Source organism: Panthera onca, chromosome C1, assembly GCF_046562875.1.
Source record: "Panthera onca isolate mPanOnc1 chromosome C1, mPanOnc1 haplotype 2, whole genome shotgun sequence".
NCBI lineage: Eukaryota > Metazoa > Chordata > Mammalia > Carnivora > Felidae > Panthera > Panthera onca.
This window is the reverse complement of record NC_138346.1, coordinates 150,008,362-150,133,611: the sequence shown is the minus strand read 5'-3', so window position 1 is coordinate 150,133,611 and position 125,250 is coordinate 150,008,362. Positions and strand designations below refer to the sequence as shown.

Sequence of the window (125,250 nt, the reverse complement as noted above, 5' to 3'; positions counted from 1 at the left end):
GTTGTGTCCCCCCTCTCCTGTTTTTGTATTATTTTTGTTTCCCTTCCCTTATGTTCATCTGTTTTGTATCTTAAAGCCCTCATATGAGTGGTCATATGATATTTGCCTTTCTCTGACTGACTAATTTCAATTAGCAACTGACTAATTTTGCTTAGCCTGTGGACCCAGATTTAAACCTGTCATCCAGGCATAATTCATTTGCAAAAGCAGCCTACTTCTGTTGATTAAATTATATGGTGAATTTAATTAATAATTAAAACAATATGGCACTGGTATAAAACTAGAGAGACAAAACATTAGAGAATAGCTATTCCATATAGAGATCATAGTAAGTATAAAAATGTTTATATTTGAAGAAGTTGGCATCCTAAATCAGTAGGAAAGGGAAGGCTTGTTCAGTCAATTGCCCTACTATAATTCATTGACCTTTGGGGAAGAAATAAGGTTAGATGCTTATCAAAGTAATTCTCATATGCATGAAAGACTTTATAAAAAGGAGAAAGAATCATAAAACAATTAGAAAAAAATAAAGATTAATATTTATTTGATTTCAAGTTTATGATGAACTTTTTTTTTTTTTTTTAAGACAGAGCAGGTGGGGGAGGGGGTAGGGAGAGAGAGAAAGAGAATCTTAAGCAGGCTCCATGCCCAGTGCAGAGGCCAATACCAGGCTTGAACTCATGACCGTGAGAGATCATGGCCTGAGCTGAAATCAAGAGTCAGATGCTTAACCGACTGAGCCACCCCAGTGCCTCTGTGATGCACTTTTTTAAACATAAGAGCAAGGGAAGAAATCACAGAAGAAATTCACTAACTTGACTGCATGCAAATGAAATACCTCCACACATAAGAAAATAGTCCTGTAAATTTAAATTTATAAATCAAACTAAAAACTAGGGGAAAAAACTATTTGCAACATAGGATAGATGAAAGGTTAACACTCTTCCTACATTACTTACTGAGATGGAGAGGCATGTAAAAAACTAAAAGATTAACATCAAAACAAAAATAAGTCAAGTATATGGACACATGGAAAAGAACAAATACAAATGACCAAAAATATACGAAGATACATTTCAACTGATCTAATAGTAAAACAGGTGTAAATGAAAATGGGATACTACTTGTCACCTATCCAATGGCAAAGGTTTTTGATTATAGAGATTGCCAATATTAACTAAGGTATAAGAGAAGTGGGTAACTTCATGTGGGTTGGTAGCAATACAAATTGGGGAAATTTTTCTGGTAGACAATTTGCAATATAGTATATTCCATTCATTCTCAGAAATACATTTTTTTTTCACATTTTAATATCTCTAAACTGAGATGTGTTTTACAATCACTGTCAGCCAGGCAGCAGTTGTGATTTAGTTGCCATTGGCTGCCTAGATGAACCAAGTTTTGAAGACTGGATGTCAGCTGTTGGAAGAAATCCCAGAGCAAAGACTGGAGCACATTTTAAAATAGGCTGCTTCCAAATGCTTCTGATGCACTCAAGCCAAGGACCACACAGAGTCAAAAAGGGACTCCAAAGAATGAGGAAGTTTAGGAATGAATACCTTGGCCAGGGTTTTTGCTTCTCCTTTCTGGATACACAAGAATAAACATATAAGCTAATTATGTCTTTACGTAAGTCCAGAAAATTCTTTCAATAATTATAAAAATAAAAGGTATAAGTGATAAGAAGGCATTGTGTTTAATTGGAATCATTTTCCTTTTTAGTATCACATAAAATAATGGTGCACATTACAATTTATGGGATTTGGGGTATGATGAATTATGATGTATCAAGAACCCACACCATTTGTTCACACTATTTGACCCAGCATTCATACCTAGAAAGTTATCCCAAAGACACCCTGGAAGCATGCAAAGATTGTAATATAAATACAAACATTTCAGCATTATTTATACACCCGATATATTAAAAGCAACCTAAAAGTCTAACCTAAACGCTCAACAGGAAATTGATCAAATGAATTATCATACACCCGTATGACTGAATGTTATCCAGCCTTAATAATTATGTTCTCAAAGAGTATATAATGACATAGATACTCATCATTTCATATTAAATTTTTTAATGTGCCTATTTTATTTGAGTTTTCTTATTTTTGCTTTACTGAAGCAACATTCGCATAACACGAAATGAACCATTTTAAAGTGAATAAACAACCCAGCGGCATTTAGTACATTCCGTGTTGTGCAACCACCATTTCTGTCTAGTCCCCAAACATGCCTGCCACCCCCAAAAGGAAACCCCATACCCATTACATTTCATATTAAATTTTTATAAAAAGCAGGATACAAAACTATTTAACTAAATCTGTTTTCTTCTTTTGAAAACATGAGTTTGTATGAAAGAAAAACTACCACAAATAAATACCCCTATATGTTAATTATAGATATTATAGGCAGGTGAGATTACATACATTTTTTAATACACTTTCCTGTAGTTTCAAAGTTTTCTGCAATGAACATATATAACATTTGTAACCCAAATTTTCTAAAAATAGCATTTGAAGTGATAAATTCTTCTAGTCATTTGAGGCCCGTGCCTTTTCAACCATGTATAACTATAAAAAAGAAAAGCATACAGTCAAGTTGAGATTTGAGGGTTTGTTCAACTTTATATGATCTAAGAAACCAGAATCTAAGTAGAGAGGATTAGCTTCTTGTTTTACTCATTTTGTGTGGGTTCACTGGAATTTTGATCTCTCATACCTGTTAGCTGGGCTACTGTACTTCTCAAAGGAGAGGTCCCAAGCAAAAGCTAGGAAACTAGCACTGTGAGTCCTTTACAAAAATCCTTTACACCGAGCCTGGACATCCAGGGATGGGAAATGGTCATCTACCACGACCGAGGAAAGCATGCTTTATTCACTCAGGAAAACAACGCCCTAAATCTCTCCTCCGAGCAGGCTTTATTTTAGCAACTGCTTCACTTTCTTTACAATTATGCTGAAATTACTTTTGGAGATAATAACTGAGGTTTTCTTTGACTACCTTTATTGCCCCTCTGATCCCTGAGCATTGTTCCTGAGAGCATTTAATAAAGGAGGACACAAAAACAACAAAACTTTCAGAAAAAAAAAAAAAAAAAAAAAAAAAAACAAACCTGAAAGAATAAGAGAAATCCGTTTTCAACCCCTGGGTTCCTAAATAGATTTCCTTAAACTCATAGCAGAAAAAATAAACACGTGATTTGTGATTTGTAAAAGATGTGTTCTGAGTTTCAAAGGGCTGCATGCTGAAAGAAGCTTAACATAAACTCCCCTGCCCCCCACCCAGAAGCAATCAACTAGAAGAAAACAGATGGGAGGACCAGACCATCCTCCCTGAGGACTAGATAAGGTTTCCTGACAGAAGAATTTGAGCTGGAGGAGAAGCAACACTGATAGACCTGGGCAGAGGTTTCTTTCTTTCTTTCTTTCTTTCTCTCTCTCTCTCTTTTTCTTTCTTTCCTTCCTTCCTTCTTCTCTCTCTTTCTTCCTTTTACTTTCTTTTAATGTTTATTTTTGAGAGAGAAAGAGAGACACACAGAGCACGAGTAGGGGAGGGGCAGAGAGAGGGAGACACAGAACCCAAACCAGGCTCCAGGCTCTGAGCTGTCAGCACACAGCCCAACTTGGGGCTCAAACTCACTAACCTAGAGATCATGACCTGAGCCGAAGTCGGAGACTTAACCGACTAAGCCACCCAGGCACCCCTGGGCAGAGGTTTCTGACCCCTCACCACTCCTCAGACTAAGCTGTTATAGAAAAATAGATCCTCCCTTGAGTTAGCAACCCAGGAATAATGTGGTAGATTGTATTAATTAAAAATACAAGCCGCCCCTCCTTGGGGGAGAAATAAACCTCTCTGCTTATCCATTTGACTTGGCTTTGGCCGATAGTGTGAGCTGTGCTAGCCAACACAAAGTTCTCTGTTCTCTTTTCCTCTGCCCTGATAGCAGCAGTGTCCCAGAGAGAGGCGGCCCTATCAGCCTGGACCCAGGAGGGCAGAGGGCATAAGGCAGCACCATGGCTGACCTGAGAATGACATACAAGTGAGACATAAACCTTTGTCCTTCTAAGCCACTGAGAGTTGGGGAGCATTTGTCATCACAGCATCACCTAGCCTATCCTGACTAATGCACACAGAGAGTACTGTGCCCTGCTGTCCACAGGAGACTTGAATGGGAACCGTTCATGCTTACGTGCCCTGTGCTCCAGCAACACTGTTCCCATAGTGGTAAGAGTGGCACAGCTAAACACAGGAGGAACCGAATCCACTCTCTGAGTTTTCCGCGGGCCCCAGAGTGATGCAGAACACCACCGCTACAGTCAGTTCCTCGCAGAAAAGTACCGAAAGGGAAATATTGGCCGCAGATGCAGCAGGGACAGAGATCAGCATGGTTATGAGGGGGGATCACTTCTCAAAAGGATGTCGTGAACCGGGTATTCAGTACCCACCCACTCCACCGCAACACCTGAACATTACAAAGTCCGTTCAGATCTTAGATCCCCCAACAGGGAAAAAAAAATGGGAGGGACAGAAGCCCAAGTATAAACTTCAAATGACCAAGACCGCTGCATTTGCCCGAGTTTACCTGAAAAGTAACAGAATTAAATTCTCTGTCAGAGACAGAAATAGTAGGTTCAAGATAGAATTGAGATCCGCTTTTAGAAAAATACCTGTATGGGGGCGCCAGGTTGGCTCGGTCGGTTAAGCGTCTGACTTCGGCTCAGGTCATGATCTCACAGTTCGTGGGTTCGGGCCCCTCATCGGGCTCTGTGCTGACAGCTCGGGGCCTGGACCCTGCTTCTGATTCTGTGTCTCCCTCCCCTCAGCTCCTCTCCTGCTCACACTCCGTCTCTCTCTCAAAAATAAAGAAAGATAAAAAAAAAAATTAAAAAAGAAAAGTACCTATATGTTTTTTCAGAAGTTCACAGCCTGAGAAATGTGTACACACTCCACCAGGATATTTTAAGAGAGTGTCATGGAGGTTGCAAATATTCAACAATGTGGGGTGCTGAGGGGATGCTCAATGCTGAAGCCATGCGTGGACGATAATAACCCCTTCTATAGTAGGCTAGCTTCTCCCAAACCTAGTGAAGCTATGACTTGCCAGAGGCAGGCACCAAGAACCTACTATTAGCAACACTTTCAGCTGCACAAATATTTATTCTGGTAAACCTGATAAAGAGAAAGGAAATAGTTGCAAATGAATCTTGTTAGAATTTTCTGCATTCTATGCAGTAAACTTTTTTCCTTGTTGTGCAAAAGAAAGCTGTAATATGACACTGACGTTCTCATCTCTGGAATTGATTTTTTCAATTGGATTTGATAGATACTGCCCAAATTAATATTTAATGTTTTTGTATAATTTGAATAATAACAGTAGACTAAGACACAAGTGCACTTTAGAAACAATCTGAACTGTCAACCTTTAGTCCACTTAAAACAGAGGATTGATTCATTTAAAAAAAGTTTTTTTTTTAACATTTATTTATTTTTGAGACAGAGAGAGACAGAGCATGTATGGGGGAGGGGCAGAGAGAGAGGGAGACACAGAATCGGAAGCAAGCTCCAGGCTCTGAGCCATCAGCCCAGAGCCCGACGCGGGGCTCAAACTCACGGACCGCGAGATCGTGATCGTGACCGTGACCTGAGCTGAAGTCAGACGCTTAACCAACTGAGCCACCCAGGCGCCCCTGGATTGATTCATTTAAAATGGAAGATCAAGAACTAAGAAGTTTTGTCTTCTTTTTAATATGATAAAGTTTGAAATGAGAAATATTTAAAATACAAAATAGAGTATAAAATAAAATAGGATTTTGTAATTTTATGGAAGCATATTATAGTAATTGTATCAAGTGATGTTATGCTTGGCTTTTCAATTATTAATAAATATTTTACTTACAAACAAGAAAATGTCATGATAAGTTATTTTCCTATCATAGATGATTTTCTAAGAGTCTCAAATCTTATTTTTTTTATTACCAGGATATGATTTATTTTCATTATGTTGTATTGTGGTAGGAATGGATGTAGTGGAAGCAAATAACAATGAGAGGAAGGTATGAATATTAGTAAGGAGAATAATGACCCATGTATGTAGGAATAAACATCAAGTACAAAGTTGTGAAAAACAAAACGATAAAAATAAGACATGTTATAGGACTTTATCATAGAAGATTGTATTAATCAAAGCATCTATAACTTCTAAGATTTGCTGTCAAATTCAAAAATTTTAGTATGCTCCACACCATATTTACTAGCTACACAGTCTTGGCCAGTTTCACTCAGTCTCTACAGCTATAAATGGAACAAAGGTACCTACCTCCAAAGGCAGTGAGAATTAAAGAGGCAGTATACTGTAGTAATTAAAAAAAATTTTTTTTTAACATTTATTCATTTTTGACAGAGAGAGACAGAGCACAAGTGGGTAAGGGGCAGAGAGAGAGGGAGACACAGAATCCGAAGCAGGCTCCAGGCTCCGACCTGTCAGCACAGAGCCTGACGCGGGCTCGTACTCACAAACCATGTGTGAGATCATGACCTGAGTCAAAGTCGGTCGCCCAACCAACTGAGCCACCCAGGCACCCCTGTAGTAATTTTTTAAGATGAGCTTATTATTAGAAAAAAACAGGGTTATTTCATGATAATAAAAGAGTCAACACATCCCATAACAGACCTTTAAAATATATGAAATAAGGGGCGCCTGGGTGGCACAGTCAGTTAAGCGTCCGACTTCAGCTCAGGTCATGATTTCACAGCTCGTGAATTCGAGCCCCGCGTCAGGCTCTGTGCTGACAGCTCGGAGCCTGGAGCCTGCTTCTGATTCTGTGTCCCCCTCTCTCTGCACCTAACCCACTCGCATTCTGTCTCAAAAATAAACAAACATTAGAAAAAAAAATGGGGGAACTACTAGAACAGATACTTCACAGAAGAATATAAACGAATGGCTAATAAAGCACATGAAAAGATAATCAAAAGTCATCAGTAAAACACAGATTAAAACCGCCGTGAGATACCACTGCATACACACACAATAATGACTAACGTAAAAAGACTAAAAATGCCAAATAGGGGTACAAAGTCCTGTATATTGCCAATAGGAGTTTAAAATAGTCTGACCATTTTGAAAATGTAATTGTCTGTTTCTTATATGTTTAAACATACACCTGCTCTGTGACTCAGCAATTCCAATTGTAGTTATTTACTCCAGAGAAATAAGAACACATGTCCACAAAAAGACTTCTATCATAGTATTCAGAGAAGCTTTATTTGTAATAGCCAAAAACTAGAAATAACACAAATGTCTATCAACAGATGAGTGACTATATTTTTGTATAAATACACAATGGAATACTACTTGGTACAGTAAAAAAAAAAAAAAAAAAAAAAAAAGAACTATTGATATACAACTATTGATAACAACTGAGATGAATATCAAAAGCGTTAGGTTGAGGGGCGCCTGGGTGGCTCAGTCGGTTAAGCGTCCGACTTCGGCTCAGGTCATGATCTCGCAGTCCATGGGTTCGAGCCCCACGTCGGGCTCTGTGCTGACGGCTCGGAGCCTGGAGCCTGCTTCAGAGTCTGTGTCTCCCTCTCTCTCTAACCCTCCCCCGTTCATGCTCTGTCTCTCTCTGTCTCAAAAATAAATAAACATTAGAAAAAATTAAAAAAAAAAAAGCGTTAGGTTGAATGAAGGTTCTAGACGAGGTATGCGATTCTAATTACATGAAGTTCTAAAAAGTACAAAACGAAGGTATAGTGACAGAAATCAGAGTGTCAGGATTCATTGGAAAAGAACCGAAGAGAACTTCTGGGGGTAAAATGTTCTATATCTTCATTTCTCAGAACTCATTGATCTTCACACTGAAAGTCTGTATTAGTTATGACTCTCTCTACATTTGGATATATTCTCAAGTTTCCATAACAATTTTTAAGTTGATAAAAAATAAAATGATTCTAATAAGGTGCTTTAATGGTTTCCTCTCATTTTCACATTTAACTAAAGTCCCAAATGCCCGGAACAAAATAGACCAGGACGTTGTATTTCACGATGACCCTGCTAGAGCACAATTGCACAACATATAATAAGTGACTGTGAAATTGTTCCTCCCTACACAGGCAGTCTGTCCCCTCCAGACTACAGAAGGGTGATAGTGAAAGAGGTCAAGCAAGGGGATTTCTTTGGAAAATGTTACTGAGATACTGAGATGTTTTATCTCCCTCGACTCCAGATAAAGGACAAAAGTGCTTCCGCGTCAACTCAAGCCAATGAGAACACCATTCAGTGAACTTGACGTATAAGCCTAGAACCTCAAACCGTGGTCCACAGATCAGCAGCATGGACATCACCTGGGAGCACGAGAGAAATGCAGAATTTCAACCCCAACCCCAGACTCACTGAACCAGAACCTGCATTTTAATAGTATTCCCCAGGTGACTGGTATGTGCATTAAAGGTTGAGGGACACTATCCTAGAATTTTGGTGGGCATAAGGACTGGAATGAGGAGCTGTGCCCAAGTCACCCTGTGGGCAGTGAAGAGAAGGGAAGAGGGCCTGGGAGCACATTGCACTTTCACCCATGGCAGCCCAGAGCTGTTAGTATTTCCATGACCAAACAAGATCCACACAATGTGCTGTCAGCCTGAGGTTAGTCTGAAGGGGATTTGGCTGCAGAGGCCTCCTTGAGAGCAAAGTAGTCCATGGGAGCTCACTATGAGCTTTGCCCACTCACGGAAACTGCAGCTATACTTTCCTAAAGGTTTTCGGGGGGCAGGGGCTTTGGGGAAGTGAGTAATCACTGAGAAACCCAGGACCCAGGAAAATGTCCTGTGAGAGAAAGAGACCTGTGCTATTCAGAGTCCCAAAGCCAGACAAGATAGCACCAGCCATATAAGAATGTCCCCTTACTGCTATTCCTTCTAGACTAGATCCTGAGAGGTTAGAAACTAAGACAATGGAGTAAAGGGGCACAGACAGAAAAAAGAAAAGCAAAGACAACCAAGTTTCCCTCTCCTACCTCGGGTTTCCCAGCTGGAAAAACTCAAGCCTTAGAAGGAGAGAAATTTTCAGTTTAAATGAAATTCAGAAATGTAATTATTATACCAGGTAGGGCATCACAGTTACTGAAACAAGATTGTTCTTTCTAAAAGTAATCACAAGATGCCTAATTATCTTAGAATAACTAGGACATTTATGATACTTGCCTAAGATTTCACCCAAAAGGTAAGAAAAAGGCCAGATTACATATCGGGTTTAAATGGGCAATTGGGAAAAGATTAAATTTATATTCTGTCCACATCTTACTGAGTCTAGCTCATGCAAGAAACTGAAAATATAGTAGGTACTTTAGGGGTGCCTGGGTGGCTCAGTCGGTTAAGCATCTGACCTCGGCTCAGGTCATGATCTCACGGTCCGTGAGTTCGAGCCCCACGTCGGGCTCCATGATGACAGCTTGGAGCCTGGAGCCTGCTTCAGATTCTGTGTCTCCCTCTCTCTGACCCTCCCCCATACACTCTCTCTGTCTCAAAAATAAATAAACATTAAAAAAATTTTTTTTTAATGAAAAAAGTTGGAGGTACTTGGGTGGCTGAGTTGGTTGAGCATCCAACTCTTGATTTTGGCTCAGGTCAAGATCGCATGGTTTGTGGCATCGAGCCCCAAATCAGGCTCTGCGCTGACAGCACAAAATATGTTTGGGATTCTCTGTCTCCCTCTCTCTCAGCCCCTCCCCCACTAAAAATAAATAAACATTTTTTTTTAAAAAGAAAATAAGTTGATATAAAAAGAAAACCAAAAGAAACTAGAAATGAAAAACTGAGTCATTGTAATAAAAAAACCTCAATGAACCAATAAACAAAAACTTAAAACCAGCTAAAGAGAGAATTAATGAACTGAAAGATATATCTAAAGAAATTCATTAGACTGTAGCACAAAGAGAAAAGGGGATTGAAAATATGAAAGAGAGATTCAGAGATGAAGGAATGAGATGAATGAGAAAATTCAACATGCTTCTTTCTTTTTTTTTTTTAAGATTCTATTTTTTTAAAGCGATCTCTACATTCCACATGAAGCTTGAACTTACAACTCTGAGATAAAGAGTTAAATGTTCCACCAACTGATTCATCCAGGCGCCCCTCAGCATATTTCCAATCAGAGTTTCAGAAAGCAAGACAAGAGGGAATGGGCAGAAGGAAATCATATTTTTAAAAAACTAATGACTAGTTTTCAGAATTGAAAAAGACATGAATTTTTTTTTAATTTTTTTAATCTTTATTTATTTTTGAGAGAGAGATAGAGTGTGAGCAGGGAAGGAGCAGAGAGAGGGAGACACAGAATCTGAAGAGGCTCCAGGCCCCGAGCTGTCAGCACAGAGCCCGATGTGGGGCTCGAACTCACAAACTGTGAGATCATGACCTGAGCTGAAGTTGGACGCTCAACCAACTGAGCCACCCAGGTGCCCCAAGACATGAATTTTTTGATTCAAGAGCCACAACTGCTTCAAACAATTAAAATTTGAAATACACACACAGTGAAGTATTAAAGACGAATAAATCTTAAAAGCAGTCCATGAGAAAATACAGACTACTTAGGCTTATAATACTTCTCCCAACAACAATAAAGACCAGGAGAACATGGAACTCCATTACCAAAGTGTTGAGGGAAAAGAGGGGCAACCTAGGATTTAATTTCCAGGTAAAGAATGGTTGAAAACTAAGGGTGAAGTAAAGAGATTTTTCAGATGAAGACCAAGACTCATTAAAAGAACGACTAAAGAAAGAAGGAAATTGAACCCAGAAAGAAGTGGTCTGCAAAAAGCATTTTTACTAAGGTAAGTGGTAAAAACATGAGTAAATCTGAGGAAACATTGTACCAGATACGAAGCAAAAATAACAACGAGGGAAGAAGGTTGGAAAAAGGAACTAAAATACTAGACAAGAAAAACACGTAAGACAGAGAGTGTCTAGAGAGTGAAAGTGATCCAGAGGAAAAGAGCAAAGAGTAGCTGAGATATTTTGATTAACTTTATATTTTTCTAAGTCAGGTGAAGAGTTGAAAAGTTAAGAGCACAGGGGCACCTGGGTGGCTCAGTTGGTTAAGCTTTGGCTTACCTTTGGCTTCAGTTCCTGGGTTCGAGCCCCACATCAGGTTCTGTGTTGACAGCTCAGAGTCTGGACCCTGCTTTGGATTCTGTGTTTCCCTCTCTCTCTGCCCCTCTCCCACTTATACTATCTCTCTCAAAAATAAATAAACATTAAAAAAAATTTTTTTTTAAAAAAAGAAAAGTTAAGAGCACATACGAAAAGAAAAGAAGTAAAAGTGAATCATGAAAAATTCCACTAATCCAACAGAAGGACAGAGGCAGGGGAGAAACAAGAAAAAAAAAGTATGATTTATGGAAAACAAAAATTAGGATTATAGAAATAAGTCCAAATATATGCATCATTAAAACAATGTAAGCAAAACAATTCCATTAATATAGATTGTAATGGACCCAACAAATCTAGCTATATGCTGTGTGAATGAGATATATTTAAATTATAATGAGAGGAAATACAGAGTAACTAACCAAATACTAACCAAAAAAAAAAAAAAAAAAAAAAAGCCTGTGTAACTATTAATATCAAACAAAAGAGACCATAAGGCAAAAAGTGGTATTTGGGATAAAGAGAATCACCACATATATAAAGGAAATAATTTTCCAAGGAGTTATTTTGCTAAAAAGCAAAGTTTGTCCAATAAAACTGTGTTCTCACCACTTCCATTGCAATCTTTACAGAAGTACTCCTACTGGGAAAAAATAATAACACCTTCTATCCCACCTCACAAATAAATTAGATGTAAGTGACTAAATTTTGTTCTTTTCTCTCTCCTTTTTAATTAACCCCATGGCAATCTAAAAGGTTTAAAGTCACTTAAATTTTTCAGCAATGTCAAAGGAAAAGGATTCACGTTGAGCGCTCATGTTATTGTGTTTTTTAAATCCTTATTGCAAAGAGCAGCAAAAGGAATTATAGATTTAAGTGAGGGCTGGAAACACTGCAGGATGGAAACACTGACTCCAGTGTATTAGCAACTATATTAAATATTAAATATTATAAAAGAAATGAACATTTTCAGGCAGAACAGTAGGCAGTTTCAAAAACTAAGTTCCTCTTATGCCAGGTTTCAGATACATGTCTCATAATGCATGGGCATTTGAATTAATTTTCTTTATTTAGTTTTTCTGTTTGTGAAAGAATGTAATTTCCCCCATATAAAAAAAAGGGATAATAAAACTTGCTCTACCTAGTGCAGGGTTATTGTGAGGATAAAACTACACAATATATGGGAAAGCCCTTTGCAAACCTTTCAGTATTATGTAAATGTAAGACATCACTATGAATCCATGGTCCTATGATGAATTGTTAGTATTAAAATGCCTTACCCACCATTTCCTGAACATGCCTGTAAAATCTAAATTTTCTGTTATTGTGCTTTAAGAGTAAAACCTACTCCCATTTATATATTTACACGAATATTAGCAAATCATGGCCCAGTAAAACAGATTTCAGTGTTTACCTTTCTCTCACTGGACACATACACACAACTATGGCTACATGTGTACCCAAAGACAAGGAAAACTCGCTTCAGTATTTAGTGTGAGGACATGCTTTTTCTAAATAATGGGTTCTGTAGTTCATGTAAGCATGACTAGAATATCTTGCTATGCCTTCTCACAGTGGGATCCATTACTGTTATGCAGGTAACGCTGAATTCTAGAGGTAGATAACAGGATTCTGGCAAGAAAAACAATGCAGTCAAAATTGTAGTGAAGAGGGGAAGAGGCAGGATAGGCAGTGGATATGCTATAGCGATGTTCCCTCCAGAAAGCCGTGGCCTTCTCCTTCTGTAGAATCCATGGATCCACACAAAGCCATGGGCAGAAAGTGTAAATGCTGTTGGAGGTAGACAGACCCGTCAGCAATCTGGGTGAAGAAAGCTGAGTTACTGTCAGAAATCTGGGCGAAGAAAGCTGAGTTATATCATCTCTCCAAGCCTCTATTTTCGCCTATATATTAAAAAATAAATAAATAGGGGCAAGGAAGTCTTGACTGAGGTCAAGACTTGACCTTGACTAAACAGGTCCTCAGTCTACAGCCTGGTCTGTGTGCTCTTGCATTGCAGGGGATCAGGGTCTCTACGTAGGCTACCTCCAAGACCTCTGCACTCACACTTGGTCTTAACTACTTGAGCTCAGCCCACAGTTTCTTATCCCTCTGTGGAGTGTCAATCAACTTAGAAGCGATGAGACAACTCTACGGTCTTTGTAAGCGTCCCTTTTGCCATGTCTTCTAATTGCTGGAATCCTCCTGGATCATTGCAGCTGCAAAGGCAGTCCCCACCACCAGGACACTTTTCCAGGTCACCACCAGGGAGATCCTTGGCAACTGGGCCACTGCCTTGTACTGGGGACTCTTCATGCCCCACCTACCACTCAGGACAGCATGCTCTTCACCCACCAGGGATGAGTAAACCAGGCCCAAATCTCCCACCTTACCACCTATTTTTCAACCATCTTTTCCGGTACTACTTTGTGTTACTTCAGACCCTCCAAGAGGCAGATTGCCAAGATGGGACTAGAAATGCAAGAGAATTTGTGGGGTGGCTCCCCTGAGGGAAAATGGGGAGCAAGCTGGAGGAGGCCAGGAGGGCTGTCGGGCTGCAGTGTGGGTCTGACCCCACGAAGGAGGGAGGAAAAGGGGGAGTGTTGGGTAGGAGAGTCTTAGATACAGTCCAGGTCTGAGAGGGATTCAGTGAACCTGATAGGAAGTCCAGCACAGGGTCTCCTGCGTGGCAGAAACGAGCCAGCTTTAGGACCACTGTTGCATCCCCTCACTGGCCCTGAGCAGTCGGTGGAAAACACGTCTCCAGGCAGGCGCGGGCAGATTCTGGGCGGAGGGCAGCTGAGGCAGCCGCCAGCAGGCTCCTCAGAGCAGGAGAGTGAGACCATGCATTTTTGTGGCCACCACAGTGATGGAAAGACCTGACAACATCTCACTGGGCAATCAGTAAATATCACCCCTTGAGGGACAGACCAATAATATCTGCCTCTGGATATGATACCCTGAGGAGGACACTTCAATGTTTCTGTGGTATGTCCACCAAAAATGCATAGCCTGATTTCTAATCATGAGAAAGCATCAACAAATCCATATTAAGGGGCTACATGTAAATAGTGACCAGTCGTTTTCAAAAATCTCAGTGCCACGAAAGACAAAAGCTGAGGAGGTTTTCCAGATGAAAGAAAACTAAAGGAGCTATGACAGCTAAACTCAGTAGTGACCCTGGATTGGATCCTGTAACAGAGGGAAAAGAATGCCCGCAACATTATTGGGACAATGGATGCAATTGAACTATGCACTGTAAGATTTGATAAAAGCGTTGTATCAATGTTAAAATGTTAAATTTCCTGTATTTGATCATTGTACTGTGATTATATAAGAGGCTATGCTTGATAGGAAAAATATACTCGTGTAGTAAGGCAAAGGGGCATAGTATATGCAACCTTCTCTCAAATGGCTCAGAAAAATAAATTAGGTCAGTTAGAGATAAAGAGAATATGAAGGACATTTTCTGAAAGGTACATGAATTGAGTTGCAGGTACAACTGCCAAATTCGTCAATGGTCAAATACTGAACTGAGACATGAAAAGTACATGAGAGATATTAAAACACGTTGTTAACAGCGGCTGTTCTGGCTTCTGGCCAGCAAGATGACAGAGGTGCTGAGTCGAAGTTTTATGGGGTGGCTATCATATTTCAATCACAGCTATGGGGATTCATTATGGCACTTGCCAGAAACTCCACCCCATTATATGCAATTATCTGCTTTATTTTCATTTTCTTTCTTTCTTTCTTTTTTTCTTTCTTTCTTTCTTTCTTTCTTTCTTTCTTTCTTTCTTTTTCTCTCTCTCTTTCTTTCTTTCTTTCTTTCCTTCCTTCTTTCTTTCCTGTTTCTTTCCTCTTTCTTTCTTTCTTTCTTTCTTTCTAAGGAGACCGTTAGATAAGATTCTAATTGTGGGCATATTGACTTTGATCCATTAGTCAGTATTAGCATGCTGGCTTATGTAGAGGGAGTGGGAGCAAGGGGATGGTCAGTCTGCCAGCACACATTTTAAGCTCTATCAACTGAAAGACAGACAGTAGTTCAAGAAGGACATACCCAGACATTTGAGACATCTCTATCAAGCTTTGGTTTTCATAATTCTTACACACACACACACACACACACACACACACACACGGCTTAAAATCTTAAGTTTTACCTCCATTCACCAATGCATCCAGTTTATCTTTTTCAAAGCTTCCTTACATCCATTATCTCCTAGACATTACATCAACCTTATGAACTATTCAGCTCTAAAGATGGGCTGCCTGGGTCTGTGTCCCAGTTCTGGTGTTTACTGTTATGTGACCTTGGACAAGTTATTTAACCTCTCTGTATTCTCAATTTTATTATCCCTGTGTTACAGATAAGGGTTCTGAGGCTTGGAACAGCTTAACAAATTGTCTAAATCACTTGGCAATTTAGTATTAGAGCTGGGAATTTCTATGGAGCTTTCAACTCCCCCTACAAAGATATAAGATTATTTTCCATTAGCACCAGCATTGTGTGAATTCAAGGAATGCTGCTTAACAAGGTGTTGTTTAAAAATAAAAGCCACATTTCTCATTAAGCAGGTTAAACTTAATTTTCTGCCATTACATTCTATTCAGCAAGCATTATTTAGAAGGCAGGCAGCAGGAAGGGAGGATGGGAGAGGACTGTGGGGTCAGAAGCTCCAGATTTGAAGCCATGCTCTGCCCCCTACTCTGCGTTCAGTTTTCTCTTTGGTTTAATGGAAATTCAGATACGTAAGTTGTTAAGTTGGCTGGAATGAGTAGTGATACTACATGTACATAGTAGGCATTCAACCAAATACAGCTTTTAAAGTACATACTATTTTTTGAGTGCTTGCTACTCACCAGGAACCCTGCTGTGCACATGAAACACAGAGACACAGAAAATTTTGTGCCTTTGGGGGCTCACTCTCCAGGAATTTGTAATGGCTCCTCACACAGCAAGGACACTAAGCCAGTTGTATAGACTGCAATTCTTTCCTTCTGAGTATGCTTTTAAGATTTTGTTTACATCCTTAATTCTCTGAAAATTTTCATTTTCACGCAATAAATTCATCTGATTTTTCTTTTATGATTTACTGATAGCTTTAAACTCAGAAAGCCCTTCTCTGCTTCTTATATCAGATCAATATTCGTCTATATTTTTTTCTAGTTCTTTTACAGGCTTAGTTTTTCACATTTAAATCTTTAATCCATTTGGTATTTACTTGGCTATATGGTTGTAAGGTGCTGAATAATCATCTTTTTAAGACACATTCCTGATAATACTGGTTGATAATATTAGCTTATTTGGTTTGTGCCCATTTCTGTCTCAATAACTTACCCTCTGAGCTGCCTGCTGTGAACGTGAATTGCCACTCTTTGAAAAGGCCAGTGGGGAAGAAATGTTATTTCGTTCAGTTTTATCCCATGTGGTCGCTTCAAATTTAAGTCAGAACAATAAATGCCAATTCTTTTGTTTCAATCCTATAAATGAGGAGGCTTAAACAGAGTATTTTGTAGAAGGGTTAAAGGTCAGGGCCCCCGTAAGCCTAGAAAGTATGAGAGAGGTGACGTCATGTCAGTATCATACTAGCCACGGCCACTCACACCCAAGCTCCCCTCATCTGCCTGTCATCCCTTTCCCTTATGTTCATCTTTTCCAGGTGGACTATGGAACCATTTATGCCAGGGAAATAAAATTCTAGTAGAAGAATCATCACCGACCCACTCACCCCTTCCTCCATCTGTTCCAGGAACAAGACCTGCTCAAGAAAGGACATGGGAAGCAATCTCCACATCAGTCTGGCTGGCAGCTCCAGTGCACCTTCCCCAGAGATCAGACTTGGGTTGGGTGGCCTCACTGTCCAAGAATGTGGGCGTGGCAGTTTCCCCACAGAGCGTCCTGCTGGTTGCCCAGGGTCACGGTGCTGGTGTGTGTTGTCTTAAGACCATGGTTTGGCCTCTGAGCATATAGTCTGTGCCAGCTGCCCACTGTACCCCTTTGGGCATAGATCCATGGTCAGCCTGCCAATCTTTGAGAGTTCTCCCTCACCACCGATGCCCAGCTGGTCTCCTCTGACTGTGTTGGGAGGTGAGAAGACTCCTAATGGGGTTTCCTACCACCCTGCTGCCTCACATATTCCACATAGTAAGGAAGTGTTACGAGTTTACCATCTGCAATAGTCACAGAGTTGGTTTACTGGAGTTAGAGCTTGCAAGGAGGTATCACTGGGGTTGGTCTTGGCATAAACCACTGACCTTCTCTGCAGGGCTCTGGAAGGAAACAGGCAGATCAGCCCCACGTGCACTCAGGCATTTATAGAACTCCATGCTTTCTTCATTTATGAGGTATGGGCCATGCCACCTTCCCTGCCCTGCCCCCCCCAACCCCCAGTCTTAGTCTACCCTGACCCAGGAACATTCCTCTAATATGACCACATTTCACTACCACCCCCCAAATCAAGGCAGTGGGGGTAGGCACAACACAGTCCTCTCTGAGCCTCTTAATCAGTTTACCTCCCCACCCCTGAACCCTTGACGTCCCCACACACTGCCCCTGCCTAAGAGAGTCATAAAGTCAAAGCACCTTCTAGCACTTACCTATAAGACCGTCAATTTCAGGTAGCCACACTTAGTTCTGAAACTTAGTGATCCCACACCCAAATCTTGATGGTGGTCATGGGTAGCGGGTAAGGAAGATGGATTCTTCATAAAGTCTCTGTGCAATCTGTAAGCTTCAGACTACAGATGTCAGTCTGGCTTTGTTAGTGGTTACACCCACACATCTTGCCACCTTTATAGACACAAACCATGGCCAGCCTTAAGGTCACAGTACTTCAGTGTGTGTGTGTGTGTGTGTGTGTGTGTGTGTGTGTGTGTAGGGTAGGTGGAGCTGGATGATGCAGAAACAGAAAGTCTTGGATACGCTTCTTTTAAATATGTGGAAGGAGAAATGCCCATGTGATAGAAATATGCATTAAAGCCATTCAGCCTAATAAATGTATTTCTCTGTAATAGGAGTTATGAAAAGAGACCTTCCCCCCTAAATGCATAGTCCAAAAATATGAACTCACAAGAAAATGACAGGGTATTTAGCAGAAATGTCTTTTGAGAAAGAAAGAAAAAAAAAATACACACACACACACACACACACACACACACACACACACAGATAGATAAAACACATACGTGAGATCTGGTATATTCCTTAGCGACAGTTTTCACACAAATTCCTCTTTGTGTTTAATTACAGGGAAATGACATCACTGTTTTGTTGTTTTTATCTGGATGATTGCAGCAGTTTTGTAACTAATTTCCCTACTTATCTCACCCAACTCTAATCTATCCTTCGCAGTTCTGCCTTTTCTGGTCTTGTAGCTCCCCATGGTGCTCACAGTCCCTGTGGCTTTGCCTGTCACTTCTCGGTCTTGTCTTCTATTAATTTCCTCAGTACATGACCTACATTTTAACCACCCCAAAACATTTTTCTTAACTGGCTTGCTTCTCCCTCAGATGTCCATGCTTTTGTTCTATCATTGCTTTTATCCAGAAAGCCCTAGCCCAATCCCACTCCCACCTTGGCCATCTGGTCAAGCACAATGTATTATTCAAGTCTCAGTTAACATCATCTAGTTCTCTTTAAGAGGCCTTAATTTATACTTCAGACAGGCAAGAACTTACTGCTATTCTGCTCTTATATAGCACTTGGGGTGCCCTTGTGCTATCCTTGCTTTGTATGTTATCGTCTCTCCCACTAGACACCAAACCTCTTGGGGCCAGAGACCATGGCATTCATTCCTTGCATCCTTAGTACCTAGCACAGTATTGGAAATCAACAAATATATGTGGAATTAATGGTCTTTAACAGCATCACCCCTTTCCATCTGCACATCATGTCATTATCTCCTTTCCCCAAATTAGCAGTGCTTATCACGTCCCTTGCTTAACTTGTCATCTAAGAAACTTTCATGCCTATTAGCCAAGTCTACCTCTCAAACCCCCCAGCTGGAGAAAATTAAATATTGATAACAGCTCCCTGATTTGCCCCCAAAGGCAACCAAGAGCTAAGACCCAACTCACTGTCTTGCTATCATAGATAACACATGCAGGATGGCACAAACACAGGGTGCTAGGTCCAAATGGCATTAATACTCTCTCCTCTGGTAGACCCAGCATGGCAGGCTCACAAGTGAGGATGTAAATTCACTTTGTCAAAGCAAACATTCCTCTTGGGGGACATCCGCTCAACCTCGAGGAGAGAATAATGACCACAGCCCACAGACAGCGGGGGATGAGTAATTTACTGCCGCTAGGCAATTAGTGTTGCTAGAAAAAAAATTGCTTTCATTTAAAATTCTCTTTAAACCATATGTATCATGGCTCATGGGATAATTTATGTATCATTAGAAACTAAGAAACATACATCACCCTAATAAATTGTCTCTCCCATTCACCACAGCCAATAGCTCCCAGGGGTCTTTAAGAAGTCAGAGTTTTGCTGTCCTTGTTATACAAGATGGTGTGGAAATGTTGTATGTGACTAATTTAGCTTCTCATTCACTCCCTGGTTCTCTGGCAGAGACAGATGGCAAGAGAGACATTTGCCACCATTTTTACCCACTGGTTTGCAGCAGCATTTGCTGTAAATGAGCCCATGATAGAACAGCCATAAGTTGTATTGTTTTCCCTAACAACTTGAATGTCCATTTTGAGATTTGGTCGATCTTGATGTCTTCCCAGTGCTAATATGTTATTTTCTCCAACACACAGCATGTTTAACAATCCTACAGCTTCTCATTCAAAGACAGGCCCTTCATTCTAACAGCAAATGGCTGCGAAGAGCTTGGAGAGAGCATCTGATTGCTTAGTACGTGGAGCAGGTCCCACGGGACTTGGCTGGGCAAGGTCACAGGACATATGGTAACTGGGCAAACATAACTTGAGTTTAGAGGATGAACTACCCTGACTCTGTCAATGGAAAAACATGAAATGGAGATAAGAAAATGAGGCATGGGGAGAAAGGTGAGCAGCCCAGCATCCAACCCACCAATGCAACATGGAAACAACCTTGACCAACATCACCAACTACAGAAGTTTAATCTCCATCTTTGTGAGATAAGCAGTAGGCCAGAGCCACTCAGTCAGTTAAACATCTGACTCTTGGTTTTGGCTCAGGTCATGATCTCACGGTTTGTGAGATTAAGCCCCATGCAGAGCTCTGTGCTGGTGATTCAGCGCCTGTTTGGGATTCTGTCTTTCCCTCTCCACCTCTCCCCTGCTCGTGTGTGCTCTTGCACATGCTCTCTCTCTCAAAATGCATAAACTCAAAAAAAAAAAAAAATCACCACTCTAGGAATGCCTGGCTCTCTCCGTCATTAAAGTATCCAACTCTTGATCTCAGGGTTGTGAGTTCAACATCCATGTTGGGTATGGAGCCTACTTAAAAAAAAAAAAAAAGCTACTTTAGAGACTTCTGGGGAAGATGGTCGGGTGGAGGACCCTAAGCTCACCTCATCCCACAAATACAACTAGATTATCACTCACATCAGTGTAAAAGCCACTCCGACTCAGGTTCACTCTTTCCTTTTGTTAAATTTCAATTGTTTTATAAACTAAGTATGACACTGGGCTCCTAGCCTTTGTCTAAAAGGCCATGCTTTAATCACTGAGATCATCAATGAGTTACACTGTACTACCATGAGAATTTACTACATGACTTGGTAGGGGGGGCTGTTCGAAAAACATGAAGAATTGCAAGACTGTGAGGGCAAAGCATGAAGCCAGGTGTGGGGTCCTTTGTGAATGCATAGGTCACACAGCCACAAAGCTGCATAGCATGAGTATCAAGTATCTCAAGTGGAAGGAACGGGAAAGCAGAAGTGTTCAGCATTTGCTCCAACTCACTGCATCATGTTCCCTTTCCCATGCCTGTAGTTCACTGTCCTCGCTTAAGGGCCTAATGTCTGAACACCACGCTTGGGGGTTCATCTGTGAGGTCCTCAATCACTCTGTCCCACAAGAGCTGCTTCATGTATGTTTTACAAGTAGTGTGAACTTCTGGACTTGGTAGAGAGACTCAGCATTATGGGTGAGAGTCCAAACTTTCAGTGAGGAGGAGCAAAATGAAGTTTGCTCAACTTACATGAAAATAAAGGTGAAACTGATTAGTAGTAAAGTGAGGTTGAGTCATCCAAAGTTCCTGTGATAAGTGGCAGCCACAGGTGAATTCTTCAGGGAACCGGAGTCGTATCTTTAAACACCGCAGGTCTTTATACTGGCAGGAGCAATCCATGGCCGAGACCACAGTAGCAGTTCACCAAACATACTTCCCTAGTGACTCTGGGGCCCCTGACCATCAGTGACAGGGCTGGGCCACTTTTACAGGAGGCCCTCAGGCACTGGAAGGTGACTGGCTATTTGTCCCTAAGGTGAGAAGCTGGGGTGCCGTGCTTCTCCTCAACCTGAGATTCTGAGCGTAGGCCTCCCCACAGCCAAGGGGCCCTCCCACTCTTATGATATGGGCCCTCAGCACGGTTTAGGGGCAGTGACTGGAATCTCCTGAAGAGCTTCTCCGAAATACCTTCTCTCACCCTTTTGCATTTGCCATCCCACGTCCTCCACGGTGGCCTAGAAGCAAGCTAGCCTATACTTCGCACCTTCTGAAAAATTTGGCTAGGGCAGTGGGCTCCTAGCAGAGGACAGAAGGGCTCGCTGAGAGTGAAGGCACTGGAGGTTCGTGACGGCTTGTGCACCTCAGTGACTTTAACCCTCCATCGGGACTGACAGCTTTGCCCCCGATGGAAGGGCACTTAGGTTGCTCATCTGCTCCACTTCTGCACAACTGTGAGTTCTGACAGCTGCTGAATTGATCATTGCTTCTAGCACATGGCTGCATATGGGATATTTACACACTTAGAGCCCTAACTGGAACAAAGTCCACCAAAAGTGTGTAGTAAGCTCACTACAAAATATTTTCCCGGCCAGCCCAGGTAAATAGATCTGTACATTTGTAGACTATGCTAGGAAAAGCTTCTTAAAGATCTACTATTTACCATGCACTCCCGAGTCATGCCGAGTTCTATACACTTCATATTTCACTCACTTAATCCGCACAGTCCCCATTTTACAGATGAGGAAACTGAAGCCCTGTATGATCCGTCCAAGGAGACTCAGTAGGAGAACAGGAGTCAAGGAAGAAGGGATGTAGACTAAATCTTTACTATTCCCTAGTCCCATGGAACCTACTTATAAACGTGACAGAAAAATCAAAAGGAAAGAACAGCTCAGGTTTCAATTCGATGCCAGGTCAATGCCAAGTTTGCCTGAGTTACCTGACTTATATGCGAATCCCACAGTTGAGGTGTATCACCATTTAGAAGCAAAAAGTAACTTGCCCAAGGCCACAAAGCTACAGGGTAAGCTTGGACTTTCACCTGAGTCTGTCCAGATGGCTCCCATGCCCATGCTCTTCTCTACCACCCCAAGTCAACAAGCTCAGGGCTGTTGTCTCTGGCTTTGGGGGTGCACTGCAAGCCAACGGGGTACATTCTAGTAAGTTGGAGATCCCAGAATGAAACCAGCAAAACCAGAAAGAACATGTCTCCTACCTTTCACAGTGCATTCTCCAAGTAGAGGCCTAGGTAGAAGAGAAAATGGTTTGTCCCAGATGTGTCCATTAAGCAGAGTTACGAGAACAACATTGTTCAATAAAACCCAAACAGACAATACAGTTGGTAAAATGACAACTGTTTACAATTAGTAAAAAGAGAGAAAACAATGTTTCCACAGATATAGGGTAACCTTGAGAAAGATTTTTCTCCCTGAAAGTGTTTTGTCCAGCTAGAGAGAAAAGAAATAAAAGGAAACATGAAAGCCAATAAAAGAAAACGCAAGCATGAAAGACCATCATTAATCTTCTATTCAAATGGTAGTCACAGCTGCAGATTACAGAAGGGCTTTAACAGCAATTCTATTCAGAGACAAACCAAATACTGGGGGTATACTCAGAAGTAAGTAAGTGATTGGATTGCACACCTGATTTGGGAGTGTTGGGAATGACCCTAGAAGTGCCAGTTAAATAATCCTTAGTTTAAAAGATGAATATAACTCTTGACATTTTTTGGTAAGAACTAAGATGGTCATTTTAGCAAAGTATTCTGTGTATAGACATGAGTCATTTATCTACAAATTTTAATGGTATTAAGTGAATGATTTTCCTGGGCTAGGTTTGGTGCAGGCACATGAAGAAAATGTGGGGACAAGGGGAGAGAAAAGGGGTATGAGAAAGAAAATGTGGTAGGGGCTTGACAGGGAAGGGCAGGAAAAAAAGAGGGAGAGCATTGGGATGAGGGTTCTGCTTGATTCCAATTCTGTTCTTCTCTAATAAATTTAAAATACAAAAGTACAAAATAAATCCATACATGAAGTAATCTTAATCTCAAGTTATTATCATAAATATTTATCGGATAACTTCTATATACTAACCCCTATATCTCCTTCATTGCTTTTAAGAAAGGGAGAAACCCCTTCCGGAGACCAGATAGGTTACAGAGATATGATCTGAATTTTACAGTAGGTAGATATTAAGAAATACTACATTTAAAAAAAAAAGCAGTAGCTCCACTTGTGATAAAAATAAATTTATTTGGGAAAAAAAAATACCATCTTTCCTTGCTTGACAAGGGCAAATTGCCACCATAGTGGAGTTCAGTTGTTAAAATGAGTGACCATTGCTCCCCTTCACTTCCATGTCATGTATGCATAATCAACAAGTAGGACAAGTGACAAGGTGTACAAATGACTGTTTCCAATTCATCCCACTGACCATGCCAACAGTTGCTTCCTGTCATGCTGGAAAACAAACAAACATAGGAAAACAGGCCAAGACGGTCTTTTTGTTGATTTGTGTTCTTTAATTGGCTTAATAGTTCTCCACCTTGCAATTTCTAACTGAGTATTGGAACCAACTTCATTTCTGTACACACCATGAATTGACAAATGTCTTCTAATCCCAAATCACTTTTAAAACAAACCCTTACTGAATGATTAACACATATCTTTCAATGCATGGCTTTAGGTGCCATTGTTTTGGCACACTTTGAAACGTGATTTTTTTTTCCATCCCAACATTGTGATGTCATAAATTAAAAGTTCAACGCAGAATTTCATTATCACTGCTCCATTGCACTAATGCCCAGTAGTTGACCGTGGTCTATGCTTCACCATCCAAGTTTATAAAAGGAACTTTGGAATTTCAGTTGTGTTCAACCAGCTAACAGTCCTCTTTCCTGCTCCACGATTAAATAAGTCAGTATTTTTGGAAGTGCTGGTCCGAGCTGTTTGGGGCCCTCTGCATTGTCACAGGGTAAAGAGGCCTGAAACTTGATTATCTTTAGCAGGAAGATTTTAGTTCATAAGTACCAAGTGGTCATCACTTCCTTTCCTGTATCCGAAAGGGGAAGGAGGAAAGAGAAAACAATGATTTCAGAATCTGTGGGATGGAATAGGAATACTCTGCAGTCAGGCATGCATAGGTTATAGACACACTGAGTTCGACATATAAGAAGAAAAGGTAAGAAGGTCAATGTACATTATTTTTGGTTTGACTAGATGCTTTTGGCAATTCTGAGGAGTTGTCCATGTAAAAGGACCCTGCGTCTCCTTTCATTGACAAAGCAGTGGCTTTGTCACATGACAACAACATATGGCTACAATTGGCTACTCAATGGCTACAACAGATTTTCCCCTTTGCTGCAGTGGAGAAGGGGAAAGGTTAATTCTGTATTTGTCCAACCAGGTATATCTTTCCAAAGAATCACATCACATGAGACCTGGTTTCAGAGGTCATCTGTTTTACTCTGATGGCACTGGAAGGACCAAGAGGTTAAGGAGAGATCATGGGACACATTTGGTAACCAGAAGGGTCCAAAACAGAAATCCAGGTGTTCTGATGATCAGTCCAGAGACTCTGTCAACAATTTGAAGGAAAATCAGTCTATTGTGGTTGCTGGACCTGTTTGATTAAAAAAGTGACCCCCATCTGTGTTCTGCAGGAGACAGAGCTGTCAGTTGGGGGTGTCAGGGATAGGCACCAGAAAGGGGACCTAGACACCAATATTTGTGATGCCCTTACTCCCCACATTCCCTCAGTGAGGTCTCTCTCTAATATTTACTCTCCCTTTATGGCCTTCCTCAATTTCTACCATTCTTAGGTTCCTAACCTTTAAATACCTCCAGGTGTACTTTTTGATGGAGTCAAAGTCATCATTTATTCTCATGGCCCCAGGACCATCCATTTCCGGCATCAGTCCCGTGACCTTCATTTACTCTCTGTAGGGTCCATCCCAATTGGCCTGGGGTCCAATCAGATCAAGCTTTGATCTGATTATTCAACTAAAACTTCTCCAGTTGACGTCACCATGACCATCTTCGGTAACGACCACTTCTGTTTTTATTTTTGATAGCCTCTTTTTTCAAAAGTTTCACCATTTTAGTTCTTCAGCTGACTTCCTTGGTAGACTCCCTCAGTCCACTGAATTCTTTCATTTGTCATGATGAGCAGACCCTCCTGTGAAGCAGGCATCTTCTCAACAGCACCTCGCATGCCATACAGTGGACCGTCTGCTGATAGTGATTCTTCTTCTCAGTTCTCAGACCCAATCCGACCAAGACGTTTTCTAGTCCCTCCCTTAAACCTTTTGCTCATTCCATGTGGCTGCACAAGAAAACATTTAACATCCTCCTGTGGCTTTTGTGATGCACACCAAAGTCCAAAAATCAAATACCAAAAACTTATCGGTTACTTTCCAGAATTCACAATTACATTCTCTAGTGATGATTTTTTCTTTACAGTTAAACACACATTGGAAAAAACTTTGAGAGACTTTCCTTACATAAGGTGCCTCTTAGGAAGCCACTGCCTATTAAGAAAATTAATTTCCCTTTATCCCAGCTTCCATGGCAACACTTTAATGCTCTGAGAGGAAGAAATGTGATTTTAAAAAACTGAACTTTTCTCAGAAGACTTCATTTCATATTTACCAGACATTCTTTGGAAACGCTCACTCATATCATTTCAAATCCCAAGATGCGGTATGAATCGATTAACAGAAAATACATCCTGTGGTTTAAAGTAGCAATTACGTTCTTCCATCTCCCTTCAGGAATTTGATTTAGAGATTTCCTCTCGAAAAACATGGGTAGGGGATATTTTCAGTCAACAACCCCACCTGTGACTACAGAGGAACATAAATAAGGGCACAATTAAGAAAACTATCCTCATGTGACCCCTATTTTACCCCCAAACCACTAAGTGGATGCTTTGCCACTGAGGTGTAGACCATTTGCATAAGTGTCCTGCCGAATGCCAGCAAAGCACAGTTGGTTGATGGAGAGCTACTGATACGTGTTCCCAACCAAAGCTATGCACAGCCTCCTCTCAAGCAGGTTCTCTGCTCAGCTCAAGAAAGGTTATTTATACCAAATACTGTGGAAAGGGAAAGGCCGTGGACATTCCTAGAGCTCCACTCCTAAAAATAAGAGTTCTGACCTCTTACTTTGGCCACCTCAGAGTTCACCTTCTTGACGTTAGCGGACATAACCCAGGCCTTCTTGTTAGGGTCTCATCATATTCCCTAGAGATTTCAACCACGTCATGTAGCTTTCTACCCCGTTTTGTAAGAAACAATTCATTTCTAAAGCCAGTTTCAGTGGGAGGAAAGAAAATGAAAGATGAATTATTTCCCACAATAAGCTGATCTCTGAGAATAGGGTAAACCTTGGAAGAACCCGTTGTTAAGGCCACAGAGAAGATCACCTCAGGAGCATGGAGACCTGATTAAACACAATACTGACCTCCTCAGGCAGCAGATGCAGGACAAGAAGGGTGAGGCCTCTTTCTGATACTTCTCTTTGCTACCACACTCCTTCAGGAATTCCTGAAGGTCCGTTTCAGGAAATCCATTCTGTTGGTATTTCTTTAAAAAGTACATAATGTTGTTACCTTATTTGCAGAGCATGAGAAATGGCTCCCTCTGTCAACACATCAAACCCACCTTTGCTAAAATAAAACTCTCCCACGTTGCTAGCTCCGATCCAAGAACTGATATTAACAGTGAGGCATCAATCTGTCAGTCCCAGAAAGCTAAGCCAGGGCCACCATGGGAACGGAAAACAATCCAAAAAACCCAGAAAGAAAGCCATGGCTGGGCAAGGGAGGGGTGTGTTAATAAAGGGAATGAAGGAAATAGTCAAAAGTCTAAAATTTTAATGTTAAGACCAGATAAGACCTCCCCTTTCTCTCACTGCCAATGTAGAGCCCTCAGGGAAGTAATCCCTATTTCCTCTACTTTTTATTTTTTAGTTTATTTATTTATTTATTTTGAGAGACAGCACACAAGTGGGGCAGTGCGGAGAGGGAGAGGGAGAGACAGAATCCCAAGTAGGCTCAATGCTAACAGCACAGAGCCCGACACGGGGCTCAAACTCACGAACCACGAGATCACGACCTGGGCCGAGATCAAGGGTCCGACACTTAAACGACTGAGCCAGCCAGGTGCCCTATTTTCTCTACTTTTGTAGAAATTGGTCACTTAGTGGGGGAGAAGGCAGAGGGGTCTTCCCACTTACCTCACGCTTACTGAAGTCACCGAGGCTTGGCCCGCTCGCTGGGGCAGGGGCACTGCCACATCAAAGACAGGAACCCACAGGGCAGGAGTACGCAGTTCCTGTCTCCATGCCCAGCCCTGCTGCTACAGCCAAACAACCATTCCCACGGGAGCACTCAGCTCGCCATACTCAGAGTGCTCAGAAGTATTTCCAATAGACTGTCCTCTTCCGAATTAGTCTGAGAAGGGCTTAGGAAGAGGACAAAACCCCAAGGCACTGACATGAACCCCTGGTCCTGAAACAGGATTTTCCAAGCACAACCATCTGCTGTGGAGATGCGGCCACACTAGGCAGCACAGAGCTCGCTTCAAGCTACAACTCAGTTAAACAGGTCCAGTCTGAAAGGATACAGAACCCACAGGACGGCTTCAGAAGCTAGGACACTCAGCAGTCACAAAAGGCTCAGTTTTCATGATTTAAAGGAAATTCGCACCACACACATGGTTATGTCATGCCGTGTTAGCAGTGTATCCATATCTGGACAGGCTGTCACGACAGCAGTCACCCCTCATCACTCAAACTTATTCAAAAGCTCAAGTTCCAGAACAGGCAGGTACACCTATACCTGCCATTGCCAACACGGACAGCCCAACTATGTGATTTACCATGCTCGGCCCATCCCGACCCACTTCCTTTCTCTCTTCCAGCATACTTCTAAACCCACCCACCCTGGTCAGGGGAACAGGGACAATGCCCCAAATGTATACTTAAAATTAACTTCCAGGGGCACCTGGGTGGCTCAGTCAGTTAAGCTTCTGACTTCAGCTCAGGTCATGATCTCACGGTTCACGAGCCTGAGCGCCACATGAGGCTTTCTGCTGTCAGCACAGAGCCTGCTTCGGATCCTCTGTCCCCACCTCTGTGTGCCCCTCCCCCAATTGCACTCTCTCTGTGTCTCTCTTAAAATAAGGAAATAAACTTTAAAAAATAAAATAAAATTGGGGCACCTGGGTGGCTCAGTCAGTTAAGCATCCGACTTCAGCTCAGGTCATGATTTCACAGTTTGTGAGTTCAAGCCCTGCATCAGGCTCTGTGCTGACAGCTCAGAGCCTGGAGCCTGCTTCAGATTCTGTGTCTCCCTCTCTCTCTGCCCCTCCCCCACACATACTCTGTCTCTCTCTCTCTGTCTCAAAAATAAATAAAACATTAAAAAAATAAAAATAAAAAATAAAATGAACTTCCAACACCTAAAAAGTTTCTTTTCCACAAAGCCTCAAAATCAAAATACTACTGTCCTATTTTAAGTAAAAAGTGTAGTATTTTCCTACGTTCCAATCCAGATAGAATTTGTAGTCATTTTTTGGCAGCAAAGATTACTTACCTTGATGGTATCATAAGAATCTGTAATAAGTGCAATGAACAGGCTGAGGATCATATATATAAAAAGACTGATGAAGGAATATAAATACAGGCGACTGAACAGCCACACCAAGATGCTCTTCTGCTGTATTTGAGCAAAGGTCGCAAACATGTCATCACCATTGACCAGAGAAAACAGACACTCAGCAACTGTGTTCAGATCTTCAAACTGTAGGGGGGGAAACCAGAAATTTTTAAGATGTAATATCCAAAAAAAACAGAGAAGCATCTAGTTAGCTTCTTTTGCTGATGCTGTTGTCACTATCATTAAGTGACATTCATTTTATTTATTTATTTATTTATTTTTTTAACGTTTATTTATTTTTGAGACAGAGAGAGACAGAGCATGAACGGGGGAGGGGCAGAGAGAGAGGGAGACACAGAATGGGAAGCAGGCTCCAGGCTCTGAGCCATCAGCCCAGAGCCCGATGCGGGGCTCGAACTCACGGACCGCGAGATCGTGACCTGAGCTGAAGTCGGATGCTTAACCGACTGAGCCACCCAGGCGCCCCGACATTCATTTTATTTTTTAAAATTTGTTTATTTAAGTTCAAGTTAGTTAACATACACTGTAGTATCGGTTTCAGGAGTAGAACCCAGTGATTCATCACTTACATACAACACCCAGTGCTCATCCCAACAAGTGCCCTCCTTAATGTCCTTCACCCATTTAGCCCATCCCCCCAACCCGATCAACCCTCAGTTTATTCTCTGTATTTAAGAGTTTCTTATGGTTTGCCTCCCTCTTTTTATCTTATTTTTCCTTCCCTTCCCTTATGTTCATCTGTTTAGGTTCTTAAATTCCACATATGAGTGAAATCATATGATATCTGTCTTTCTCTGTTTTATTGCACTTAGCATAATGCACTCAAGTTCCATCCACGTTGTGCAAATAGCAAGATTTCATTCTTCTTGATTGCTGAGTAATATTCTACTGTATATATGTGTGTGTGTGTGTGTGTGTGTGTGTGTGTGTGTGTACCACATCTTCTTTATCCATTCATCAGTCAAGGGACATGTGAACTCTTTCCATAATTTGGCTATTGTTGATAGTGTTGCTATAAACACTGGGGTGCATGTGCTCCTTCGAATCAGCATTTTTGTATCTTTTAGATAAATACCTAGTAGTCAGTTGCTGGGTCGTACGGTAGTTCTATTTTTAATTTTTTCAGCAACCTCCATACTATTTTCCAGAGTAGCTGCACCAGTTTTCATTCCCACCCACAGTGCAAAAGGGTTCCTCCTCCTTGCCCACATCTGTTGTTGCCTGAGTTGTTACTTTTAGCCATCCTGCCAGGCATGAGGTGGTATCTCATCATGGTTTTGATTTGTATTTCCCTGATGATGAGTGATGTTGAGCATTTTTTCATGTGTCTGTCAGCCATCTGAATGTCTTCTTTGAAAGGTGTCTATGCATGTCTTCTGCCCATCTCATTTCTTCACTGAATTATTTGGGTGTTTTTTTTGGTTTTTTTTTTTTTTTTTTTTGTGTTGAGTTGGATAAGTTCTGTATAGATTTTGGATAACACCCCTTTATCCAATAACTAATTCATTTTCAAACATCTAGAATATACCACAATACGAAAACATTATTCAAAACTCTCCTCCACGCTTACAATCTTAGTATTTCTCTCACTTTTTTTCCTTTGAACTTTTTATATACTTGTGGTCACATCATCTAAGAATTTTGGATATTGATTTTTTTTCTACTTAACATTTCTTGAGTTATTCACACTTAGAAAGCATTCTTTTTATGTAACAGGCCATTCCTTGGATGTCAAATTTAACTATTTCCTTGTCACTAGACATCCCAATAATATTTGTTATTATAAAGGACAATGTAATAAACATGTCTTAGCATAATGTTTTTTCCTATTATTGGTTCTAAGTGATGCATGTCTGCCAAACCACTTTCTGAAGGAACTGTGTACTCTACAACCAGCAAGATAGAAGTGGCTGAGACACAGCACGGGCTCGAGAAAGTTTTGCCACATGGAGTGTTTCACTGTAGCCTTTCCAACCACAGGTTCAGGTAATTATAGCACATTAAAAACAAAGATCACCACGGTGGGAAAGTGTCAAAAGATGAAGGATCACGGCTCATGCCTTCAAAGGCAGTTGGAACAACAGAAACAACACAATGAAAAATAATAGGCAGCTATTACTTGATGCTTGTATGTCAGGTACTGTGCTAAGCATTTCTGTCTCCTCTTGTTTGGTCTCTACAGCCCAGGCACAGGTTTCTTGGCTTAGTGCAGAAGATTGTGTTAAAGCGTATAGAACAGCTCAGCCTTCAGTTTTGACCTTGATAGTTGCATGAAACAAAACATATGATCAAATCTGGTTCGCAAACTACTCACAAAAAGCGAGCAGTCCACAAAGCTCCAACTTCCTGTGTTGTCATACTAATGTAAATCCTAGTAACTTGACACACAGGCAAGCTTTCTCCTCTTTAAGTGTTACATTTAATATGTCCAGGGAGAATGACTGTTTTCCTTTTTGAGAAACTGTGTAATTAACAATGTGACAATCCCTGGGTTAATAGTAAATCTTGATAGTATTATTGCTCTTCCAATTCCATGCCACTGCTTTAAAGGTGACTCACGAGTAAAAATCATAGTTTAATACAATCTCTCAGATCTGGAGTACTTACTATTTAGTGCTCAGGAAAATTTACGTTTCTCTTTCTCACTTACGTCCTGCTCTGAATGCTTATCAACATTCTTGTCACTAGGGGGCAGTGTTGTACTGTGCGGAATAAATACTGAGCCTAAGAATTTCTGCTTCAATTCACTGGTTTCAAGGCCTCAGGATGAGTGGCTCTTTCTCCTTTGCCCTCCATTTCCTCTACCCCATCATTACTCTGGAAGATGCTTAGATAATGTTGCTTGGATTTTACTAAAATAGCTACCATTCCCAAGCATTATATGTTAGATAGATATAGTGCTCAAGTTCTTTACCTCTTGCTGTCAACCCACCCAGCAGCCCTGTAGGGGAAATATTACATTTCTTTTACCTAAAAGGGCTCCCATGCTAATAGTGGACAGGCCAAGATACACAATGCCCTGTGGTAGAGCTGGGGTGGGCTGTGTAAGCAAAGCGGCCCTCAGAACTATGGCCCGCAGGCTGAGTAGTTCACCAGTGAGAGGAGAAAGGGGAGCGTTTATCAGTGGACATAGGGGAAAACAGCGCTCTACCGGGAAGTGGCTGGAGTCACGCAGCAAGGGCAACCTCTGGTCTTCTACACACTTCAAACTCCTACAGGCCAACTTGAAACCAGTAAAAATACTCTATCCAGAAGAGTGACACAAGCTGGTCTGTTTGTTAAAGGTAACCGCAGCCCACGGAAGATCTCCTAGAATGAGATAAGCCTAGGGGCAGGGAGGCCAGTGAGAGGTGAGTGCGGGAGCCGGGGGTTGCAAGGAACCCAGGGGAGACCGGAAAGAGAAGGAAACGAAGATGAAAATAAGTCTGGGAAGAGACACCTAAGGGACTCAGTTTTAGATGAGGCGAGTCTGAGGAGCCAGAGGGAAATGCTGATATTAAGCAGTTAGTTGGAGGCATACACCTGGAGTTCAGGAGCTGAGCGTGTGCAGAGTGGAATTCCACCAGCAGCCCTCCTGGCTTTAAGTGGTTAACAACCTATTGCCACAGCGACTAACAACAGCAGGTGCATAATAAACAAACATCTCTAGGGCCAGGGGGTTAAACATCAGTGGAATGTAAAAGCTTCTATCTAAAGAACAATAATGACCTAATAGGCAAAAGACAATACAGTTTTCAAAAACACAGATGGAACAAGTTAGTGTAGAGTTTTGAACCAAATTCTGTCCTTAGCATGAGGGGCACATGTCCACTGAGTCAGTTTGGCTCTAGGGACAGCCCAGTCCCTGATGAATGTTTACAGGACACCTCGACTCAGAGGTCCAGGTACTACATCACATGCCACAAAGTAAAACCTCCCACCCCCTAACCCAGAAATTGTCCTTTCCCTCCAAATTCCCTATTTCTGTCAATGACTCCAGTCTCCTACCAAAGAACAGTTACGCCAAAACCATCAAATGCTTAAAACTGTGTGTTGAATTGATTAGTCTTCCCTTCTCTTCAATCTTCTAAGGTCTATCCGCGCCTATGATGTTTTTCTGATCCACTCTGATGTCAACACTTACACCCAGATTATTATGAAAACCTCCAAGCAAGTGGTCTTTACTCCAACCTCCTCATCCTGCAGTCCAGACTTCAGTAAAATCTAAACTTCATAGACTATAGACTCCAGGTCATTTCGCTTGCTTAAGAATATACAAAGTAGGGCGCTTGGTCAGTTGAGCATCTGACTTCAGATCAGGTCATGATCCCATGGTTCGTGTGTTCGAGCCCTGCGTCGGGCTCTGTGCTGCCAGCTCAGAGCCTGGAGCCTGCTTGGGATTCTGTGTCTCTCTGTCTCTCTGCCCCTCCCCTGCTCACGCTCTGTCTCTCTCTCTCAAAGATAAATAAACATTAAAAAAAATTGCTTAATTAAAAAAAAAATAATAATATACAAAGTCAGGATGCAAAGTAAAAATCCAAACCAAGAAGGTTGGGAAAAGTTTCTTCTTCACGTGGCCTCTTGCTCTCTCCTCATCATCAATATTAGCATCCTGTGTCTGTCTGCTCCCACACACCAGGCCCACTTCTTTCTCTTTTCCTCACGGATGTGTCCTCTTCACCTGACGTGATGTCCTCCTCCACCTCCTTCTCCCCCGCCCCATCCGTGTATCCCACTAAGCCAATGTTGATGGGCTATTTCAAAGTCTACTTCCAGACAGACTGCGCTGGCTGCTCTAGTCCCTTCCCTGTTCTCTGTATCAGTAAGAACCATAGAGTAAATTATTAGCTTGTCTCCTCATTGGTTTTATACACTTCTCCATGTCCCAACTAGATAATACACACCATGTCTTAACCTCCCTGCTCCATATCCAAATCCACAGGGTAAAAGGGTAAAGCTTGTAACCAAGGGAGAGTAACAAAGGTAGCCCAAACAAAGATCATGCCCGTGCCTTTACCGCATCAGCAACAATTCGGAGAAACTCTGAAGTTGCTCTCCACAAAGATCTGGAGGGAATATTCACTTGAGCAAATCACTGAACAATATGCAGATTATCTAACAGTAAGATGGGCAGTTCTCAGAGTCAATATTTTCCATCCCTACCACCATCCTTAAGACAATGAAATTAAACCTGGTTTCTATAGACATGGATTACAACTCTGCCAGCACCATTAATAATTCTTTTGGAATCTAGTCAATTCCTTTCTTTAGTTTCAAGAACCCGTAACAGTCTGTGCTTCAGGTTCCAAAGCTGCAAATAGTTGTTGGGTACATTCTCAAATTCATTCCTTAGTCTCTTGTGTCTCTTATGCGGTTACTTAGTATCAGCCTAGATATGATATCTGCTTCAATATGAATGTTATTCACAACCATTGTATCTCCCTCTCCTCTATGCACATGAGATGTATTTTAGCCCACCAAACATTTAAAAGAGAACCAATAAAATAAATGGTACACATCCTGCCATTTTGTACCTGGAGAAGTGGCTGTGAACCACACTCGGTTTCAGTGGCCAAAATCCATAGTAGAAGTGAACTTAAATAATATCCAAGGTAAGGAGAATAAGATCCTAATGTGCTTCCAGTCTAAGACTACATTTATATGGAATTGCTTTGGTTCTTTTGAGAACTAGCTGAGCCTCTGCCATGTTTTATGCACTCTGCTAGACCTGGGAAATGCAAAGAGCAACAAGCCACAGTCATTGCCCTCCAAGAACTCAGTCTAGAAGAACCTGACAATGTTTGGTACACAGTAGACACTTAATAAATATTAAGTGGTTATTTTCCCCCCACTAGGTTCTGTGAGACCACTGTGTGAACTCAAGCACTTGTTCCACAAATGATCACTTTGTGACTGAGCCACAGAGAACTTTCATTCGAATGAAAACATTACCTACAGTGGCTTATTACAGAGAAGGGCATAAAAAATTGCTTTAAGAGCTGGTACTGAGAACCTCATGCAACATTCAGGTGAAATGATTTAACTGGCTAACAGCTGTTTTGAATAAGAGAGGTGCTTGGTTAAAAGGAGAAGCCTTGAAAGACTGAAGATGTCATATGGGTTCTATCGAACTTCTACCCAGGGCATCAGTGAAGTCCAGCATTTTTTCAGTGCCTTGGTCTTCTCATTTGTAAAATGGGGACAGTGCAATGTAACACTGATTTATTCTTCACGGTGAAAAAGTCCTATGGAAATGCAAGAGCCACATTAGCATAATGTTCTCCCAAACCTCATCTTCAATTATTAAACATCAACAGTCTGTGTTCCTCTGTGTCCAGACATTCTGAAAGGGCGCTGTGCCAAAGTCCATTAGTGATGGAATCAACATTGGCCAGAACTTGGGTCTTTACTCTCTTTCAGTTGAACCACTGAAATCCAATGTCTAACAGGAAAACAGGAAGCTAGAATATGGAAGTCCTGCTGCCCATCAAAGAGCCTGTGAAAGCCTAGTTCTCCTGATACCTCCTCTTTACAGTGTTCTGTTTGTTCATTTAAAGGAAGAGTTAGCTTCCATACCCAAGGATTTTAGAAATCCTAGAAAATGCTTGTTGTGGTGCCCAGCTTTTCAAGACTTCAGGTAATTCTCAAGGTCTTCTGATTCAAGAGATGCTGACAGAATCTGAAAATTCTGACCGTTTAGATTAATTTGCTGGGGAGGGAGGGGCACGGGGGGCAGTAAACATTTTGAACTTCAGATTCAAAGAAGAAGAAGCAGCAAAATAGAGAAGGAAAATGCAAAATTCCAGAACCCTTGAAGGTTTCGCCCTCCACTGACTAATGCCTTCACTGAGTTAATTCAACTATCCGTTTCCCCAATGTATCAGTCTGGCTAGAGATGAAAGATAGATGCCATAAACAGACCTGCTATGCAACCCTAGAGACAACCCTCATCCCTCTGGTCCTCTGGGGGAGAAACGGACAGCAGACATTAACAGGGAGATACAAGTCCAGAGGTGCAAGGTACAATATGGTAGACATTAGCTACATGTGGCCACCGAGCACCTGATATACAGTTGGTCCAAACTGAGATGTGCTGTCAGGATAAAATACACACCAGATTTCAAAGTATAGAAAAAAAAAAGGAGTATAAAATATCTCAATGTTTTATATTGAGTACATGCTAAAGTAATATCTGGCATATATTGGATTAAATATATAATTAAAATAAATTCATCTGTTTTTTTTTTTTTTTTTTAACTGTGGTTACTAGGAAATTTGGAAATACACATGTGGCTCTCATTTGGAGCTCTCATATTTTTACTGAACAGTGCTAGTCCAGAGAATCTCACTCTCACCTGGATTCTTTAAAAGGACACAACCAAACATAGGAAAACACACTCAGACTCACAAAACAAATAACATCATTTTCTTCAAGGTAATCTTGACACATTGAGGGAAGTAAGACTGATTAAGTAGCTCTCCTCTCATGGTTGATCTATTCATGGGTCAAACCAAATGCTCTTTTGTAATGATCTGTTTTAGAGAATACCAAGAAAAGCCCTACAGGGCATTGGTCAAAGCACGTGGATTGGGGTCACACAAACCTGGGTGTGAATCCTATATGCTATTTACTAGCTGTGTAACCTCAGGAAAACTATCTAACATCTTAAGATCCTGATTTTAGGTAAAAGAAATGTAATATTTCCCCTACAGGGCTGCTGGGTGGGTTGACAGCAAGAGGTAAAGAACTTGAGCACTATATCTATCTAACATATAATGCTTGGGAATGGTAGCTATTTTAGTAAAATCCAAGCAACATTATCTAAGCATCTTCCAGAGTAATGATGGGGTAGAGGAAATGGAGGGCAAAGGAGAAAGAGCCACTCATCCTGAGGCCTTGAAACCAGTGAATTGAAGCAGAAATTCTTAGGCTCAGTATTTATTCCGCACAGTACAACACTGCCCCCTAGTGACAAGAATGTTGATAAGCATTCAGAGCAGGACGTAAGTGAGAAAGAGAAACGTAAATTTTCCTGAGCACTAAATAGTAAGTACTCCAGATCTGAGAGATTGTATTAAACTATGATTTTTACTCGTGAGTCACCTTTAAAGCAGTGGCATGGAATTGGAAGAGCAATAATACTATCAAGATTTACTATTAACCCAGGGATTGTCACATTGTTAATTACACAGTTTCTCAAAAAGGAAAACAGTCATTCTCCCTGGACATATTAAATGTAACACTTAAAGAGGAGAAAGCTTGCCTGTGTGTCAAGTTACTAGGATTTACATTAGTATGACAACACAGGAAGTTGGAGCTTTGTGGACTGCTCGCTTTTTGTGAGTAGTTTGCGAACCAGATTTGATCATATGTTTTGTTTCATGCAACTATCAAGGTCAAAACTGAAGGCTGAGCTGTTCTATACGCTTTAACACAATCTTCTGCACTAAGCCAAGAAACCTGTGCCTGGGCTGTAGAGACCAAACAAGAGGAGACAGAAATGCTTAGCACAGTACCTGACATACAAGCATCAAGTAATAGCTGCCTATTATTTTTCATTGTGTTGTTTCTGTTGTTCCAACTGCCAGAGACCCATGGAAGAAAAACTATAAGATGCAATGATTCCTCTTACTTATTTTGGTATGAAATCAAGGCCTACCTAATTTCATTTCCTGAGGCATCTATCAAATGTACTGTTCTAAAAGAACATCTGAACATAACTTTGATGTCCCTACGATGCTGCTGCTACTGAGTGAAGCCCAGTGTTAGTTTAGAATTCAGATACTGATCTTTAATAAGGCACAAAGAGGACACTGTAATCAAAACCACCTGCAAAGACAAGATGTGTTATCATTTTAATCATAAACCTAACAGGGTCATTCTGGGCAGTCTTTGTCCACCTTCATTCTCCTCAATGAATCTGGACGAAAACCTTACTACTTTAAGTTAGAAGGATATTGTAATAACTTTCCTCATTTACTTTTCATTTTTACTGTAGTGACCTCACGCCCAAATATTTCTCATTTGATGATCAGCTGGGTTAATATGTGCCCCCTGAAGCCAGCCCCAGACAAGGGAAATGCACTCTCTAGTTACAGTTCTATAGTGCTTGCTTTGATATCCTGAAGTCACTTTTGATATCCTGGAAAGGGAAAGAAAGCCAATGCAAAGACAGGTCTTACTGAGGTCGAGGGTACGTGCCAGTGCTGGGTAGAAAGCAGGGCAGTGCTGGGACCCACTTGTAAGAGTCCCGAGTGCTTAATTCATAGAAGCAAGGATTAGTGCTACACACCTTGTCGTGATAAGGTCCTAAAACAATCCAGCCACAGAACGTGTAGCCCAAGTAGATCATACCAGCACAAGCACAGAAGCGAAGAACTTTGGGCAGTGAGGCTTGCATCGTTAAAATGAGCACCTGAAATAAAAATCAACAGGAGGGAATTTAAAAGTAGCTGACTGGCACCCAAAGAAGGAATGAGTCTCAATCCTAGTGCCCTACCCGATGCCACATCCTTACATTATATGCTTGGAAGTAACCCAGGTATCTGATGACGCCAACCCAGACAAAGAGCGTAGACGTTCCGAGCAAAATGCTGCACAGGTCGTAATTGGTGAGATTCTAAAGAATGAAAAAATAGACATGAGTAAAACACTCCACTCCGTTCAGGGTATTAACCTCACTTTAAACTGACTGGAAAAGAATGGACTGACTGCCTCTCTATATGTGATACTAAGAGCCCATAAACTGAAGAAGAAAAGAGCACAATTCCAAATGTGTTTCTCATTTCCTTTTGGTATTTGAATTGGTTGAACTGAGTTTTTGTTCAAACAGTATCTGGAAATAGTAATTGCCTTTACTACTGACCTAGGCATTAAAGAGTATAAAGTAATGGTGTTTGTTAAATATCAAACAATACCATTCACCTATTTTTGAAAGAAAGCTCCAACATGATTTGCTAACCCAGTTCTTTCTCTCAAGGACTTTTAAGTCTAATTGAGGAGACAAACACACAAACACAGTTCTAATTTAATATACTAAGTGCAAAGAGAGCCACAATGCCTGGCATGTCACACAGGGCTCTCCAGAGTGTGACTCCAAATGGAGCCGGGCCAGAGGGCAGGTTGAGAGAGGACACTGCAGGTCAATGGACAAAGGCTGAACAGAGGCACAGGCCAAGAGCCAGCAGGATGTCCTAGAGACGACCACTGATGGGTCCGGGAGACCTAGGACAGGGAGGGAGGCAGAGCGAGATGATGGGTTCCCCAGACACCATGCTGAAAGGAGGACACTTCATCCCAGTTGGGGCCCTGTGAGGCAGAGAGGATTTAGACACTTCTGGACAAATTAGTTTGACAGTGGGGTGGATGGATCTGAGGAATATAAGGAGGAAGGCAGGAAAACCAATGAGAAGACTGTTGTGGGGTGCCTGGGTGGCTCAGTTGGTTGAGCATCCAACTGTTGATTTCAGATGTCATGATCTCACAGTTCTTGAGTTCGAGACCCCCATCAGGCTCTGCGCTGACAGTGCGAGGCCTGCTTGGGATCCTCTCCCACTCCTCTCTCTGCCCCTCCCCACCCCCAAATAAATAAATAAACATTAAAAAAAAAAAAAAGGAATATGCTATAGTAGTATAGGCCTGAGAGGAAGATATCGTGAAGGAAGCCAGAGTAGTCAGGGTGGAGAGGAGGGAGGCACTTCAGGTGGTCGGCATCTGCTGACTGACAGCAAGGAGGGGAGAAGAGCCAGATGAAGGGGGGGTCAAGATGTAGTCATGGGATTAAATCAACTAACAACAAGAAGGTGTCAGGTGCCTAGTGGTCACTCAGTATTCCTGTCCTCACTCCCCTCCAAGCGCACCCATCAATCATGGATAGTCGCCACTGGCTCTTGCCATGATTGGTTCATGGGCCAGCTGCTTCTTCTGCAACTTAAAAAAAAAAAAAGAAAAATGAAGCCCACCCAAACAGCCAATTTTCTCAGTTCCTATTGTGAAGATGCTGAGTTTCCTGGGGGATATTCCTAGGGATATCGTCTTTCACAGAACAACAGTTTCCTTAGTTTCCCTTGATGAGGAATCAAGTCAGAGGAAATAACCCAGGCATCTGATGTGAGATGGTTTTATGGATGTGAGAAAAGAGAAAACATCAGACTCAAAGTAGTCTCCATAAGGATTTTATATCTCAATGTGCCGGGGGTCCCCCAGAAGAAAAGAAAGAGCAGAACATTAAAATGGGTTGCCCTCACCTTTGCTTTAATTTCCATTTTTAATATGGATCCAATTATCGTCATTAGGTCGCTGATAATCACCAGGATATACCATCCATTGATGAACTCCCACTGGTCGGCGTTACACACGTGTCGCTTGTACTTCTCCAGGAAGAAATTGAGAAATCTCTGCGGCAAACATTTTAAAAAGCATTTCTTACAAACCACACTGCCCTCTGGAAGGAGAAGACAAGCGCAAAACAGTGCTCTTGCCTGTAAAATGGTATGGCATTACCTTTCCCAACCCGACAGATCCTCTTTGAGGGTGGGGATTACGGCCCACTTTCCCCCATAATCTATTGCAGCTAAAAGTAAGCATTCTAGTACCTGCTAAGTTAACTCAAACATCAAATGCTTATGTTCTAACACCAAGAGACTCTTGGCATAATTGCTACCGCATAGTACATTCTCAATATTTTACACGTTATCAACTCATTCAATCTGACTCCCCTATGAATCAGGTCTATTTTCAGAAGAAGAAACTGAAGCATGGGAAGGCTAGGCAGGATTTGGGTCTGGGCAGCCTGGTTCCAGAGTGTGTAGTCCCAATGGTGGGAGTCAATCATGACTCCCAATGGTGCCCCCTAACTTCGGCAGACCCAGGACCATGACCTCAGATGGAGATTATCAAGAGGCTTGGGGGACAGGTAAGAGAAGCAGATTATTTACAAAATAAGTTGACAAAGGTCAAGAGTAAGAAAAATAGGGGTGCCCAGGTGGCTCAGTTGGTTCAGTGTCCAAGTTTGGCTCAGGTCGTGATCTCACAGTTCATGAGTTCAAGCCCCACATCAGGCTTGGGCTGACAGCTCAGAGCCTGGAGCCTTCTTCAGATTCTGTGTCTCCCTCTCTCTCTACCCCTCCCCTGTTCATGTTCGCTCTCTCTCTCTCTCAAAAATAAATATTTTTAAAAAAAGAGTAAGAAAAATAGATTGTACACTATTTTCTTGCTCCACGGATGGTATCCACAAATGATGACTTCCTGTATTACCCCTGACCCCAGTCTGCATTTACACACATACAACAAGCCAGAATAAGATTTGTGGGGAGCTGAAGTATATATTCACAAGAACTCTGAGGGTAAAAAGGTAAAATGAAACTCAGGAGAGAATAAACTATTTTTAAAAATAGAAAAAAGTATTCTGTGCTTCATTATAACCCATTTACCATGCCTCCCTGTCAAAAGGAACTCTGATTTGAAGACAAAAGATGAAACCCACACATGCTATTACTCTGTTCTTAAGATCACGCCTGAATTTAAGAGGGTCTTGTTTATTCTGGAAACATTCAAAAGCCTCAGAGTTCACCACTGTGCACCTATGCTTAGCAGCTCAGTTTTAAGCAGGATAATTATCTGATCCCACCTGACATGCCAGGAGCCTTACCCACCCTGCACACCTCAGGTTGATTAATGCCTTGTAGGGGGACAATCGTTCAAAGGAATCTAATTTAGTCAAGAGCTCCAAAAAGGGCAGGATGACCCAACATCAACTGTCCACTGTCTGAACAAACAGGATGGAGGCCTAGAAGGGGGAGAGAACATTTGAACACACACTTACCTTTCTTAACCTTAGAGCTAGAACAATGGATCTTGTGCACAGAATAAGAGATGCCAAGCATATCACAATGACAAATGCATCAAACGCCAGCACATACTGGGTGTTTTTCTGAACTGAGGAACAAAAACAGAATTCAAATGTTAAACACAGCTTACTTGGGAATAATTCTCAAACAAAATGGCAGTCTGAAAAGTTCAAATGATAAATGCTTAAATATCAGAAATCACACTGCATTCATTTAGAAGTCTTTAGGGTAAAACATTCTCTGATGTTAAGTTATACATTTAAAAACATAAACTCTTTGGGGCACCTGGGTAGCTTAGTCGGTTGGGCATCTGACTTCAGCTCAGGTCATGATCTCACGGTCCGTGAGTTCGAGCCCCGCGTCGGGCTCAGTGCTGACAGCTCAGAGCCTGAAGCCTGTTTCAGATTCTGTGTCTCCCTCTCTCTCTGACCCTCCCCTGTTCATGCTCTGTCTCTCTCTGTCTCAAAAATAAATAAACATTAAAAAAATTAAAAAAAAAACAACATAAACTCTTTGCTAAATGTACTAAAAATATTTCCTATAGAATAGAACTCAACAGAAGGTGGTCCATTTGGGCTCTATTCAAAAGAGGCAAAACTGGTTCTTTTTCATAAAAACACAAATATCAAATTTTCTGTTACTGAAGGAACAATTCAAAACACTGCTCCTCAGAATCCCCATTTCCTTTCTTTTTTAATGTGCATTTGCTTTTGTGTGTGTGTGTGTGTGTGTGTGTGTGAGAGAGAGAGAGAGAGAGAGAGAAAGAGAGAGAGAGAGAGAGAGAGAGAGAGAAACAGGGTGCAAGTGGAGGAGGGGCACAAAGAGAGGGAGACACAGAATCCAAAGCAGGCTCCAGGCTCTGAGCTGTCAACACAGAGCCCGGCGTGGGGCTTGAACTCACGAACTGTGTGTGAGATCATGACCTGAGCCAAAGTTGGGCACTACACTGACTGAGCCAACCGGGTGCCCCCAGAATCCCCCCTTCTGTTTCTCGACCTTACTGTGTACTATGTACTGTCCCAGTTCAATAAGCTTCTTCTGCACATGGAGAAAACCACCTCTTGGAATGGAATCACAGCAGTAATCAAATTGTGGTCGCAGACTACACAGTAGCACGGGGGAATGTACTGGAGGAAGATGTACCTGTAACCTCTGCTTCTCGGAGACCTGATGGTAGCATTCCAAGTGCCTGGCCCCCTGCCCATGCCTGCAGCTTCGTCACCTGCCCCTCGGTGCTCTCCCCCACCTTCTCTACCTTGATGCGACACTGTTCTTCCTCTGTCCCTGCTCCTACCAGATTTGCTGGCCCTCTTGCCTCAGGGACTTCTCAAGTGCTGATCCCTCTGCCTGGAGCACACCATACAAGTCAGATTATTCTTTTTCAACCTTGGGTTTCAGATGAAATATTAAACATTTCAGATTAAACATTTAGGGAAGAGAATTCCCTGAATTCCCATCTTTATTAGCCCCTCCTATATTCTCACAGCACTCTCCACAAGTATACATACTCATAGCTCCTTTCATTCTTCTTCGTGTGATGGCCACTGAACCCATAATGATGTCTTCTAAGATGGCACACACAGCAAGGAACACAGCGACAGTGCAAAAAAGGAAAGACACAGTCTCTGGAGCCTGATGAGCTGGCTCTGAACCTCAGCTCTGCACTCAGAAGCTGTGAAGCCTTGGGGAAGGTCCTTCAGGGTCCTCATCCTTTGTCACCACCCCCCCCCCTCAAAATAGGTAGAATAAAAAAAAAAAACTCTACATCATAGGGCTGTTGTGAAGATTAAACAAGCTCATATATGAAAGCACTTGGAACAGTCCCAGGCAAACCACAGCACGCATTCACAGTGCTTCTTGTTGTGTATCATTTGACGCCTACCTTCCCCACTAAATGATTGACTCTAGGAAGTGGGGACTGTATGTGTTTGTTCAACACTACAGTGTCTGTGCTTTCGTAATGCCTCAGTGTGTTTATGAGTAAGTGGAGAGCACTGGCACAACATGAGAAGACTACTGGATAATCCAAGTTAGAACCTGTAAAGGGCTGAGGGAGAGGAGAAGGCACAGAGCTGTGAGAGACCAAGAGTCAATCTGGTCTCCAGAGGGACCTAAGCAAGAAGAGAGAAGGACCATCCAGGAATGACTCCGGTTTTTCTGTCTTGGTGAGCTGAGCTCAGTCTGGACATTCATGACGAGAGAGGAACACCTGGTGGCAGCTAAAGCCATGGGTGTGGACATAGCCACTGAGAGAGACCACAGAGGAAAACACAACTAGGAAGGATAGGGGTGGGGGGGGGGAGGGGCAGCAAGGTGGGGCATTATGAGGAGATGAGCTCAAAAAGTAGACTGAGAAGGGCCATGGGACAAGGGAATGGGACTGAGGGCAGGTGAACTTCAGTGGCGTGCTCAGAGGGGATTATAAATCGGAGCACTCCACAGCGACACCTCTGCAGAAAAGGCATCTAACAAAAAGACCAAGTGTGTATGGATTTAGTAATGCAAGGGCGTGAGCAACAACGGCAAGAGTGTCTGAGGGCAAACAGCTTATCCTGTGCGTTAAGGGCATAGGCAGCGAGTAAGTGCAATTCAGTGACCGAATTATTGAGGCGTGCTGAGCTTTAGATGCCTCCACTGCAGTAGGGGGAGCAGCTGGGCCTGCCTCATGGGCTGTCAGGAAATCAGGTGAGATCACTTATGCCCAGTGCTTGTTGCAACGGTACCTAGCACCTAGCACTTACATTTACTTCCAGCCGTTTTATAACGAAGAAGCTTAAATTATCTTGTGATAACATCTAATGAGTAGATAAGAAAACAACTTAACTGGAACCAAAGATAGACTTTTTCTTTCTTCCTTCCTTTCCATCTTTCTTTCTATTATCTATGTATCTTTCTATGTGTGTGTATTTCTACATACCTATGTATCTATTTCCTCCTTCTTTTTTCTCTTTCTTTCTATGTATCTATCTTTTTATCTATGTATCATTTTTTCTACATACCTACCTAATCTATCTATGTATGTATCTACCTGCCTTTCTATGCATCTGTGTATCAATCTATCTTTCTATGTATGTACATAAGTATGTATGTATCTATCTAGCTATATCTTTCTATCTTTTTCTTTCTTCTTTTCTTTCTTTCCTTCTTTTTTCTTTCTTCTATCATTGACCTATCTTTCTATGTGCCTGTATGTCTGTCTGTCTGTCTGTCTGTCTGTCTATCTATCTATCTATCTATCATCTATCAGGGCTATCTATCTATCTATCTATCATCTTTCTATCATCTATCTATCAGGGCTATCTATCTATCTATCTATCATCTATCTATCAGGGCTATCTATCTATCTATCTATTTATCATTTATCTATCAGGGCTATCTATCTATCTATCTATCTATCTATCTAGGCCATGGAATGAGATGGAGGAAATAGGTACAGTTCTTGGGAATATGGGACTGAAAGCCTTATGAAATGCAAGAAGAGCATCTAATACCTTCCTTTCTGACATACAACTAGCACAAAATCTCTATGATTTCTTATACTGGGCCTTATTTATAAATAGGAAAATGGACGCCCAGATCTAGAAGGATAAAGCATCCTTCCTAACACAGAAACCAGTATTATATTGTTTGTTTGTTCTTGTCATACTAACTTCAGACACCTTTTTAAAGTTTTTTATTTAAGTTTTCATTTTAAATCCAGTTAGTCAACATACAGTGTTCCATTAGTTTCAGGTACACAATATAGAACACTTCCATACATCACCCTGTGCTTATCACAAGTGCACTCTGTAATCCCCATCACCTATTCCACCTCCCTCTGCTAACCATCTGTGTGTTCTATATCGTTAAGAGTCTGTTTCTTGGTTTCGCTCTCTCTCAAATTGTTTTAATTTCACCTATTCAGAAAACTAGTTGGCATGTTACAAAAAGTTATTTATGAACATCACAAGTGCTTTCTTACCCCAGTGAATCTGTTACCCCCACAGGAACATTTCTCAAACTTGGTTTATAGAACACTAATCCAGAGAGATGCCCTTGCCAACCTGGTTGGGGAAGTCCTACACCCCACCCAGTCCTCCCAGAGGTCCTAAGGAGTCAGTCTTGCACACACTGCCGCTCTCACCCAGGGCTTCCCCTATTTACCACACCCCCTTTCCCTGAAACACTTGGGAAATCACCCATCAGTGGGGAACCTTGCCCACTAATGCCTACCTCCTCCAGCCCCTCATGCCTGACTTGCTACGTTTATAAAATCCAGTTAAAGTGAAGACTGGTGGCAAACTTGGGGACAAGTATTCGAAGTCATAAAAGGCAACATGAGGTTTCTCTGTGAAAATGGACAACCCCTAGTTATTTCGCTCTGTGATAACACAGGTGATGACAAGAGGAAGAGAAAAGCCTCAGAGTAAGTGAATGGACACGAAGGAGCCTCAGAACTTTCGGAAAATAACACCAAGATTCCACTAGATGTCACCCTTGCCTTTGTCCCACATCCCCCAAAGCCAGGGCAGACAGTTTCCATAGACAAAGGGGGCGGGGGATCCACTTTCTCAGCTGGTTTCCAAACTTCAACTTTTTAAGGGTTTCATGTCACATCATTTTATTTTAAATTCATATTCTCCTAGTAACAGAATCTGGTTTCTTCAAAAGACACGGCTCTGGGAGAAACTCAGATGTCAGCATTCCTACTAAGGGGTCTGTGAGGTTAGTATTTCTCTTCATTGGCCACAGAAGGGAGCCAGAACTCTTCCCTTTTGAGTAATAGGCAAGGAAAACTCCCCGACATCTAGCAGCCCTGTGGGGAGGAAGGAAACACGTTTGACTGACTAACGCTTCAGTCATAATGACTGTTCCAAACCACATTTCATTCGTGACAAAAGTTAGCTTTTCTCACATAAAATAGCTGAACCTATACCGGACTAGGCAGCTGATCTGCGTGTCTCTGTGGGAGGCAGCGTGTCTGCTGGGAAAGAGGAACCGCTTTCAAACAGAAAGAAACTAAAACTGTCTACACGGACCAGAACCTTGAGTCAGTTAATGGAAATACTGAAACCAAACCTTCAGAATCCTTAAGATGTATCGTATAACTGAAAAAGCAACAGGCCCACCGACAAATCTAGATTAAAACAAAACTAAAAGAGTTAAAAACCATGGGTATTTCACATTTTATGTTGTTCTGACAATCCTGTCCAAGGCAAATGCAGTTCAACAAAACTTGTAAGTGAAAAAACACTGACAATCCATTAACACCATCCTGACCCCTCTGTGAGAAGTTCCACAGAGTCCACCTTATACTACGGACGAAGACGTGTTTCCTGAGTAACCACCGAGTAAACCACCCAATGTTTGGACAGGCTGCTCCCTGAGCTCCGAGGGCCTTGATCCTTCCCTGCTGTCAAAGGTTCAGCTCCAAGTATAACCTCCCCAACAATCACTGGTAGATTTTCTCACTCTGCCCCCAAAGTTAACCTTTGCTTTCTTTATCCCCATCCCTTTTCACCTCCACCACTTATTCCTATTCATGACACATCAGAGATTCTACAAGCAGGTCGATCTCACTCACTAAGGCGTTTTCTACCTTTTTCCATAGTGCCCAGCAACTGCTATGTGCCAACTCTTGTTTTCGGTGCTTTCCTTGACATATGAACCCATTGAATACTCAGCATCCTGCAAGGCAGATACTATCATCACCCTCATTTTATAGAGAAAGGTACTTAGAAATAGGTTAAGTGATTTGTCCAAGATCACAGGCATAATGAACAGAACCAAGACCCAAACCCAGGCAGTCTGGCCCCAGAAACAGTGATCCTAACGACCGGGAACCCCTTCTCTCTTAAGGTGTGTAATCAATCAACATCTACTGGAACTGAACAAAAAGGCAAGGCTTTAGGATATTCTGTATAGAGTTAAATGCTTGATAATTTTCTGGAGCTCTTTCTTCCTATAGCCATCCAAATAAAGCATTTAAACATCCTGAATCCCAAAATGAGTGTCAAAGATCATCCATAATTCACAACGGGCAAGCATGTGACATACTTACTAGATCCAGATATGTTCAAGTCTTTACATTCTTCAATTTTAGCATCACTGCCAAAATAGATTTTGATCTTGCCACTGTGAGCTTTATTGTCAAAGGTAATCTGGAGACACAAATGTATGGAAAGGTTACCGCCCAGCGGAAAGTATGGTATACTAGATAAACTCTGCTTCAAATATCACTGGCATCCGAACAGCATGCTGATTCAAAGATAATTCTGGGGTGCCTGGGTGGCTCAGTCAGTTGAGCGTCCAACTTCGGCCCAGGTCATGATCCTGTGCTTCATGGGTTCGAGTCCCGCGTGGGGCTCTGTGCTGACCGGCTCAGAGCCTGGAGGCTGCTTCAGATTCTGTGTCTCCCTCTCTCTCTGCCCCTCCCCCATTCTGTCTGTCTCCCAAAAATAAACATTAAAAAAAAATTTTTTTAAATAAAAAGAAATAGTACTGATGAAACTGTTCTCATCATGTGATTCTTTCACAAGTTTCTTTTTTTTTTTTTAATTTTTTTTATGTTTACTTACTTTTAACACAGAGACAGAGCATGAGCAGGGGAGGGGCAGAGAGAAAAGGAAACACAGAATCTGAAGCAGGCTCCAGGCTCTGAGCTGTCAGCACAGAGCCCGACACAGGGCTCGAACTCACAAGCCGTGAGATCATGACCCGAGCCAAAGTCAGATGCTTAACCAACTGAGCCACCCAGGCGCCCCACAAGTTTCTATTATTAATGAAAGAATATGATCCAAAGGGTAGATATGTGGAATCTACTGAACCCATCGTACTGAGTCGTATTCAGGTTCAGAGAAATCTTGGAGCAAAACAACAACCATTAGTCCCAGGAACAAAAACAAGATTCACCAGTCTTTGACAAGGGAATACAATTATCTCATTTATGATACTGAATGGAATTTAAAAGCATTGGCTTCAACTTACTCCTTTGGGTATGAAATTCTAGGTCTTTGCTAGGGTTGGAAACTATTTTTCTGTTTGCTTCAAATGCTGCGTATAATGCTTTCAGAGGTGACAGACTGCTCCCAAGCTCCAGGCTGGATTTAAGATTTCCAAATGCCCTCAATCTTCCACATTATGTTTCTGTCATTTGGTTTACAAGCGATACGTGCTGAGTATCTTAAGGCTTGAGAGAAGTACGTTGGGGGCTTTCCTACGGGAGAATGAGGCCCCATGTGTGCCAGGCTTAGCGAAGGTGTGCTCACAGCTCATAGGGACTGAAATGGGGCCTGCAGGTTTAATTCTCCAGCCTCTGGTTTGGTCCGAGTGATATTCTTGGATTACATAGAACATGGCTTATGTGTAGAGATGTGCAGGCACTTGAGGATTTAATTACAGATCACCTACACAGTCAGCCCTGTGAGCTCTTGGCCTGAGGATCTGGGGATTTTGTAATGTGTTTTGTAATGTGTAGGTCACCCCAGGGAGGTTAATCATGCTCTTCTCTACCAGAGACATTCTTCCTCACCACATCTCAAGACTTATAATTACTTTTATCTCTTTGTTTATTTGTTTTCCGGTCTATCTCTTCCACTAGACTGTAAGCTTCCTGAGGGCCACCGCACCTCTTCAGCAGGGCAATGCCTGGTGTGTAGGAGGGACTCATTATGCATCTACTGATTGTTGTTGAATGGAGCACTCCTCTGAATTGCTGTAAGGGTGTCACAAACAACTGTCAGCTCAGCATTCAGTTTTGTCCCACGATAAAGGGGGGAGGGAGAAAGGGAAGGAGGGAGGGAAGGAGGGAGAGAAAGCATGAAACCCCATGAAATGGGGAGGCAAGTTATTCTCATAGATATGAACACATTCTCTTCTACTGCACATACCTTCTCCCAAAATAAAAGAAGCAACAACTAAGCCTTTGCAGACTGGCCCTCAGATCAAGGGGGCAGTTTCTGCCTTGAGGTTTGAAAACATTTGCTACAATAGTTGCAAAGACCTTCCTTTGAAAATAGAAAAAACATCCTAGACACTTAAAACACTTGTCATAAACTTTTTTTCTAATGTATTAGGGGAGTAAGAGGTCAAAGCCAATTTTGAAAATTCCTCTTTCCAGCCCAGAAATCTGGCTTTAAAAGGCTGGAAAGGGCTTGCTTCATTTTCCAAAATAATGGTCTCTGGATCAACAATGCTAGAAAGTGTCATTAAGCTGTTTTAAACACCACTGCATCTACACATGTATACAGGCTGGTGTGTTTTACACTTGGCATCTACAACAGGAATAGAGAAAAAATAATAAAAACCAGCTTCAGAAAGACAGACACTTGCCGTATTATGAAAGACGTAACAGTCCGGTAACTCTCGGGAATGAATCGTCTGTAGGTCAATGCCTTTGAGGTGAAAGGAAATTTCAACTTGTAAGAGCCTGAATAAAAAATATTACAAGATATAAATTATCATAGTCTTACTATCCTACTCTGCTTTCCCCATCCTTGTCTCCTGGGAAGTGAGACTTAAAAAGGTATTTACCGATAAAATTCCAGTCTGAAGAATGACGAGTTCTTCCACTCCTGAGGGTATGTGGAGAGGTCTAAGTGAACACAATCTAGGGCAAGGAAACAAGAAAGACTTTTTCAGGTAAGAATCGAATGCTAAAAGGAGTGGGGCAAAGTGTGCTGAGAAGCAGGGTACTTAAAGTATCTCTCCCCAAATCCGTATTTTTTGTAACAAGACCAGTAACTTTCCAGGAGAGAATCTGGAACTACCACTCTAACCACATGATCGAAGTTAATGTCACCAGTAAGGGGATAAACAGACATCATGCTCCTCCTGAAATAACTCACTGTTTGCGTGGTATTCCTTCCCTAAATGCATAACCTCAATCAAGTCATAAAGAAACAGAAAAATCCAGTGAGGAATTTTCTACTCTTTTAAAATGTCAAGGTCATTTAAAAATAAAAGTTAAGGAACTTTATTTTGCTCCAGATTAAAGGAGATTAAAGTAATTTGACAACTAAATGCATTATGTGATCTTGGACCAGGAAAGTGGCAGGGGGTGTGTGGGACGGGCACATGGGGTGGGGGTGGGGGGCATGGGTGGGCAGTTTTCTTTTTCTATAAAGAATAGGACAATTGATGAAATGTGAATAACGTTTGTATATTTTAGTGCCGTATCCATGTTCCTTCATGCTTTTGAACATGAAGCTGGTTATGTAGGAAATGTTTGTGTTTTGGGGAAATGTACACTGGCCTATTAAACAGGTAAAGAGACATCATGTCTGTACCTTACTCTTATACGTTTCAGGAGAAATATTTATACATTGGAAGAATGATAAAGCAAGTGTGGTAAAACGTTAGCCTTCGGAAAACCTAGAAGAAGGGATACAAGGAAATCTTTGTGCTATTTTGCAACTTTTCTGTTAAGTCTGATGCTTTCCAAAATAAAAGAGAGAAAAGAAACTTATGTTTTATTTAAGTAAAAACAAATTATGAGCTGTTAACTATAAAAGAATGATTCCAAGAACCTCACATAAAAATAGTCTCATCATTGTGTAGCTCAACACCTTGGCAGGAAAAGCAAGTAGGTCTAGAAACAGTGAGCGCCTTTCAAGGTCACAGAGCTCTGACACAGAATTGGTGGGAAGCCAGCCTGCCTGACTCCTGCCCAGGCTGTTGCTGCCCCTTCCTGCTGCCTTTGAAATGGAAACGCCGGGCCTCCTGCAGTGCCTGGTACTCAGAAAGTGCTCTAGAATCTTCGTAGACTCGATGGCTGATTCTTTAAGCATCTTCTCCCACTGGGCTTTGGAGCAGCAAAGACCTACCATCACTTGATCAGTATACGACCTTGGCTTAGCCACCTAGCGTGACTGAGCACCAGTTTCCTCACTTGTAAAATGAAGGCCAGACTGATGATACTTAAGGTCCTTCTACCTTTACCATTCTTATTTGAAGATAAAGTAAAAGAAAACAAAACATTTAAACTAAATTGACTTGAGCCAAGTGGCTATACTCCAAAAAGAGGAGCATGTTCAAAATCTCTATGCCAGATACTGCCCTAGGTCTTTTTCTCCTGTATTTCACTCAATCTAAGATATTTGTTTTTTTCACTTTTAAAATATTTCTAAAATGGAAGAGTCTTTTTTTATTTGTATTAATTTATTTTCAAGTTAGCTGACATACAGCATCATCTTGGTTTCAGGAGTAGGACCCAGTGATTTGTCTCTTACATATGACACCCAGTGCTCATCCCAGCAAGCGCCCTCCTTAATGCCCATCACCCATTTAGCCCATCCCCCCACCTCCTCCCTCCAGCAACCCTCCATTTGTTCTCTGTATTTAACAGTCTCTTCTCTTATGGTTTGTCTCCCTCCCTAAAACAGAGAAGTCTTAAAAAACATTGATGGCATCTTAGATTCAGAGAAATACAACAGCATTTGTTAATTTTATACTGCATGTAAAATTCACCTTATAAAAAGTCTATTTGGTTATTCAAATTTTGTTATTGTAATTCTGGAGTTACACTTTTTCTAAATACACATTCAGAGCTCTCAGAAGGCCGGCTGACCTGATGTCACAGTCATTGCTAATGAGACCACCAAACACCTGATAGTAACAAAACCTAAGAACTGAGGGTTTTTTTTCCCTAAAGATGGCAAAAGCCCTAAGAAAAACATCAAACCTCAAAGGAAACAAACTGGTATTAGAGTAGCAGCCTCATCGCTCAAAGAACCTGATTTACAGAGCAGAATACCGCAGTGAATGAAATAACAACCCTCTCAGAGATAAAAGGAAGGCAGATTATATATGTTCTTTAAAAAACAAGGAAAATGATGAAATGGTCATGATGCCTCATGCTGAGAACATGTAGAAAGGACAGGATAAGAAATTCAAAATCTGTGTTACAGAAAATGAAGCACTATTGTATTAGAATGACAGCCATCTAAATGTTGTAAAAACATTTTTAAATGGGTTTATAACAGTCCCCCCAGTGACGCTAAACTATAAAGCTACAGGTCTAGAGGCAAGATATGTCCACAGCATGAATTAAGGGAAACCCTTAGCTTGAAATGCACATTCAATCATGCAACTAAATATAGACCCACACAGAAAGTGGGCATACAGGCTGAGCACACCAAAGGATGATTATCTTAATAATAAAGATGATGCGAAACTCATGAATAGGTAATCTAGAACAGCTTCTACTAATTCACCTATACAAACTCACCAATTGCCTCACCAATGGAGTCTAACTCAATTCCTACTTCTATCATGTGCAGGCTTCCTCCAGTGTGTCTGAGAAAAGAAAGTCTAAAATTCGGTATCAAGTATTTTAAGAATATTCTTTACATCTTTTGAATAGATATGTCAAAAGGTTCTCTTTGACAAGTTACATTTAATAAGTCAAAAATACAACTAACTTGCTAAAACAGTCTCTCTTAAAATAAAGTCAAATTAAAAACCAACTTCTCTCCATTTGGTTAAAACTACTTCATATTCTGATAGAAGGAAAATGAACAAGGATACTACTGCCCAGTGGTCAGGTACTAAATCCTGCTGTCTGGCACTGCCTGTCTTGCCTAGCCACTGAGACTGACGTTGGCCACATTTCTTTCATCAATTTTCCAAGAAAAATCAATTGAGGAAAATGGCATATGAATCACTGGAAAATAGTGGTAAGATGCATCTTAATTAAGTCACACATTTTTAAGAGGACAAGGGGCGTTTCAAGGCTGCTGGCCACAGAACCACGCCACTGACACCTTGATGATCTCTGAAAGCAACCTGGGACCTTTGATAGTCCTGGCTTATGGTCTGTTTCCTTCAGAGTCAAGAGCATGGGACAAATTTACTCATGAAGAGTTTCTGAACAGGAAGCCTGTGGAAACAGACTCAGAACCTCTGGTTTGAAGTAGGCACCACACTCAGTGCAGAGCCCAACGCAGGGCTTGAATTCATGACCCTGAGATCAAGACCTGAGCTGAGATCAAGAGTCAGACGCTTAACCGACTAAGCCACCCAGGCATCCCTCAGAACCTCTGTTTTATAGAGGTGTTCTTCTATTATTTTACCAAAGTGTCCTAAATTGGATTGTAGGAAGTATGGTCAAATGAACCGTGCAATACTCTCTTTTTCATAAAACCATTTCACAATTAAAATGCTCCTAGGACCCCTACTCCAGAACTGTTCACTTCTTGAGGAGTCATGACTGATCAATCTTTGTAGCACATAACCCCAGTACATAAAACAGGAAGTGCCTTGGGCACAGTAAGTATACAGCAGAGATTTGTTGAATGAATGACAACCACCCCCCCTCCAGAGTCTTAAGTCAACCACTTTGCATTTACATATGATGTGCTTTTAAATTCTTAACAGAATGGCACAAAATACTTCTACTTGATTAGATACTGACTTTTTGCCAAGCCATCTCCTAAAAGAGAAAATGAGTTGCTAACCACAATTCATCTTTGAAGAACATGAATGTATTTAACATATAATAGCAAGAGCACCAAACATTTTAACATGCATTATTTCATTTATAAATATAGACTCTTATTTTTTTTTCAAAAGCCTAATTGCCTCCTCATGGAGGGAAAACCTTAACAAACAGGAAACACCTGTGCATTTACCTCAACCCCCCCCCCCCCCCCCCCCCCCCCGCCAACAATCTTGAGTTGTACCAAGAAGTTCCATAAATGCTCCCCAGTCCTATGGCAGTAAACCTGCAGTTTCCTGAGGCAGCGCCCTTTGCAGGCATATGTTAAAGCCCCAACTATGTTAGTTAGCTTAGCGAAGCAAAGTTGATCCATTTGAGCTGTCAGCACATGAGGGGATGTTTGTTCTTACCGCAGAAGATGATAAAGGCATATAATGAAATTATCACCACATTACCTACTTCAATGTCGCTGTCAATATTCAGTGTCTCATTAGAAGGAAACATGGTCCCTTTCTTGTAATGCTGCTTACAGACTTTTAAGCCAATTCTATTGTCTTCGTTTTCTCCATAACCAAGGGTCCCCAGGGATATGTTCTTTAGCTGATGATACTATTAAGAATAGTTAAATAAAAATACTTATGAGCTTTTAAGAGTTTCATCAGGAGTTACAACATATGGAATACACTTTTAGCTATTTTAAATTGTGTATATCAAAGCCCTCAATGGAACTCCCCCGTGTAAAATACCACAAGGTGATTTTCTCAGGTTGGGCAGGAAACACCCTGCCTCACGGAACTCAGAACCCAAGTAAACATGCCGACAGAGGCTCCCCCCTCACTGAGAGCCAAAGCTGAGGTGCCCTGACCTCACAGCAGACTACTGTCCCCTGGCTCCAACCCCCATCTTAGAAAACCACACTGGCCTCCAGGCGGTTCCTGGAGCTCACCAGGCACATTCTTGCCTGGGCCTTTGCTGTTCCTTCTGCCTAGAACCCTGTGTTATCTAATTGCTGGTTCACTCCTTCAGATCTTGAGTCAAATATCACCGCTTCAGCCAGGCCTTTCCCTTACTACCCAGTGAAAGTTGCAAACATCCATCAGCAGCACACAGGCTCCACCAGGCACTGCCAGTCTCCTCCTCTGCTTTATTTCACAGCAGTTATCACTTTCTGACATACCACTCAGGACCCAAGCCATCCACACCCCACAGCTCACAGTAATGAACACAACTTACATTATCTTACATGAACTTACGGTAGCTCTCGTCAACAGGACGCTACCATCTGCCTATCTGCACTAACAGGGCTTCATTAACATGTCTATCATTCCAGGAAACTTTTGTCCAGGAACATAACAGCTACAAATAACTCTATTGTTTATTTCAGGAACATCCAAAACAACTCATTTAGACCGATCATCAATTTGAAGATTTAATCTAATTAATTCCAAGACTCTTTGAAACCATGCCCCTCTCCCCACAAACCCTCACCTTGTTGTGTCCACCAATCTGAAACCATGGCATCATGTCTTTAGCCAATTCTAATAGAGCTCTCCCCTCACATTGAAAGACCCACCCTAAATCAGACTTCAAAATCTGTATTTGGACTTTGCCCTCTTCACCCAAGGCACTGATGAGTAGTCAAGGGAGTGTCTCCTGTATTTCCGTCAACAAGCTCAGTTTTACCAACATGTTTTCCAGGTGGTGTTTTCAGGCAGCTAGCATTCAGTGCTACCTATTTCACTTCATTTGTGTGGCTCTCTCCTCCAGAATTAAGTTCTATAAGAACGGGGCTTTTGTTCATTGTATTCATGATGTTTTCCCAATGTCTAGAACAGTACTCGTACATACTAAGCCCCCAAATATTTATTGAAGGAGAAAAAGAAAAAATAAGATTAACGATCTCTCTCCCCTAAATGCTTTCTTCAAGGTCCATCAATCTGGTTTCTCAATACCTGCTTAGATACAACTATATCATATCCTACTCTATATTCATAAGATTCAGCTAGGCTTACTAATGGTAAGACATCAAAACCGAGATCCTAGAATCTTAGATTTGGTATCTCATTCATCAAATCTTCTGAGATTATAAATCTACTCTTGGCTATTTGAACTGGAGTAATCTCCCAAAAGTAGTGGGAATAAAGGGACAAATAAAAAACATAAACCTTTAAGAAAAATGTTACGCAGGCAAAAGGTATTGTGTGGAAATGTAGCCGGAGAAATAGCAATGAACATTTTTTGGCAGACTGCAAAATTTAAATTAGAATAATTTAATATGTGTGTGTGTGTGTGTGTGTGTGTGTGTATATTTTTTTTTTTTTTTTTGCTAAAACAACAAGGTCAAGTGTCAATATATTCTTAAAGCATAAGTCATTCCCAACAAAACTCTTACCTGACTGAGAGCAAAAAAGATGCTTTCGTAGGCCTCCTCTTGGGTATACACACTGCAACTATAGTCATCTTCATCTGTGCCAGAATATCCTTTCAGAAACAAGTGCTTAAAAGCAACAGTGTTCTCTTCTTTGAAAGCAACCACAAGCTGGTTACTTAGACCAAAACGAACAAGCTAGAAAAGGAAATCAAATAGGAAGATGTAATTTTTACCATTTACCAGGGCAGGCAAATGCATTCTTATTATCATCACACACACCCCCCCCCCCCCCAAACATCAGCAAGAAAAATCTCACTGCTTTGGTGTTTACTAACCACGTTAGTGTCAAAATACAAGTCCCAAAGAAGAACAACCTCGTCAAGCTAGATCAGCAATTCAAAATAGTGTAAAATTAGAGGAAATGACCACTGGGATTGTTTTACCTCCCGGAGGTCAAACCCATTCACTGTCACCAAGCACCCACCTTCTGGGGATAAAACTCCCACTTATTCTCCCTTATGCTGTATCCCAGCCTGAGCGTGGGCACCAAGGGCTCTCTCTCTTTATCAGGAGGGAATGTGTTCTCCCTGCCTTTCTTGGAGTCCAATAAGTGGGGACAATTAGCAGGCAGTAAATGTTTACCAAAAAAACCCAGGAAATTACACACTCGGCTACACACATCAACAACCTCTCCTTCCCTCTCTCTCATGCACACATGCACGTGCACACACATGCAATGGCAGAAGACAAGTCAAACCTTCATAAGTCCTGTCCCCCACATCCTTCCCCATCTACTCACTTCATCTTCTCATCTGCTTTGAAGACAATACAAGTCCAAAAATTTTGCCCCAAGTCTTCATCCCACCAAATACCCAAAACGACTTGGGACTTGGTTTCTTCAGCAAGTCGACTAGGTGACTGTGGCCCTTCTGTTATTTGCTGTCACCCCATGTTTGGATATGACAGACTGCGTGGCTCTGAACAAGACATCAACTCATGAATCTTTCAGGTGAAACAAACGTTAATCTGCATCTGCCAACGTACACGTTGTTTTTTAGTGATTTTAATTTTTTAGCTTTTAAATTTTGCCTGACTTTTTGGAAAGGCTGAATAATTAAAAGTAACAGCTACCATTTTTCAGCAATTATTATAGTCCAGGCACTTTACTAACTGCATTACAAGCACTATCTCAGTTGCTAACACAAGATAAGGTGGTCATCCTCACTTTACAAATGTGGAAACTGAGACTTAGCCACATTAAATTGCCCTAAGGCACCTAAGTAGAATGAAAGCCAGGTCTAACTCCAAAGTCACTTGACTACACTATGCAATTTCCCTCCATCGAAGAATTTGTCTTTGGGACTCTTCTTATGGAAAAGAATTTAGGTGCTAGCTTCCCAGAATTGCAACTACTGTTTGAGAATGTACTTAGATGACACTCATTAGCATCTGAGCCTCACCAGGTCACATTCCTCAAATACTAAGTCAAAGGATTGAGCAATTGTTAAAGCCCAGCCAGTCTAAGGAAAATATCAGAAAAGAAGCCCCACCTCATCCAACCTGTGCTGGCAATCAGGCAATGGAAAACTAAAGGCTTTTCTGAGCACATAACATCTGTCAGTGCTGCCCGTAGGAGATGCCGGAAAAGGTCAGGTTGCTTTTTGAAAGCCGAAAGTAAACCAGGGAACCCATACACACATGATTGTTTCAAAGTTTTACTAACAACTGATACACAAATGAAAAAAAAAAACAAAAAAACAAAACTGGTATACACACACACACACACGAATTAAGTTCTTCAATCAAAGTCTGCCGAGTGCTTACTCTGTGCTGAGCTGGGATACAATGTGAGCAAGATCGAGTTGCATAGTGTTGAATAACAGGTCTTACTATTGAGTGCCAGGGACTGTGCCTAAAAGTTACATTTTTTTTTCTTTTTCTTTTTTTTTTTTTTTACTTAACTATCCAACACCCTATGAGGAGGATATTACACTGGGCTCCACAAGGACAGGATTTTTTTTTTTTTTCTTTTCTTCCCCTCTACTCAGGAACTGGAATAGTACCCATCACAATGTCAGAGTCAAATACTGAATCCGTTGATAAATATAATCCCATTTTGCACACATGAAGTCTGAAGTCAAGGAATTTATCCAGGTTGGAACAGCTAGAAGGTATCAGAATGAGGATACAAATACATCTATTAGGTTTCCACATTCATCCTGTTGACCACCTGGCCACCCTTCTTCTCAAACGGAGATACTGCCAACTTCACTCTAGAAGCAGGGATATTCAACCCAATCCTTCCACACTCAGACTGAAGCTTAAACATGCATGTGCACACTCATGCACACACACATGCATGCACGCACACACACACACACACACACACACACACACACTGTGTGGGGAATGGATAACTTAACCAAGAATGTGGCATACTATTTGCTGCCTTTTTAAGCTACCACCTTATTTAAACTCAAAGCTCATCAACTCAACTTTGGGAATGAGAGAACAGAACCACTCCCATCTGGCATCAGGAACAAGAAATCTCCTCCATTCTATTATTCAGAGAACAAGCTAAGATCCACCTATGTGGCCCAGCATCAGGTTAAGGTTGGGATTTTCAAAGCGTCTGTTAGTAGAGAAGAGAAACCCTAGGGAGGAGATCATAAGTCCCAGTCCTGCTATGGCAGAACCCTACACTCCCTATGGGGCAAGAGTAAGGAGATGACGCAATTGGTCAAATAGTTGACAGAAAAATAGTTGACAGAAAAATAGCCCCATCAACTAGCCCTTAAGATTTGCTGAAACTATAAGTCAGAAAAATTCTTACACATTAAGTGCAGCCTGGCAAAATTATGAATTTAAGACCTGATTGTGAAATGAGTGTAGGAGAAAATATTCTGTACCAGGTAAAAAAAAAAAAAAAAAAAAAAAAGATATTGCTCTAATAATGTACAAAGAATATGGGAGGGAAAGCATAGAACGAGCAAAAGAATGTGAACATCTCTCTGAAGGTTATAAATTACTGCAGAACGCAGAATAGGAATGTCTTTAAAAAAAAAGTTTCCTTCTCATCAACCCTGATAAAATGCCACCCATCTCATTAGACTTGAGGATGGAGTATTAAGAGACAGAAAAAGAGGAGGAAGGACAAGTGGGATTTGAAGGAAAGAAAGGTATTTGAGAAATCTGCTCCAATTAGATATCACCCAGGTAGCAAAACTTATTAGAATGATCCTCCAGCGGAGCAAGAGTTGAATCCCTCTCAACTTTGTCAGGGGAGACAGGGTACACTCACAGAATAAGTAAACCATCAATTCCCAGAAACAGTCTCCTAAAAGTGAAAGCAGTGAGATAGACAGCAAGGGGGACTAGTGTGCCAAGGAAAGCCACGTGTTGAGTGGTCAGGCAAGACTGGTGGGGGACTTCCAATGGCACCTGCAAGATGATGGAGAAAAGTCCACTCTGGATTTGGTGGAGCAAACAGGGCGGGGATGAGAATCCCTGGGTGCATCCACCTGGCTGGGATCTGGGCAGGAAACAACAGATGAAAGCCCATTGGAAGGCAAGTTGAAGGAGACTGTGGAAATCTAAATTTCAAGCTACACAGTCAAGATTTTCTTCTGCAGGAAATGGGTACCACAAAAGTTTCTGAGCAGGAGAGTGACCCAATGAAGGCATTCTAAGAAGAATTCATTTGATATTAGCATTTAACAGACTGGTATGTATGTAGATAATAAAGGGAGGTATAAGACAAAGTCTGGAAGCAGCCTGGTTAACTTGCCTGTATTCCTAGACTGCACAATGAGAACAGGACCCAGGTCTGGAATAAAAACAATCTGAGAATAAGAATGCAGACTCCAGAGTCAGACCAAGGGGCTCCAATCCGACTCTACCACTTACCAACGGAATGGTCACAATCAGGTTACTTCCTCTCTTTGGCCCCATTTCCTCATCCACAAGAATCGGGCAGTAACTGACCCCACCTCACAGGGTTGCAGTGAGGATGAAATGAGTTAACACACATAAAGCACTTGTGCCTGGCACATGGTGAAGGCTACACCACATGTTACATCTCAGCAGCAGTAACGTATTGACAGCTGTATTCCCAACAGAATACACAGCACAGGTTGTGCTTCAAACATACTTTAAATGAACAAGAGAAGAGTCTGTGCCAGAGACAGAAGATAGTGAGTGTGGCAAAACATAAGTTGACACGGTTTTGAAGGAAGAATCTGGGGGATTTAATAGATACCAGGACGAAGAAGGTAAGTCAAAGATGGTGATATTCTGTGCCTGGATAAACTAGAGTTCTAGTAACATTAATAGACCAAGAAGCTGAATGGAAAGCTGGTTTGGCCAGAGAAGAAAGTGGGAAACAATTAAAATTAACCAAATGAAACAGGGGACATTATCTCTCCTCCTTCCATGTAATACTAATAATGCACCCACTTTATAGGATGCCAAAAGTAAGACTTCAAGACCAAGAATTAAAATGAAAAATAATTTTAAATGGAGAAAGTCAAGCATACATATTTAACAGTGGCCCTGTATCTCAATTTTGTTGGTTTTTTTTAAGCTTGTTTGTTTTAAAGCAACTTGGTTACCCTAAAACTTGATGCACTGAAAGCATGTTATACAGTGAAATACCCTCTTTATGATCACAGAATAAAGATGCAACTTCAGTTACAGCAGGAACTTCCTCTCATCTCTAAGACTATATGAAGGTATTTTTAGCAAGGTATTTATTTTTGTGTTCCAGAAATAACATCTTTTTAAAAAATATTGTTTAATTTTTAATTTCTATTTATTAGAGCAAGTAGGGAGAGGGACAGCAGGAGACAGAGAATCTCAAGCAAGCTCCATGCTCAGCATGGATCCCACAACCCTGGGGTCATGACCTGAGCGGAAATCAAGAGCCGGACACTCAGTCGACTGAGCCACCCAGGTGCCTCCAGAAATAACATCTTTATAAACATCTTTGCATGGATAACAGAATGATTATTTCATTCTGGAACCAAATACCCCAAATCAGTAGAGTTTCTAAAAGGGTATGCATTTTAAATGTACTTACCTAGAGAGGCACCCCCCTCAAAAAAAAAAAAAAAACCAAAAAAAAACTGGTTCCAAACCACAGTCTCAAAAACTAGATGACAACTTTGATGGCTGTAGTGATGCTGGTGATTAAGTCTCAAGGATATAAGGGCACCTGGGTGGCTCAGTTGGTTAAGCGTCTGCCTCTTGATTTCAGCTCAGGTCATGATCTCACGGTTCGTGAATTTGAGCCCTGCATCAGGCTCTGTGCTGACGGTCCAGAACCTGCTTGGGCTTCTCTCTCTCTTTCTCAAAAATAAATAACTTAAAAAAATATGAAACTCAACAGAAGATCCCAGTGTGTAGCCTTTGTGTGCTCCTGCTAGATGGGGTGGAGGTGGGTAAGCGTTTACTTAAAGCACTTAGCTACTGATGGAAGGGAGACAGCGTTCTGATAAATCCCAACACAGAACAGTCAAAAATGCGGATTTCAAAAGTGTATTTGAATGAAGATGAGAAATTCGAAGGACACCATCACCTGGGATTGAGCAGATTTTGCCAGTCTACGTGCTTCACTCGGATACAGAACTCCACCCCCACCCCCACAGACATACAGGTCTACTATTCTATACAGATCTATGATTTATCTGTATTTACCTCATAATCCCTTACTAAAACAAGGTCCTCATCAAAACTGAACTTCAACCTACCCTCTGCCCTCCAGAGTCAACATAATTTTACAGTTTTATGAACTTGAGTGTGGACTTTTCAGAACAAAAGTTAAGGGCGGAACACCTGAAAACTGTTTCACCTTGTGGTAAGGGAAAAAAAAAATCCCCGAATAAACTGATAATATGAATTACCTGCGTGGTGACCATGGCTATCTTCAAAATCTGCAGCCCCAGCTTCCACGGGATCTGGTGTCGGGCTCGGTATTTTTCACAAGGGTTCATGAAATAAAACTTCAGGTCTTCCCGCAGACATTCCTCTTTCACCTCAGAATCAAGATGAGCCATTGCATTTCTGCCACACAAGACCAGTTTTTAAATTAGCAGAACATCTTGTTCATCAGAGAGTTTCTGAATAATGCTTTCCATTTGTGTTCTTTACCCATTCTTACAAGCAAAATTCTCTCTCCAAACAGTAACCTCCTTTTCTCTTTAGAAATCTGAAAATTATTCAGGACCCTCTATCACCTGCCTTTCCACATAGTTTTTCATCTTGTTCAAAATAGCCATTCTCAAAAAATTTGTAAGAACAGGATTTTATTTGCAAGACTCATCAATTCCTACCTCTCAACATATAGCATTCACCTGTCACTGGAATACTAACAAAAACTAGATAGGATAGTTTCATGATACTCCAGGTACGAAACCACAGAAATTTAGCAAAGACTAATGGAATTATATTGCCATGAAAATAGAGAATCTTTGTTCTATAATGCTGTACTCAATGATTATGCCCCTTCTTTTGATTATACAGCAGTGATTACAAGATTCAAAATGTAGATACCTTTAAAAAGTTAAAATAGTATCTGTTTATGCCTAGTCAATTATTTGTGTCACCTTACATTAGTAAAGTTTTCTTTTACTATTTTGAGGACAGTGGACTCAGAAATGGGCATGTGACTCAAGCTAGGCCAAAAAGAACCAATGAGTTATGGTCACAAGACTGTGATTATATCTGATGGGAGAAATGCCATCCTTCCAACTAAGTTGTTGTCGAATTGGGGCGTGCAAAACAATCCACTGGCAGTATAGAAAGTATTAGTATTTCTATTTTATTCTTTCCTTTTTTAAATGTGTTTTATACTTTAATCTTTTATTTTACATAAACTCTACACCCAACATGCAGCTCAAACTCACTACCCTGAGAGCAAGAGTCGTATGCTCTACTGAGCCAGCCAGGTGCCCCTATTTTATTCTTTACCTTAAAAAAAAAAAACTGAACTCTACTAATAATTAATACAACATGGAATAATAGTGGTATATAATGGCATATAATTTATAAATAACATGTGCTTAACTTTTACCATTGGATACATAATCAACAAAGTTTGCAGATCATAGACTTAAAGCAAAGGCTGTGAGTCTGGAGTCTGTGAAAGCCACCTTGCCATCATAAAAGAGCAAGTCAGAGAGTGAAGCTAACACAGAACAGACAAAAGATAGACACTAAGCCTAATGGCAATACTTGAGTTCCTTGATCCAGCTGTACCTGAAGCCATTCATCTCAAGACTTTCAATTTGAGCTAATAAATACTCTTTGAGGCTTAAGCTAGTTTAAGTTAGACTTCTGTTTCTCACAACAGGAAGTGTCTTGATGGCAAATTTAATGAATAAATTTTACTAAGTTCAGCCAATCACTCAAGGTACTCATCTCTAGGGAAGTTTCTATAATTGGGGGTCATTTGTGGGCACCTTTTCACCTGAAATATCTGAATGACCTATTTTTATACTGACTTCAGATCTACATTATCCACCCCAATTAAGAAGTTTTAAAGAAGACTAAAAAGGAAAGACTATTTTAAGGCTTATATTAAGACTATTTAAGGCTTATACTCAGTTAATAATTTTCTATTTTTAAATTGATTTTTAGACCTTCTATTTCCAGAAATAGTAGGCTAGGTTATTCATAATTCACCTGCTGGGCAGAAGGAAGGGAAAAAAAGGAAGGAAGGAAGGAAGGAAGGAAAAGAAGGAGGAAGAATGTAAGAAAGGGGAAAGGAAAAAGAAAGGAAGGGGAGGAAGAGGGATGTTAGAAAGAAAGGGAAAGAAAAAGAAAGAAGAGAGAGAAGTCAGAAGTCAGAAGTCAGATGCAGTCAAAATGCATATTTCTTTTGGGGAGTGCGGGAAGTTAGAGGAAATACCTGTAAAAGACTAAAGAATCAGAAGTAGAACAATATGTCCTAGAGATCTAACACATGATATAGTGAATATAAACAGTAATGCTGTATTATAAACATCAAACTAGCTAACAGACTAGATCTTCAAATTATCCCCACCACAAAAAAGAAATGATAGGGGCGCCTGGGTGGCTCAGTCAGTTAACTGTCCGACTTCGGCTCAGGTCATGATTCACAGTTTGTGAGTTCAAGCCCCGCGTTGGGCTCTGTGCTGACAGCTCAGAGCCTGGAGCCTGCTTCGGATTCTGTGTCTCCTTCTCTCTCTGCCCCTCCCGCACTTGTGCTCTGTCTCTGTCTCTCAAAATAAATAAATGTAAAAAAAAAAAAAAATTTTTTTTAAAAGAAATGATAATTCTGTGAGGGACAGAGAAGCTAACTATTGCTATGGTGGCCATTATATTACAATATATACATGCAACAAATCAACATGTTGAACACCTGAAATTTGTACAATGATATATGTCAAATATATTTAAATTAAAAAAAACTTGTAATAAAGTTTCTAAACCTGTAAACTTGTAAAAATGGTTCTCAGAACACTTAAAAATTTTTGAAAGCAAGGAACGTCTGGTCTAGTCTTGGGGAGAACCTGGAGAAGTGCGGGCACGTGTACTGAGGCTTCAGTCTGCAGCCCTGGGAAAGGGGAGTGAAGGAGCCAGGGTTCAAGGCCCAAAATCCATCCAAGACCTGCTAGGAGATCCTCCTCAGATGTAGACAGGGGTCCCAAAGTGCTAGCACCTTATCAGAAAAATAACTAGCAACGGGGCGCCTGGGTGGCTCAGTCGGTTAAGCGGCCGACTTCAGCTCAGGTCACGATCTCACGGTCCGTGAGTTCGAGCCCCGCGTCGGGCTGTGGGCTGATGGCTCAGAGCCTGGAGCCTGCTTCCGATTCTGTGTCTCCCTCTCTCTCTGCCCCTCCCCCGTTCATGCTCTGTCTCTCTCTGTCTCAAAAATAAATAAAACGTTAAAAAAAAAAGAAAAATAACTAGCATTAAAACTGCCTGTCCCCAAGCTTAGAGCACTACAGAAAAGGCCAGAGTAGTTTCAAATAAAAGAAAAGGAAATTTAAGAAACAGGCCCATCCTGAGAAATGATGTCCACAACACAGCCCTTTGCGCCTCACACCTGGATGAGCCAGAGAACATCAAACCAAGCTTGCTTGGTTTCAAACTGAAACTGCCCTCCATCTCCCAGCAAACTCACACAGACTTCTCTGGAGGTTCATCCTAGGACTTGGGCACTCTAACAAATAACTTGGAAAACACATTCATCAGCTGGGAGTAAGACATAACCAAGCACATGAGGAAACCAAGCAATATGGAACAGCCTACTTAGAAACAGGAGCAGAGGGGCGCCTGGGTGGCTCAGTCATTTGGGCGTCCGACTTTGGCTCAGGTCATGATCTCAGGGTCCATGAGTCTAAGCTCCACGTCAGGCTCTGCACTGACAGCTCAGAGCCTGGAGCCTGCTTAGGATTCTGCGTCTCCCTCTCCCTCTCCCCTGCTTGTGCTCATTCTGACTGTGTGTCTCAAAAATAAATAAAAATGTTTAAAAAAGAAAGAAAGAAAGAAAAAGAAACAGGGAGCTGAAAAAGAGCCAAGTATATCAGAATCAGACACAGGTTAGAAGACTCATGCTCAGCATATTGAAAGACAAGAATAGGTACAAATACCTCTAAGACCAACTTGGGGAAAACAAAAAATACTTTCAGAAATGAAGAATCAATGACCACATGAGTCTCATCTCAAAAGAATGAAGAGACCTTTAAAATGTGTTTGCCTGCATCCATTCTAGTTACCTCGGGACTCGATCTGACCACCTTACCATGCACTGTGCTGGGAGAGCTGGGTACTCGGGACTCAAAGCTGGAGAGGTTCCCCGAACTGCTGATGTTCAGTGTCCAGTAAGAGAGAAAGACTTACGAAAACGTATTCCCAGGTTATCCCATAGTTCAGTGAGTGTTGCACCATAGTGTGAAAGCACTGTGGAAATGGGCTAACTCTGGAAGAGGGGGACACAGAGCCAGAGGGAAATCCATCATAACACACAGAGGGGTAAGTGCCACAGGGATGCCTGACAAAGAGCACTGAGGGAGGCATTTCCAAGAAGAAAGTGGTATCCTGACAGCTCATCCTCCACCACGAACCTTCAGACCCCTGGAACACACCAGAAGAAGTTTTCGTGGGCCTGTCCGAGCAGGGCTGAATTTAGAGTTAACCACCATTGCTTCAGCAGAACCATATTGCTAACGTATTCATCCTGATGATTCACAGTAATTTTTTTTTCATTTAATTAAACGAAAAGGGACATCTGAAAAGTTGTGATAAACCCTCAGGAGAAGGCATGGAAACTCCTCTCCCACATACACCCCTGGCCTCTAGTGTGAGAAACACCATGCTGATGAAAGAAGACGTGGTCTTCTTGAAAACAGTGATGTGAAACACAGGGCATTAGGTCAAATACTCGCTGAACGCCTTGTGGGCCCAGCTCTGCCAGAGACATTTTCCTGCCTTCCAAGAGCTCAGTTCCATGGAAGGGAAAGAGATGAACACATAAAAGTACCATAAAATGTGTTCCCTGCTGTAAGTGAAATCTCCATTGAGCACCCCCGGAACAGAGAGACCACAGTACCTCAATTGCTTCAAGTGGCTTCAAACAAATCTTTCAGCTGCTGGTTTCTTTGACTACATGGCCATTAAATGTTCAAAAAATGGTAACTGACTTTAACATTATCCTAAGAAACCTTATTAAGAAAATAAGTCACAGGCAAAAAAAAAAAAAAAAAAAAAAAAGAGAGAGAGAGAGAGAGATAACAAACATCAGAATCATTTATTGTGTTAAATTATTGACATTACTCCACCCATCCAGAAGTTTTTTACTTACAGAGCAGTTGTAAGACTTCTAGCAATGTGAAGGATAAAAAGAAAAATGAAAACGCTAGCATGAAGAACTTCCCCCTCAGGCATACAGAGCCATCTGGTGAAATAAAGAGTAGTACTAGCCAAATATAATCAACAGAGGATAGAAAGATAGAAATACAGAAAAAAAATTAATGTGAATAATAAAGTTACAGGATGAGATGGCTGTTTTTAGTAAGTCCAACTTGGGGCTCCTGGGTGGCTTAGTCAGTTGAATGTCTGACTCTTGATTTTGGCTCAGGTCGTGGTCTCACAGTTCGTGAGATCAAGCCCCGGATCCAGGTCTGTGCTGCGGCATGGAGCCTGCTTGGGATTCTCTCTCTCTCTCTCTCTCTCTCTCTCTCTCTCTCTCTGTCCCTCCCCAGGTTGCATGGTCTGTTTCTCTCTTTCTCTCTCAAAATAAATAAATAAACTTAAAAAAAAAAAATAAGTCCAACTTAGGTTTAGAAATAACATCTGAAGTTTGGAAGAAAAGGTGATGATATTTTGGCTTAAAAATTCTAGAATCTCAAGAATAATGTAAATGTACAAGCTTTCTAAACTTTACTTTTCTGAGAGCTTTTTCTTGCACCCCTCTTCCCAATTTGTAGATCTGCCCTAGTTCCCTGTTCGGTGAAGGGTATTAAATACACACTCAGATACAACTGGACATCCTATAACAGAAATATAATGGTGTCAAACAAACAACCAATGCAAAGTGAAACAGAAGGAAAACTAAAAACACAAAAGAGGCAAGACAATATCACAAGACCAAAACATCCCTGCATTTGCCACTTAATCATGCAACACCCTCCTGTGCTCAGGCTGGGTGCTTGGTACAGGAAGCCTGAAGCCGCGATCACAACTGTCCAAGCAAGAGTTAAGTCAGCAGGAAAAACACTGCAAGCTCTATCACAAATGATGAAAATCAGCAACAGGTTGAGAAAAGGACAGAGAGTGGGACTCATAACTCATAACGCAATTCAGGGGACGAGAAATTGCACCATGAAATCAGTCAAGGAAGAGAAATCAGTGAAGATCGCACTCTGACCCACCAACTGTGGGTTTGTGAAAGTGAAATTGCATGAAATAAATAAGAGTAATCAGGACTCATGAATTATTTATGTTTCACTAAACTATAGGAAATGCACGATCTGGATTATTTAAGCTTAATAAGTGGCACTGTTAGAGACCAAAATAGCAGAGGAAAAAAGCACCATATTGGTGAGCATAAAGACAAAATCTAGAATAGAATGGAAATTCACCCACATGATGGGCTAGAATGGAAAACTAAAGAGGACTTAGGAGAGAAAGAAGCCTGAGTCTTAGTGCTACGGGTGAGAAGTCAGAGAAGAAGCACATCAAAGCTCCCGTCTGTTATTAAGAAAACCTACTCTTCCCTCAGATGCTCAAGACTGTGTGATGTCCCCTAATTTTAAGGCTATCATGTGTCCGAGGGCAATTCCAGCTTTAACAAATCAATGACTAAGAAAGTCTATGGAAGCTTGAAGTTTTTTCAAAAAGCAAAAGAAAACAAGGTACCAGCAATTCTTAACCTCGCTGGGGTCATAACCCCATGTGAGAACCTGTGAAGGCTCTTGGCCTTTGCCTCAGAAAAATACACAAAGTTCAGTGATGGTACCTTGTTCCCATTACCACGATCGGCTCAGCAAATAAGCTAACCAGCCCAGGCCGCTAGTTTTTCAGTTTGCATGACCCTTACCCTACTCAAAAAGAGATATGAAAGATTGTTTTCTATTACAGTGGCCTCCAAAGAGGGGTGCGTGCACACAAGGGACTATTCACTGGTATGTGAGAAGAAAGGGTTAGGGCTACTAACTGTATTAACCTAGCAAAGAGAGAAGATTTACAATTTTACACATTTTATTTTTGAGACAGAGAAAGAGAGAGAGAACAAGTCAGGGAGGGGCAGAGAGAGAGAAAGGGGATCAGAGGATCCAAAGCGGGCTCTGTACTGACAGCACAGAGCCCTATATGGGGCTTGAACTCACAAACTGTGAGATCATAACCTGAGCCAAAGTCAGACGCTTAACCGACTGAACCACCCAGGCACCCCTAAATTTATGAGTTTTATCATATGGATTATTATGTATCATACCCAAGCTGCCCTCACTTGGCCAGAATGCCAGATGCCTGTGTTTCATGTAGGTATGCAAGGCAACCTGGGGGGGGGGGGGGGGGGGGGGGGGAAGCAAGATCCCAAAGTAGGGGGTTGATGTTGGTGGCCTCACTGGTTTTCAGCATATTCCTACCACTTAAGGTTTAGGTGAGCCCATTTAAGCATTTTTGGAGTATATTATCCAGTTTAGTCAACCCTCACAAGGTGGGCAAGAGACATAAAGATTCTTACAAAAAAATGAGACTCACTGGAACCAATGAGGGCCTACATTAGCATCAAGAAAATGAAGACACAAATACTCTCCTAATATAAACTTTGTTTTCCATGAGTTCAAAAAAGATGAAAGGGGTGCCTAGGTGGCTCAGTCAGTTAAGCGTCCGACTTCAGCTCAGGTCATGATCTCAGGGATCTCACGGTTCACGAGCCCCGCGTCAGGCTCTGTGCTGACAGCCCAGAGCCGAGAGTCTGCTTTGGATTCTGTGTCTCCCTCTCTCTCTGCCCTTCCCCCATTTGCATGCTCTCTCAAAAATAAATAAACATTAAAAAATTTTTTCAAAAACAAATATGATCTGAAAAGAAGTTGGAAAAAAGAAACAGATTTATCAAGAAAACTATTCAAGATATTGGCCAAAGCTACTATTGTTAAATGTATGCGTTATACCCCAAGTTATTAGGTAATGACACTATGAAGTCATAATGATGTAAAGTCACTGCATTTAGCAATTTATTTTAATATCCTACCTCACCCTTTAAAATGTTCGTTTTACCTATTTTATAGAATATAAAACAATATACAAACATACATTCAGAGAGGGGGGATGTTCTTTTAACTGATGGGGGAAGTTGTCAAAAATATTTGGGGGGTGCCTGGGTGGCTCCATGGGTTAAGCGTCCGACTTCGGCTCAGATCATGATCTTACAGTTCGTGAGTTCGAGCCCCGCGTCTAGCTCTGTGCTGACAGCTCAGAGCCTGGAGCCTATTTCAGATTCTGTGTCTCCCTCTCTCTCTGCCCCTCCCCTGCTCATGCTCTGTCTCTCTCTGTCTCAAAAATAAATAAACATTAAAAAAAAATATTTGGGACTACTTCTCCAGTGTTTCAGAGCTCCAACCACACCACCACCATAGATGTGGATGTTCTTGTGTTACCACTGCTGATATTACAAACTCCTTAGCTTGGGAGAAATTGGTGTTTGTTCCCCAAGATCCTGACAGACATCCCTGTTGAGGTATCTTGTTTTGATGCAGTGGCACTAGAACAGAATGGTTTTCCTAATTCACAACGATCTCTTACTAGTCACACAGGATGGGACCGCAGAAGCAGGTGAACCACTTCCCAAATCTATCCCTCCTGTACCCTTAGCAAGGGAACAGTAAGTACCACCAGGAACCTACATTTATACAGCTCTGCATTGTCTGGTCCCACCTACCTCCCCAATGTCATCTTTCCCCGCCAAACTTAATCGTCTACATAATTTTATTTTATTGTTTTAATGTTTATTTATTTTTGAGAAAGAGAGAGTGTGAGCAGGAGAAGGGCAGAGAAAGAGGGAGACCGAATCTGAAGCAGGCTCCAGGCTCTGAGCTGTCAGCACAGAGCCCAACGCGGGGCTCCAGCTCACCAAAGGTGAGATCATGATGCCAAGTTGTTTGTTAGATGCAAAGGTTTGATAGACTCAAGTTAAACATTTTTGCCTGGAATATATCATAGATGACATCGTATACTTCATATGACATCCCATCCAGAGATACAATATCAGATTGATGCACAGGGTGGGCTTTTTAAAGTATAAACTGTATCATGTCAATATTGCCTAAATCCCACTTATGGCTTCCTTTGCATTTATTCTATACTACGAAGTCGGACGCTTAACCGACTGAGCCACCCAGGCACCCCTCATCTACATAATTTTATTTTATTTTTTTTTTTTTAATTTTTTTTTTCAACGTTTTTTATTTATTTTTGGGACAGAGAGAGACAGAGCATGAACGGGGGAGGGGCAGAGAGAGAGGGAGACACAGAATCGTTAACAGGCTTCAGGCTCCGAGCCATCAGTCCAGAGCCTGACGCGGGGCTCGAACTCACGGACCGCGAGATCGTGACCTGGCTGAAGTCGGACGCTTAACCGACTGCGCCACCCAGGCGCCCCATAATTTTAAAGGAACTATGTAACAAACCCACCCCTGATTTCTGCTCCTTAGAGGCAAATTCTTTTATGTTTCTTTTCAGTTATTTACTTTAATATTTCTAAATAATGCTGCCCCACTATTTATTTCTCTTTTAGATATTATCAATCTACATCCTCCCATGGAAAAGATGATTTTAGCTCTTATATGTGCCCCCCACCCACCAGCAAGCATACACCTGTCCCCTCCCTGCTCATCATCTCAATAAAATTTTAATAAAACTTTTGGATACTCAGAATTTATGAAGTGAATATGCAAATGTGTTTCACAGTTGAGCCACTAGTACACTGTGATTTTATATTCCTCCTTGTAAGAAAAAGCTTTTGGAGTTAATTGCCCCTTTTCCCCATTTGCTCAGTTTTCAACAGACCAGCTGGGATTCCATCACCAAACTCTGGCTGAATCTGCCAGCTGCCTTCAAGACAATCAAACAAGTTGGGCAACTCGTCAAATTCTTTCTTCTCCCAGTTCTTTCTTCTCATCGGTCCTGGAGCCTCATCCTCCTGCTTCAACCTACACTGGTTGCTTCCTAATTCCTATTCAGGGCCATCAACTTGGAAATTCCCCTCACCTCTTTCCCAAATTGGAATCCACATTTCCTGGAATTCCTTTGCTCCCTCATTTTTATGGAGAGTATCCATCAGTCCCATCCTGTGAAAGGAAGCCCGGAAGGTAAATTTTGAGACCTCCCTTAACAGACACTGCTAATTGCCTACCTGGTATCCAGTCTTCCCTTTTTCCTGAGTTTGTTGAGGGTAGGGAATGTATTAAGACCCAAGAATTGACTACTTCAATATTAGAGCTAGAGAAGAACTTAGGGCCACTGTTTGCAAACTCAGCTACACACTGAGTCACCTGGGGCACCTGAAGAACACTGAAGCCCAGCCTCCATCCACAGAGATTCTGGCCTAATTGGCGTGGGTGCGGCCCAGGCACTGGGGCTTTTAAAAAGCTCCCCAGGTTATTCAAATGTGCACCCAGTTTGAAATCCTCTACCTTGCAGGTGATCTGTTCCCATCTCCTTATTTTATGAATGAGGCAATTAAGGTACCCTCAGGTTGCAACCTGCCCCCAAAAGAATCCAATTTACTGACCCCCCTGTCCAGTGTTCCTCCTTGATCCCTGAATTAAATATTTCTTAAGGAGTAATCGCCTGGGTGGCTCAGTCGGTTGAGCATCTGACTTCAGCTCAGGTCATGATCTCATGGTTCATGGGTTCGAGCCCCACATCTGGCTCTGTGCTGGCAGTGAGGAGCCCGCTTCGGATCCTGTCTCCCTCTCTCTCTCTGCCCCTCCCTCCCCACAACAAATAAATGAAACATTTTTAAATAAAGGGAGTAATGGCCTGGAAGATAGTCAGGAATGAAGGGGAAAAAAATGTCATGTTCAAATAAACTAGTATTTCAAATACAACTTCTCTTATTTAGAAATGTGTGACTGGGGCGCCTGGGTGGCTCAGTCGGTTAAAGCGTCCGACTTCGGCTCAGGTCACGATCTCGCGGTCCGTGAGTTCGAGCCCCGCGTCGGGCTCTGGGCTGATGGCTCAGAGCCTGGAGCCTGCTTCCGATTCTGTGTCTCCCTCTCTCTCTGCCCCTCCCCCGTTCATGCTCTGTCTCTGTCTCAAAAATAAATAAATAAATGTTAAAAAAAATTAAAAAAAAAAAAGAAATGTGTGATAATTTGGCTGACAACAGAATCCTAGTCCATAAATTCGGGAGACTTCTAAATGGTCATGTTATTAAAATGAGAAGGAAAAAACAAGTAAAGCTATCTGATGGGATGAATCCAACATTTCTTTTCCTCAGGGTCTTCAGACTCTTTAGAGCAAACCCTTAGTTTCCATTTGTTATTCCCCAGTGAACCCTCTCCGGCTGCAGGTGCCAATGGTCACTTCTTAGGCTGCAGCTTAGTGGCTGGGCCACCTTTGATTCCGCTGACCAGTACAACCCCGGGGCAACCTCTTCCCTCTGCTTCTAGGACATCCCACTCCCCTGGTTCTTCTGCCTACCTCACTGGGCATTTCTCAGCCTCCTTTGCTGGCTCCTCTTCCATCGGACTTCGGGTGCCAGAGAGCCTCAGGACACAGTCCAGGGCGTTTCTATCCTCTGTCCTCCTTTCTCGAGACCCAGTCCTGTGGCTTTAAATATTACCCACATGATGTGGACTTTCACATCTGCAACTCCAGCAAATCTCTCTCTTGAACAGACTCCCTTATCCAACCTCTTCCTTGAAACTCCACCCACACGTCTAATAGATTTCTCACACCAACCCCCACCCCCTTCTCCACCCATCTGCTCAGCACAGTGATTACACACATTTATCCAGATGTTTCAGCTGTAACCACTCCCCCTATCAGTGATTTTCCACCTTGGCTGCACACTAGAAGCATTTGGGGACATTTATTTAAAAATTTTTAATGTTTGTTTATTACTGAGAGAAAGAGACAGAGCATGAACAGGGGAGGGGCAGAAAAAGAGAGGGAGACAGAATCCGAGGCAGGGTCCAGGCTCCGAGTTGTCAGCACAATGCCTGACACGGGGCTCGAACCCATAAACGGTGAGATCATGACCTGAGCCAAAGTCCAACGCTTAACTGACTGAGCCGCCCAGGCACCCCCATTTGGGGACTTTTAAAAGGTTTCAGCGCCTTGCTTCCAGCCCCTAGATATTCGGATCTAACTGGTGCCCAGTTATGAGCTAAGTATCAAGATTTGTGATAAGCTTTCCAGGTAATTCTAATGCGTAGTAAAGTATAGGAACTTTGCTCCAGAGCCATAATTTGCCTTCTCCTTTTCCTCAATCCACACATCCAATTGATCAAGTCTTCCTTCAAAGCATATCATGGGTTGGTCCACCTCCCTCTATCCACTGCAGCCTTAGAGGTAATGGGTTTTTTTAATTTATTTTTATTTTTTATTTTTATTTAATTTTTGTATTTTAGAGAAAGAGAATGAGGGGAGGGGCAAAGGGAGAAAGAGAATCTGAAGAGGGGAGGGGCAAAGGGAGAAAGAGAATCTCAAGCAGGCTCCATGCTCAGCACAGAGCCGGATGTGGGGCTCCATCCCGTGACTCTGGGATCATGACCTAAGCTGAAATCAAGAGTTCCACGCTCAGCTGACTGAGCCACCCAGGCACCCCTGGGGGGTAACGTTAAAAGCACAAGTCAGATATCACTGCCCTGCTTAAAACTCCATAGTGGCTTCCCCCTGCTTTCAAACTAAAATCCAACCCTCCCATTATTGCCTAAAAGTCTCCTGCCCCCTCCTTCCCATACCCACTCTCCCCCACATCCTCTTTCCTGGCTCTGAAACAGTCCCTGATCTGGCCATTTGCATCTGCTGTTTCACCTGTCATACTGCTATGCCCCCAACTCTCTGTACGTCTGGCTCCTTCTCATCCTTCCCTACTGCCTGTCTCAGCACTTAATTTCCTTTATGATTGAGATCATATTCTTTATTGGTCTTCTCTACAAGAGAACTTCTTGAAGGCCAGGTCTTGGTCATCGCTACATCCCCCAGCATACGGCAGAGCACCTAACACATAACAGGTGTTTGATGACTAATTTTTAGGAAAAAGAAATGGGTCAATGAATGAGACAACAACCTTGACTATATGAACGTTGTGTTGGCCAGTACCTGTTAAGATGAAATAATAATAATGACAACAGCAACAAACATAATAAAAACAATATAACAACGATATAGAGTCTAAAACACTGATAGGAAATTTTGAATTAAAATTATACTGAAAAGGCTTGCTCGGCCAAGACACGTGAGAGTGTTTTAGGTAATTTGGTTGCCTGGTTTGCTGAGAGAAACCCTATTTTGTTTCAATTAATATTCCTGAAGTCTTTCCAAAGAATCAACTTTTCAGTGAATTGTTATCATGAAAACTTGGAATCTACTGGGGAGAGAGAAAATGAGAATCCTCCTGGATTCCAAGTGCAAAAGTAAAACTTAGACACATTTAAAAAATAAAATCGGTCAAAGCCTAAGAGAGAATTTTTTAAAATATGATTTGACATACTTTTCTAAGGATGACACAAGCCAATGTCAGAAGCCAATGAAAAAGACTGACAGATCTTCACACAAACATTTAAGATTTTGAAACGTTAAAAGACAGAACAGGGGAAAAGTCTGCAATCTATTGAAACAGCCAGAAGTTTATGACCTATTACCTGTAGACAGATCCAAGTTATGAGAAGAAAAAAAGACAACCTAGTGTAATAACAGGCCAAGGATCTGAACAGTTCAGTGAAAATTGAACAGCAACGAAAATGTACTAACAGCCAGACTGGTGAAAATCTATCTTAAGTTTCATTTACCAAAACTGAGAACAAGCCTGTATTGATGGAAATGTACATTTTTGAAGGGCACTCAGGCTCGGTATCCAGAAGAGTATCTGTGATCTAGGAATCAAACCTCTGTGGATTTGCACAACAAATGCTTAAAACTGAGTGAACTTCAAAATGTGTTTTCAAAGGGGGTATGAGTTTTTTAGAACAAGTGCCAGTCAAAAAGATGACTACAAAAATGTTCACTGTAACCCTACTGGCAACATTGTATTGACCTAAAGATGTCTATGCATATTGTTAATTCTTTTAAGTTACGAAATAAATACATTGAGACTCCATTTTTCAAGTCTAGAAGTGCATAAACCAGAAAGGAAAAAAAAAATCTTGGCACTCTTTTGCAGTAGTGTCACATATAATCTCAAATTTCTTCTTTAAGTCCTCCATATTTTCTTGACTTTTGGTGATTAACATATGGATTCTTGAGTTGTCATGAGTTAAAACAAGTTATGTAAAAAAGGAATCTAATAACACATGCCAGGTAATCCAGTATTTCTCTGCCTGATGTTTGTGTACGAGATAGAAAGTGGGGAAGTCAGGCAGAGACTAAATTTCACTGTGTTTACAGCAATGACCATGCTGGCCCAGGGAGTGAATGTCACAGAGCAACCTGGCAGATGGAAGGCTTCAGAAAAATCCCAACAATATACATCATACATTTTTTTTTCTTCGACTCCAATTCCTATAATGAACTGATTTTCTCATGATTTGTGCTGAGAGAGAGAGAGAGGGAGGCAGAGGAATGGATTCAGATAGCTGATGCTGTGGGACTTCCAATAAAAGGAAGTCAAGGAGGAAAGAAGGAAAGAAAGAAAGAAAGAAAGAAAGAAAGGGAAAGGAGGGAGGAAAGAAAGGAGGGAGGAAAGGAAGGAGGGGAAAAAGAGAGAAACTCTGGTTACCGTGTAAGCATAGCTCTCAGGACATAAATGACATGGTCATTCTAATCCTGAGAAGCACTGGAGAAGAAAAACTGTAGGGCTTTTCATTTCCCACTGGAGCCACTCATAAAAAATGTGCACGCTACAACTTTCAGGAATTTCCCTAAAGACGACCGACCATGCCACCCAGTTCCTATAAAATCCCCTCTCATCACCACTTTGCTGCCTCTGGCGAGCAAGAAAGCAGAAGTAGGGCTGCACATTTTTAAAGTGCTGGTTCTGAACAAGTCACGCCCCCTTTGAAAATCCTTACCAATCAGCTCTCTAGGTCAGAGATAAGTAAAGCAAAACTCCATTTCTTAGCAATACAGGCTTCCAAAAGCACTTACAGCTGGAGAAGATGAGAGGAATCATGGCAGCCTTCACATTTGGCTTTCTCTAACATTTCAACAAAATCCCCATTTAACAGGGTCATGCTAATGACTCTCCCAAAGGAAAAGGAAAATTAAAAGCCATAAAGCCATAAGTAACCACTTTCTCCTCAAACCACTGAATGAGTTTACCTTATTCTTAGACAAGCCCACCTCAGTGTCAGCTGGGGAATCTCTAGGTTCACCCTATCTGTGACAATTCCCTCTAGCTGCTCTAGGTGATATAATTTTTTAAAGCCCACCATTTAAATTATGGGTCTTCTGGAATTATAGCAAGGACAATTTTTCAGAACCTTTGGCTTCACTAGTCACCAATTATTGCCCGACAGATGTATTCAAGGAGAGATAACAGAAGACAACCTTCAAAGGAGAAGGAAGGAAACCATCCCCCTATTGAGGGGACAGGAATATTGGCAACCTCCCTCCCCCCCTCCCCAAAGCTGTCTTGTCACATCAGGGAAAAGGAGGCAGGGGTCCAAGGTCAAACAGAGTAGAAAGCTCAGCTAGAGGTCATCTAAGGAAAATGGGACCCCCCCCCCCCCTGCACAACACCCCGCCATGATTGCCAAAGCAAACAAGTAAACAAACCAAAACCTGGCTTTAAACATTTGATCCTGAAAAGAATATTACAGTTTGAGTAAAAAAGAATGAAGTCTGGAAATAAAAGTTTTCTCTATGAAGCCCATAATCATGATGTAAGAGCTCACTGAAGGGTGATCTCATTCTTCAGAACTCACACGTGGAACCTAGACTCCTGGCTGTGGCTAAGAACAGAACAGCCCAGCCTTCGCTAGAGAGATCCCACTTTTATCTTTCATGGCCAAAAGGGTTTTCTTTGGCTGCTAATTTTACTTTGAAAACTGTAGCCACAAGAAGTCACCTGTTTTTCTACTAAGTTTTAAGAACTGTCTTATCCTGGGTTTCACTTCACATCAGTGAAGAGACCGAGCCTGAAGAGATTAGCTTGTGAATATGATCACTCCTGACTTTGAGTTCTCTATTCTCTGCCATTCTGTTCAAAATTTGTCTCCATTACTCTTCCTCCTTGCTTCATTATGAGTTTTTACATTTATTACTCTGTTGTTAAAAACACTTTTTAAATTTTTGTTTTTAAATTTTTATTTTTAAATAAATTAAATTTTTAATTTAAATTAAATTTAATTTAATTTAAATAAATTAAAATTTTTAAATAAATTTTAATAAATTTTTATTTTTGAGAGAGAGAGAGAGAGAGAGAAACAGAGCATGAGTGGGGGAGGGGCAGAGAGAGAGGGAGACACAGAATCCCAAGCAGGCTCCAAGTTCTGAGCTGTCAGCCCAGAGCCCGATGTGGGACTTGAACTCACAAACTGTGAGATCATGACCTGAGCCGGAGTTGGATGCTCAACCAAGTGAGCCACCCAGGCACTCCAGAAACAACACTTTGAATATGCTCTTCCTTGGGAGAAAAGAACATGGCCTCCTAAAACACTGCAGGATTTACTGATTTTTAAGTGTAGGAGATTAAATCAAATTGGCACCATTATGTTGACCCCTGCATGGCAACGCTCAGGAGAAGAGTGGGAAATGTGTCTGGTTTTTTTTTTTTTTTCTTTTAATATTAAATACAATTTATTGTCAAATTGGTTTCCATACAACACCCAGCGGTCATCCCAACAGGTGCCCTCCTCAATGTCTGTTTTTAAAGCGTCCAGGCCACAGCCCTGGTTTAAGGAAGGTTTGCTAAAGGAGAAGGGCAAGTTTCTGGTAGTGGGAGCTTATTTGACGCAATGTGAAGTATGAAGAGGAAGATGAGCTAAAATCTTGAGACTGTTGACTCAAACGGAAGAAGCTACTGGATTCCCCCCAGCTTAGGCTATTTGGTTAGCACATCACAGAGGTGGTGAACATCTCTCAAAAGTGTGAAGCCCACGTCCCACCTCTGCAGAGAACAATGCAGCTGGTCCCTTGAACATCAAACATCCGAATTCATATCTTGACAGCTAGACCACCTTTCCCATGCCCTCTCTCGATGACCCCTTCTTCCATTCTCAGTTTACAATGACACAAGCCTCTGTTTCCCACTGGTCCTGCACAACGAGGATATATAGATTTCAAATGTAAATCCCTTCGAAAGCTATTTGTGTGCACGGCCAAGTGTGTGTCCTGTAGTGTAAGAATGGGAGCCTCTGGAGATACTCCCTGGATATGATACAAATGGTTAAGCTGTGAAGGAAACGTGCTAAGAAAAATACCGGACTAAAGATTTAAAACAAACAACAACAACACAGATTATATACATCACACCCACCGTAAGCACAAGCCTGTGTATCAGTCCACGCAGAAGACAGTAAGGAAACCCGGAGTCTGTGTGCTCCCCACCTTCTAGGACAGGGCTTTTAGAGCTAAGGCAGTGGAAGAAACGTATCACTTCTGCCCATCTGCCCCATTAAAAATCGACATTTAAGAGAGATGGTCATTTTGGTGTAACATTTGCATGTATCCAGTCGCCAAAGTTGTACCACAGTTATGTCCTCTAATTCAAACCTAGCCTTTCAAAGGTCTTAAAAAACATATGTGTGTGTATATATATATATATATATATATACACACACACACACACACACACATATATACATGTGTGCATATATATATATACACACACGTGTGTATATGTGTGTGTGTGTGTGTGTGTATATACACACATATACACACACACACACCACGCTTGCTTGGAATTGAAGTCATCTGGACAGCCACCAGAGATCAAGTAAATTCTCTTAAAGTCTGGCTTTCCTTGCTAGCATAAGTCCGCTTGTAATACTGAGAACGCCATGCAAGAAACGCAGGAGAGTCTCTCCACTATTTCGAGAAAATGTAAAGGCCCACCACTGGATTTGTTTTGTGAGCAGAGGGGGAGCCAAGGCCTGCTGGTACTCACCCCCCGGGCTCGGGCTCAGCCACGCAGCTGGGTGGTGGCGGCTTTGACCACGGAGGCGGGGCCCCTCGGCAGCGCCATCCGGCTGAACTGTGCGCCTTTTCATAAAGGTAGAGGAATTGGGTTAACCACACTGTAACCCTCCCACCTGAGGAAAAGGCCTGTTTGTTCCGGAAGGCACAGCCCAGCCTTATTTAACTAACTGCAAGCAGCTAATATAAGCACGCCCAAGGCAGCAAGAAAGCTCTAGTCTAGAACAGCAAAGCCATCCATTTGATGAGAGTTCCTCCAGAATCCGACATCCTGAAGGATACCGCTCAGGCGCCTCACCTGACGGTTAGCCTGAAAACACCTGATCCTGTCTCCCGCGTCCCGGCCTGGGGAAACCGATAAGGCTGCAGGGCCACGTCTCCGCCTTCAAAACTTTCCACGGCTTTGGGGATTCCGAGCAGGAAAACCCGTTCAGTGCACACACCTCTCAGCCCTCCCGGGCACGCACGTCTTCCCTAAAGTTGGAGCCCTGCTAGGCGGGCTCCCTTCTCTTACCCTTCCTGCAGCCCCCCGGGGCCCGAAGACCCGGGCCCGGGGGTGGGGACGGCGGGGCGCTGCTCCGGCCGCGCGTCGGCGGGACCGCAAGGCTGAAGTGCTAGCCGGGAGCCCAGCGGCGCGTGGCCAGGCGTTCCCGCCCCGCCCCCGAGTCACCACCTCCGCCGCGTTGCTTCCCTCCGGGCAGCGCGAGCTGGGAGCTGGGCCCCGGGGTACTTTTTTTCCACGTGTAAACCCGCGGGCCTCTGCGAGCCCCGGGGGGGCTGGAGGCAGCTTAGCGGAGCCAGGCGGGGGCGGTGGGAGAAGCAGCGGAGTAGGGACGCCCGAAGACCCCAGGAGGAAAGCAGTCCGGGGAGGGCCGGCGGTGGGGGCCCCGGGGAGGGCCCGCGGAAGGCAGGGGGCCCCCAGGACGCTCCAAGCGGGCTGGAGCCGAGAGCCCCAGGGGTACTGACCTGTGGCGGGGCCCCCAGGACAGGCCGGAGGCTCCGTTCCACGCCGGCAGGTCCAGAGCCTCCACGCCGGAAGGCATGGTGCTGCCCCTGTGCGGCAGGAGGAGACCGAGGGTGGGACGGCTGCACCTGCCTCGGCCCCGGGGTGCCGACCCCAAGCTTCCGCGCTGGAGTGTCGGGTGTGCCGGGCGCTGCGGCCAGCCCGCTCCGCGTCCGGGGTGTCTGCCGGGAGGTCCGGCTAGGGAGAAGCACCTTCTAAAGGGAGCCCGACTGTGGAGCGCTGGTGCCGCCCGCGCGCCCTCCACACTGCCCCCAGGCGGCGGGGCCGCGCACTCCCTGCTCCCCGCGACCCCAGCCTTTTTTCGCTCCCTCTTGTTTTCTGCACCCATTCTGCGCATTTCTGCAGTCATTTCTATTTTGATGCGTTCAGGACACACTCAGTGCCAAGCCGAGTGCTGGGTACTGTGGACACCAGCATAAGAAAGACATGGTCCTTTCCTCTAGGACCTTACATAAACTGGCAAGCTCATTCGGTTAAGTTCATTCATTGGAACGTGTTTGTATTCTGAAGTGTACGATCACAAAACTCTGTGACAAGAGTCATGTTTCGGAGATGTTAAAACTACCGACGCGCAAGGGAAGAAAAACGAATGGCCTTTCGCTCGCGTGGGGGAGCTTGAGCGAACCCCCTGCTCGGGGAGTACGTGTCCCTGTGACCCCGGGAGGGACAGAGGGGCGGCACAGACTTGCAGGACCCGAGCGTTGGGACTCTGTAAGCCTGAGCTCGCAGCGGCCTCTGCTCTTCCCTCCCAGAGCACGAAAGGTAGGGGAACCGGCCTGGGAAACCAGGCATGAATCTTAGAAGGTGGGGGTCTCCGGCATTTGTCCAAATGTCATGTTTCTGCTTTGGGTGATATTGACTTGGCAGTTTGGACCCGGCCAACAGCCTGTTTTCCTGGGAGCCCTCTTCCTTCTTTTCACGTGATAGCAGCAGCAGAGAAAGTCCGACTTCCAGGAGATTTGGATCAGCGAGTGTGTAAAGGTTTGTGGGTTTAGCGAAGACAAAGAATATTCTGCCAAGTAATTATTGTAACGTGCGTCTTCAGGTAGATGTAATTGGACAGAATGATGCGAACAAATATACATAATTGACCCTCTTTTGCAAGTCGCTTTTAAGGCAAAAATGACTTAGAGTCCCTTTAATCGAGGTGCCCACTGAGTGCAGACAGGCTTGGAAGATCCCGTTTACCCAGTTAGTACAGTGCCCGCAGGTGGGTGCAAGGGTGGTGTGGTTAGGTTCCTTTTTATAAGAAAACGAGAGGAAATGGAACTCTGTGTTCTTGTGGGGAGGATGTGGACCCCCTTGAAAAAGGCAGACGGTGACTTGATTGCAGAGTGTTGGAGGAAGTATATGGAAAGTAGGAAATATTATGTGTGTGTATATATGTACACACACAATTTTTATAGTAAAGAATTTTCAAGCCTTTAATTCAAAGAAAAGCTTGCCATGAAGGAACAGCCCTATTAACTTCAAAATTCTAGCACTCCACCAGGGGCAACAATCCCTTTAGAAGTGGACTGTAAACTGGAATAACTTTTTTTTGTATCAGCAAACTACCCAAAATACTGAAGTTTTAGAAAACTCCAGTAGAAATTTTAGAACTTCAGTAGAAGTTTTAGAAAACTTCAGTATTTCTACTGAATAACTAATCAGTGGGTAGTTAAAAAGAAAATTCATTGTTAACAGTGCATTTATTAAGAACATTTACCATGTGCAAGGGCTCTGTGCTTCAAGGGGCCAGGAGTAACCCTGTGTGCCCACTAGGTTCGAAGGTTGATTTCCATGTTATCTCACTGAACACTCAGCACTCTGTGTACTGTCATCTGCTTTTGAAATGAGGAAATGGGTTCAGAGAGGTTTAAGTTGCTGCCCTGAGGTCGCCCACACAATTTGTAGTAGATCCAAGATTTCTATTCAGATCTTTGAGTTTCCAAAATCTTTATTCTCACTACACTGCTACGCTGAGAGAGATCTAATTCACAGTCACTGCCCTTGAATCACTTTCCTGATCTGGAGAAGTTTCCCTCGTTTCATAAAGCGGGAAAGACATACATGCACATAATAGCTATAATTGGTGATGCACATATTACTGACAGGTCTAAAAGCATTATTTTATTTTTTTTATAAAGGCATTATTTAAAAAAACGAACAGTAAATAAATTCTTTTTTTTTAATTTTTTTTTAATGTTTATTTATTTTTGAGACAGAGAGAGACAGAGCATGAATGGGGGAGGGGCAAGAGAGAGAGGGAGACACAGAATCGGAAGCAGGCTCCAGGCTCTGAGCCATCAGCCCAGAGCCTGACGTGGGGCTCGAACTCACGAACCGTGAGATCGTGACCTGAGCTGAAGTCGGACGCTCAACCAACTGAGCCACCCAGGCGCCCCTAAACGATAAATAAATTCTTATCAAACACTGTAGGGGAAGAAATAGTTGCAATAGGGAACTCCAAGTAGCTCAAATTTTAATGTGCAAGTGAAACACCAGGGGATCCAGAGACTTAGATTTTCCATTTCTTAAAAGCCATAAATACTGCAAGAATAGCTTATACTTATTATAAAACCTCACATTTCAACACCTTCAGTCATTATTATGATCCTCATTATATTAAATAATAAGACTTCAGTGTCTCAAGGCTATCTTCATTTAGCCCTTAAAATTAAAAATTAACAAATCAGTTTTCTTTACAAAAAAAGTTTGCTTTGAGAAAACCTTTATTGCACATCATTAAGTTCATTTCTATTTGAATGAATAGCACACAAAACAAAGATACATGTTGTAAAATTCCCTAAAATTCCAATCAGCAGTATCCAAGGAATGTAGACTTTGTTCTTCGTCTTTTAAGGCATACATTTTCTACTTATTTTTAAGTTATGACCATAATTGTTTTTTTAAGGTTTTTTTTTTTTTAAGTACTTTAACGTTTATTTATTTTTGAGAGAGAGCACATGCACGAGCTAGTGGGGGAGGGGCAGAGAATGACTGACTGAGGATCCTTGAAGAGGGCATTGCACTGACTGGAGAGAGCCTGAGGCAGGGCTTGAACTCACAAACTGTGAGATCATGACCTGAGTCAAAATCCAGAGTCAGACGCTTAACCCACTGAGCCACCCAGGCGCCCCAAGAGAAGAATTTAAAATGCGATGATTAGGGATGCCTGGGTGGCTCAGTTGGTTGAGCTGACTCTTGATTTTGGTTCAGGTCAGAATCCCAAGGATTGAGCACCACATCAAGCCCCATGTATAATCCCACGTCAAACCCCAAGTTGAGCCCCATGCTGAGCATGGAGCCTGCTTAAGATTCTTGCTTTCTCTGTCTCTGCCCTTCTCCCCCCGTGCTCGCTTGCTTGCTCTCTCTTTCCAATAAAAAATAAAATTAAAATAATAAAATAAAATAAAATAAAATAATTACTGATATATACCAACCACTTCCCCTCTCTCTCAGGGATGAACCCCAGAGAGTGGTCAAGACCAGAGTTAGTGAGTTTTATGAAGTCAGACTAGGCATTGTTCTCCACTGATGACACAATCAATCCAGTAAAAATAGCTGGAAGCAAGAGTGTAAGAGCTGAAGAGGGGGATAGAGAACATATTCTAAAGCTTATGGCAAAATAAACAAGAAATAACAAGAACCCAATGGCTTCTCTCATCCAAGTTAATTTAAAAAAATAAACCCAATATAAAGCTGCAAAAGACATTAAATATTGCTTTTAAAAATATAAATAGTTCTTGATAAATTATAGCTATTGGTTTGCTCAAAGCAATAGTCTTCAAATATACTATACCTGATCTTAAAATATCCATACAGTTTCCCAACTCGGCTATATATTATATATCCCTCTAGAGCACAGATTAGCCTGATAGCTACTTTTTACAACAGCAGAATATAGAACCTGGAGGGTCGTCTTCTAATCTGTATTTTCCAGAATTGGGTAGATCTTTGCATTCTGCTATAAATGTACGAAGTTCAGTCTCTGGGAAGCCATCTTGTTGGTAATGCTACATAGAAGAATTAAAAAAAAAAAGTTCTCATTAGTAAGTCCCTTGAAAACAGCTTTATTCCACATTCAAAATGAATCATTTGTCAAGGGAGGGAATCTTTCTAAAGGGATAATTCAGTCACTTTCAAGTATTTTCAGGGAGATATAGCCTCTAGAGACATTCTTAGGTTTAGCTACGGAAAAGTCAGTCTAGAATTCTGCAGTGTCCTCCTGGGCTCTCTCTTATGAGTCTGGCTCAATCCAAAATGGGCATGCTGAATCTGAGTCTGAGCCATCCTTCCAGGAAGAATCCATTCTATATACCCTTTGGGAGTCTCTCTTTCAGACAGACAGGTTTAAGGGGTCAGTTCAGGGTCTAAGATCTCTAGAGCATGTGCTGACCAGAAAGGACCAGCCATCACTTGCCCACCTGACAGGTGCTTTGGGCCCATGGAAAAAGGTAAACACCTAAACTGTGAGTCTCAGACTTGTATCATCAAGAGTTGTTAACTAACATTACTACCTTTGAGACCTTGGCTACCACCCTTGAATAACATATAGTTCTCTGCATGAAGAGCTGAAGGCAGTGAACTTTTAGAGCACAGTGGGGCAGGATTTAGACAGGTACAACTATATTCTTTCTCAGTGGCCTTGGTGACTCTAAGCACACATCTGCCAAGAAAGTATTAATAAAGACAATCAGTTTCTGAAATCTAAGTCAGTAAAAATGAAGTCATGGCCCTGGCTTCACAAGCAAGGTATTCATAATTATCAACTCATCAACTCCTACTAACCCTCTCTTTATCCCCGGGGCCATTTATATGATATCATGTTTCAGTACCCCTTCTCATACCCAGAAAGTCCCCAAGTGGAAGTGTCTATGTCAATGGTATACCTAATAGTATAAGGTTATTAGAAATTTAAATATATAGCGATATTTAGCCTGCTTTTCCATATTTCAAAGGGCTCAAAATAACTTTTAAAATATCCCATGTGAGGGACAATATAAATAATAGCTTTTCAAATCAGCTTTTCTAACACATATAAAGCTTACATGGCTAGCACCTGACATATCAATCCCCTCACTCTTCTGGAGATCAGGCCTCAGGATAGTCCCAGGCAGGTCCTTGCCAAGAGTCTGGGTTCAGTCACAGTACACTCCAAACCAAGAGGTTAATTTTTCTTTATGAAAATTGGATTTTAAATGGTCCCCATCAAATTTTGAAACGCCATATGTTTCACTTACCCAATGCCTACTGGTCTTTAGAATTCTAATACGAGTTTAGAAATCTTGTTTGAAAAAAAGCACAATTACTTAGAGACAAAACCTAAAATATTCTACAAATTCAAATTCTTCATTTCTGTTTCTCAATATCTACAATTGAAGTCTTTCTTTTTCACCTTGAAAAAATTAACATTCTAGCTGTTCTCCTCCCTCTTAGGTACCATATTTTATTGCCATTCTACAAGTTCTAGAAAAATGCTGCTACTTAAGCTCTTGATGAACCTACCTTAATTGTTTCATATGTATCAGTGATCAGTGCAATGAAAAGACTTAAAATCATATATATAAAGAGGCTGATGAATGAGTAGAGGTAAATTCTGCTAAACAACCAGACCAAATAACTTTTCTGTTGCATTTTTGCAAATGTGGCAAACATATCATCTCCATTTATCAGAGAGAAAAGGCACTCGGAGACCATGTTCAGAGAACGGAACTGGAAAAAGAAAAGAGAAAAAGTTCACTTTATTTCACATTCCTTCCCACTGGAGATTGTTCATGACACTATACTAAAAAATAATGGACCACGTATCCTTGTAAACTATGTAGTTAGCCTGCAGTAATTACAAGCATTTGCTATGTGATACATGCAACCTGTATAATGCCTACTGTTTTTCCTGAACAAGCAGCTCCTTCTTTGTGCTCCCCTTAAGGGGAGCAGCCTGAATTGAAGCTGCTGGTTTGCACCCTCAGCGCTTTTCTGAGTCAAGTCTGACCATTCCCTCTGCCTACATGGAAAGAGATCCTAGAAACACTTATGCAGAGATACCCAAGTCCTAACCATGCATGCTCATACTTCTCATTTTAAAGTTCATTCCATTTGGGATAATGGTATTATAATCAGGACTGACTCTGGTAACAAAAAAAATGCATAGATTTCTTCAAGTTCCTCCCTATACTCCCTTTTTAATAAAATCACATTTCCAAAAGTCTTGCCTAAAAAGCTCTTTATTTTTTAAATTTTTTTTAACGTTTATTTATTTTTGAGACAGAGAGAGAGAGAGAGAGCATGAACAGGGGAGGGGCAGAGAGAGAGGGAGACACAGAATTGGAAACAGGCTCCAGGCTCTGAGCCATCAGCCCAGAGCCCGACGCGGGGCTCGAACCCACGGACCGCGAGATCGTGACCTGAGCCGAAGTCGGATGCTTAACCGACTGAGCCACCCAGGTGCCCCAAAAGCTGACTCTTTATATTGATGAATCAAGTTGACTTATCTTGATCTCATAGGTGGTAAAAAAATAAATAAAATAAAATAAAATAAAATAAAATAAAATAAAATAAAATAAAGACATAATTATCTGATATAGTCCATAAAAGGAGGTGAAGTAGCTGAGTGAATCAATTATTCTCTCAAGTTGGTCACACCTTACCAGTTCACAAACATGGCACCAGATATACGACCTTCGACATTTTCAGGCTGAGTCACAAAATAGAAGGAGCTCATTTTAAAAGAATAACTGGCACTATTTTAGGAGCTTGATAGTAACAGGAAAACGTTGTTTATTGGTACCTTATCATGGTAAGGCCCCAGCACAATCCATCCACAGAAGCAATAGCCCAAATAAATCATTGCGGCACAGCAACAGAACCTGATGACATTGGGCAGCGCTGCCTGAAGGGTCAGAATAAGGAGCTAGGAAAGTAAGAGAGGCTGTTAGAATCCCCTTGTCCCTCAGCCAAAGCAGTGCAATAACTCTGAAAGATAGGAATACCAACAGCATGGAGATCCATGGAATCCTTACGTTGTACTTCTGAAAGAAACCGAGGTATCGAACGACTCCGAGCCACACGAGCATGGTGGAAGTCCCAAGAAGTATGCTACAGACGTCATAACTTGTTAGACTCTAAAACAGAGTGGAAAAAAATAACCAGATTATGTAACAGAAATTCATTGGGACAAAAAATATTTCGTTGGGGGGGAGGTGGGTAATAGGAATCAATCAGGCAGTGTTCTAGGTGCTAAGGACAAAGAAGTGAACAGAGAGACAAAATTTCCTTCTCTCCAGAAGCTTGCATTCTAGCGGTGGGAGGGGGGGAGAGATAATAGAAATAAATTAATGGAACTCTCAGTACATTAGCTGATAGTAAGTGCTGAGAAGAAAATTCAGGGGAGGGGAAAAAGAATGCCTCCAGGGTTGCATTTTAAAAGGAGTTGCATTTGAACAAAGACCTGAGAGGAGTGAGAGAGTACAAGCTGAGCAAAAAGCTAGGAGAGGAGTGTTCCAGGCACAGAGACAAGTAAATGCAAAGGCCCCATAGCAGGAGGGTGCCTCAAAAGATGGAGTCCAGCTGCAGTGAGCAATGGGGGAGAGTACAGAGTCACAGAGGTAAGGGGGTAGGTAGTTTAGAGCCTCGTGGCTAATTTAACACCTTTGTATTTTACTCTGATAGGCTGGGGAGATTTGAAAGCTCTGAACAGGATATGATACCATTTGGCTGCTATGATTAAGAGCAGACTGTCCAAAGAGTGAGAAGGCAATTGCAATGATAGAGACGAGAGCTGATGGTGGCTTGGACCAGACTAGTAATGATAGAGGTGATGAGGTGATTTTTAAAGGTAGATTGATAGGATTTCCTCTTGGATTAGATGGAGGGAAGAGGGGATTAGTCAAAGAGGAGAGTCAAGGATAAATGTATGGCTTTTGTCTTAAGCACCTGAAAAGAATTGCCATTAACTGAAGTTAAAAAAGCCATGAAGAAGCAGGTTTGGCCTGTGGAGGTGGAGATTGAGATTTGGGGTGTTCTGTTTTTTGTTTTGTTTTGTTTTTAATTCAAGTTAGTTAACATACAGTGTAGTCTTGGCTTCAGAAGTAGAACCCAGTGATTCATCTCTTACAGATGACAACCAGTGCTCATCCCAAAAAGTGCCCTTAATGCCCATCACCCATTAACCCATCCCCCACCCACCTCCTCTCCAGCAACCCTCAGCTTGTTCTCTGTATTTAAGAGTCTCTTATCATTTGCTTCCCTCTGTGTTTTTATCTTATTTTTCCTTCTCTTCCCGGATGGTCATCTATTATGTTTCTCAAATTCCACATATGAGTGAAATCATAGGATATCTGTCTTTCTCTGGCTGACTTATTTCACTTAGCATAATACCCTCCGGTTCTATCCACATTGTGGCAAATGGCAAGATTTCATTCATTTTCATTGCCAAGTAGTGTTCCATTGTATATGTACACCACAGAGTATGTTAAATTTGAGGTGCCAAGTAGACGTCCAAATGAAGATATGAAGGTGACAATTAAATATCTGAGACTGGAGTTCAGAGAAGAATTCCAAACTGAAGACACAGATTTAGAAATCATCGGCAGAGAGGTACTATTTAAAGCCATGGACAGGATGAGAGCACCAGGACCGTGGCAGGAAAGAAAATATGTCCAAACATTGCACCTTGAGGCCTTGTCACTTTAATAGGTTGGAGAGATGAGAAGGAACCAGCAAAGGAAGTCAGAAGACCAGCCTGTGATTTAGGATGGAAACCAGGTAAGTGATAGCTCAGGGGAAAAGTGCGTCAACAAAGAAGGAACGCTTGCAGTGTTAAAATCTGCTGATAGGTGGGGCGCCTGGGTGGCGCAGTCGGTTAAGCGTCCGACTTCAGCCAGGTCACGATCTCGCGGTCTGTGAGTTCGAGCTCCGTGTCAGGCTCTGGGCTGATGGCTCGGAGCCTGGAGCCTGGAGCCTGTTTCCGATTCTATGTCTCCCTCTCTCTCTGCCCCTACCCCGTTCATGCTCTGTCTCTCTCTGTCCCAAAAATAAAAAAAAAAAAAAAAAGTTGAAAAAATCTGCTGATAGGTCAAGATGAGGATAAATAATGAATTATTGGACTCAGCAACACTGGAGGTCATCGGAAGGAACATTTTCTGTAGGGTGGTAGGGCGGCCGGATTGGAGCAGATGTAACAGAGAATAGGAGGAACAGAATTAGAAACAAAGGTACCTACTCTTAAGGTCTTTTGCTATGTAAAGGGGAGCCAAAAAAATAGGGAAGTAGCTGGATAGAGAATAGGTTGAGCTTTTGTCTCTTATAAAGGAGAAAGAACACACATACCATCGGGAATGGCACGGTAGAGAACGGGAAACTGATGATGCATGGGGAAAAGGAAGAAGAAAAGCTGGAGCTAAGTTCTTAGGTAAGCAAGGGGGGGGAGGGGGGTTGGCATCTGGGAGGCACATGGGGTTGGCCATGGAGAGTAGCCAAAATAATATATCCACAGAAACAGAAAAAGCAGAGTGTATGGACACTGATGCTGGCAGGTAGATAAATGAAGTGGAGCCTTGTAGAATTTCTTTCTTTTTTTTTTTTTTTTATCTGTGGTTTTGTGAACAGGAAAGAAGCTCATCACTTGACAGTGAGGATGGGGCAGGGGTTTTAGAGTTTCCAGAAGGGATAAAAACGTGAAACGATCATCTGAAAGATGGGGGAGTGAATGGCCTAGAAAAATGTAAAAAACATTGCTGGACACCATTAAGAGCTCAATGAGGTTAATGATAGTTAAGGCTGGTAAAAATAAAGATTTGCTGCATATCTCCTGTGCTCCTTTCTTTTTGTTCCCTAGTCCAATGATAGGGACTCCATATCATCCTAAATCCATTCGTTCCTTCCAAGGAGCGAACATGCCTGGGCTGTTTTCCCCAGCTCCCTTGCAGTTAAATGTGACTAAACGCTCTCCAGTGGGATGTGAACAAGAGCAAAGACTACCAAGACTACCAAGGCTTTCAGACTGTAAAAGCTACCGCCGTGCCGCCGTCTCGTGTTGCCCTTCCCTTCCCACACAGGCTGCAACCTGTTCCTGAGCTGACCCAGGATCAACCGCACAATTTGGGCTCCAGAGAAACTCAGTGGCAGGAACGTGGGTCCCTGACTGACCGCGTGGAGCTGAGTGAGTTGCCAACCTGGGAAACCCACCCTGACTATTACATGAGGGAGAAGTACGCTCCTATCTCATCTGAGCCATTGCACGTGGGGCCTCTGACCGGGAATCTCAATCAGCAGACTCCCCAGGTGGCTCATCCTCACACTCAGTTGAAGCCAGGGCTAGAAAAATATAAATTTGAACAAGGTCAGTTTGAACAGTATCAGGTTTTTTTAATTCGATTTTTGCTTTGGCGGCAGTGGCGGGGGAGGGGGGGTGATTTCTAGGCTGGGTTAATCCCGACTTAGAATGGAAAATCTTGTAGCTTATCAACGGGGAAAGTAAGAAAAAGGCAGCAACTGTCATCACTCACACAGTGGTAGCCTGGCTTCACTTTCACCCAGGGCCCTACTCTTTTTGTTGTTGTTGAAGATTCTAGCATTTCTTGTGAAAACAACAACAACAAAAAACCCACCTCTTACCTTCTTTACTTTGGGACATCTAAGAATTCTCGGGCGCACCCCTAGAGCTCAGATTTCATCAGTGTAACATGGAGTATTTTTATCAGGTACCCAAATGACTGACTCAGAGGCTTGTATATACCTTTGAAAAACTCTGCCTAAGAAATTGCCTGACTAGACTTAAGAAACTTACTGTTAGCGATTTTGTTTATTTAACACAATGTTTGAAAGAAACCATTTACTCTGCAAATTCTCACATCCTGAGAAAATATTAGTGCCAATCTGATACTAACAATGGCATAAATAGTAAAAAAAAAAAAAAACAAAACAAAAATCACTTTACCTTAGCTTGGATTTCCATTTTCAGAATTGATCCAATAACTGTCAATATGTCACTAATAATAATCATGATGTACCATCCATTGACAAATTCCATTTGATCAGAAACAGAAACTTCCTTCTTGTAATGGAGGAGGAAAAAATTGACAAATTCCTTTAGGGGAAAGAGGGAGGCACAGTGAATTTCTCAGTCAATCACAATGTCCCCAGCATTCCTAGCAAGCAGCAACCCCTACCTGCTGAAGCTGAAGTCCTGTAATCACAGATCGAAGGCACAGGATTAACGAAGCCAAGCATATCAGAATAACAAAGGCATCAAAGATCATCATGTAGTGAGTGTTCTTCTGAACTGGAAGGAAAGAGCATTACCTGCTTATACTGTGGGACATTCATACGGTGACCTCTACTTCTTGTTTTTTTTTCTTTTCTTTCATTTTTAGCCTCATTTCTTTTAACTGCTGCATGGCATACCACAATATAGATGTATACTCTTTGTAAAGACACTCAGGTTGCAATCTGTTTTTTCCTGCTACAAACAATTCTTCAAGTCCTCTCTGTGCATCACACCCCGCTTGCTGGGGTTGCCGTGAGGATCAAAGTGATCCTTTAGGCGAACGAATATCTAAAGGCGAAATTGTTGGGGTAAGGCATATGCATATTTCTAAGAAAGAAATTCTAAGAAATTGCCCTTCAAAAACATCATGCCAGTTTACATACCTACACACATCTCCACGTCTTCTCCACCATTGCATATTAATTATCTTTTATTTTTGCCGATCAAAAGAGCAAATCTCATTCCCAATGACATCTTTATCAGGTATTAAATTACTGTAGGTATTCAAGTACCTTATCTTGCCCTTTTGATGTTTTTGTGTGTTTTAATGCGTAAGACAAATACCTCTCATTAGTGTTTTATTAGCTATTCTTACTTGGTTTTTTTCCCCCATATATTCTTGAGGATCTGATTGTTAAATTCCTCAATCCAGTAGGATTGTTAAAAATCCTACTGGTACTTTTGCAGGGTGGCGGGGGGATCATGTCACATTCATAAGTTAATTTAGGGAGAATTGGCATATACATGATGTTAAATCTCTTGTCCAAAAATATGATGTGTCTCCCATTGATTCAAGTCTTTTTGTTTCCTTCAGAAGCATTTTCAAATTTTATCTGAAGCCTTCACACTGCTTTTTAGAGTAATTTAGATAATTCAGACATTCTTTCCACAAAGACAGCAAAGAGAAAAGGTCCTGGTAAGTGTTCTTCCCATTAGTATGTAAAGAAAGTTAAAAGGCCTTCTTTTGGGGGTGCCTGGGTGGCTCAGTAGGTTGGGCATCCGACTTCGGCTCAGGTCATGATCTTGCAGTTTGTGGGTTCAAGCCCCGCATCGGGCTCTGTGCTGACAGCTCGGAGCCTGGAGCCTGGAGCCTGCTTTGGATTCTATGTCTCCCTCTCTCTCTGCTCCTCCCCCACTCATGCTGTCTCTCTCTGTCTCTCAAAAATAAGATAAAACATTAAAAAAAATTTAAAAAATAAAAAATAAAAAAAATAAAAGGCCTTCTTTCGGAAATTACTACTGCCATCAATAAGAGATCTTTAATTATAAGCCTGTGGTCTTTTGTCCTTAATACAGTTAGCCTTCCTGCACACCCTATTAAAACATACCTATCTGGGTATAGAATATTCACCAAGAACCCACCGTGTGGCAGTTTTTCTAGATGCTGAGGATACAAGTGGTGAACAACACAGGCCCCAGACCTTGGGGAACTTCTGTTCTACTGCCGGGAGACACGCAGGGACGTAAACAAGGTACATGAACAAAATGCTTTCAGACAGGAGTAAGTGCTGCGAAGAAAAGAAAGCACCATAGCTAACGGGTAGTGCTAAGCCACCCATAGTCCTAAGCACTTTGTAGGTATTACCTCATTTGATCCTCACGGCAACCCCAGCAAGCGGGGGTGTGATTATCCCCACTGGACAGGTGAGAAAATGAGGCACACAGAGGTCAGGGGAATTTGCCCGAGGTGATAAAGCCAGCAGGTGGCAGCACTGGGATTCAAATCTTTGCAGTCTGTCTCCAGCCTCTGTCATTCTAGGTTAGTGATGCGTGGCATCCCTCGGGCACTGTTAGGAATGCACTCTGGCCCCACCCTAGACCTGCTGAGTCAGAAACTGCATTTTTACAAGCTCTTACAGATGACACTAGAGCTCAAGAACCACGGCTCTAGAAGAAGCACACTGCTGGTATGGGTGATGGAGGGGAGAGGCTCATTCGTACAGCATGATAGGGGCCAGGAGGTCTCAGGTGAGACCTGAGTGACAAGACTGCCCCCTACTGGTAAAACAATAACAAGCACTTAGACTAGTTCGGTAATGGGGCGCCGGGGTGGCTCAGTCGGTTAAGCGTCAGACTCTTGATTTTGGCTCAGGCCATGATCTCGTGGTTCATGAGATCAAGTCCTGCATTGGGCTCTGCACTTACAGTGCAGAGCCTGCTTGGGATTCTCTCTCTCACTCTCTCTCGGGCTCTCTCTCTCCATGCCCCACCCCCAGCTCGTGTGTGCTCTCTCTCTCAAAATAAACTTAAAAAAAATCTATTAAAAAAAATTCAGTAATAAAACATCCCATTAATATTGGCCAAGGGGCATCTAATTGTTACTAAAATGTCTACATCTGCTTTAGAAAAGCCTAAAAACTAAGAAACAAGCATTTGAGAGAAAGCCTGTGCCAGATACTTTCATATACTCTCATGCTTCCTATTCTAAAGTTTGTGGAGAAGTATTGCAATGTTTACAGATGACAAAACAACTTTGTGTTTCAAATAAACAATTTTGTCATTGAAATAAAATTGTGATTTAAGAGCCTCATATATTTGAAGTATCTAATAGTGAAAAAAATACTAGAATGAAGAAATTTCATGTCATTTTAAAAAAAAATTCTTAACATTTTCTTATTTTTGAGAGAGAGAGAAACAGAGTGTGAACAGGGGAGGGACAGAGAGAGAGAGGGAGACACAGAATCTAATGCAGGCTCCAGGCTCAGAGCTGTCAGCACAGAACCCAATACGGGGCTCAAACCCATGAACCGCGAGATCATGACCTGAGCCGAATTTGAACATGCAACCGACTCAGCCACCCAGGTGCCCCCATATCGTTTATTCTTAATATCTCATTACTGCTTCTGACCTTTGTGACTCAACCAGTAGTTACCCCTAAAGCAATGATTTTCCAAGTGTGGCATGAGTAAGGGTGACCTGTACATTCCTAGGCCCCAGCCCAGACCCAGGGATGGCCTTGCAGGGAGCTGGGGTGACTCTTTCGCTCGCCAGAATCTGAGAATCCCGGACCTAATCATTAAGTCCAGCACAACATACCAAAGGGGCTAGAAAATGAGATAAATTCTTTACAGTCCATTTTCTGGTTCAGCCCCAAAATTCTCAGTGGTATTCAGTCTATAGTTGAATTCATGTCCATATTTCCAAGAATGCACCCTTTCTTCATTTAGTTTACTTTTTAACCTATATAGAAGCTAAATATAATGTGAGGGATGCTTCAGGGTCAAATCTTTCCTGATGTCTCTCTCACTGTATGACCAGGGGCACCAAGATTCACTTCTAAGCCTTAGTTTCTTCATTTGCATAAACAGGGATGCTGCCTATCTCAAGGATATTTTAAAAATATTAAAACGCTGGGATGCCTGGGTGGCTCAGTCAGTGAGGCACCCAACTTCAGTTCAGGTCATGATCTCACAGTCCATGAGTTCAAGCCCCGCGTCGGGCTCTGTGCTGACAGCTCACAGACTAGAGCCTTTTTCAGATTCTGTGTCTCCCTCTCTCTCTGCCCCTCTACTGCTCACCCTCTGTCTCTCTCTCTCTCAAAGATAAATACACATTTAAAAAAATAATAAAAATTAAAATATTAAAATGTAGGAGGAAGCCCTTATGTAGTAAGCACTCAATAAATATTAGGTTGGGTATATGTGATTTTTTGCTGGGGGGTGTGTGCATTTTTTTGTAAGAACTGAGCCAGTGAGGACACATGTAGAAGTCAGCAAAAGTCATTTCAAGTACTAATAATTTATGTCTTGGCTGGAACATCAGATACCTACAATAAGTTGATCTATTTGCAGAGAATTAGGGACTTGGCAATGTTCCAGTTGTTCCCTTTGATGCTCCACATATCCCAGTAGTTTAATAACCCTTTTATTTAATAACCATTTTGAAAACTAGTAAACGTCATCACTTACTTGATCCTGATACGTGCCAGTCTTTACATTCTCTGATGGAAATGTCGTTATCTAAGCTTATCTTAATCCTTCCACTGTGGGCCTTATTGTCAAATGTTATCTGTGAAAAACAGGAAAAGGGTCAAAAACATACCTATAGTTTTTGAAGCCAAGACGTCTCTATGCATTAATTAGGAAACAAATCTTTCAGGGTTGACAGGATGCCCACCCAGATTCTCATCCCCGTGTCAATGCTAACTCTGTTCAACTTTGGGAAGAGCCCTTTTTTTCTTTGTGAAATGAGAAGGTTGAGCAAGGTCTTCTGTTGAGAACTTTTAGTCTCTAAAATCCTGTATTTCTAGGATAGTCTTCCAGCCCTGGACAACTTATAAAACAGGAGAACTTCTCTCTCCTTCCTACTCCAAGTACCTCAAGATGCCCTCTTGGTATGAGCAAGAGCTGGTCCAAGTGAGCTTTTTCCTCCCTCCCTAGGGACTCGGTGGGGGATAGTTTTTATATATATTTATTTATTCATTTTGAGAGAGAGAGAGAGAGAGAGAGAGAGAGAGAGAGAGAGAGAGAGAGAGAGCACGTGAATGAGCAGGTGAGGGGCAGAGAGAGAGAGAGAGTGGATCCCAAGCAGTCTCCCCACTGCCAGTGCAGAGCCCGACGTGAGGCTTGAACTCACAAACTGCAAGATCATGACCTGAGCCAAAACCAAATTGGACACTTAACTGACTATCCCAGGCCCCCAAGGGATAGTTTGTTAGTGCTGTTGCAGTTCTTACAAACACAGAGGTTCATTATTTCAGGCTTGAAACATTTCAGGTGGCGCTTCTCTGATTTTCATTCTGGGCCTCATTTTCATCCTTAGCCACTCTAGAACCGTATGTATAAAAAAAGGATGTGGTGACAGGGAGCCGACAGCCATGTCCTGCTTCAGGGATCACCATTTCAGGACACTGGGCACCAAGTAGGACAAAGCCATGTCAGAACACCTTCCCCAGTCTGTCTTCCCCTTCTGGCTCTCTCCCCTGTCCCCATGCAGGGACAGGGAAAGCAAGACAAGGAGATCAGGTGTGGGTTTTGTTTGTTTTGCTTTGCTTTTAGTGCCTCCTGTCTCAAGTCCTAAAGAAAAAAACATTTTTTCAAAAGTCTGTCATTTAAATGAGTTTTACTGAAGCTTCTTCATGCGGGGTAATCAGACATTACTGCAGATGTAAGGCTTCAGATAAATTTAGTGAGTCTGATCACTCTGTTTCTCTTCATGTTGGACTGCAAACTTCTAACAAATTAGCTAAAATAATATCCAAAAAATACTCACTCCAGGCAGAACCCAGGCAGAAAAAGAGAGAAATCATATTAATAATCACATGTAATTAAAAAAATTTTTAATGTTTATTCATTTTTGAGAGACAGATAGAGACAGACAGTGACGGGGGGAGGAGCAGAGAGAGGGAGACACAGAATCTGAAGCAGGCTCCAGGCTCTGAGCTGTCAGCATAGAACCTGATGCGAGGCTCAAACTCACTGACCGTGAGATCATGACCTGAGCCAAAGTTGGACGCTTAACTGACTGAGTCACCCAGATGCCCCAATCACATGTAATTTAAATGGTCTAAGCACTCCAACTAAAAGGTACAGATTATGAAGTTGGATAAAAAAGCAAGAATTAATTCTATGCTGCCTAATAAGAAACCCTCTTTAAACATAAGACAAATAGGTTAATATCAAAAGGATGGAAAAACATATACCATGCTAACACTAATTAAAAGAAAGCTGGAGTGGTTATATTCACATCAACCAAAGTAGATTTTAAAGCAAAGAATTAATATTGAGGTAAAAATTACCACTTCATAATGATGTAAGAGTCAGTTCATCAAGTTAACACAAGAATCCTAGATGCCTGTGCACCTAATAAAGAGCCTCAAAACACATGATGCAAGAATGCACTAAACTGCTATGAGTGAATGCTAATGCCCTGCTTTTACATTCTAACCAAATTACAGACATACATAGGAAAGGTTTCATAAATAGCTGTTGCATGAATCAAATATCTGTTATATACCAGATACTTAGGGAGGTCCCTTACATATCTCATATATATGCAGTATACTAGATAGATAGGTACATAGATACATAGATGTCTTGGCAACAGCTTTGTTAGGTAGGTGGGCATTAATTCTGTTTTACAAACGAGAAAGCTAGGACTCAAACCAATTAAGTAATTTGCCTAAAGTTACATAGCTAGTAACTGGTGAGCTATAATTAAAATCTAGGCTTGCCTGATTCCAAAACTCCTGCATTTTATTTTATTTTATTTTATTTTATTTTATTTTTTTAACGTTTATTTATTTTTGAGACAGAGAGAGACAGAGCATGAACGGAGAGGGTCAGAGAGAGGGAGACACAGAATCCGAAACAGGCTCCAGGCTCCGAGCTGTCAGCACAGAGCCCGACGCGGGGCTCGAACTCACGGACCCCAAGATCGTGACCTGAGCCGAAGTCGGCCGCTTAACTGACTGAGCCACCCAGGCGCCCCAAAACTCCTGCATTTTAAATTAGGCATATACTGCCCCAGTTCATGTTTACTTAAACCATAAAGTTGCACTAATTGCTTTTAACATTAAACTACCCTATAGGGTGTAAGTTCTACAGTTCTGTGAAACACACTGCTAAATCCACCATGCACAGGGAGAGCTTGGGATGAATCTGCAATAGTGGCAAAAATATAACATCTGCATGTGATTAACCAGCCAGGTTGCTCTCCCCACTGTATTGAGTCATGGGAAAGAGTCTGCATTTTACAAATGTTTCATTCATCCATTCCACAAATATTTGAAGCACCTACTGTGTTCTTTGAGGGATGAAAAAAATTAGGAGAATGACTCCTGCTCTCAAGGAGCTTTCAATCTAGCAGAGTTGATAAAAATCTAGACAATCCTAAAACAAAGGAGAAGGTAGGTGAGCTCATACAAAACATAAAAACAAAACCAAAAATAAAACTTTGGAGTTGCGAGCATAGAATGTGTCCCTAACTGAAGCATCGTAAAAATGGTCCCTGAAGAAGGTGTCAGTTGAACTGAGCCTTGAGGATTATAAAGCTTCTGAAAGTACCATTTCTCAGTTCAAGAGTGGTACAGGACTGGGGCACCTGGGTGGCTTAGTCAGTTAACTGTCTGACTTTGGTTCGGATCATGATCTCACTGTTCATAGGTTCGAGCCCTGCATCAGGCTCTGTGCTGACAGCTCAGAGCCTGAAGCCTATGTAGGATTCTGTGTCTCCCTCTCTCTGCCCCTCCCCTCCCTCGCATTCTGTCTCTCTCTGTCTCTCAAAAATAAATAAAATGTTAAAAAAAGTAAAAACAAAAAAAAAAGAGTGGTGCAGGAGGTGGTAAGAGAGAGGAGAAAGAAGAGACAAGGCTGTGGATAAATAATAGCTCGATTTAAAAAAAAAATCAAGTAATATTGAAAATTCATAACCTCCTGATTAATATTAGGATCAAAATTTGTAGCCTAACTCAAAATAGTCTCATAGTATTTGCGCTTTTTCCTTTAAATGATATGCATAATGACTAATGATACTACATTCTGAAATTTCTTTAAAAAACTTGATTTCTCATAGCCAGTTGTTGAATATCATGGACACAGCTCTGGTACAAACTATTGCTGAAGTCATAGCAATCTGGATTGAGTGAAGGCAAGCTGCATCAAATGCTGTTCAGCATATGCCCCAGATAGCACTGGGGTACTGACCCTGAGCGTCATGAGGAAATGAACACTCCTGGCAGGCATCTTATGTTCTCCAGAGAGCATTAATAGCACCATTTGCAACTGGAATATACAGAACAGAGACGGGCCGAAGGGGGAGAAACCAGCGCATTCAGAGGTAGCCCAAGGAAGGCACTGTGACCAATAAGCAAAATGTGCACACATCTATGGCGAGGAGACTCGGCGGCAAGAACCCTTGGCAATGGCCATAGGCAGACAGCCACAGACTGCCAAGAGCCCACTACACGGGACCTACAAGTCTCTACTCCTTTTGTATTTGAACACCTACCCTGTGCCAGGCACCGTTCTTGGGACTGGAGACACTGCACTGAACAAGGCAAGGTCCCTCCCCTCACAGAACTTACACTGAGGTACAGAAGATAGATAATTAACAAGTAAATTACCACAACAAAATAGAGCCAGCTCTACCAATGCTTCTTCTGTGCACACTCAAGTGGAAACATCCTATATATTTGATCATGTTTCAATACAAGCAGATGAAACATGTAACTAAATCAAACAGTTTTCCTTCAGACAGGGGCCAAATTCAGCCCAGCCCACACTTACAGTCAGAGTAAAGTCGTAACAGTCAGGGAGCTCGTGATGACGAATGGTCTGCAGATTAATGGCCTTCAGTTTAAACTGCAGCTCCACTGTTAGGAGTCTAGGAAACAGAGGAGCCTTTAGTGCAGTGAAAACATGCACACACAAATATAAGTTATACTCCCATCTGCCTCCCTCACCTGTGAAAGTCCAGTGTTAAGTTGAGTTTATTTTCTTCCAGTGTTCCAATGTGAAAAGGTTCATCGGGCTCTACAAAGAAACATTCTGCCATAGAAAGGAACAAAACATTCTGTAGATAGCCTAAAATAAATAAGTAAAACTGCATCTTGAAAGGATAATACATTTAAGACTAGATTATTCAGATTCTACTATTCTTCTGAATTAAGATTTAAAAGCCAAAAGTCAGTACCCCTTAGTTACAATGAATCATTTGTTTTTCAAGACACGAGTGGATGCACCATTTCTGGAGTGGGTGGAGGGCAGAAGACATGAATTCTGTCTCATGAGTCTTCTGTAGAATGCTATCTTCCTTCCTGAATCTGGAAGCCTAAATTTTGAGTCCCTTCTCCCTTTTTTGTATCCTAAGCATAAGTTTGAAGAACTTGGAGTACTTAAGACAAAATTGTCTAAGTTTAAAGGATCTATTTTTTTTAAATACTATTTTCCCCTCTATACTAGACTATACTTAAGGGGGGGAAAAAAAAAAAAGGAAGACATGGGGCACCTGGGTGGCTCAGTCATGTAAACCTCTGACTCTTGATTTTGGCTCAGGTCATGATCTCACAGTTCATGAGTTTGAGCCCCACATCGGCAGGGATCCACACATTGGGCTCCACACTGACAGTATGGAGCCTACTTGGGATTCTCTCTTACTCTCTCTCTGCCCCTCCCCTGCTTGCTCTCTCTTTCTCTTTCTCAAAAATAAATAAATAAATAAATAAATAAATAAATAAATAAATAAATAAATAAACTTAAGGAAAAAAAGGGAAGACAGCATTTTAGAAGTTTTCAATAATCTGTACTGTAATCCTTTAGTATCCTTCTCCAAAAAACCTCCCAGTGGCTGTTGTTAAAAGCACTTGAAAATTTAATGTTTTAGGTACAGACTGTAAATAGAACTTTGCTAATAAGAATAAGCCACTGTAGGGGCGCCTGGGTGGCTTGGTCGGTTGGGTGTCCGACTTCGGCTCAGGTCATGATCTCACGGCCCGTGAGTTCGAGCCCCGCATCGGGCTCTGTGCTGACCGCTCAGAGCCTGCAGCCTGTTTCAGATTCTGTGTCTCCCTCTCTCTCTGCCCCTCCCCTGTTCATGCTCTGTCTCTCTCTGTCTCAAAAATAAATAAACGTTGAAAAAAAAAAAAAGAATAAGCCACTGTATTCTAAACTCTGGTTCTGGTTTCTCCTTGAAATGACCCACAAAGATACTAAATAGTGAAGTGCAGTTGAGGGGAGGGAGTTTTACAGACATTGCAAATTTGCAAGTACAACGTCTTCTAAGGATAGTATAAGTCTATTTAACTGGCTTATCCAGCATAAGAGGCAGTGGTATATACAGGTCAAGGGTATAGTGGCTAAGAGCACAGACAGCCTGGGTCAGATTTCAGCACTGCCTCTTCCTAGCTCCATCTGGAATATATCACTTAACTCTCTGAGCCATACTTTAGTCTTCTATAAAATGAGGATAATAATACACCTTGCCTTATTGGTCTGTTGTTGTTGCTTTTTTAAAAAAAAAAAATCATGAGTTACAGTAAAGGGCTTGGGACGGTACCTGACACATGATAACTCCCTATGTAGTTTCTCACTATGACCTAACAGTACAGACCAAATCAACATTTTCAGAGACAAAATTGCTAACTTTAAGTATAAATCAAGGAGTTAAAAAATAGAAGCTCTAGTTTTTTGCAGAACATTACCAGTCTCCATTTCTGGATCAATGTCAAAGGTATCATTTCCAGGACAGATGTTCCCTTGCTTGTAGAAGTGCTGACAGATCGCCATAGCAGACTGCTCGGTACCCTTGTTCTCATATGCATGATTCCCCACCGAGATACTGCGCAGCTGCAAGTACTTGAACAGAAAAGAGAAACAGAAAATGGGAACACCAGCCAGGCAGAAATGAAGCCATGATTCCCTACCCAGCCCGTCTCTGAAATGGGCAGATCCCAACCTGCTTTCTGGATGGAGACATTCACATTCACACTGACATGCGTAGTACGCGACATGCTAATGTGCACCAGGACAGCAGCCAGAAAAAGCACTCAAGTTTTGGGCTCAAGTCTCATGTCTGTGACTGTGAGCAAGACACAAACTTTCTGAGCCTCTGGTTCCTTGTCTACAAAATTCAAGGTTTAACCCACGTCATCTCTGCGGTTCTTTCCTTCTTTAAAGAACTATGTTCAGGAACTGATCTGTGCATTCAGTGTGAATACAAACTTTATCTTTGAACTACTTCTTGTAAGATCAGAGTTCCGCTTTGCTGCTTTAATATAGGAAGGGGGATAGAGTTGTTCCAAGCTAACTTGCAAGACTTAAAAAAATAGTTTCATCTTTATCTTTGCAAGAATAGTTTAGTCACTTTCACAGCAATATTCCCCCATCCTGGGAGTCCTCTAAACAAACAAACTAACAAACAAACAAACAAATGTAATTTTACCAGTGAGAATCTTATGGTACTTTGGAATAACCATCAACTCAAACTCTGAATGCATTTCTGTAGAAGAAAAAAGGGTTTCAGGGCTTACTATGAACAATGCTGTTTGGCACAAGAAGTGATACGAAGATAGGGATATGGTAGCCATCTCTTGGATTTAGTGGGATGGACACACAGATAAATAATTCTACTATAAAAATGCATGTGAAAATGCTAAAATCAGTGAAAGGATCATTTGTAATCTGGGCCTAGGGGGATAGATGCTGAGCTGGGCCTTGTCCAGGCCACCACCAGCAGCATTTTACCAGATCTGAGGCATGGTTCTCTGTTCTTATTTAACTTAGCCTCCCACAGCGTTTGATGCAGCCGAGTGCCTTCCCTTTCGCAGGATGTCTTCTCCCCTAGACTTCTGGGACACAGGCTCTCTGTCTCAGTCTCCTTTGCTGAATCCTGTTCCTGCCAACCTCTAGCTGTCAGAGCACCCTTGGATTCAGTCCTCCACTTCTTCACCCACATTCTCTCGGTAAGAGATCTCAACCAGCCCCACATTGAAACAAGATCTGTACGCCAACAGCTTCCAAATTTACGTCTCCTGACCTTTCCACCCAAACGCATACATGGGTAGCAATCTGCCTGCATGGCACCTCTGGTGTCTAAGAGGTATCTCAAATGCAAACGTGCAAACGGAAAAACCATCTCCTTCCATGAAAAATGCTCTTCTCAATCAGTGACTCCATAAGCCAATCAGCTTCACAGGCCGAAACTTAGAACCGATTCTTCACTCTCTTTTTCTCATACTCCACTTCCGGCCCATCAAAAAGTCATGCATTACTTTCAAATTATCTTCCAAATCTGACTGCCTCTCATCGCCTTGTCCACACCACCTCACCTCTCACCCTGACAAACTGAATCTCTTCCTACTGCTGTGGTCTTCCTGCTTCCTGTCCGCCTCTCACCACAGTCCAGTCTCCATATAGAACTCACAGGACTGCTGGGGCACCTGGGTGGTTCAGTCGGTTGAACATCCAACTCTTGATTTTAGCTCAGGTCAAGATCTCAGGGTCATGGGATCGAGCCCCATGTCGGGCTCTGTGCCGACAGTGTGTAGCCTGCTTGGGATTCTCTCTCTTCCTCTCTCTCTCTCTCTGACCATTGCTCACTCTCTCCGTGTCAAAATAAATAAATAAACTTAAAAAAAAAAAAAAGAATGCCCAGAATTGTTACAGGAATAAGTGAATTAATGCACGTAAAGCCGTTAGGACAGTGATACCCAAAACACGAACCTGTTCCAGACTCTGTTCGTGCTGTCCCTTCTCCCTGGAGGGCTCCTCCCTGAGATGGCTGCAGTCTGCCTCCCCACACTCTGGGCTGTCCTGCCCACCTGTCACTTATCAGGGGGCCTTTCCTGACCACCTCCACCCATTCACTCTGCCTGCTGCTGCTACCTTTTTTTTTTTTTTTTTTTTTTACAGCACACTTATGTATACTTATAACCAACTGACAAATGGTATCCTTATTTACTGCCTGTCTCTCCCTAACAGTATCCTTATTTACTGCCTGTCTCTCCCTATTAGAATATGACTTCCTCAACTTTGTCTATTTGCTCACTGTAGTATCCATGTATCAAAAACACTATCTGATACAAAACAGATGCTAAATACTTGAGGGAACAGATATTAGCCTTTGCTAATATTAGAGCAAAGCTCCCCCACTGAAAGCCCTCCCATGGCTTCCGGTCTGAGAATAAATTCCAAAGCTCCTTTTCAGGGCCTGTAAAGCCCTAAGAGATCTAGCCCAGTCACACTCCCCTCCTTTGTATTTCCTCAAACATACTAAATGTATTCTGGCTTCAAGAGCCTTTGCTGTTGCTACTCCTTCAGCCTGGAATCTTCTTCCCCAGATTTCGAATCCTCAGAGAGGCCTTTTTTGACCACCTCGAAGAAACTGTTAACCCTCTTGTGCTACTTAATTTTACTCCATAGCACTCATTACTATCTGAAATCAAATGGTTTGGGTTAAACTTATTAAAATCCACCTCCTTTGGGGCACCTGGGTGGCTCAATCGGTTAAGCGCCCAACTTCAGCTCAGGTCATCATCTCACGGTTCGTGGGTTTGAGCCCAGCATCGGGCTCCGTGCTGACAGTGCAGGGCCCGGAGTGTGCTTCAGATTCTGGGTCTCCCTCTCTCTCTGTCCCTTTCTGCTCATGCTCTCTCTCTCTCTCTCAAAAGTAAACAAACATTAATTAAAAAAAAAAATCTACCTCCTTTGTTAGAATGTAAATTCCACAGGGCAAGGAATTTATCAAGGCTACTGCTCTAACCCCAGCACTTAAAACAGTAGTAGGCATAGAGTAGGTGCTCAAATATTTGTCAAATTCATGATAAGGTAAAAAATATTCTAACACTTTTATAGTAGAAGAGCAATAGTTGCTCTTTATTTATGAGAGCTAATCTCTTCACAGTGAAATGGTAAACTGCTAGGACAGGATATGTAATTACAGCACCAAGCTCTCCATTAGCCATGGGACTGGGAAAAGGAGCCAGAAATCCACGGTAATAAAAGTAAGCTGCATATGCTGTTAAGTAGCATTACGTCCTACATGTAGGGGGCAAACAGTATGACGTAGAGATAGTCAGTTTTGAGGGTTTTGTTTTCTATTCGAGGAAATAAGCGTATTACACCTTGCTAAAGCTACTCTGAGCCAAATTGGTAGTTTTATTTTGGGGGTGGGAAGGTGTAAAAGGTAAACAAGTCCATTAAATGAAAACGAAGGGTAAAAGATATTGAGTGTAGTAAGGTCCCAAGTAGACCAGCGTGCCTGCAAGGTGGGGGTGTGATGAGAAGGAAAGCTGGAGAACAAGCAGGGGTCATGAAGTCGAGTCATACAAGTACGGGCCCATCTGAGTGCCCACTGTCTGTGAGCCAATCCTCACAGGAGTTACCTAAAGATCTGAACCTCCGGACCATAGAAACTTGTAAGTCTTGAACCTTGTAAGACCTTGAAACATAAAAGATCCAAGGTGCAGGGCTGCAGGTGACCTGCTATCATTATAGGATATGCTGTGGTCGGACTGCCTTGCTGTCCTCGTAAGACTCTTTGTGGAAGTCTGTGCGAGAGCTGAGTGGTCAGAGATAAGTGGTAGGACTGTGTCCAGCTAAAGGGCAGCCCTGGAGCTGGAGTCAGAGACTCTGGGGCAGGAATGTGGTGTGTGGGACTATGGCTGGAAGGTAGGTGACCTGTGGGACTGACCGATGGGGCCCCCAAGTGGCTGTGGCCTCTGTAGGGCTTTAATCAGGGCTGGGCGTCTGTCCTCACTTAACCTCTGCACCTCTACCTTGACAGAGGAATTTTTCACACGGACCCAGAATCCTGTGTAATAACTTATTCAATCTCCTTCTATTACTATAGATTTCTGGCCATTGACAGAAAGCCTTGGTGCCGTAAATACATATTTCATTCTGGCTGTTTGCTACCTCATGGTACAGAGATTGTCTCTAGATAATGAGGAGCCATGATGTCATCTTAATAATTTACTTTTTTTGGCAGTTAATCAATGTTACAATAAAATCATTGTCATGTATGACTTTAAGGCCTTACTTAATTTTTAAATGAACCTTCAGATCTTAGTTGCTATATATGCTCTGCAAAGTTAATATTCTCATTATTGGTTAAGAGCCCCTGAAAGTATAAACTCTGAAGACTTAATGAGTACTTACAACCAGGGCCACGGTTAATAATTTTAAATCTTTGAAGCACTCATGCCAGCCCCTAGCTCTGATTATTTTAATGAAGCCTTTAAAGTTTCTGCCTCTCTGTCACTAAACAATAAGCTTTCCTCAATTTTTAGTTTCATAGAAGATTGATGGTGAGATTTTTAAAAATAATTTAAAAATGGTTTTATACCTATCATCACAGAAATGTTCACCCTTCTACACTGGAATGTCAGTTTCTATTATATACATTGCTAACAGTTCCCCGGGCTGTTCTTTCTCCCAAGTAGGAACACACATACTCGATTTACCTGGTTTACTGCAAAGATGATCTGATCATACACATCACTTTGCGTGTAGACTGCGTAAGTGTCATCCATTCGGTCCACATATCCTTTTAAGAAGAGGTGTTTGAATGCTATAGTGTTCTCTTCCTTGAAAGCTACAACCATCTGGTTACTCAGCCCAAAAAAGACCAGCTTCAAAGAAAAAAAAAAAAAAAGGAAAAGAGGGTGAAAAACCAATGAAATAAAAGGTCTCCATATAACGACCAATTTATCTATTCCAGATTCAATGTTTAATTAATCCTGAATGTATTCAATAGAAATTAAAGTTTCTGTAGCTGTTAATTAATTTGACCTTAAAGAGAAGGTGGGCTTCTAGTTTTAAAATGAAAGAAAATAGGGGCGCCTGAGTGGCTCAGTCAGTTAAATGTCCAACTTCGGCTCAGGTTGTGATCTCACGGTTTATGAGGTCAAGCCCCATGTTGGGCTCTGTGCTGACAGCTCAGAACCTGGAGCTTGCTTCCGATTCTGCATCTCTCTCTCTCTCTCTTTCTCTCGCTGCCCCTCCCCCACCTGCATTCTGTCTCTCTCACTCTCTTAAAAATAAACATTAAAAAATGTTTTTAAATAAAAATAAAACGAAAGAAAGTAGCTTTGCACATTTTCATGTATGATCTTACTTAGGATGTTGCCCCCACCACTAAAAGATTTCAGAGAAGTCCTTGTTTAGGAATTTAGAGAAGCTAGGTCACTCTGGCTAAAGAAATGGGAAAGTTTCTTTAAGAAAGAAATAATGATGGAAACCCCTGAAGTATGTGCATAACTTGGGTGAGGACATTTGAAGAGCTCAGGGAAAAGACAAAGAAGGTGAAGTACAACTTAGCACTTTGGTGGGGGACATTGAGGGTTCCAGCATAATCCAATCGAAGGAACACCAAGAAAAAAATGTCAACAGAAAAACTGGAGGCAGATGGTCCAGGGGCTTACAGGGCAAGTAAAAGATCTTTAAATGGCGAGCGTCTGGGTGGTTCAGTCAGTTGAGCATCCAACTTCAGCTCAGGTCATAATCTCTCAAGTCAGTGAGTTGGAGCCCCGCATCAGGCTCTGTGCCGACAGCTCAGAGCCTGGAGCCTGTGTCAGATTCTGTGTCTTCCTCCCTCTACCCCCTCCCCCGCTCACATTCTGTCTCTCTCTCTTTCAAAAATAAAATAAAAACAAAAAAAAATTTTTAAAGATTTTTAATGATTTATGCAGGACATCAAGAAGGTTTTGAAGAAGGTGTACAATGCAATATAAGAAATACCTTAAATAAGTCTAAATCCTCCAATCAAGCTATTACAGTTAATTGTCACCATTTAATTACCCAAACTGTGACAATAAGACCAAAAATAAAAATATCCTCTCGACTGACCTCTAAATTAAATAATATTAATATAACATATCCTTCCTTACATATTCATGAAGGATTGACACCAGAGTTTTATATGAAACTCAGTTATTCATGCTTAAAATCCTTGTTTAACTGCATTGCTGTGGTATTAACATAATCTCTTTCAGTCATAGCTGAAACTTTATGTACTCAAAGTCTCTCTTCCCTCCAAAACCATCTCAGTCTCTTGCTCTCTTGCACGTCCTCTCTCTTGCTCACTCTCACTTGTTCTCACTCTGTGACACACACATACACATACACACACAAACACACACACTGTAACTTTAGAACATACACTCTAACATACACTCTGGATCCCAGAGCAATGCAGGGTGTATTTTATATGGAAAAAGGGAACAACATTGAGCACCTATGTGCCATACCAGGAACTTTCCTCATACGAATCCCACAGTACAGTTCCTAATATACCCATTTTATAGATGGGGACATAAAGGGAAAGAAGTTAAATAATGTTGTTCAAGTCACATCACTAGCAAGGGTGTAGCCAAAATCTGAACCCAAGTCCAACAGACTAAATCCAAGCTCTAGTCACCCTGGCATGTTACACAAAGTAGTCCAGGGTCTTATTGGGGAAAAGTAAAGCACACAAATCTTTTCTCTTTTCACCTCTCCTCATGATGTATGTCCTACACCCCACATATGTCAGTGCTCTCCACCTAACTGGACTTGCGTTTCTGAAGAGCCTCTTTAAGCCAAGTATCCTATTTAAATCCCAATAAGATGACAGCTTGATGTTCTAGGGATTTTACATCTAATGAAGCTGATGACTGAAAAGCCTCCAGAGAATTCCTAAAGACCAATTGCCAATGCAGTCAAATACATGAGTACCTCCCTCACGTGAGCACTGAGCTGGGTCCAGAGGATGCGATGTGAAAACAGCAGTCCCTGCCCTCAAAAGTGCACCCATGGCAGAGAGAGAGCCATTGTAATTCAGAGACTAAGCCAGGTAGTGGGAAAGGGAAAATTTTAGTAGGGTGCCTGTCATCAAAGACACCTTTCTTTTGTTGCTGCAGACACAAAATCTCCAAGTGAACAGAAAGACCACCTTCTCTCCCCTGAAAAGTGGGAATCTGTCACCAAGTCACACTTGCTCAGTCACAAAGTTTTTACGTCACCTCTGCTTGGTTGCTGCAGCACGGATTGAGGAAACATCACAATTAAGAAAAACTCTCAGTTCCTTTTAAGAACGTCCCTAAATGCCTTTTATATGTGTATTACTAACAGGCTTAACATCTTAAACCATTGGTCAATTTTCCTCTTGGGCACCCTAGGAAACAGAGGATGGTTAGATGAGCTCCCTAAAAGATTTAGGAGTAATTAAGAACACAAGTCTTAGAATAAAACCTGAGTTGAATCTCAGCTCTCCTCTTCTAGTTTCCTGACTATGACAATTTTACTTCAGGAAGCCTCAATATTCTCATCCGTGACATAGGGATACCACTACTTACCTCTGACTTAAGAATTGAACATGATGATGCTTAGCCCCCAATATAGCAAAGACTCAAGTGGTAACAATCATACTAAGTAGAAGATATTCATGTTCATCTGACACAGGCTTTTCCCTCTACTTATCAGAAACGACACAGATAAAAATTTTCACTATTGTGATGCACTGTATTATCACCTGGAAGAATTTCAATTCCAACTTGCCAAATATTATATGGAGAATTGAACACCCATTTTGATGGTGACATATTAGAGAGAGCAAGCACCTGCCTCTAAGCTCTTGATTCTGCCACTGACTAGTCATGTGGCTTTTTAAAAACTCTATAAACATCAGTTTCCTCTTCGGTAAAATGAAGGATGCTAGTTTTTATCCAATAGGAGTGTTATTATAATTAAATGAAATAATGTCCTGGGAGAGAGTAGTCACTCAAATGTTAGTTTCATTTACATAACACAAGTGTGAGAAATTTAGGCAAAAATTCTACCAACTTCGTATGATTGTAGAAATCCCCTTAGCTCCTAACCTTAAGCATTTGTGCCCAACAATCAGTTAAGATTAGTCATTTCAGGGCTTTAAAGTTTTTTTTCCTTGAATACTTGTTATTTATTTACATATGCATTTTTTCACCAAGTTAAGTATTAATAAAAATAAACCTATCACATCTATTTTTCCTGTTAATATCTGCTTTTAATTTTGCTCTTTTGCTTTTAAGGAGAGATCATTACTCTTACGAGTAGGAAAATATATCTTCACAAAAGTAAATCATAACCAGTATATATAAAGAATTGCAGGGGCGCCTGGGTGGCTCAGTCGGTTGAGCATCCGACTTCGGCTTGGGTCATGATCTCACGGTCTGTGAGTTCGAGCCCCGCGTCAGGCTCTGTGCCGACAGCTCGGAGCCTGGAGCCTGTTTCGGATTCTGTGTCTCCCTTTCTCTCTGACCCTCCCCCATTCATGCTCTGTCTCTCTCTGTCTCAAAAAAATAAATAAACGTCTAAAAAAAAAAAAAAAAAAGAATTGCATGATATGGTTTTCCCCAAAAATGTCAACAGAAGACGAGGAAATGAGATTCAAACTCTGCTAAATTGAAGTCTCATATTTCACTGTGTATGCCACTCATTTTTAGTTAACTCCACATTTTTCCACATTGCTCAGTGTTGGGGTTCCCATGATCACAGGGTTCCCATGATCACAGGGCTGTGAGAATCCAGATACTTGCCTTAACAGAAACCTTTGAAATTTCTGAAAAGAGAGAAATTCCCAGGAAACTAACTAGGAGGGTAAAGAATCCTCTGGTTGGGCAACAGCTAGTTTTCATGGATGATTTAAAAACCTCCAGCTTCTCTATTGGAAACCAAATATTAAAATCTTCTTTTCCTAAAAACTGATTCCATTTTGTGACCAAAATTGTAATATAATGAAAGATGAGAAGGAAAATAATTAAGGAAAAAAAAAACCCAAAGTCTTCTTTCACAAATATTGAAGGGAGAAGGGTTTAAGATTGTATGTTTCCTAATTTATTGTTCTCCATTATACATACAGTTCAAAGTTATGAAAAACCACTGTCCATGCTCCTTTTTGTTACTAAAAGAGGCCTTCACTAAACTCATGATTTGAGACGCTTACCTGTATAGTCACCATCGCAATTTTTAGAATTTGTATGCCAAGCTTCCATGGTTTTCTACCACGAGCCCAGAACTTCTCACAAGGATTCATGAAAAAAAATTTGAGTTTTCGCCTCATCTGGTCTTCTAACAGAAGCTCCTCAGAGGGCGATGTATGCTGGTTAAAAGTGCAGCGATTTTCCTCTTCTTGAGAGCTGCAGCTACTGATTACAACCTCGGGATTTGCCATCTCTAGGGAGAGGAAAAAAAAACTATTTACGTTCTATAAGTAAAGGTATAAATTTATATTCTTTGCTATCACAGGATAGTTGAAGAAGCCCAAACAAAAGATCTGGTTTCAAATAAGCACCATTGTTCTAAAGGGCACTTTAGATATTTACAGAATCAATTAGAATTTTGTTTCAATTACTAAGTAAATTTTCACCTGGTTGAAAGTTACTGCCCTCAAGGGCTACTCCTATTAGTAAATGATTGTATGTACATGTATATATGTACGTATACACTTTCTGCCTCATTCCGTGACAGAGGTAGTTAGAACAGGGTGACCTGCAAGCCTATGTAATGGTTTTAGAAGGTAGGTGGACCCTGAAATAACAGGCAAAATTTTGTTATATATGAAGATATGGCCATTTTTCCTGCAGTGATACTTAAAAAAAAAATTTTTTTTAATGCTTATTTTTGAGAGAGAGAGAGAGAGAGAAAGAGACAGTGTGAGAGGTGAAGTGCCCGCAGAGAGGGAGATGGAGAATCTGAAGCAGGCTCCAGGCTCTGAGCTGTCAGGATAGAGCCTGACGTGGGGCTTGAACTCGTGAAGCGCGAGATGATGACCTGAGCCGAAGTCAGACGCTCAATCAACTGAGCCACCCAGGCACCCCTGTGCAGTGATACTTAACGTTTCACCATATTATCAAAATAAGTTTAAAACCGGAGTTAAAGGTAGCAAGATGTGGTGCAGAGAACTAAAACCGTGTTTGGTGTCTAAAATCGGTTCTACGACTTGACACCTCTGTGACCTTAGATAAGTCACTCAGCCTCTCTGAGCCTCAGTTTTCTCTTCTGCGAAATAGTAATAACAATACCTACCATCATGTATTCTGATTAAATACAACTGCAAATAAAGCCCTAGCAGTGGTTCCAACACTGAGCAAGCAGCCTCACTCTCCCTATGGCCCAAACAGCCAGGTCAGCTTCCTGAACAGGCAACAAGATTCTTAAGGGGCAATGGAGGCTCAGGAAACTTACCTGTTCTACGAAGGGGAATGCAGGAGCTTAATTTAAGTCCAAATCGCAATCAGCCATATCACTTGCATTTGACTTTTATTGAGGGCCTTATATATATGTAGCACATTTTACTTTTCAAAGTACCTCGTATCTATTATCTCTTTTATCTCTTTGAAACTAGATGGGGCTAATTTTACTGTCTTTGTAGTCAGCATTTCCAATCCAAAATGACAAAGACATCACTCCAGAAGCAGGGGCTTATTTTGGATTTTCACTCCGACCAATATTAATATTATGGAAACCTGTTCAAAATAAAATACCCCCAACCACCTGGCAAAGTAGAGTTCTTCCATGTAGAAGAGAAAGGCTGGCTCTGTGTGATGCTGTTACAGTGACTTCTGCTCAGAGATCAAGGTGGGGGAGGGATTAAACCAAACTATAGTAATACAACCTCTAACAAGTCACTGTTTAGGTATTACACTGCTTTCCAAATATAGAATCCCACAGTTGATTCTGATTCAAACATTCTTAGCAAACCCAACAGCTCCAAATAATAGATATTGGCTATAAAAACTAGCCACAGGGAAGCTTTTTAAAATCTTGATTAATAAAAAGATTAACAAGAAGACTGATGAGTCAGTAAAGCATAAAGCCTATTTACAATGGCATAAAAACAGCATATGCAGGGGCGCCTGGGTGGCGCAGTCGGTTAAGCGTCCGACTTCAGCCAGGTCACGATCTTGCGGTCCGTGAGTTCGAGCCCCGCGTCAGGCTCTGGGCTGATGGCTCAGAGCCTGGAGCCTGTTTCCGATTCTGTGTCTCCCTCTCTCTCTGCCCCTCCCCCGTTCATGCTCTGTCTCTCTCTGTCCCAAAAATAAAAAAATAAAAAAAAAAAAAAACAAAACAAACAAACAGCATATGCAATACCTTCACAATGCAATAATTATGATCGAACTCATTCAAGTATGGTTCTTACGTCTTAAAATGCCTGTCAAAGTATGAGTACGGAAACTCTCAGGTAAAGACGTAGGGGAGAGAAAAAAAGCTATTAATCCCTTAAGATTTTCATTCAAGAACATTTTATTTCCTTCTTCAAAAACCAGCAGTTAGAGACTTTATCAATGGGACTTAAAAGGAACATAATTTTATGTTCATCACAACTCTCACGTGACTAACCATTAGTAATGAAGCAGGTAATAATAGTGCATGTTGGTAAATTACAGACTTGAGGACACACTAAGCCCTTTCTATTTTGATACAGGGAAAAGTAAACTTTAAAGTAGACACACGCCGTGTAACAGCAACCCACAGGAACAAAGAGAAAATGAGACAACGGCAATCAATTTATGGCACCAAGCTGTCCCAGAAGCAAGGAATTTCATTCACAAGGACTGGCCGCTACACTTGCTGCAAACGTTGGCTTTCCCAAAGTCACACAAGCTCTTTCTGGGGTGCACTTTAAAAAACTGCCAGGTGTCCGGACCCCGAGGCGCCGAAGGAGTGCCCGCCAACCACCCTTCACAGCCACCCGGGGGGCGCCGCGCAGGATGCGGTGTAGGTGGAGACGCCCGGCAGGAGAGAGCCTATCTGCGGTATCAGACGCGCTCTTACAATCTACAAACTGACACACAGAGGCTGTTTATTCACGGAGATGAGACGCTTAACTGGATTCAGCTGCAGAAAATGAGAGAAAACCAGGGAATATGTGTGAATAGTAAAAACCTCAATTGACAAAGGAACGCAACGTCATTTCTTCAGAAGCGCTGTCTCACTCAATCAGACTCAAAACTCCTCTCTTCACCCCTGCCACCCCCGCAGTAGCGTCCCCGCTGACCTTGCGCTGGGAGGTGCAGCCGCAGCCCGCCCTCCTCCCTGGCCTCCGCGCCACCAGCAACTTCGGACGGCCCAGCTTGGCTGGAGTCCGCTTTCGCCCCGCGCAGGGGTCCCGGCTGAGCACCCCCATTTCCATCCGCCCCCCACGCCGCTAGTAAAGGCCACTCGAGTCACGAGACGCTGGCTGCGCAACTTCTGGACCATCTCTGAGCCCCCGGCCGCCCCCCAGACGGCAAACCCCTCCCCAGCTCTTCCAGGGCAAGACTCTGGCCGCAGGTGGCTTCAGCTCTCAGGGTCCCTGCCTCAGGCTTCCGGGTGGGCGAAGGCCTGGACGGGGGTTGCGCGGCAGAGCCTCCCGCCCGCGCAGCTGGGGTGCGGGCTGACCCCAGCCAGGGGCCCCCGACCTACCCCACTGACCTTGGGCAGGCTGCCGAGCGGGCGCTGTGCGGAACCGCTGCAGCTCGCACCCCGCTCCCACCTTCGTCCCTTCCATGGCGCCGACGTCCGGGGGTCCTGACCCTCTCGCAGTGTGTCACCGACGGCTCCCAACATCGCGGTCCCTCCCTGCACTCCGTGGGCGCCGTTCCCACGACACCTGATGCCTCCGGGCGGTGCCGGGCTCGACTCACCTGGGGAGGAGGGGGGGGTGGCGCTGCCAGCGGGTCAGGCAGGGGGGTGTCAGGTCTTCTTCGCTGCAGGGGGAGCGGCAGGTTCGCGCGCCGCTCTAGAAGCCTCCGAAGCTCTGCTTAACCCGGTCCAACTGGAGCCCGGAGGCCGTGAGTCGCCGGCGGTGGCATCCTCCCCGCCGCCGCTTTGACTCGTGACCCTCCTCCCCTTTGTCCCACTCCTTTCCACGCCCTTTCTGGGTAGTCTTTCAGCGGGCCAGGTGGTGCGAAGGAGGCCTCCGAACGAGCCCGGCGCGGTCCGGGTCTCGGGCACCCTTTCACGCCCCTCCCGGTTCCTGTAAACAACCCGCATAGCCCTACTCGTTTTTCTCCAGTGCTCAGGGGCTTCGGCGAGGTAGGTGCAAAAAAGTGCGTGGGCTCCGGGCTTCCGACCGCAAAGGGGCCTCCCCTCCTGGCCGAAGGCTCTCACACGCTTGTGGGGCGGGGGTAGACCTGAGGATGGGTGTAAAGGGCCTGGCTGCGGGTGAGTGCTCAGTGCTCTCCAGCAGCCGTCCATTCTGAGGACTGCAAACGGGGGAAATCGTGAAATTTGTAAGACTTTTCAAGCCTGAGCCTTTTACCCTCTCTAGGCCTTCCAGCTTTGCAGAATTGCTTGTAAGCAATTAATTAGACTCCACTAGGCTGGGTGCTGGGGACAGAAAGAGCCCTGGAAAGCTCTTAGAAGAAATAAAAGCTGGACTCTGGACATACTTGAGGTAGTGATGAAGATTGTGTGGCCAAACATTAGCCAGACTGCTAAACCTCCTAAGCTCAGCTGTGCCTAGGATTACATTTTTTTGTAAAATCCAGTTTTAGCAAGAACCTTGCTAAGTCAGTTTAACCAACACCCCCGCCCCCAATATCTGATCATCTTCAGTATGTAATTGTGTTCCTCACCCTCCATCAGCCCCCATGAAGTCTGGTCACCCTGGCCGTTTTCAGCGAGAGTCCTGTTAGGTGGGTTTAGCCAAAACTCCCCTGATCTTGTTTTCTCTTGGTAATTTTCCATTCACTGACCCCTGTCCTGCTCCTGGGCTATCAATTCCCACTTGCCCATGCTGTATTACCAGTTCAGCCTCATCTCTCTTTCGCCACTGTAAAATCCCATTGCAGGGGTCCCTGTAACTATCAGGCTGGTCCTAAATAAAGTCTGCCTTACCATGTTTATAAAGTGTCATCCAATCTTTTTTTCTTTAAAAGTAGATCTTCCACTATAACCTCTTTCTTCACGAATTCTTTTTAAAAATTAAACCTAAGTTTACTTGTCAGAAAGAGATCAGGAACTTTGATTAATTTTAAATACAACCGCATCAGGTTTGATTTTTTTTTCTTTTTTTGCCATGGATAAATTTGTAAAAGTCACTGAATATCCATAACAGATAATTACCCCAAATTATATCAAGAGTTGTCAGATCTTTTAATACATTTTATAAACCTTTCTTCAAATCCTAAACGAGTTTGCATCGATAATTTATAAACAGAAATATCTTTTCTTGCAATGGAGTACAAGAATTTTATGCTGCTCATAAACCTGAATCCCAGGTGCTGTGAACAAGATACATATTCAAAAGTGCCCAATTGGCACACTTGATTCTCAAGTGCAATTTGGAAAATATAATTTAATCTCTAATGTCTTGTATGCCTTCACATGATTTAACACTATCTCCTTACCATAACAGTGAAGTCTTCATAACAGTGGGAGTTTGAAATGCCTGATTGTTCAGGAACAATCTCAACTTTGGAGAGGTTCACAGGCATAAATGATGACCCTCACTTAACCCTAGTTGGAGCTGAGTTAAGTAAACTGAAGAAAGTTGAGTCATACAAATGGGGGCCCACATTCCCTTTTATACCATTTACTGACTGACTGTGGGGAATTACGGAGTCTCTCCACCTCCCCATTTCCTTCTATGTATAATCTGTCAAATGAAAGGAATGATAAATTTTAATTAATAGTATACATATAAAGCACATAATACTTTGCCTGTCATATTTTATGTGCCTGTAACTATTGATCTGTTTTTATATTTTTGGAAGATCTAAATTAATGAAATGATCAACCACGTTCATGGATTGCAAGACTCAATATTATTAATATAATTCTCACCAAATTCATTTATAGTTTCAACCCAATCCCAATCAAAATTCCAAAAAGCTGTTTTGTAGACATTGACAAGCTGATTCTAAAATTAACATGTAAACACAAAGAGCAAAGAATAACCACAGCAATTTTTAAAAAATGTTTGTTTATTTATTTTGAGAGAGAGAGCGCGTGCGCACACACACAAGCCGGGGGAGGGGCAGAGAGAGAGGGAGAGAGCAAGGATCTTAAGCAGGTCCCACTCTGTCAGTGTGGAGCCCCATACGGGGCTCAATCTCACAAACTGTGGGATCATGTCGTGAGCCAAAATCAAGAGTCACATGCTTAACCGACTGAGCCACCCAGGTGCCCCTAACCACAGCAACTTTTAAAAATAAGGACAAAACTGGAGAACTTGCCTCACCTGATTTTAAGATTTATTATAAAGCTATATAAGCAAGACAGTTTGGTATTCATAAAAAGAGACATATAGAGTCTATGGACATATAGAATATACATAGACAGTGGAACAGATGAAAGAATCCAGAAATAGATCCACACATATATATGATAAATTTATTTTTCTCCCCTTTTCTCTTTTGCTTTTTTAATGTGAAATTAGTATTTCACTTATTTTGTACTCGGTTATGTCTCCCGTTTTTTTTATTGTTGAGGTACAGTTGACACACAATGTTGTTATTAGTTTCGCCATACAATTCTACACCATAACACCGTAACAATTCTACAATTCTATTCATTACTCAGTGCTCACCATGATAAGTGTAGTCACCATCTGTCAGCAGACAATGTTATTACAATATTATTGACTATTTTCCCTATGCTGTACTGTTTTTCTCTGTGTACGGTCATTTGATTTTTGACAAAGGGGCCAAAACAATGTAGAGGGGAAAATTAAACCTCAACAATCAACATAATAATATTATTGACTCAAAGGAATGTACTGACATCAAATCAAAAGGAAGACAGGAGGGGCGCCTGGGTGGCTCAGTCGGTTAAGTGGCCGACTTTGGCTCAGGTCATGATCTCGCGGTCAGTGAGTTCAAGCCCCGCGTCGGGCTCTGTGCTGACAGCTCAGAACCTGGAGCCTGTTTCAGATTCTGTGTCTCCCTCTCTCTGACTCTCCCCCTTTCGTGCTCTGTCTCTATCTCAAAAATAAATAAATGTTAAAAAAAATTTTTTTTTTTAATTAAAAAAAAAAGGAAGACAGGAAATGCTGACGTGTACAGTCAAAGATGAAGGTCAACATTTCTGGAAAGCATGACAAGAGCACGTTAGACGGCAGCAGTTAAGATCTAATCCATCTTGCTTGTTATCGTTGTCATGTTATAAGCGTGTGTTCCTGGCCTTACTGGTGAGTACTTGTTGCAAATAAAATAAACATTAATATGTTTATATACATAGAATACATTGTGCTAATCCTATGGATGGTATTTCAAGAAATACCAAGTTTTGTAAGAAAAATAACTCCCTAAGTTGGTAATGTCAACATATTTCTTTTTCTTTCTTTTTTTTTTTCATATATGTGGTTGATCTTGCTAGGAGATCCAAATATTACATTATTCGAATATAGTCCAATCATGTTTGCTGCAATTTGTGTTAGAATATGTACTAAAAGATATAGTTCTTTGTAAAACAGACAAAATATTTTCACTGCTGAAAAAGTAAATGAGTTTATATAAAGCAACGTATGCCCTAATACCCAACTGGGTAATGCTTTTGGAAGCGCTTCATAAAACTAAACCAACATTGGGGTGCCTGGGCGCCTCAGTCGGGTTGAGTATTGGATTCTTGATTTCGGCTTAGGTCATGATCCCAGTGTCGTGGGATAGAGCCCCACTTCGGCTCCGTGCTGAATGTGGAGCCTGCGTAAGATTCTCTCTCTCTCTGCCCCTCTTCTCCTCCCCACCCCTCCCTCTGTAAACACACACACACACACACACACACACACACACACACACACACACACAAAACAAAAAAACTAAACCAACATCACAGAATGAGAGAAAATTTTCCTTATCTGGAATATTTGTCACAAAACAAAGATCAAATCTGTTGGATAAGACAATATTTTATGTGTTTTAAATTATCATTTGAAGAATAACTTTTTAAGTGTTAATTTTTTATTTTTAAAAATGGTTTTTTATTTAGTGGCACCTGGGTGGCTCATTTCGTTAAGTATCTGACTTCGGCTCAGGTCATGATCTTGCAGTTCGTGATTTGGAGCCCCGTGTCGGGCTCTGTGCTGACAGCTCAGAGCCTGGAGCCTGCCTCGGATTCTGTGTCTCCCTCTTTCTCTGCCCCTCCCCTACTCGCACTCTGTCTTTCTCTCTCTCTCTCTGTCTCTCTCTCTCTCAAAAATAAACATTAAAAAAATTTAAAAACAATGATATTTATTTAGAATTTATTTTGCATTAATGCTTTCTTTTTTTAATGACTTCTTTAATGAAATGTCTGTAATAAGTAGTGATCATTGCTGCATGTAATTAAAATACCCAATCTTGTCCAATATTATTAATAATAATAAACCTTACACCATGCTTTTATTATCTTTTTTTTTTTAATGCTTAGTTTTGAGAGAGAGAGAGAGAGAGAGAGAGAGCGAGCAGGGGAGGGGCAGAGAGCAAAGGAGACAGAGAACCCCAAGCAGGATCCACACCATCAGCATAGAGTCTGTCTCAGGGCTCGAACCCACAAACCATGAGATCATGACCTAAGCCGAAATCAAGACTCCACTGTTTTTATTTTTATTTTTTAACGTTTATTTATTTTTGAGACAGAGAGAGACAGAGCATGAATCGGGGAGGGTCAGAGAGAGAGAGGGAGACACCGAATCTGAAATAGGCTCCAGGCTCTGAGCTGTTAGCACAGGACCTGACACAGGGCTCAAAATCACGAACTGCAAGATCATGACCTGAGCCAAAGTCAGACGCTCAACGGACTGAACCACCCAGGCGCCCCTATTATTATATTTTTTTTAAACGGAAAGAAAGCTCTGGAACTTTTAGTATAACCCTATCACAGGAAAATGATTCATTGTTCATTATTATGGTTACTCATTATATTTCAAAAACATGTACATAAAGTGTTAGGAAAAATACAAAATAACATGATTTCAGGAATTTCATTTTTGTGTTGTTCCTGAATCCCACAGGTTAATATCTGTTGGGAATTGGGAAACATTACCACAGTAACTAATGAATACCTACAGTTTTCTTGGCATCTGATGGATAAAAGAGAGCTTTTTCACATCTTTATCTTCTTACTGTCTCCAAAATCCTGTTTCAAGGTATCAGAGTCCAGGTGAAGTTCTCAGGTAGCATGAGTGTTAAGTCACACATATGTCAACCCCAAATATTTTTCACCTTTCTCTTAATATCTTTATATACTCATCTTTCCCCCTTAATTCCTTCTCTTCTTTTAAAATTAAAATGTTTACTTATCAACACATATATTCAACAATCTTCTATATTCTTTTTTCTAATTTTTTTAAAATGTTTATTATTGAGGGGCGCCTGGGTGGCTTGGTCAGTTAAGCGTCTGACTTCGGCTCAGGTCATGATCTCACGGTCCGTGAGTTCGAGCCCCGCGTCGGGCCCTGTGCTGACAGCTCAGAGCCTGGAGCCTGTTTCAGATTCTGTGTCTCCCTTTCTCTCTGGCCCTCCCCTGTTCATGCTCTGTCTCTCTCTGTCTCAAAAATAAATAAACATTAAAAAAAATTTAATGTTTATTATTGAGAGAGAGACAGAGCATGAGTGGGGGAGGGACAGAGAGAGAGGGAGACACAGAATCTGAAGCAGGCTCCAGACTCTGAGCTGTCAGCACAGAGCCTGATGTGGGGCTTGAACTCACAGACCACGAGATCATGACCGGAGCTGAGGTCAGACGCTTGACTGACTGAGCCACCCAGGCGCCCCAACAATCTTGTACATTCTAATAAGAATATTAGGTCCTATGGATAGGAATATGAACAAAACATAGTTCCTGCTCTTAAAGATCTTACAGTCTAGAAGATTTTTTAATTTTAAGAAAACTGCAAATACAGAAAAGCACAACAAATAATAAAAATACTCACGGCCCCCAAATTCAACAAATTTTACAGGTCATTTGATTTATTTCCAGTCTTTCTATTTTACAAGAAATAAAACATTATAGTTAACCATCCCTCCCCAAGTGTAACCTTCTGTCACGAATTGGTATAAATCACCGCCATAGTTATTTTCTCACATACACATACCCGTAATAAATAGAAATCACTCCTGTGTGTTTTTGTTCCCAAAGATGGCATTGCTCTGTATGTAGTCTGCAACGTTTACCTCACCATTTTGGTTCCAAGCTATGTCCATGCAAGTTTGTTTATTTTAGCAGCTTTGTGGTAATTTATTGACTAAATAAAAACAGTATCCATTTCCCACCTAAAGGACATTTAGGTTATTTCTATCTTTGGCCATTACACCGAAATTCTGAAGTAAACATCGATGTACCATTTCCTCATTCACGTATGTAAGAGTTCCTCTAGGGTAAATATCCAGGAGTAGAATTGCTAGATGATAGGCTATGTACATTCTCAGCTTTAATAGATACTTTCAAATTATTCTCCAAAGTAGCTGTTCCAAATAATTTATTGAATATTATATGGTATATCTTCTTATTTATTTATTTATATATTTTTAAAATTTATTTTTCAGAGAAACAGAATGCACGGGCACACATACATGAGTAGGGAGGGACAGAGACAAGGAAAGAACCTTTTTTGTTTTAAAGTTTATGTATTTATTTTAAGAGGGACAGAGACAGCATGAGTGGGGGAGGGGCAGAGAGAGAGAGGGAGAGAGAGAGAATCCCAAGCAGGCTCTGAACTGTCAGTGTGGAGCCTGATGTGGGGCTCAAACCCATGAAGCCATGATTTCATGACCTGAGCTGAAACCAAGACTCAGACGTGCAACCCACAGAGCCACCCAGGCACCCAGGGAGAGAGAGAATCCTAAGCAGACTCCCTGCCCAGCACACAGCCTACACAGAACTTGATCTCACTCACAACTGTGAGATCATGACTTGAGCTGAAATCAAGAGTTGGACACTCAGTCAATTGAGCTTCCAACTCTTGATTTTGGCTCAGGTCATGGTCCCAGGGTCAGGTCGTGGGATTGAGTACCTCTGTCCAGCTCCATGCTGTGCATGGAGATTCTCTCTCTCTCTGTCTCTCTCTCTCTTCCTCTGCCCCTCTCCCCTGCTCATGTGTTCTCTATCTCAAAAAAATAAAATAAAATAAATAAAATAATTAAAAAAAATGAAAATATCCTCAATCCTATTTTTAAAACAAGGGAGAGAGTTGGACGCTTAACCGACTGAGCTACCCAGGTGCCCCATATGTGGTGTATCTTCTATATGCCAGGCAGAAATTCAGGCATTGGGGATGCTGCAGTAAAAAAGACAAAAAAAAAAAAAATTCTGCCCTTGTAAGTTTACATTTGAGTGGACAAAAGCAGTCAATGACCATAATTAGTACATTATAGAGTGTGTTACAAGGTGTTAGATGCTGTGGGGAAAAAAATAAATCAGAGAGACAGTGAGGAATGTTGAGAAGATGCCATTTCAGATAGCGTGGAGATAGACCTCATTGAGAAGTTAACATTTTCGCGACAAACTTGAAAGATACCTACTTTAAGTATTCCAGCAGAAGGAACAGTCAACGTAAAGCAGACGTGTGCCTGGTATGTTTGGGTAACCCCAAGAAGGCCAGTGTGTCTGCAGCAGTGTGAACCACAGAGAGGACTGGTGGGAAATGAGGCCAGTCGCAGGGGCTGGGTTATGCTGGACCACAACTGTAGGCCACTGTGAGGACTTTGGCTTTCACGTAGCGTGAAATGGGAGCCATTGGAGGGTTTCAAGCAGACGACTGGCATGTTTTGTCATATGTTTTAAAGGTGTATCCCTCTGGCTGCAATGTTAAAAATATATCCAAAAGGATGAGAGATGAAAGCAAAGGAGTCAAGGACAACTCTTGGGTTTTGCCTGCACAGCCATAAAGATGGAATTGCCATCAACTGAGGTGAAGCAGACTGCAGGACGAGCAGCTCGGTGGGGAGAAAATAGGAGTGCGTTTTGAACATGTGCCTGAGATGTCTACTAAGCGCTTCTCAGACTATCAGTTGGAGGCTACTTGATTTGGTTGGAATCCCAGCAGTTTCAGGTTCAAACAAGGACCCCTTCCTTCCCTCCCACCCTCTCTCCCTCCCAGGCACACTGATGCAGGAAAAAAAAAATAATGACTCCTATTCAGGGTCTTCAACCCCTAGTTTCTGAGCTCTTTTTAAAAAATTCTTAAAAAGGGGTGGGAGGGTCATTCACTAAAATAACAATTAGCAAAGAGCCACCTTGTATCTAATTTGTCAGATTACCCTTCGGTAAATCCAATCTGAAAGTTATCAAAATGAACTTAAATAATCAGAGAAGTATTTTCAGCTACAAATTCTTGGCTCATTACATTTTTACTCAACTAGTAAGACTGAAACTAATTTTTTGTTGTTTATTTTTTTATTTTTGAGACAGAGAGAGACAGAACATGAACGGGGGAGGGCCAGAGAGAGAGGGAGACACAGAATCTGAAACAGGCTCCAGGCTCTGAGCTGTCAGCACAGAGCCCAATGCGGGGCTCAAACTCACGGACCGCGAGATCATGACCTGAGCCGAAGTTGGACGCTTAACTGACTGAGCCACCCAGGCACCCCTGAAACTAATTTTTAAATATCTTCACATTTTAGGCAAATTTAATTCAGCATCTCCTGGAGAGCATATCCGTGTTCACTAGTCACCATAAGAATGCTTCATTTCTGAGCACTCCCATGAAAGAACAGATATTCAGTCAATCATTTGTAATTTAAACTTGTAAAATGAAGAAATTACTAAACATTTTCCACTTAATTTCTAACTTTCTGGGTATCATGAGTTATGACTCATTCCTCCAATGGTCATCCCCTTAGGGTATCTCTAAAGAAAACATGACAAAAAGGCTTGATGTCTCATCCAAATCACAAGGTTATGATCTTTACTTCCTTAAATTTGACTGCAAAGGATTATGAATTTTTTTTTTAAGAAAAGGAAATTTTTTGGAAGAATGCAAAGACACTTTTGTTAGATCAGCCTGATAGTCTTTTGTTAGA

At 41.9% G+C, this 125,250-nt stretch overlaps 2 protein-coding genes across 5 annotated transcripts; both read right to left on the bottom strand.

The window, feature by feature from the left end:
• Positions 1-23,767: 23,767 nt before the first annotated feature.
• On the bottom strand, positions 23,768-81,829 carry MCOLN2 (mucolipin TRP cation channel 2). 4 transcript variants are annotated; one of them, XM_060625236.2, is made up of 14 exons: positions 81,568-81,829; positions 62,730-62,889; positions 56,851-57,024; positions 54,914-55,067; positions 50,555-50,630; positions 50,354-50,450; positions 48,084-48,183; positions 42,019-42,131; positions 40,442-40,591; positions 38,713-38,814; positions 38,488-38,610; positions 29,132-29,338; positions 26,998-27,119; positions 23,768-24,586 (listed from the first exon to the last, which is right to left on the bottom strand). In XM_060625236.2, the coding sequence occupies exons 1-14, from the start codon at positions 81,642-81,644 to the stop codon at positions 24,550-24,552; spliced, it is 1,692 nt and encodes a 563-aa protein (XP_060481219.1). In that variant the 5' UTR covers positions 81,645-81,829; the 3' UTR covers positions 23,768-24,549. The 4 variants fall into 4 exon arrangements, with proteins under 4 accessions (XP_060481219.1, XP_060481221.1, XP_060481222.1 ...); XM_060625238.2 differs by lacking the exon at positions 81,568-81,829 and adding an exon at positions 81,116-81,231; XM_060625239.2 differs by lacking the exon at positions 81,568-81,829 and adding an exon at positions 80,900-81,066.
• A 2,693-nt stretch (positions 81,830-84,522) lies between these two features.
• On the bottom strand, positions 84,523-112,503 carry MCOLN3 (mucolipin TRP cation channel 3). Its single transcript, XM_060624586.3, has 12 exons — positions 112,272-112,503; positions 107,776-107,943; positions 103,015-103,168; positions 101,278-101,362; positions 101,102-101,198; positions 96,785-96,884; positions 92,779-92,891; positions 92,547-92,696; positions 88,630-88,731; positions 88,398-88,520; positions 87,116-87,322; positions 84,523-85,623 (listed from the first exon to the last, which is right to left on the bottom strand). The coding sequence occupies exons 1-12, from the start codon at positions 112,497-112,499 to the stop codon at positions 85,489-85,491; spliced, it is 1,662 nt and encodes a 553-aa protein (XP_060480569.1). The 5' UTR covers positions 112,500-112,503; the 3' UTR covers positions 84,523-85,488.
• Between the last annotated feature and the right edge of the window lie 12,747 nt (positions 112,504-125,250).

Excerpts from the sequence above, each read along its gene's own strand:
- MCOLN3 (XM_060624586.3), bottom strand. The coding sequence starts at position 112,499 with ATGGCAAATCCCGAGGTTGTAATCAGTAGCTGCAGCTCTCAAGAAGAG. Across the intron at positions 101,363-103,014 it reads TGATCCAGAAATGGAGACTG|AATGTTTCTTTGTAGAGCCC; the intron begins GTAATGTTCTGC and ends TTTCTATGGCAG. Across the intron at positions 92,892-96,784 it reads CTGGCACGTATCAGGATCAA|TTCAGAAGAACACTCACTAC; the intron begins GTAAGTGATGAC and ends CTTTCCTTCCAG.
- MCOLN2 (XM_060625236.2), bottom strand. The coding sequence starts at position 81,644 with ATGCCTTCCGGCGTGGAGGCTCTGGACCTGCCGGCGTGGAACGGAGCC. Across the intron at positions 50,631-54,913 it reads TGACAGCGACATTGAAGTAG|ATTGTGTTCACTTAGACCTC; the intron begins GTAATGTGGTGA and ends TCCTTGCCCTAG. Across the intron at positions 40,592-42,018 it reads TAGCTCTAAGGTTAAGAAAG|AGATTTCTCAATTTCTTCCT; the intron begins GTAAGTGTGTGT and ends TGTTTGCCGCAG.